The 144179-nt window shown below is 38.6% G+C and overlaps 1 protein-coding gene across 2 annotated transcripts; it reads right to left on the bottom strand.

Moving 5' to 3' along the window:
- Nucleotides 1-35755: 35755 nt before the first annotated feature.
- Nucleotides 35756-117445, bottom strand: BARD1 (BRCA1 associated RING domain 1). Of its 2 annotated transcripts, XM_065930640.1 has the most exons (11): nt 117171-117445; nt 104599-104655; nt 99668-99816; nt 87798-88753; nt 77719-77799; nt 75837-76009; nt 57886-57994; nt 51407-51539; nt 50547-50639; nt 40136-40233; nt 35756-38728 (listed from the first exon to the last, which is right to left on the bottom strand). In XM_065930640.1, the coding sequence occupies exons 1-11, from the start codon at nt 117311-117313 to the stop codon at nt 38396-38398; spliced, it is 2325 nt and encodes a 774-aa protein (XP_065786712.1). In that variant the 5' UTR covers nt 117314-117445; the 3' UTR covers nt 35756-38395. The 2 variants fall into 2 exon arrangements, with proteins under 2 accessions (XP_065786712.1, XP_065786713.1); XM_065930641.1 differs by lacking the exons at nt 99668-99816; nt 117171-117445 and having other exon boundaries at nt 35758-38728; nt 104599-104650.
- Between the last annotated feature and the right edge of the window lie 26734 nt (nt 117446-144179).

The following is a 144179-nucleotide window of genomic DNA, read 5'->3' as shown; positions in this document are numbered from 1 at the left end:
TGGTGTTAGAAAGTGTTCTAGTTTCATTCTTTTACAAGTGGCTGACCAGTTTTCCCAGCACCACTTGTTAAAGAGATTGTCTGAGGAATCTAGATCTGAAAGAGACACGTGCACCCCAATGTTCATCGCAGCACTGTTTATAATAGCCAGGACATGGAAACAACCTAGATGCCCATCAGCAGATGAATGGATAAGGAAGCTATGGTACATATACACCATGGAATATTACTCAGCCGTTAAAAAGAATTCATTTGAATCAGTTCTAATGAGATGGATGAAACTGGAGCCCATTATACAGAGTGAGGTGAGCCAGAAAGATAAAGAACATTACAGTATACTAACACATATATACGGAATTTAGAAAGATGGTAACGATGGCCCTATATGCAGGGCAGAAGAAGAGACGCAGAAGTACAGAACAGACTTTTGAACTCTGTGGGAGAAGGGGAGGGTGGGATGTTTCGAAAGAACAGCATGTATATTTTCTGTGGTGAAACAGACCACCAGCCCAGGTGGGAGGCATGAGTCAAGTGCTCGGGCCTGTTGCGCTGGGAAGATCCAGGGGAATCGGGTGGAGAGGGAGGTGGAATGGGAGACTGGGATGGGGAATTCGTGTAACTCTATGGCTGATTCACATCAATGTATAACAAAACCCACTGAAAAATAAAAAAATTAAAAAAAAAAAAAAAAAAAAAACTCATTGAGTAAAACTGCTTCTCCTGGGATCCAATAGGTAATGTAGGATTTTCATGATGCATACCACAACCAAGTTGAAGGGGAAATCACTCTTTCCATTTCAGTCATGTTCTCCTCTTCTTTAGGTTCATTGGGCCAATGCAATTAACCTAGAGGTACTAACCTTCCAAGATACTGAAGCATATAACCCCTCATTATTTAGGCATCTAATCAACTGATGCTAAGTTGCTTCAGTCGTGTCTGACTCTGTGCAACCCAATAGATGGCAGCCCACCAGGCTCCTCCATCTGGCTTACCAACAATTACTCCTCACGATCATTTTAGCCACTGACATCCTTAGTCTTGTGTGGCCCTACATGCCATGGTTCATAGTTTCATTGAGTTAGACAAGTGATCAGTTTGGTTAGTTTTCTGGTTGTGGTTTTCACTCTCTCTTCCCTCTGATGGATAAGGGTAAGAAGCTTAAGGAAGCTTTCTGACAGGAGAAACTAACTGAGGGGGAAACTGGGTCTTGTTCTGATGGGGGGCTATGCTCGGTAAATCTTTAATCCAATTTTCTTCTGATGGGTGGAGTTGTGTCCCCTCCCTGTTATTTACCTTGGGCCAAACTATGGTGAAGATAAGGAAGATAATGGTGACCTCCTTCAAAAGGCCCCAGGCATGCACTGCCGCACTCAGTGCCCCTGACTCTGCAGCCGGCCACTGCCAACCCACACCTCCGCCAGAGGCTTCTGGACACTCCCGGGCAAGTCTGGGTCAGTCTCTTGTGGGGGTCACAGCTCCTTTCTCCTGTGTAATGGTAAACACAAGGTTTTGTTTGTGCCCAAGAGGATGGGTCATGGTGGAGAGTTCTGACAAAATGTGGTCCACTGGAGAAGGGAATGGCAAACCACTTCAGTATGCTTGCCTTGAGGACCCCATGAACAGTTTGAAAAAGCAAAAAGATAGGACACTGAAAGATTAACTCCCCAGGTCAGTAGGTGCCCAATATGCCACCGGAGATCAGTGGAGAAATAACTCCAGAAAGAATGAAGAGATGGAATCAAAGCAAAAACAATACCCAGTTGTAGATGTGACTGGTAATGGAAGTAAAGGCCGATGCTGTAAACAGCAATATTGCATAGGAACCTGGAATGTCAGGTCCATGAATCAAGGCAAACTGGAAGTGATCAAACAGGAGATGGCAAGAGAACATAGACATTTTAGGAATCAGTGAACTAAAATGGACTGGAATGGGTGAATGTAACTCAGATGACCATTATATCTACTACTGTGGGAAAAAATCCCTTAGAAGAAATGGAGTAGCCATCATACTCAACAAAAGAGTCCAAAATGCAGTACTTAGATACAATCTCAAAAATGAAAGAATGATCTCTGTTCATTTCCAAGGGAAATCATTCAATATTACAGTAATCCAAGTCTATGCCCTGACCAGTAATGCTGATGAAGCTGAAGTTGAACAGTTCTATGAAGATGTACAAGACCTTCTAGAACTAACACCCAAAAAAGATGTCCTTTTCATTATAGGGAATTGGAATGCAAAAGCAGGAAGTCAAGAAACACCTGGAGTAATAGACAAATTTGGCCTTGGAATACAAAACAAAGCAGGTCAAAGTCTAACAGAGTTTTGCCAACAGAATGTACTGGTCATAGCAAACACTCTTTTCCAACTACACAAAAGAAGACTCTACGCATGGACATCACCAGATGGTCAACACTGAAACAAGATTGATTATATTCTTTGCAGCCAAAGATGAAGAAACTCTATACAGTCAGCAGAAACAAGACTGGGAGCTGACTGGCTCAGATCATGAACTCCTTATTGCCAAATTCAGACTTAAATTGAACAAAGTAGAGAAAACTACTAGACCATTCAGGTATGACCTAAATCAAATCCCTTAGGTTTATATAGTGGAAGTGACAAATAGATTCAAGGGATTAGATCTGATAGAGTGCCTGATGAGCTATGGACAGAGGTTCATGACATTGTACAGGAGGCAGTGATCAAGACCATACCCAAGAAAAAGACATGCAAAAAGGCAAAATGGTTGTCAAAAGAGGCCTTATAAATGGCTTAGAAAAAAAGAGAAGTGAGAGGCAAAGGAGGAAAGCAAAGATATACCCATTTGAATGCAGAGTTCCAAAGAATAGCAAAGAGAGATAAGAAAGCCTTCCTAAGTGATCAGTGAAAGAATTAAGAGGAAAACAAAAGAATGGGAAAGACTAGAGATCATTTCAAGAAAATTAGACATATCAAGGGAATATTTTATGCAAAGATGGAGACAATAAAGGACAGAAATGGTATGGACCTAACAGAAGCAGAAGATATTAAGAAGAGGTGGCAAAAACACACAGAACTATACAAATAAGATCTTCATGACCCAGATAACCATGGTGGTGTGATCGCCCAACTAGAGCCAGACATCCTGGAATGTGAAGGCAAGTGGGCCTTAGGAAACATCACTACGAACAAAGCTAGTGGAAGTGATGGAATTCCAGCTGAGCTATTTCAAATCCTAAAAGATGATGCTGTGAAAATGCTGCACTCAATATGCCAGCAAATTTAGAAAACTCAGCAGTGGCCACAGGACTGGAAAAGGTCAGTTTTCATTCCAGTCCCAAAGAAAGGCAATGCCAAAGAATGTTCAAACAACTGCAAAATTGCACTCATCTTACAAGCTAGCAAAGTAATGCTAAAAATTCTCCAAGTCAGGCTTCAACAGTATCTGAACCATGAACTTCCAGATGCTCAAGCTGGATTTAGAAAAGGCAGAGGAACCAGAGATCAAATTACCAACATCCAGTTGTATCATCGAAAAAGCAAGAGAGTTCCAGAAAAACATATATTTCTGCTTTATGGACTACGCCAAAGCCTTTGACCGTATGGATCACAACAAACTGTGGAAAATTCTGAAAGAGATGGGAATACCAGACCACATGACCTGTCACCTGAGAAATCTGTATGCAGGTCATGAAGCAACTGTTAGAACTGGACATGGAACAACTGACTGCTTCCAAATCAGGAAAGGAGTACATCAAGACTGTATATGGTCACCCTGCTTATTTAACTTCTATGTAGAGTACATCATGCAAAATGCAGGGCTGGATGAAGCACAAGCTGGAATCAAGTTTGCCAGGGGAAATATCATTAACCTCAGATAGGCAGATGACACCACCTTTATGGCAGAAAGTGAAGAACTAAAGAGCCTCTTGATGAAAGAGAAGAATGAAAAAGTTGACTTAAAACTCAACATTCAGAAAACTAAGATCATGGCATCTGGCTCCATCACTTCATGTCGAATAGATGGGGAAACAATGGAAACAGTGGCTGACTTTATTTTTGGGGGTTCCAAAATCACTGCAGATGGTGATTACAGCCATGAAATTAAAAGACACTTGCTCCTTGGAAGAAAGACTATGGCCAACCTAGACAATATATTAAAAAGTGGAGACATTACTTTGCCAACAAAGATCGGTCTAGTTAAAGCTATCTTTTTTTCAATAGTGACACAGGGATGTGAGAGTTGGACTATAAAGAAAGCTGAGTGCCTAAGAATTGATGCCTTTGAACTATGATGTTGGAAAAGACTCTTGAAAGTCCCTTGGACAGCAAGGAGATCCAGTCCATCCTAAAGGAAATCAGTCCTGAATATTCATTTGGAAGGACTGATGCTGAAGCTAAAACACCAATACTTTGGCCACCTGATGAGAAGAGCTGACTCATTTGAAAAGACCCTGATGGTGGGGAAGATTGAAGGCCAGAGGAGATGGAGAGGACAGAGGATTAGATGTTTGGATGGCATCATTGACTTGATGGACATGTGTTTGAGCAAGCTCCAGGAGTTGGTGATGGACAGGGAAGCCTGGTGTGCTGCAGTCCATGGGGTCGCAAAGACTCAACACCACTGAGTGATTGAACTGAACTGAACTGAACTGATCTTTAGTCTTTTTTCTCAGCAAAGAGTTCTTAATTATTAACTGGGTTCAAACACTCAATAAATCCCAGGGAAAAAAACAGCAATCAATCACCAAGGGCCTGTTGTCAACGAGCTTGGAACCCAGTAGGGGAACTAAGAAATATATACACAAAAAATAAGTGAGAGATTGTGCATTGTTTTGATAAGCTACCAGTGTTTCAAGAAGGTAACATTTATAAGGAAAGATAGAAAAGGAGGTTACAGTGATTTTTTCTAGTTCCAGCTATAACAAATGATAGCTAACTTTGTGGCTTAAAACAGAACAAACTTATAGTAAATGCAGGCTCATAGTAAATAGTTCTGGAAGTCAGAAATCCATCATGTGTTAGAAGGTTAAAATCAAGGTTGTCGGTAAGGCCGGTTTCTTTCTGAGGCTCCAGTATGAACTTAGTCGTGTCCAACTCTCTGTAGTCCCATGGACTGAACCCACCAGCTCCTTTGTCCATGGAATTTTCCAGGCAAGAATACTAGAATGGTTGACATTCCATACTTCAGGGGATTTTCCAACCCAGGAATCGAACCTCAGTCTCTTATGTCTCCTGAATTGGCAGGTGGATTTTTTACCACTAGCACCACCTGGGAAGCCCCAGAGGTGAATCCAATCCTTGCCTCTTCCATCTTTTCAAGGCTATTTCAGCACTTTTTAAACTCATAATAACATCATCCCAATCACTGCTTCCGTCTTCCTTTCACCTTCTCCCAATCTGATATCCGGTGTCTCTTCTATAAGGACCCTGTGCATACATGGGACCGACCTGGATAATGCAGAATAATCTCTCCAACCCAAGATTCTTAGCTAAACCACATCTGCAAAGCTTCCTTTGCCATACAGAGTAATGTAGTCACAGATTCCAAAGATTAGGATGTGGACATCTTCAAGGGTAGGGAAGACAATACTCAGCCTACCATGAAGTGTTCCAGGACATCAACGCTTTCTGATGAAAGGCATGAAAGCAGATGGCGATATCCCCACTGGAGGAATGATTAGGGAAGAGTTTATGCAGTAGAGGTAGGACATTTAAGCAGTAGGACAAAATTCTACAAGGGAGGCTGAAAAATATTTAAAGGCAACTGGAAGCAATCAAAAGTGTAGAACAGAAGAATGTTTTTAAAAATTAATATAACAGTGTTATACATAATGATTTGGACTATATAGGGGTTGCAAATATAAATACTTTCGGGACCTTAAGTGAATGAATACTTTAAGTGAATGAAATGCTCATAGTATAAAAAGAACACACATGGAACTCTACTCAGTATTATGTGCCAACCTGGATGGGACAGGGGCTTAGGGGAGAGAGAATGGATACATATATAAGTATAGTTGAATCCCTTCACTGTTCATCGAAAACTACCACATCATTGTTAACTGGGTACACCCTAGTACAAAACAAAAAGTTTAAAGTTTGAAAAAAATAAAAAGAACACCATCTTGGGAGGACAGGCGAACACAGGCTCCATTCTCAAAAGGCCAGCAATGGGCAGCCCAAGCCAACTGTGGCCCTGAAGGATGCAGACCCAATGGTATCACAGCATCAGATTTTTTCAAAAGAAATGGGAAATCAGAATTTTTTTTAATAACATTTCTCAATTTGTAAATATAAAAAAACTCAAAATATATTCCAAAAACACTGTAATTTTGAGACAAAGCATATCTGTGAACTTGATATACCCACAAGCTGGCAGTCTGCAGCATCTGGATGGATGAGAGGAAGGCAAGAGTCAGTCATTCAGTACTCTGACTGAGCCAGTCTCTGCTCTGCAAGTGTGACTGAGATGAGGAACAAGGTCATGAAGTTAACCCCTAAGTTGTCCTTTTGTCGATTTCCACATGTCAAAATATTATCTACCACTCTCATCTAGTTGCGGGGGGGGGGGGGAACAAAACATAGACATACCTGAGAGTATAATTAACTCTAAAAGTTCAGACACACTAAAGTGTCAGTGAGTATTATATCAATAATTGCTTCAGGAATCAAAAGGATCCTGATTGTTTGACCTGAAAGAAGCCCCTTTAGACACAATAGTTTCTCAAATTGGATTTGGTATTTGGCCGTGTGTGTGTGTGTGTGTGTGTTAGTCACTGGGTTGTGTCCAACTCTGCAACCCCATGGACTGTACCTTGCCAGGCTCCTCTGTCCATGGAATTCTCCAGGCAAGAATACTGGAGTGGGTTGCCACTCCCTTCTCCAGGAGGGAGAATCTGGGTCTCCTGAATTGTAGGCAGATTCTTTACAGTCTGAGTCACCAGGGAAGCCCCCATTTGGCCCTAGTCATGTTCAATCAAATGTCTTCATTCCAAGAGCAGATAGAGTTGTGACCTAGCCAATAGCCAATCCCATCCCTGACTTCTTGCTAAGAAAATCTTGATTCTGTGCAAACATCTGTACCCTTGTATGTAGTGGAAGCTGGGCCCCTCCTGATCTGGGAGAGATCCTTGTTTAGTATAAGTCAGTCATGGCAGTTCCATTTCCCTCCTTAGTGACTAGTTTCAGAGCTGGTCCAACAATGCAGTGCTGACCATTGAGATGGGGAAGCAATTCTGTTGCTGTTACTTGTAGGGGAGTCTTCTTATGCTCTCATGGAATGTAATCCACTTTAAGGACTACTTTACAAAAGTGCTACCCTTGCAGGAACCAGTGAATTACATCCTTAGGGAATTTCAGCAGTACAATATAATTGCTTGCCTAAATACAAATGCTTTGGGTGCCTCATAAAATACAAACTGGCTTCCCAGATGGCACTAATGGTAAAGAACCCATCTGCCAATGCAGGAGACATAAGAGATGCAAGTTGATAACTGTGTCAGAAAAATCCCCAGGAGGAGGCATTGCAGCCCACTCTAGTTTCCTTGCCTGGAGAATCCCACAGACAGAGGAACATGGCAGGTTACAGTCCCTAGAGTCTCAGAGTTGGACACGACTGAAGCAACTTAGCAGGCATAATTTTTTTTTAAATGTAAAAATTATATTTGTGTCCTCAGATATGTTTTTAAAGTATAGTTAGTTAACAATGTGTGTGTTTCAAGTTTACAGCAAAGTGATTCAGTTATACATATATATCTTATATGTGCATGTATTTTATACTAATTGCCTACATTAGTGGTTCTCAACATTTTTTTTCAGCTTTAACATATGCAATGGTCAATGTTCACAAGTTTCATTCCCTTCATTATACAGATTTTGCTGATAAAAAGAAAGAAATAGCTGGGACCTCTGGATGTAATGCAGTTACAATTCACATTTTTATTCATCCTTTCTTTATATTCTTCCTTATTGGTAAAACTAAACAATAATCATTAAAATTGCACCTTCTAAGGATTTAAATGACTCATCATCTCTCACATATTATCAGCACAGTAATAGCAGTTACATTTCAAGGACAAGGCTGTGAATTATGAACATTTCCCACCCAGCTAATGAATTACTACTTAACTCCTTTCCTCCCATATTAGAAAGCTGATAAGAGAAGAGTTTTGGGTACACCTTAATTTTCAACAAAAGATAACTCATGTATAAACTTTAGTACTCTTGTTAGTAATAAATGACCTATACCTGGGTTCACAATCCATTTTATCACAGATGTGTAAGTGTGGCTTGACATCATTTTTAAGAACTGCTAGCCTATTAAAGGCAGACTAAAGTGTTTGTAAAGAAAAAATTCAATTTCATATGCTTGTGCCTTCAGGGAAACAAAAGACATGCTCAGCATTGTAATTCTGGATCATTATAGAACATGCATTTGGAGAACAGGGTCAGTGTGTATTAATAATTTTTATTATTTTCTATCTTCCAAAGTCACAGCATTCATTCTACCTGTGGACTAGATTTTAATGAAAATGTGAAATGTTATTATAGGAGAAATTGCATAAGAAAATTAATTCATCATGCAGATCTTATGCAGATTTTCAAAATCTCATTATGACCTTAATATGCAATTTCTAATGTTCCTTGTGCCTGGTGAGACAAAATGGTGAGGGAAGGGCACCAGAGAAGAAGTGGCTTAAAGTATTTAGGAGTCTGAGTTGATAGCAAAGCTCAATATGAGTCAACAGCAGTAGGAGGCAATCACAAAATCTCACACATTCTTTATTAGAAATGTAATATTCAGAATGAGTTCTTTCTCTGCCTTGCATACTGTACCTAGATTCAGTTCAGATCAGTCACTCAGTCATGTCTCTTTGCGACCCCATGGACTGCAGCACACCAGGTTTTCCTGTCCAGCACCAACTCCCAGAGCTTGTTCAAATTCATGTCCATCAAGTCAGTATTGCCATCCAACCATCTCATCCTCTGTCATCCCCTTCTCCTCCTGCCTTCAATCTTTCCAAGCATCAGGGTCTTTTCCAAGATTAATATGTGCTATTTGTACCTCACCTTCCTGAATGGGATGTGGAAAAACAGAAGAGAATTCAAAGAAGAGTGACTGGGATGGGTTTGGAATCCCATTATATAAGAACTGCTTCAGAACATGCCAGGTGAGATAAGCCAGTCCCCAAAACTGTATGATTCCACTTATACGAGGGACTTAGGGGAGCCAAACTCATCGAGACAGCAGTTCAGGGGAAGGTGGAGTGTCGAGTGGTCATTTTGTTTTACTTTTTGCCCACACTGTGCAGCCTGTGGGATCTCAGTTCCCTGACCAGGGGTTGAACTCAACAGCAGTGAAAGCCTGGAATCTTAACCACTAGAAGGGAACTCTGGAGTAATCATTTTAATGGGTACAGAGTTTCAGTTTTGTAAGATGAACAGAGCTCTGGAGACTTGACTGCACAACAATGCGAATGTACTTAATTCTGTGGAACAGTTGACTTAAAAATAGTTCAGAGGGTAAATTTTATGTTTTGTACATTTTACCACAATTAAAAGCTTTAAAGGAAATCTGCTGAAAGGACCAACAGATCGGCTTATCTTACCATTCAAAAGACAGTAAAGGAGAAAAGTCTTCTAAGACTAGATGAGGCCTTCAGCAGATGAGCTACTTCAATATATTTCTAGAAGAGAAAAAGCAGATGCAAGAGTGTTGACACATGAGATAAAATTATGGGAGCTGTAAGAGTCCAAACGAAGTAGGATTCAGTGCAGTAGAGACAATCAAATCTCCAGACTTAGGACAAAGAGCAGGAAAGACAAAGGACAGGAGGGAGAGAGAAAGCAGATAATAGGCAATCGATTGCTGGTCTGTGTGCACAATGGAAAAGCTGATTCACTGCCCACTTACCCTCACATCCCACACTTGCGTGTAGAGTATAGGTGGCTGGTATTTACCTCCAAGGGAAAAAAGAAAAAGCAGGGGAAATTCCTAGGCAATTCTTTTTGAGATGTAGGGATAACTAGGGTAGCTAGTGAATGTATTCAGGCCCTTGAGAATAGTTCTGCTAAATCTGACACTTGGTAGTAATAGATAGCTGCCTCAGCAGTCCCTACGGAGACAAAAACAAAAAAAACAAAAAAGCTTGGTGGTATAAATACTAATACTGCCCTTATACGTAGAGCTTCCCACCTATCAACCCCTTTTTCTAGAATTTTACTTAATACCCAAGGTCATCAAAAGCTGAGAAAAATCTAAAACATTAATGATGAAAACCAAGATAAGTAACTCCAGATACAATGAAAGGGATTTTGCATCTTTGAAATTATTCACAAAGATATTGCATGCAGAAGATATAAGCAAAATTGGTGCCATGATTTTTTTCAAGTGTTATCATTTTTAATAATAAAGCTGAAAGGAAATTTTCACTAAAATTTTAAAGTCAGAAACCTTCATTAGGGTTTCAAATTTATGTATGTTTTTCTCATCATTGTTTTAAATATTCTACAACTTCCAGGAAATATGTTAATTCCAAATCAATTTATGGTATTTCTTGAGATAACATTAAGAAAAAAAAAATAACAGAGATTGATGATATTTAGAAAACAAAAGCACTTAAACAATTTCAATGTTTTTGAAATAAACTTTTCAATAAATTGAAAAATACAAGAAAATCTCCCAGAAGGTAGAGTTAAAGACACAAGTATGAAAATTATCAAGAAAGAAAGCAAAAAAGGAGGAAAGAAAGAGGAAGGAAGGAAGGAGAGGAAGAGAAAGAAAAGAAGGAAGAAAAAGGACCAGTTTACACTTGAACTGATGGGCATATCAAAAAGAAGGAAAAAAAGGAATACAAAAGACGTGTACATTTTGGATGATATTTTAAAAAATACTTAACTGCACAATCCTGTACTCGGACATTTTGATTCAGGAGATCAAGGGTCAGACCTCGGCATCTATAATTTTACAAGCGCCTCAGTGATTTTTATTTTAGTGCAGTTGCTGAAAAAGGCTATTACTGTTTGTAGAGATCTTCGGTTGGAAGTTTGGGTAGAAATAAATATAGAAAAGAAGAAAATTGGCAACCTGGAAAAGCTAATGACTACTCTTCCCAAAAGCATTTCTGCCACCCCCATCCTTAAATGATGGAAACTTGTATTCATGAGGAAACAAAAATTTATATTTCACATTAAGGCTGAACTGAGGTAGGCCAATATCCTGTAGTTTTTATGCTTTGTTTAATAATGTTCAGTCAGTTCAGTCACTCAGTCATGTCCGAGTCTTGCAACCCCACGGATTGCAGCATGCCAGGCCTCCCTGTCCATCACCAGCTCCCGGAGTTTACTCCAACTCATGTCCATTCAGTCGGTGATGCCATCCAACTTTCTCATCCTTTGTCATCCCCTACTCCTCCTGCCTTCAATCTTCCCCAGCATCAGGGTCTTTTCAAACGAATCAGCTCTTCACATCAGGTGGCCAAAGTATTGGAGTTTCAGCTTCAGCATCAGTGCTTCCAATGAACACTCAGGACTGATCTCCTTTAGGATTGACTGGTTGGGTCTCCATGCTGTCCAAGGGACTCTCAAGAGTCTTCTCCAACACCACAGTTCAAAAGCATCAATTTTTCAGTGCTCAGCTTTCTTTATAATCCAACTCTCACATCCATACATGACCACTGGAAAAACCATAGCCTTGACTAGAAGGCCCATTGTTGGCAAAGTAATGTCTCTGCTTTTTAATATGCTGTGTTAAGTTGGTCATAACTTTCCTTCCAAGGAGTAAGCATCTTTTAATTTCATGGCTGCAGTCACCAACTGCAGTGATTTTGGAACCTCAAAAAATAAAGTCTGCTACTGTTTCCACTGTTTCCCTATCTATTTGCCATTAAGTGATGGGACTGGATGCCATGATCTTAGTTTTCTGAAGTGAAGGTGAAGTCTCTCAGTCATGTCTGACTCTTTGCAACCCCATAGACTGTAGCCTACTGGGCTTCTCAGTCCACGGAATTTTTCAAGCAAGAGTACTGGAGTGGGTTGCCATTTCCTTCTTCAGGGGATCTTCTCAACCTAGGGATTGAACCCAGGTCTCCCACATCACAGGCAGACACTTTACCATCTGAGACACCAGGGAAGCCCTAGTTTTCTGAAGGTTGAGCTTTAAGCCAACTTTTTCACTCTCCTCTTTCACTTTCATCAAGAGGCTCTTTAGTTCTTCACTTTCTGCCATAAGGGTGGTGTCATCTGCTTATCTGCAGTTATTGATATTTCTCCTGGCAATCTTGATTCCAGCTTGTGTTTCATCCAGCCCAGCATTTCTCATGATGTACTCTGCATATAGGCTAAATAAGCAGGGTGACAATATACAGCCTTGACATACTCCTTTTCCTATTTGGAACCAGTCTGTTGTTTCATGTCCAGTTCTAACTGTTGCCTTCTGACCTACATACAGGCTTCTCAAGAGGCAGGTCAGGTGGTCTGGTGTTCCCATCTCTTGAAGAATTTTTCACAGTGTATTGTGATCCACACAGTCAAAAGCTTTGGCATATTCAATAAACCAGAAATAGATGTTTTTCTGGAACTCTCTTGCTATTTCGATGATCCAGTGGATGTTGGCAATTTATATAATGAGAAGATCAAAATACTGTGAAGGGGTTGACTAGGGGAAAGGGAAGAAGGTGGGCCCTCCTAGTACTATATGAGGATGCATTCTCTCCATTAAGGTAACTCAAATCTTCTGAAGGATCATTGATTACGTTGTACTTGACAGACAAGGAAGAATTATACCCTATCAAGTTTATAGAACTCTTCTCAAAACCCAAAGTAAAACCTCTTCCATTTTGGTGTGCTGCCTCCTCAAATATTTTTTATTATTTCTTCAGGAAAAGCTATGAATGCAATAGTGAAAAAGTGAAGGAACTGGGGAAATTAATGACTAAACTTGCAGAAATTCTTCCAAAAATATTATAAAGCTAGGCTTGAGCTATGCCTTCACTGAAAAAGAAAAAACTATATATTTGGATCAATAGTGGCTAACAATAAATAATACTAATAACAAACTAATAATCTTGTGGCATAATTTTTATGCCACATAAAGTTTATGCTGGGCTCTGTTCAAGAACTTGACATGAATCTACTTATTTCAGCTCACCATAATCCTAAAAGGAAGGTTTTAAGAGATGAAGTAATTTCTTCAGGTTCTAACAGCTAGGATTGATCAGTGGCAGAAAGGGTCTGAAATCTAACAGTCAGACTTCAGAATTTATCCTCTTTCCTTAAATAATTTTTATTTAAACTTTACTTAAAACTTGTTAGTTTTAAGCTGACAATGGAAATGGAGAAAATACTGTTAACAGTAGGACAATGAGATGATGGAAGGTCAACAGCTGCGACAAAAAGATTAAGAATAAAAAAAAGTGAAGTCACTCAGTCATGTTTGACTCTTTGCGACCCCATGGACTGTAGCCTACCAGGCTCTTCTGTCCATTGGATTTTCCAGGCAAGAATACTGGAGTGGTTGCCACTTCCTTCTCCAGATCTTCCCGACCCAGGGATGGAACCGAGGTCTCTCGCGTTGTAGGCAGACGCTTTACCAACTGAGCCACCAGGGAAGTCCAATTTAAAAAATAAAATAAAAAAAGAGGGTAAATGATAAAAAAATAATCACCTTAACTTCAAGTGTACTGGGATATAACATGAAAAAAAATGGAGACAGAATTGTAGAGAAAAATTATGTATGTTATCTTTTGCTGGCATGGAAATTATGGCTAGAATGTGGATAATACAATAATCAGATGTAAAAGGCAAAGAAGGTATCAAAGAGAGCGGGACCATTTGATGGAAAATATTCAGGTGAGAATTAAAGGAAGAGCAAGTGAGAGCTTTGAGATCAAAGTAGAGAACACATTTTGAAGCCTGGCTGTGGCTAATAGACCCTTATCACCTGTTACAGAAACTCCCAGAACGTCGTCAGGAGGAGCTATTTCCTTAGCTTCCTGGAAAGAAAATCAGTGGAAGGAGAATGGGCTCTGACATAGACAGAACTGCATGCAAACCCCAGATGCATTATTTATCAAGGTAATATAATGCAACATTACTTAATTTTCCTGAGTCTCATATGAAAAATAAGGACAACCTGCCTTACCACATGGTATTACAATAATTAATTAAAATAATACACACAGAAAAAGATACAAGTCCATTAAATGTCAGTTCTTTTCTCTGGAATTCTTGTTATGCTGAAAGTAAGAGATATAATATACACTTGACTTTCTTTGCTGTCCATATTGCCTCTGTAAGAGGGAGAAAGAGAAAAACTGTTACATTTCACTGATTGTTAAACAACCAGGAAAACCAAGATCAAAGGTAAAGAAATATAAAGCATCATAGAAAACATGATAAAACCTTGGGAAGATCCATCCATACCATCTCGGATTATGTAATAATAAAGGAACGTAGGTGTAAGATGAAAAAGAACAATGGCATCTTCTATTAAATGCAAGTAATGGCTTTTAGCCTGGAGAAGGCAATGGCGCCCCACTCCAGTGCTCTTGCCTGGAGAATCCCATGGACGGAGAAACCTGGTAGGCTGCAGTCCACGGGGTTGCTAAGAGTTGGACACGGCTGAGCGACTTCACTTTCACTTTTCACTTCCATGCATTGGAGAAGGAAATGGCAACCCACTCCAGTGTTCTTGCCTGGAGAATCCCAGGGACGGAGGAGCCTGGAGGGCTGCCGTCTATGGGGTCGCACAGAGTCGGACACGACTGAAGCGGCTTAGCAGCAGCAGCAGCAGCAGCAGCAGCAGCAGCAGCAGCAGCAGCGAAGGGAAATTAGAAAATACTTTGATATTAATGAAAATGAAGATACAGCATACCAAAATTTATGGGATGCAAATATATTAGCACTTAGAAGGAAATTTATAGCTATAAATTTCTGTATTACAAAAAGAAAATGTTTTAATGAATAATTTAACTTCATATCTGAAAAAACTAGAAAAAGAACAAGCTAAACCAAAAGCAAGCAGAAAGAAATAATAAAGATCAGAGGGAGTAGAAGTGAAGAACAGAAAATAAGAAAGAAAATCAATAAAATCAAGAGTTGGTTCTCTGAAAAGATTAGCAATATTGGCTAAACCTTTGTTTAGACTGACCAAGGAGAAAAAGAGAGAAGACTAAAATTATTAGAATCAGGAATGAGAGAGGAGGGTACATTACTACCAAGATTACAGAAATAAAAAGGATTTAAAATGAATACTAGGAACCACTGTATGACAAAAAAATTAGATAACCTATATGAAATGGACAGATTTCTGGAAACATACAAGCTACTGAAACTAACTCAAGAAGATTTTTTTTTTAATTTGAACATATCCATAACAGGAAAAGAGATCAAATTAATAGTCAAAACTATTACAAAAAACAATACAAAGAACAATTCGTGGCCAAGATAACTTTACTGGTTATCTTAAGTACCACATACTTAAATAAGACTTAACATTTGTCTTCTACCAATCCTTCCCAAAAATTAGGGAAGAAAGCAACTTTACAATTCAGTCTTGAGCCCAGAATTTCTCTGACATCAAAACCAAACAAAGACGTCATGAGAAAATAAAATCACATGCCAACATCTCCTATAAATATAGTCACAGAATTCAACACAATACTAGCAAAAAGAATCCAGCAATACATAAAAAGGATTATTTACCATGACAAAGTGGGATATTATCTGAGGCCAGCTTTAAAGTTTTCTTAATTTTCCTTGCATAAAATGACCATGTGTGAATACAAACGTTTCTTTCAATGAAGCTACCAGCAAATCTATCCACTTTCAACAGTAAAATGAAAAAAGACAAAAACAGCTCATCCAACACTTTTTGACAGATTGCTGGCACTTAATCACAGAAAAAAACTGCAATGGACACTAGGAAATGTAGTCTTTTGGTTAGATTCAAAGATTGCAAATCTAAGAGAGGGAAGAATGCATAAAAGGTGACAACATCTAGAAATCTCTGCCATAAAGAGTATGTGCAACAATGATGAAAATTTGCCAGCTCACCAAGTCTAAGCAAACAACAAGCATAAACAGTTTAAGTTTTTTCTTCTGTTTTTATGCAGTGATGGTAACTACTCTGCAGCCATTTACAAACATATATTTTTTCCAAAGTTGTGTGCTAGATCAAAAAGTCATAATGTTCTATGTATACAATGAGTTCTTGTTTTGAATCATTACACAACAAGGACAGACATTTAGAAAAAGCAAATAACCATCTAAGTAATGACAGCATCTGAAATTCTTTACAGGATGCCATGACAATTTCTCACCAAACATGGAGACTTCTCCCCCTACCGGGGATTGAAGATAGTTATAAATCCTTCAGTCCCTCCTCCCACTGACATGTGGGTTCTGTCTTCCCTCCCCTGTATCTGGGCGGTCCCATAATGTGCTCTGATCAACAGAGTTCAGCACAAGTGATGCTGTAACTTCTGAGGCAAAGCATCAAGAGGTCTGCAGTTTTTTCCTTCACTGCTTGAAATGCTCTTCTCTTTGCAGCCCAGCTGACTTAGTCTTAGCAGTCTAAGTTGAGAGGTCACATAGAGAACCAACACATGAGGAAGTTATGCAGTCAATAGCGGCTGCCCATCCTGTGAGTGACATGTATTGAATAGCCCAGCCCATTCAAAGTTACAGATATCTGCAGTCCCAGCTGATACTATGTGGAATAGAACCACCCAGGGAAGTCCAATCAAGCCACAGTTTCATGAAATATGATACATTTTAGCCACTAAGTCTTTCTTTATTGTAATAATAATTGACACACACCCTCCCATGTTAGACTGAGGAAAAAATATATAATTTGCTTTCATCTGACTTAGACTTAAAATATTTTTTGTCTTTTTAAAATGATTTTTAAAAAAATAAAATAAAATGATTCTTAAATTTGTTAAATCATCAGGAAAACACAGTTTATCTGCACAAATCAAAAATTATGTTTTATCTTTAAATCCATACTGTCTTGACCAGTAGTACACCTGGTCATCATGTAAATATTTATTTAAGAAATGAGGATTTTTAAAAATATATACACTTTTAATGTCAAAAGTAAATGGGGTGTAAAGAATGAAGATTTTTTGATAAGCAGCATAAAAATATCAATAAAAAACATTCTTTTGGAAATTATTTTGAGCATTTTAAGAATGACACATAGAATGATTTCCTTAAAAAAATAATAAAAAAAAAATGAAGAAAGAAAAAAAGTGACTTTAGTAATCTGTTAGTCATACTGAGTTGGCCTCTGATGGCAGACAACTTTGAGAACATATTTCCTGTACTATGAGAGTCTTGCAAGTTTTTAAGTTCATATCCAAATTTTGAATTTGCCTATTTTACTACACTGAAACGAACAAGAATACGTGCATTTTTAAATGCCTCACGTGTGATTACTTTGTGAATTCAATAGTCAATGCCATTAAAGTCCCCCTTTTTAATCCTTGAAGGTGATGTTGAATCTATGTATGACTGAGAATTCAATGTAAAGATCAACCTTGGTTGCAATTTAAGATTATTCGATACCAGTAAGAGTATGCAATTATGAAGAACAGTTCAAGAAGATATCCTTTCTATTCTATAAGGTTAAAAAAAATGTAAGGAATAGGAATAAACATTTTTGCCTAAGAATTTCTCCTTACCTAAGAATGTAAATAACCTTTTTCAAGAAATAACTCTAGGCCATAAATCATCTGATTATCAGAACTGCATAATAGTTGTATCTTGGCAACAATAAATGTACCTATAATTTTGATAGTGTAAAGCAGTCATTTAAAAATGCCATTGATTTTATTTATTTTTTATTACCTGACATCTATAAAATATTTCAAATTTAGACAGGTGGCTAATATTCTGATAATAATTTTACAATTATTGCAATTCTATATCTTGAGACTACAGAGCTCCTGGAGACATATCCGTTTCTAAAACATCATACTATTTGATGTCAAAAACTCGTCCCATTTCTTCTACAGCCAGTAACTTTGTTTTTTATATCTATCAGTGAATTTCTTCCCTTGATAGAATAAACCCTAAATTTAGAAAGGCTAATGTGGTGTTAAAAACCTCCTAAATTAGAATTATTTTATATCTACAAAGGAACTAACAATTTACATTATTACTTCATATGCAAAGCAACCCCATGGGATAGGCAAAGATGATTATTCTTGTGATATAGGTCAAGAAAAGGAGGCTGTGAAAAGCCTTGTCCAAATCGACAGTTAGTAAATGGCCCAGTGGGAACTCAGTCCAGAATATCTAACACCTTGTCTAATGCACTCGCTACTGTATCATGTTGTTCCTGATGACACAATATACTTTAACTTGAGGGATTGATAGCAGAACCTACAACTGCTGACTTTAAAAGAGAAGGGTAAATTTATTTTATGTTTTATTAGAAATTACAGAATACTGTAAAGGACAGGGACATAAAGTATGGTTACTGTCAAAAAGAGCCTTTGCAAAAACAGCACCTCAGAAGAATATATATTTCTTCCCCATGTGTCTTCTGATTCACGTCTGCTTAGCTTACTCAGAAAAAATAAATTTTTTACTATCACCTCCTCTGTGGAACCAATCTTGCTACAGAAGAGCAAAATACATGCTATTCTGCCTCACAAATCAAAAATATAGCTGCCTAAATTCTGATTTCAGAGTCGCCATTGTGGGCAATGATACATAAGCCAAAAGAATCTTTATTTGTTTAAAAAAAATGGTTTCAGTGTTATGTTTTAATATCTAAGATGAAAACATTTGGTAAGATGTTGCATTTGAACCCTGTTTCAGAAATACTTGAATTTGTTCTGATAGAGACACAAATGCTTGACATCTGAAGTGATGGATATGTGAGTATGCTCACAAGAGTGGCAGTCGCAGATCTTATTATCAGGAGGTGGTGATTTAATTTCATAAATTCTTGGGTTTTGTGTGGCAGAAATATGTAGCAAAGCTCAAAAAAAATTGAGAAACATTGTCCTGGTCTAATCATGCCTAGCAGTGATTTGAAATTAGGTAAAGCAAAATCCTTCAAGCCATAGACAGTACATCTACATAAATATCAGAGCTTCTGTATAACTGCATCAGCTCTTATCTTTATAATGGCAAACACCCAGCGGCTGAAGCCAGCAAACTCCATCAATGACACAATGAAACAGGCCCAACTCATAACTGCAGGGCACAAATATTCCTATCTTCCTCCAAGAGCGATGATGACTCAAACATGAAAGGCTTGGTTCCAGGATATTTTTTAGTAAATTCCCCAGACAGCCCAGCACTCAAGAATTTCTCAATTTTTTCCATGTTCCCTGTTCACTAGATGGGATAAAGTCTGTCTCCTTTCTGCATTCTTTTGTCACTGGTTTATTTCATGTAAATGAGCAAGAATCTTCTCTGAAATAGCCTATCTTGTGAAAGGGTAAAAATGAATTTCTTGGACCAAAGGCAAAAGAAATGTATATAGGTCACTGTCCTCTCTCGAATGCAGGCATATTAAAATCACATTACCTTCATATTTTAAAGCAGATAGGGAGAAAAAGTCAGTTATCTTTTTCAGACAGGCTGTTTCCCAGCATTATAAGAAATTCACCATTAGCAGTGAACCTGGGCATTATTCTTTGTGGGCTCTACTTCTATCTGTTCCATCCATCTTACATGGCCACTCCTGAAGACTTCTTTATTTAACCCGTTACATATATACATATAGCTGAAAAAATATATAAACCTATTGTTTATCAAGCTGAAACTCCAATACTTTGGCTACCTCATGCAAAGAGTTGACTCATTGGAAAAGACCCTGATGCTTGGAAGGATTGGGGGCAGGAGGAGAAGGGGACGACAGAGGATGAGATGGCTGGATGGCATCACCAACTCAATGGACATGAGTTTGGGTAAACTCCGGGAGCTTGTGATGGACAGAGAGGCCTGGCGTGCAGCGGTTCGTGGGGTTGCAAAGAATTGGACATGACTGAGTGACTGAACTGACTGACTGACTGATTGTTTATCATCTTAGCTATTAAATATTGATGACTAAATTTTTTTTTTAATGAAACTCAGTATCACTGGGACTTCCCTGGTGAATCAGGAAAGTCTCTGCACTTGCACTATAGGCGGCATGGGTTCAATCCCTGGTCAGAGAACTAGGATCCTGCATGCCACAAGGTGTGGCCAAAAAAAAAGAAATTCAGTATCATTAAAATTGCCCGGTTTTCTACCTACCATTTCCTTGTTTTAAATCAACTTCAGAAATGTGCACTTACCCTCAGATGAACTCAAGCCTTGTCACGCAAAAAGACACCAAAATGCCATCTAAATATAATCCAATCAAGTATCCAAGGTTAAATAAACCTTTGATTATATAATCGTTTGAGCAATGTAGCCCAGGCACCGAAAGTCTTTATTTTTCATTACAGATCAATACGGCTAAAGAAATCAACCACTTGCAGGGCAAATGTCAGGTAGTCCTCTTGTTCATCCTGGTCAGGAGACCTCTGATGTGAGAAGTTTACTACAGAAATGAATCCAATGTGCAGTGGGCTGATGATAAATGGGCCCCTTCTGATGGTTGCAAAGCCCCAGCCAAGCATGTGCCTTCTGCTACCACAGACCTCCTCTTGCCCTTCAGAGCAAAGATGATGCTATCAGTTCATTATCTATTTGAATGGATGTTCTGTGGTTTGGGAGTGAAGGTAGGTTGAAAAAATACTACATTCATTACTGTCTGGACTACATTCATTTATGACAAGGCTGGCCAAGGACCAATGATAAGGGGATGGGTATTTAATCTCTGTGGAATTCAAGTCCAATACCAAGGCTTTGTGATAATTCTGCCTAACCAATTATGGCAACTTCTTAAGACCTGGATGTGACCTTTAGATGTGACCTTAAGACCTATATATGTGATATATATATATATATATATATATATATAATGGCATTTACACATCATTCTTTTGCAATGGTCAAGCACATTTTTTTGTCTTCATATTTTAACATATGTAGTAGGACCATCTTTTCATGCCCTCTCCAGCTTATTTCCCTCAGCTTTATGAGGTGCTGCTGCTCCTCAGGTTTCTGCTGGATAGGACACTATTGCTTCAGTTCTTCCCTAGTTTTGTGGTGGTTGCTATTGTCCATTCCCTAAGTCATGTCCAACTTGTTGCAACCCCACGAACTGCAGCGCTCCGGGCTTCCCTGTCCTTTACCATCACTTGGAGTTTTCTCAGACTCATGTCTATTGAGTTGGCGATGCCATCCAACAACATCATCCTCTGTTGTCACCTTCTCCTTCTGCCTTCAATCTTTCCCAGCATCAGAGTCTTTTCCAACGAGTTGGCTCTTCACATCAGGTGGCCAAAGTATTGGAGCTTCAGCCTCAGCATCAGTCCTTCCAATGAATATTCAGAGTTGATTTCTTCGGCACTCATCCTTCTTTGTGGTCCAACTCTCACAACTGTATATGACAACTGGAAAAACCACACTTCTGGCTAGATAGACTTTGTTGGCAAAGTAATGTCTCTGCTTTGTCATATGCTGTAAAGGTTGGTCATTAGCTTTTCTTCCAAGAAGCAAGTGTCTTTTAATTTCACGGCTACAGTCACGATCTGCAGTGATTTTGTGTTGTGTTAGTAGCTCAGTCGTGTCCACCTCTTTGCGACCCCATGGAGTGTAGCCTGCCAGGCTCCTATGTACATGGAATTCTCCAGGCAAGAATACTGGAGGAGCTAGCTATTCCCTTCCCCAGAGGATCTTCCCAACCCAGGGATCGAATTTGTGTCTCCCACATTGCAGGCAGATTCTTTACCATCTGAGTCATCAGGGAAGCCCCTCCAAGAAAATGAAATCTGTCACTGTTTTCACTTCTTCCCCATCTATTTGCCATGAAATGATGGGACCAGATGCCATGATCTTCATCTTTTGACTGCTGAGTTTTAAGCCAGCTTTTTCACTCTCCTCTTTTACTTTCAACAAGAGGCTCTTTAGTTCCTCATCACTTACTGCCATTAGTGTGGTATCATTTGTATATTTGAGGTTGTTGATATTTCTCCCAGGAATCTTGACTCCAGCTTGTGGTTCATCGAGCCCTGCATTTCACATGATGTACTCCTCATAGAATTTAAATAAGCAGGGTGACAATATACAGCCTTGACATACTCCTTTCCCAGTATTGACCAGTCCGTTGTTCCAAGTTCAGTTCTAATTGTTGCTTCTTGACCTATATACATGTAGTTTTGTGGTACTTTGCTTTTTCTGCTATGGCCTATGGTATATAAGATACACATGTATCACCATGTACGTACACACATGTAGTCACATACCTATGTTGGCTAATTCCTGATTCTTTACAAACAGTTCCATTTTCTTTTGTTGTTGTTACAGTCAACACTTTGCAGATAGGGTGATCATGTGACTTTCTGATCAGTGAGACAAAAGAAGCAGATTTGGGGTGTGGCATACAGAGCCAGCTGCTCTTTTGCTCTCTCCCTTCCATCTAAAATGCAGATATGATGGCTAGAGCTATAAGGAACACCTATATTAATACAATGTGTAAGGTAGAGGGAAAGGCAAACAAGACAAGGAAAAGGAGGTATGGCAAAAGTAAAAAGGAAAGATATTCCCATTTGAATGCAGGGTTCCACAGAACAGCAAGGAGAGATAAGAAAGCCTTCCTCAGTGATCAGTGCAAAGAAATAGAGGAAAACAATAGAATGGGAAAGACTAGAGATCTCAGGAAAATTAGAGATACCAAGGGAACATTTCATCCAAAGATGGGCACAATAAAGGACAGAAATGGTATGGACCTAACAGAAGCAGAAGATATTAAAAGAGGTAGCAAGAATACACAGAAGAACTATACAAAAAAGGTCTTCATGACTCAGATGACCACGATGGTGTGATCACTCACCCAGAACCAGACATCCTGGAATGTAAAATCAAGTGGGCCTTATGAAGCATCACTACGAACAAAACTAGTGGAGGTGATGGAATTCCAGTTGAGCTATTTCAGATCCTAAAAGATGATGCTGTGAAAGCGTTGCACTCAATATGCCAGCAAAATGGGAAAACTCACCTGGGGCCACAGAACTGGAAAAGGTCAGTTTTCATTCCAATCTCAAAGAAAGGCAATGCCAAAGAGTGCTCAAACTACTGCACAATTGCACTCATCTCACACGCTAGTAAAGTAATGCTCAAAATTCTCCAAGTCAGGCTTCAACAGTACGTGAACCGTGAACTTCCAGATGTTCAAGCTGGATTCAGAAAAGCTAGAGGAACCAGAGATCAAACTGCCAACATCCACTGGATCATCAAAAAAGCAAGAGACTTCCAGAAAAACATCTATTTCTGCTTTATTGACTATGCCAAAGACTTTGACTGTGTGGATCACAATAAACTGTGGAAAATTCTTCAGGAGATGGGAATATGAGACCACCTTACCTGCCTCCTGAGAAATCTGTATGCAGGTCAAGAAGCAAGAGTTAGAACCAGACATGGAACAGACTGGTTCCAAATTGGGAAAGGAGTACGTCAAGGCTGTATATTGTCACCCTGCTTATTTAACTTCTATGCAGACTACATCATGAGAAATGCCGGGCTGGATGAAGCACAAGCTGGAATCAAGATTGCTGGGAGAAATATCAATGACCTCAGATATGCAGATGACACCACTCTTATGGCACAAAATGAAGAAGAGCTAAAGAGCCTCTTGATGAAAGTGAAAGAGGAGAGTGAAAAAGTTGGCTTAAAGTTTAACATTCAGAAAACTAAAATAATGGCATCTGGTCCCATCACTTCATAGCAAGAAGATGGGGAAACAATGGAAACAGTGAGAGATTTTTGTTTTTAGGGTTCCAAAATCACTGCAGATGGTGACTGCAACCATGAAATTAAAAGACGTTTGCTCCTTAGAAGGAAAGCTATGACCAACCTAGACAGCACATTAAAAAGCAGAGACATTACTTTGTCAACAAAGGTTCATCTAGTCAAAGCTATGATTTTTCCAGGAATCATGCATGGATGTGAGAGTTGGACTATAAAGAAAGCTGAGCACCGAAGAATTGATGCTTTTGAACTGTGGTGTTGGAGAAGACTCTTGAGAGTCCCTTAGACTGCAAGGAGATCAAACCAGACAATACTAAAGGAAATCAGTCCTGAATATTCATTGGAAGGACTGATGCTGAAACTGAAGCTCCAATACTTTGGCCACCTAATGTGAAGAACTGAGTTATTGGAAAAGACCCTGATGCTGGGAAAGATTGAAGGCAGGAGGAGAAGGGGACGACAGAGGACGAGAAAGTTGGATGGCATCACTGACTGAATGGACATGAGTTGGAGTAAACTCCGGGAACTGGTGATGGACAGGGAAGCCTGGCGTGCTGCAGTCCATGGGGTCACAGAGTCAGACACGACTGAGTGACTGAACTAAAGGTAGAGAATGGGACTCACTGTACCAGCCTTAGACCATTTGCTTGTAGATTTTGTGTTACATGAGATAAAAATAATTCCCTACTCATTTAGATTGCTGCCTTCCAGATCCACTCCTAAGACAGATTTCATGTATAATTATTACTGTTTTCACAATAAGCAACTTATATGTATTCATTTAATCTTCATGACCCTTCAAGACATGTCTGTTCCCATTTTACAGATGAGAAAATTGAGAGCCAGACATGAATCATTCAAATTAACTTCATAATTATTTTTCATTTTTTTTTATTAGTTGGATAACTTCATAATTTAAAGTTAGCCCATTATGAACCACTACACTACGTTGTCTCCTTCACATGCTTTTCCAGGTTCATCCTCCTTAGTGAGTTCTCTCGGTGAGCTCAGGCAGTGATTCTTTGCACCAAAAACTCTCCTGGAGCCACATCTGGGTTCAGAAATATTGTGGGGGGCTGAGGTGGTAGTAAATAGTATTGAGTCAGATTATCTAGACTCAACTCTCAGCAGGACTAAAGCTATCTCTATGACTTTGGTCAAGGTGCTTAAACTTTCAAAGCCTGTATTCTTATCTTTCAAATGCGACAACAATTGTGCTGGGGATATCAAGGCTATTGCAAGAATTATTTAATACATGTTAACCAATGAAAATGGTGTTTGATCATGGTAGGCATGCAACAAAAAGACATTCACTGCTTTCATTAACATGCAGTCCTGACTTTAAGTAGTTTATACAAATTAGGTCATGGTTTCTTCAGTAAGAGCCAAAGAACCATTGACCTTCACCAGCAACTGGAAATAAGAGTTTTAGTAATTTCTGATAGCTACACTGTGTCAATGTTGAAGTAAAATCCAAATTCCGGAGAGAAAAAAGAGAGAAGGGGAAAAAGCTAATATATCATAAGGCAAAGAAAAGTGTTTTATCTACACAAGTGGGTGAACATCTGATGGCTTTATAAAACTAGACAAATCCAAGAATCCTGTGGAAGGTTGTTTACCCTTAGATGACAAAGGTAGAAAATAACTGGAGAGCACAGAAGCTCAGTTTTGAGACTGAATGCCATTGAACGGTCAATGAAGTGTAAAAATACAGAGAGACCAGGAGAACAGTGATACAGGGGGAATGGAAGTCTAGCTGAAGACAAGGCAATCAGTCTTCTGCTCAAGGTGTAGGGCAGGGATGGAGACAGAGACCTTTCTATTAAGGAAGAATGTATTAAAGACATCTGGTGGCAGAACTGACAGTAAGAAAACACTCAAATAGAAAGTGGCGAATAATGGGGAAAAAACCCCTGAGGTCCAACTCTGTGACCTTTCAGTTTACATGTGATGTAACATTTTAAACACAAAGACAACTGAAATAATAATGCTATTTTTAGTGATCCTTAACATCACCTACAAATGGAAATGATTTATAATGGAACAGAATTTTGGAAAAGATTCAAAATAAGAGAAGGAAACGGCTGAGGATAAAGATTCTAAATCATCATTTACTGACACGCAACACAAGCTGACAGGTTTACAAGGGATGAGCCCATCAAGGACATGCTGAACTCCGAAAAACTTTTGTTTTTGTTCTATGGATTCTTTTCCTTCGAAAATTATTATAAAATATTAAAATATTCTCCAGAGATAACCACCTGAATATGATATTTCTATGGGCTATTTATCATCCAATGGAGGGTAAGAGGCCTACTGCCCTAAACTCCCACAATGTACAGATATACTGAGAATTAAATGACTATTTTCTTACATAGGAAAAATTACAAAACCACAAGCTTATCTTTGAATAAAGAAGCTTGGCTTACCTGCAAATTCTTAAGAAATTACAGTATAAAATGAAATGACATAAAGCAATCATTGTGTATGCTTCATTTTGTTTATTCTTTCTTCCTCTTCCCTCAACCATAGTCCTGGGAGATTGATAGACTTTACACTTGGTATTTCCATCCTCTAAAGTGTCCAAATGGTCATCACCGATTGGCCTTATCTTTTTGTATCATCATTACCTGATAGCTTCCTCTTCATACACACTTTTAAAATCCCCATCACCTCCGCTACAGCTAGATGACTTCCACTTCATTTTACCAGATCTCCTGTGAATACAGCCTTTACTTTTAGGTACTAAGGCTTACAAATCTCAATAGTACTACCTGAGGAAAAAACTTGACGCAAAGAACAGACTCACTGGAAGACCCTGATGCTGGGAAAAATTGAAGGCAGGACAAGGGGATGACAGAGAATGAGATGGTTGGATGGCATCACTGACTCAATGGACATGAGTTTGAGCAAACTGCAGGAGATGGTGGACAGGGAAGCCTGGTGTGCTGCAGTCCATGGGGGTCACAAAGAGTCGGACAAGACTGAGCGACTGAAAAACAACAACAAAGGTAAAAACATGCCTGGCCAAGGAAATATTAGATAAGAAGGTTTACTGCTTAAAAGATTAACCATGGATATAATGATACTTTGTATATAGAATATTACAGATAGAATCTGTGGACTGAGTAAAGAATGAGTCAGCCATTTAAAATCATCATTCAAAGCCCCATATCTCATTTGGAAAAGAAATTGTAGAACTTATATCAGTTGGCAAGTTGCTCCGAGCCCCACACAACTAGCCTGCTTATTTTGTCAAATATTACTCTAAAAGATTAGACTACATCTTTCTAAACAAGGGTATGTCCAATTATTTCCAAATGGCAGAAATAGTCCAAAGTACCATTTTATTAACTGTATATAAAAGGTAAACGTTTCTGGTTTTCAGAGGGAAGGCATCATACCCTTGGCTGCCCTTTTCTTTGCCTGAAAACCACACTGAGAAGTCCATGAAAACAACTTCACAGATGGGAGAAGATCAAACCCCAGGGCCTTAGAGGGAAGACAGACAAGAAGGCAGAAGCTGATTCACCCCTTAAAGCCCTACTCTGAGGGAAGTCCATTACCACCTAAGAATTATTTACCAAGCTAAAGGTCAGTGGTGATGGGAGAATAAAATATTTTTCAGACAAAATATTTAGAGATTGCATTCTTTCTCATAAAGCTACTGGAGGATATTCTCCATCAAAGTATTGGTGTAAAGCAGAAAACAGGGACTCCAATAGAGAAAAGAAGCAAAGGGCTTCCCAGGACCTGTGAAAGAAGGGAAGCCACAGGATGAAAGCTGGCAGCCGATCTGACAAGTGAGCCGTCAACACTCAAGAGGGGAAGACAGAAGGCTTAGGAGGGAAGTGTCCAGAAAAACACTGAAGCCAGTTTATTGACCAAACTCAGTGTTTCTTGGAGAAAAATTATATAATGAGACCTTTCTCAAAGATGTCAGGAAGTAGTGGGAGACATAGGTTCAAACGTCTGTGTGTGAATTTTAGAAACTAATAAAAATAAAACCAAAAAGTTTTGCAAAAAGGAAATGCAACCACTGCAGATAACTTGGACGAGCAAGAAATATTTCCAGTCTTTATGGTGAAACCCTGAAGAGAGATTTAAGCCACTTGTTTGGAAGGTTTGTAGAGGAAAGATGTGCCAGGAGGGCCGAGATGACTGACCATCTACTGTAAGTGAAAATCAATACATGTCTAGAATGGATGAATCAAGAGGACCCAGAGCATACATACTTACTAACGGAGAAGGCAAATACCGATGTGAACTGCTGAAAGTATGCAGAATGATTGCTTCTGGGGAGAGACAGAGAGAGTAGTTCAGGAAACTGATGCTTTTTCATCTGAATCTTTTAGTATTATTTTACTTTTTAAACTAGGTACACACATTACTCCTCTACAAAATGTAAATTCTTTTAACCACCAATGATCCATATTAAAAGCCTTTCTTACAATACATTAAAAAAAAACCTTCTTAATGACTGCATCTGAATTCAGAGAAAACTAGCATGAATATTAAAAGCATACATTTGGGGAGAGGAAAAGGTAGATGAAATAAATCTGGATAGCTTTAACTGCTGTTTAAATTATCTTGAGATTAAATTTGGTAACTTAGCAAATTAAACACTGATACCAAAAAAAAACCCCCTCTCATTTCCTATTCATGGCTTCAGTAAGATACATTTCCTATTTCTGACTTGACTTTCTAATTAAAGAAAAAACCTTCTAATAAAATATTGATAAAATGTCTTTCTCTTACAAATATCACTCAAGGGGAATCAAAAAAAGTTTAGTGACTATCATGGTGAATATTAATTCATTTGATCCTAAGAATGAGTCCTGCAACCCTTTTCAAAACATTAAGCTGCATGTCCAGAGCAAACACTGGTGGGTTCTTTTGCCAAGTAAGTCACGGGCAGCTGTGTGTAAAACAGCCTTCCTGATGTCCTGACATAGAAATGCCCCCTAGGGTACATAGCTCCTCCAAGCCCTTCCTCCTATACTGGTAAAAGTGGCCTGCTTTGCCAGACACAGCATCTGTGCAGCCATCTGTCTGCTTGTTTGACCCTCCTACTAAAGCGTAAGCCCTTTGAGGACTGTGGCCACATCATTGACTTTTCACTGCCCCAAGCGAGACGTGACATCCAGCAGTTTCCCAATAAATATCTAATGCATCAATGTAGAAACTAGTGAGTGAATCAGTATCAGACTCTTGTTCAGTCTCTTTTAAAAGTGTTAGTGAGATCTACATTTTTAAAAAGAAAAAGGATAAACTGCATATGTGTAATTACTAGTGCATCTTTGCATACCACTTTAAATAAGAGGATACTTACCGAAAAAGTCGGCCTGCCCTTTGTGCTTCTGTCATGTATCTGTAAAAGAAAGATCAGTAAAAGATCTGTAGAAGAAAGGTCAATGAAAAATAGCTTCAGACTTCACTTACTTTTCAGAATGTACTAATTCCTTTTTAAAAAGAAATTAAAACATCATACCTGTTAATCATTAGTTCCACAGCCAAGAAATATAATATGAATTTACCACTAGGTATCAGAACTCCAGAACTTACAGGAAAAAAGAAATAATTATTACAGTGAGAATGGTGATGATTTTAAGACACATGCATCAATGACATTCTATAGCAAATTCCACATACCTTAGCTTTATAAATGTATGTTTTGAGATCAGCTATATTACATACATAAGATATGGCTACATTTAGTCAAATTACACCACGCACTTTTTGCATTGCAATAGGTGTCTGAATAAAAAAATAATCTCTAAATGGTGTAACCACATCACAAATTTCCAACAAGTAACGGTACCAAAGATGTAACCTGCAACTGTGGGAAGTGCAGGCATAAAGATCACCTAGACAGCTTTTTCAAATTACCTTCCTCCTTCCGACTCTCTTCCTGCATTTGGGCTTGTTTTCCCCGCTTCAACCACCAACTAGGAGGGCATGGCCTCCCAGTTGAGAATCACTTCTAGACTGAGCCACAGTTACTGACGGGAATAGGTCCTATACTTCCCATACACTGAGGAGAAAGCAACACACATAAATGTTACTTAAGGTTTTCAAGCATGGCTGGTTTTCGTGAAGGTAAACAATTCTAACTGAAAAACCAATTTGACTAGTTGGCTGTGACTGCCTGAAATAAGAAAGATTTGAAGAAAGATTTGAAGATTCTTTTTGGTCTCAAATACAGATGCAGTGACTGCTGAGGTGGAGGTGGGTAGGGCTGCAGCAAACGTGGGATGAATGCTATCTCCTCTTCTAGATCAGCGTGAAAAGTTCAATCAAGTAGAAATCAGATTACAGGCTCTGTAACAGTGAATGCTTTGGATTTCTTAAAGAAACAATGCACTTTGGAAGATGAGATGGCAGAAGCAAAACACATGCTTTTAATGTGGGCCCTGCCAATACTGAGGTATGTGACCTAAAGGTCTCCAGACCCATTTCCTTATCTTAACACAAGAGCTCCTCACTGGTCAATTAGTCACTCAGTCATGTTCAACTCTTGTGTAACTCCATAGGCTGTAACCTTAGCTTGCCAGGTTCTTCTATCCATAGAATTCTTCAAGAATACTGGAATGGGTTGCCATTCTTCAGGGGATCTTTCTGATCCAGGGATCGAACCCATCTTCTGCATTGTAGGCAGGTTCTTTACCATCTGAGCTACCAGTGGAACACCCTCACTGGCAAGGTGATCCATAAGATCTCTACCAAAAAGCCTAAAATTCCTTTTCCTCTTTTTCCTTTTAGTTTCTAACCTAAAACTGTAAGAGCTGGGGTGTTCTGAACCTTACATGTAAAGCTTCATTAACTCATGAAAATTGCAGCAATCAACTAAGGCTCACTTTTTAATTTTTATATTTTAAGCATAACTGTAAGTCTTAATTTAAATAGGTAGGGTGTGCGCTGCATTTTATAGAGATGATAATGATAGTGACTTAGCTTGACATTTTATAGAAAACCTCTCCCTTTCCCCAGGACCAAAATGTTTACATAAATATGTATATATATGACCAACCTAGACAGGATATTAAAAAGCAGAGACATTACTTTGTCAACAAAGGTCCATCTAGTCAACGCTATGGTTTTTCCAGTGGTCATGTATGGGTGTGAGAGTTGGACTACATAAAGAAAGCTGAGTGCAGAATTGATGCTTTTGAACTGTGGTGTTGGAGAAGACTCTTGAGAGTCCCTTGGACTGCAAGGAGATCCAACCAGTCCATCCTAAAGGAGATCAGCCCTGGGTGTTCATTGGAAGGACTGATGTTGAAGCTGAAACTCCAATACTCTGGCCACCTGATGTGAAGAGCTGACTCATTGGAAAACAACCTGATGCTGGGAAAGATTGAGGGCAGGAGGAGAAGGGGACGACAGGATGAGATGGCTGGATGGCACCAGCAACTCAATGGACATGGGTTTGGATGGACTCCGGGAGTTGGTGATGGACAGGGAGGCCTGGCGTGCTGCAGTTCATGGGGTCACAGAGTTGGACACGACTGAGCGACTGAACTGAACTGAACTATACAGCTTTATCTGTAACAGTGAAGTGAAGTCACTCAGTCATGTCCAATTCTTTGTGACCCCATGGACTGTAGCCTACAAGGCTCCTCTGTCCATGGAATTTTCCAGGCAAGAGTACTGGAGTGGGTTGCCATTTCCATCTCCAATCTCTGTAATAGAAATAACTCAAATATTCAATAGCATGAATTTGAGAAAATTATAACACATTTTTAGTAGGCAACTATACAACTACAGGAAATTACATATAAAAATATTTAGTCACATGGAAAAATATGGTAAGTATATTTAGGATTTAAATACTTAGTTATAAAAGCTGTATGTGTGTGTGTGCTTGAATAGAACGGAATGTTAATAACTATGCTTCTGAGTTGTGGACTAACTCAATATTCCCAAGGCCCAAGTAAACGAATAAAGTGGAAGTGGAGAGGCAGGAGAGTAAGGAATGATGGAAAACTGAAGCACTCAAGCCCTTTCAATAGCATTCGATCTGTTTTTTTTTACACATTATGAAAGCCAAAAACCAATTTGTCAGCTTATGGCTCCTGAATCTGGCTACTATTGTCTTCCTTGTGTTTTTATACTTTGCAAATTTTCTACAGTAATTATGTAATATTTCTGTCAGAACTTGAAAACTTGAAGGTCGTCACATTGGTAAAATTCAGAAAAAGACCTATATATTTCACTGATGGAAGAATATTCTGACATGTATTTTGGCACCAGGCAATGGAGAGTGATTTTGAAAATTCTGTAGTATTAATAATGAAAATATGAGTTTCACAAATTATTAACTAAAGGTAGAAAAAAAAATCAATTTTCTTTTTTAAAGAGATGTGTAAAGATTGGGCTTCCCAGGAGGTGCTAGTGGTAAAGAATCCACTTGCCAGTGCAGGAGACACAAGAGACATGAGCTCGATCTCTGGGTTGGGAAGACTCCCTGGAGGAGGAAATGGCAACCCACTCCAGTACTCTTGCCTGGAGAATCCCCATGGACAGAGCTTGGCAGGCTCCAGTTCATAGGGTCACAAAGTTGGATGCTACTGAACACAAAAAGTAAGGTTACCCCAAAGTCATATAGCACAAGCCCTGAGGTGCCCAGAAAGTACTGTGACACAAAGCTGACAGGAAAGGTTTGGCCAGTGCTTACTAAGATGTCCATGGGAAGTATGGAACCTAAGCAATCTTGGTAACCAAAGCGTAATACACACAATTCAGGGAATGAAAGCTAAATGAAATTCTACCTGAATGGGCAGGAGAAACTACATAGCTGGGGAAGCTTCACTCGTAGCTGGGGAGAGAAGCCAGAGGAGAGAAATAAGCCAGGGAAGCCAGGTCCTGGATGCTGTGAAGGCTAACATCAGTTAAAGCGAAGACAGCACAGGCAGCAGTTAAGCTGGAGTTGATGACGATGGCCAGAAGGATTCAGGACCAAGACGACCAAGACCAGGAACAACCGACTTCTCAACGAGCTGCTTTTAGATATGTCTCTGATCCATCTGCTCACATAGGAGTGAAAAGTGATCCTGAGTGTCTGCATGATGCTCAGTGGTTTCATCCACCTTGACATCCATGGGTGAGAGACAGCATTTTCCCACCTTTATAGTTGTACGCACAGGTGAACTAAACTAGTAAAGATATGGTAAACAAGTCCAGCTGACTTTAAAGCCTGTGCAGGAGGCATGCCCTTCCTGGGTCTTTAATCCAGTCTTCATGCCTGCCATTAGGCTCACTGACCCTTCTCACAATGGCCTGCACGGGCAAACTGGAGCACTGTGGCCAAAGTAATCTTTATCTAAGCTAGGGTGTTAGTCACAAACCAGGCCAGAGTCTGAAGAGTCCAGTGTTTCCCCCACTTCTCTCACACCACCATTCTAATAGAAACTTCCAGGTATCAAAAGTTGTGTTTCCATATACCAAAAACAAGTTACCAGGAATAGAAGAAAACAGTCTAATTTACAACTGCATAAGGAGAATAAAACACCTAAGAATAAATTTAACCAGGCGGTGAGACCTGTACTTTATAAGAATTTGAAGACAACATAATTAAATGGAAAAATATACCTTGCTCACTGATTTGAAGAATTAAGATTGTTCATACTACCCCAGGCAACGTACAATCAATCCCTATCAAAATACCCATGGCATTTTTCACAGAACTAGAACAAAGAATCCTAAAATTTGTATGGAACCACAAAAGATCCAAATAGCCAAAACAACCTTGAGAAAGAATAAAGCTGGAGGCATCATACTGCCTGATTTCAAAACATACCAGCCCAGAAATAATCATGTATATATGGTCAATTAATCTATTGTAAGAGGCAAGAATATACAACAGAGAAAAGATAATTTCTTCAATAAAGATATTGGGCTCAGCACACTAGGAACCAGTAAAATCAACACATTTTTGCCAGTGAGAAATAAGTATTTCTGTAACATAAAAATTTGTGCTTTGGGATTCGACAAACTCTTGGAAAGCGTTTTCTGCCTCCTGCTCATTGTGGAAGCATTTTCCCTTCAAAAAGTTATCAAGATGCTTGAAGAAGTGGTAGTTGGTTGGCAAATGGTCAGGTGAATATGGTGGATGAGGCAAAACTTCACAGCCCAATTTGTTCAACTTTTGAAATGATGGCTGTACAATGCGTGGTCAGGCGTTGTCCTGAAGAATTAGGCCTATTCTGTTGATCAATGCTGGCTGCAGGCCTTGCAGTTTCTGGTGCACCTCATCGGTTTGCTGAGCATACTTCTCATATGTAATGTTTTCGTCAGGATTCAGAAAGCTATAGTGAATCAGACCAGCAGTAGACCACCAAACAGTGACCATGACCTTTTCCTGGTGCAAGTTCGGCTTTGGAAAGTGTTTTGGAGGTTCTCCTCAGTCTGACCACCGATCTGGTCATCATCAGTTGTATAAAACCCACTTTTCATGGCGCATCATAATCTGAGAAATGGGTTCATTGTTGTATAGAGTAAAAGACAACATTTCAAAATGACAATCTTTTTGATTTTCAGTCAGTTCATAAGGCACCTACTTATCGAGCTTGTCCATCTTTCCAATTTGCTTCAAATGCCAAATGACCTTAGAATGGTTGTTCTTTGACACCTTTTAGTATAGCTCTAAGAATATAGCTTTGATGATTGCTCTTACTTGGTTCTTGTCAACTTCTGATGGCCAGCCACTACATTCATCTTCAAGGCACTTGTCTCATTTGCAAAGCTTCTTGAACCACCACTGCACTGTACATTTGTTAGCAGCTCCTGGGCCAAATGCATTGTTGATGCTGTCTCCACTGCTTTGTGACCCATTTTGAACTCAAATAAGAAAAATGCTCCAATTTGCTTTTTTCTAACATCATTTTCATAGTCTAAAATACATATAAAATACATAGTAAGTAATGTCATTAGCAAAAAAACATAAAGCAAGAAATGCTCATTAAAACAATGTATAACATTTAAGAATGTATTCTAATATCAAACAGCAAGATTCAACAATGCAAAACCACAATTACTTTTGCACCAACCTAGTTTTTAAAAAAAGTGTTGGGGAGAATGAGGAGAAAAAGGAATACTTGTGTTACATTGATGTGAATGTAACTGGTGAAAAGTGAAAGCCGCTCAGTCCTGTCAAACTCTTTGTGACGCCATGGACTAATTCTCCAGGCCAGAACACCAGAGGGGGTAGCTGTTCCCTTCTCCGGGGGATCTTCCCAACCCAGGGATGGAATCCAGATCTCTTGCATTGCAGGTGGACTCTTTACCAGTTTAGCCACAATGGAAGCCCAAGAATACTGTAGTGGGTAGCCTGTGCCTTCTTCAGGGGAACTTCCCGATCCAGGAATCAAGCCAGGGTCTACCTGCATTGCAGGCGGATTCCTTACCAACACTATCAGGGAAGCCCTGTAATTGGTGAAGCCACTATAGAAAACAATAGGAAGTTCCCCAAAAAGTTAAAAATAGAACTACCATTATGATCCAGCAATCCTACTTCTGGGGACGTATCTGAAGAAAACAAAAACATTAAACTTGAAAATATATATGCACCCCAATGTTCACTGCAGCATTATTTACAATAACCAAGATACAGAACCTAAGTGCCCATCAATAGATAATGGAAAAAGATGTGACACATATGTACAATGTAAATATACAATATTAACAAATTCAGTCATAAAAAAGAATAAAATCTTGTCATTTATGACAACATGGAAGGACCTAAAGGGTATTTTGCTAAATGAAATAAGACAGAAAAATACAATTATTCTATGATTTCACTTATATGTGGAATCTAAAAAACAAAAAGACTCATAGATACAGAAATGGTTGCCAGAGGGAAAAGGGGTGGGTGGGTTGGGAGTCAGGCAAAATTGGTGAAGGGGATTAAGAAGTAAAGACGTCTAGTTATAAAAGAAATTTAAGTCACTGGGATGTAATATGCAGCATAGGAAATATAGTCAATAATATTGTAATAACTGTGGTGATAAACAGCAACTAGTTAACAAGGTGACCATTTGAAATGTATGTAAGTATTGAATCACTATGATGCACACATGAAACTAATACAATACTCTGTCAATTACATTTCAATTAAAAAAAAAAAAGAACCACAAGGGAATCACTGTGTAATAAATGACACTCTTAATGATGATTCCAAATTACCATTACACTGTATTCAAAATTTTTTATTTAAGTAATAAAGTACTTAATATACATTTGAAATATAGTACTCAAAAAGATTAAGCTTTTTGTCAGTTGAAAGATTTCCTCACACGTCTTGCTGAGCCTCATTTTTCAACAGTGCAGAATAAGCTCCTTCTACAGAAGGACAGAGATAGGGAAGCACAAACAACTTTAATGGTTCATGGTAATTAAGAAGGAAGCTTGAATCTCTGACTGAAAAATGAAAATAATTACAAGTGTATCTATGCAGAAAACACAAGTTTTCAAGAGCTTAACATCAATTAGCTGCTGTCAAAATAAATAGTTAAGGAAACCAAATATAAAAATGCTTAACAGTGGGGCACAAAATATGACAAAGAGGGAGGACAAACCAAGAGAATGAATGAAGGAAAGCGAGATGTAAATATCAGAAGTGTTTTTACAAATAGGGATTCATATCAGAGAAAACAAACACAAATTTGTCTAGGATATGACCAATGAGGCAATAGAAAGCAACCAAAAGTCAGTTATAAATCAAAAATGACAACCAAAATCCCAGTGAGTCTTAAATTATTTAATCCAGACATTATCTAACCCCTCAGAATTGCTTGGTGCTAAATATGCTGTTCATCATTCTTCATTAGAATGAAATCCAAAACACACATTACTGGTTGAAGAGGGTGTTTCAGAACTAATTCACCCCTTGAAGGCCAGGATCAGCAGTTTTGTTGTGTTCACATAATACATTTCTTGATATGGAAAAATAACATTGCAAAGAAGAAATTAAAGTAAACTTTATTTTGAAACAATCAGCCAAATTTCAAATTTCAAATAAATGAATCTTAAAATGTTCACGAACTTCAGACTCTCCATATTCTAACCTAATGGTTACCAAAAGGGATAAAGCTGGCAAGTCTCAACAGTAACGCCCTTCCCGTGTTTTCAATATTATAAGTACATTAAATTTCTAGAAAGACTTATTAAAGAATTCTACTTCTTAGAAAAATGTTTTTAAATGATCCAATCTACCTTGCTGATTCACAAATAAGAACACTCAGACCACAGTAACCCTCCCAGGTCTCCCCATTCTCAGATGAGGTCCTGTCCACTACTTTGAGGCCTTGGCAGTCCTGGAATCATAAGTGAGTCCTTTTCATTGCTACCATTAAACTTATTGTCACAGCCTTTTGTATCATCTGGACAAACTCTGTTCAAAATCAAGTAATTACCAACTTCTGCCCTCCCAGAAACCTAAACATGAAAAACAATTTATGAAGAAAGAAATTAAGATCTACGAAAAAATTATGTTAGGGATATATATTAAGGTCTACCAGAAAGACTGTATTCTAATTCACTTATATTTGACTAAAAATTTGTTACTCTGGTGAGACTTCCTAAGAAATAGTGAAATTAAAATGTGCTAGAGAAAATGTTCTACACAGATAGATACATATACTATTAACACAGTTATAAGCTTATTATTAATAAGCAAGTATATACAATAAAATATCATGAGCCCAATGTTGATTTTCACCAAAAAACTGTAACGTGAAGATTCAAATCATGATTTCCTGATTAAAAGACTTTTTTTCTTTTTAGAAAAGGGGGGTAAAAATGTACAAACAGACATCCAAGTAAATTATAAGTAACTAAAACACAACTGTAGAAAGCAAAAGAATTTTAACACCTATGGTGGCACATTTAGACCAGGTAAACTATTTTCATTATAGTAAAACCAGAATAAATTATTTGACAATATTGTCTACTTACTAAACAAAGGCAAATATTTTTGCTGGTGGCAGGTGTGGATTTCTTTTCATCAAAGAACATTAAAAGTGAGAGACACAATGATACCACTTGTAGATGTAACCAACAGTTCTGATACCATCTCATTAATCTTTGATATCTGATAGCATGAATAATGACTTCCCAGGTTGTGCTAGGGGTAAACAATCTTCCTGCCGATGCAGGAGATGCAAGAGATGCGGGTTCTATCCTTGGGTCCAGAAGATCCCCTGGAGGAGGAAAATGGCAACCACTACAGTATTCTTGAGAGGAGAACCCCATGGACAGAGGAGCCTGGTGGGCACAGTTCATGGGGTTGCAAAGAGTAGGGCATGACTGAGCATCTGAGCACAATGTGAATAGAAAGACATGATGAATCAACACATATGCTAGTTTTAAAAAGAAAAATTCTTTAAAGCAATCTCAGCACTCAGCATCTAAATGGTAAATACAGAATGAATTCCTAATCTGGCAAACAATATATATATATTTTTTAATTCAAGGGTAAAAAATATATGAATGAGTCTACCTATTTGTAAAAATGTGACTGATGAAAACAGTGCAATCACTAGGTTATCACACTGTGCGAGTTCAGCTGTCAAGAGGCAGCAACTCAAAGGACATCACACAATCTATAAACCAGCTGGAAGAAGCCACCCAGACTTTGCCCTGCCGAACCCTTTCTGGGCGATGATTAGACAAGTCCTCATAGATGATATACTGGGTGCAGAAGCGCTGATCAGAATCAGGTTTGGCATGGTACGCGACTGTATTGATGGTTTGAGTCACATCACTGTCTGGCTTGGGCTTTCTAATGAGGATCTGGCCCCCACCGGCAACGACAAGCTTAATAAGGTTGTCCTTTGGATGGTGTTTGAAGGTTCCCCCAAAATAGAAGTAACATCCATCAAACAGCTTTGGCAACTGAAAAAAACAAACAAAAAAAAAGCTCATTAAAATCAAACAAAAATATTTTAAAACACTGCACATGAAATAAGGGAAATAAAAAGTCATAAGAAGTTAAGAAGCTATTTAATGAGGTGCAAGGACAAGACACACTTCAAGTAAACTCTTTTGGTTAAGTAACACTCTGGGTTAAGAAAAATACTCATGAAAACAAAGGTTTCCTATCATTTTTCTCCTGAAGACTCTGGCCCCTTTCACTCTTCTCACATTTTAGGTGTGCTATGAATGTGTGTGTATATGTGTGTGCAGTACACATACACATTTAAAATCTGTTCCTCAAACTTCTTGTATCAGAATGTTTATTCATACTTGGTAGGACTTAAAGCCTCAAGAATTCCTTCCTACACTATCTAAAATGTGCTTTGGGTATACCAAGCTAAACTTAACTGTAAGTGTCACAGCTTGTCCATGGGGCTTCCCAACTCTGCCCATCCACACTCAGGTCCCTATATACTACCAACCTAGGTTCCTCCTGAGCAGCATGTGGGAGGGTGGCCTCCAAGGTTCTAGAAACATTTTCCTTAGAGCACAACATGTTAGAAAGCCACGGCCAGAGATCCACTTAGCTATGAACACATTTCTGTGTGCTTTACAGAAAAAGCTTCACAAGTCCCTTCTACAAAGATTCTTCTTCAACAATTTTAACACACTTGTATGTCAACAGAATAATGGGATTTTGTCCATTAAAACCTCAATATGTGGTAATATAAAGACATGGTTAACTAAACCTGAGCAGCAGCTCTGTCTTCTCTCAAACTGCTTCCTGTATCTAAGACTTCCCTCAGACTCTGAAAGGTTTATGGGAATGTTTGAAACTCCGAAAATGCAGTAACCATGTGAAATTATTACCTTCTGAATTTTACTGCTCACTGTTACCATCTCCTATTTACTGCTCTTGTTACCATCAAGCACTTGAAATGAGCACAATTAAAATTTTAATCAGGGGTTTCCCTGGTGGCTTAGTGGTAAAGAATCCGTCTGCCAAGGCACGAGACATGGGTTCGATCGCTGAGTGGGGAAGATCCCACACGCTGTGGAGCAAATAAGCCCGTGTGCCACGATTATTGAGCCTGGGCTCTGGAGCCCGGGATCAGCAACTACTGAACCCGCGTGCCCTACAGCGGGTGGTCCACACACGGGGGGCCCGCACACCGCACCTACAGAGTGTAGCCCCCTGCCGGCTGCACAAAGGCCAGACAGGCCTGCACAACCATGAGGACCCAACACAGCCAATAAACAGATAATTACAAGAGTTTTTAATCAGTCACCTGTACCTGTTAGAAGGGCAGGAGAAGTTTTTCCTGATGGTAATAACAGTATTAATTTATGAAAAGAACAATGAAACTAGAATCGAAAGGAAAATACCAGCTGTTCTCTGTTGAGCCTGCTTTTCTGTGGTCCTTCAGGAATTTCATACTTTTCTTCCTGTTCATATCCTTTGCTTTGTAGACATGCTTTCACCCCTGGCAAAAACCAAGGATAAAAGCAAAATAAATATCAAGTGAAAACTATTTCTTTCACATTGAAATGAAGCCATTTACCTAAGCGATTTTTCCTCTTCATGGTTAAGTATTGCTATGAAACAGAAAAAGAAACCTAACTTATGCCAAAACAAAACGTAATAAAACTGATCTTTCCTTCAGAAGACTAAGCAATAAGCAGTACTGAATACAAATTTGAGTTTTCTTTGTGAAAAACCTAAATCAATACATTATTCCATGTACAAAAGTAAAAATCTAAATTTTAGCTTATGGCCATTATCAAAATTAGAGTGAATAAAAAGTCCCACGTTAGGTTCAGTTCACAGTGATCTGACCCCGAGATCCAACCATCTGCCTCACTCATCCTGGCAATCCCATGTCTAGCCTCCTGTTAGACTACAAGTGATCTGACATCCAGGAAAGCACTGGAGTCCAGAGCACCTCACTTAAGCTAACAGGGCTCTCTCTATAGCACTTGTTAAAGTAAACGGCAAAGCAGAGTCTGCGATGTGTTTGGAACTGACAGTTACACACTGCAGTCACCAAGGGATGACTGGTATTTCAAATGCCTGAGAGCTGCTTCAAGGAAATCAGTCCTGAATATTCATTGAAAGGACTGATGCTGAAGCTGAAACTCCAATACTTTGGCCACCTGATGGGAAGAACTGGCTCACTAGAAAAGGCCCTGATGCTGGGAAAGATTGAAGGCAGGGGGAGAAGGGGACAACAGAGGATGGGATGGTTGGATGGCATCACCGACTCGATGGACATGAGTTTAGGCAAGCTCCAAGAGTTGGTGATGGACAGGAAACCTGAAGTGCCGCAGTCCATGGGGTCGCAAAGAGTCGGACACAACTGAGCGACTGAACTGAACCGACAGGTCTTCAGTTGAGATGTTCCAAGATACTACATAGTATAACAAAAGTCAGTATTTTAATGACTGAATACTCACTCCATCTCTTCAAAAGCATAGCTTTGTCAAGAGACTGAACTTTTCTTAATATGGAGCTATGAATGCATATTACAATTCAATGCTCAACCCTGGCATATCTGTAATTCCCTATCATGTGATTCTTAATTTTTGCTAGTGTTGCCTGTGTTTTGGGGCCCCTTTCCCCCAATGTTTTCAATACAAGAATCCTATTTAGCTAAGTCTGCTATGCTGAATCCTATTCTGATCAATAACATATATATGATGGTTTTATAAAAATTGGGATTTTGTATGTAATTAAAGACTATATTTTTAAAATACAATTTTAATAACCACTCACAGGGTATAAAAAACTATCTTTCCAATGAAGCTAATACTAAACTATCAATTTTACCATTTATCAAAAATGAGTTTCAAAACAAAAATTATGACTAGGTCAAAATCATACCAGAAACACTGACAGTGTACTTACATGATATCCTGTATTAAATATCAATATAAAAAATGTTACCAATATAACCAAATAACTGACTTACCTCAGACTTATTATTTCACATATAAATTATTCCTTTTACTTTATGTCACTTAAATATGTAGCCCCCTTCTCCTAATGATATTTGCAGAGTATTCATACTGGTTTCTTTAGATGAACTGTACATGCCAGTACATAAAGCCAAGAACTGAACATTGAATACCCCTATGATATCTAACTGTAACAAGTAAACAGCTAATGTATAACTACAGAAATACATAAATACACCATGCCTATGCTGGCTGCTTACCCACCTTATGGGTTTATTTGATTGGTTATTTAAACTATAAAAAATCATACTAAAATTACTTTAATTGACCCAAGGGATGTGCCAGCATCAGTCAATTAACAGAATATAGCCTTAACAGATAGCAGGATGAGACAAGCATGGCATCAGGAGAAATGAGATGGCAGACACCAAGAGGGCAGCTTTTTCAGTGTAAATATGCCTCAAGCCATAAAACTTCCAGCCTTACAGTAATTGTTCAGTAAATTTCTGTAAAGATAGTCAGAAAAATCCAAGGCTCTAATGACATTTGTTGAGCTAAATGAAGAATGCATTCCTCTGATATTCTCTTATTACAAAGAGAAACATTTTGCCAACCCTCTCTGCCACTTAATATCAACTAAAGAAGGAAAATATAGCTTTCCCCACCACTGAAAATTAAGGAACAGTTTCCAGTTCTATGATAACATGGTAGAATTACTGCTGCACAGAAAACATGGAGAATTTTTTGAAGCATGGGTGAGAATAATGCCTACAAGGGCCTTTCAAATTACATAATCATGTTGGGTATCTCATGTTAAGTGGGAGGAAGTTATGGAGACTGTGATGGGCATATGCACATCTTAAAGACACAAAAATTAAATGATTATGATGAACTAAATCACATAAATTATACCTGTTTTGGACTTAAGACTGCCAATTTGAAACTCCTGATGCCTCATCTAATCAAATTCTTCATTTCATAGGTAAAGGAAAGCTAAATTCTTTAAGTGACATAAGTGAGATAAAAACTCAGATATCTTCCAACTCCTAGATCAGTTTTTTTCTATCTTTATTTTATTAAAAAAATAAAGCATCTTAGGAAATGCCAGGTACTCTCTACTCAGATTTAATATATTGTATCTCTCTTAAAATAAATGACCTAACCACTAAATAGATGACTAAGTAGGAGGATCCCTCTTTTTAAGAGATTAGCCAAAAGTGTACCAAAATGTCAAAAACCGTTGACTACCTGGTAGGTTGGGAGCAGGCAGAATAATGCATTTGACTTTGTCTTCAGTGAATCAATGAGTTTGTTTAATTTGAAACCAAAGCTGCCACTCTCTCATTTGTACCCTTTGAGTTTCAGAATAGTAATATTTGTCAGTAGACATTTATAATTACACTTAATATCAACTTCCTAGTTGACTTCTTTTGCAATAAACCAATTGAACAGATTTACTACAATATGAAAAGAATACTTTAAACTTTCAGTAACTTAAAAGGTGATATTTATCTAATCCAATTTCATTTATCCAAAGCAATGAAATAGACTAATCTACAAGCCAAAATACTATTTAAAGTTACTACTTTAACAAACCTAAATACATAATCATTAAGGTAATTATTATTAAGATTAAGATAATTATTAATAATAGAAAATAATCAAAGTTTTAACTACTCAGTACTATAAGTTAGTTAACCAAACTGCAGCAAAAATGATTAAATCTATTTCCCATATTCAGGAATCAGAACTTTCAAAATACTCCTAGTCATAAATTCATCTAAAGTAATAATATATACTGTAATCCTTTATCTCTATAAAGACTTTAAAACAGGCCACTTTCACCAATTTAATATTTCCTTACTGTATAGCAGAGAGACAATACTTAATATCCTATGATAAACCACAATGGAAAAGAATATTTAAAAAAAAGGATTTATATATACATATAACTGAATCACTTTGCTATAAAGCAGTAATTAGCACAGTGTAAACCAATTATACCACAATAAAAATACTTTCTAAAACTGAACAAATTATATTTTGTATTTGCAGTTAATAAAGTCAGTATTATTTCATCATCTGCAATAGTTCAGCAGAAATAAAAATCTATGCAAGATCACTGCTTAACTTTCTCAGCTAAATAGGAGGATCTGAATCTAAACTGAAATGACTTTACATGAGTAACTTATATTGCTTATATAAACACAGGAGATTTCTGAATATGCCAGAAAGAGACATACTTTAAAATGTGTCAAGCCACTACCCTTGTAAAATATATGCTTTATAACATCTTTACTTGTCACATGTATTTTAAGACTGTGACCAAAGCTATCATTTTGCAGAGACATAGGAATCAACTAGCTATCTTAGTAAAACGAAGAGATTCTTTTCAGCTCAGATGTATTCCTGATCATGTCTACCATTTCAGGTAAGCTTTCCTTGTGCCCTGATTTTATTATTTTTTGATATAGAGGTAAGCAGCCCAATTCCCAAACTACTGCTTAACTCAAAGTCATTAACTCTAACTCATTAAGGCAGCTCCGGCTACCTAAGCAACATCTGGAACCTGCATACTAATGCAGCTTTTGAATTCTGGGATATGATTTTTTTTTAAAAAAGAGTCTTGTACCATCCAGAAATGAACTTCTTTATTCTAAATCTCCAGTAACCACTCTTGCCTCTTACTTCATAAAACCATACAAATCTATGGATGTGTATTTTCATTTTAGCTACATGAACCACTGATGATGTTCATTAATTTATATTAAGCTTAGTTACTTTTCCTAGTTGTAGAAGACAAAAAAGGATTACACAAATGGGAGTAGGTTCCTGAATCCACAGCTACACACAAATGATTATAGAATTCAATGAAGGCAGAATAAAGCTTTAAAATGGAAATCTGTCAAAAGCTCCAAATTGCAAATGTCCAAAGGGGAAATGATCCCTCAATGAAGCCACAGAACGTGCTCACTCTCTTCAAAAGCCAGAGCAATAAACAAACTCTTATTTTAAGTTCTTATTTAAGAACTATTATTCTTCTGGAGCCAGTGGCTATTTGCATTGACAATTAGAATTAAATATTACTCTCAGCCAACGCTAAATGGTATCCTAAAAAAATAAAAATAAAAATACAGAATCAAAAATTTTATGTCAAAATCAAAAATCCTAATAAATATGTCATTAGATCCAAACTAGGCACTAATAAAACTCAAGAAAACTGCATATTAGTAAATTTCCTTTCTGATTCTATTAAAAATGAACACCCAAGTTGTGAAAACAAAACAAAACAAAAAATTATTTTTTAGGTGCTTTTCTAAGTGGGGTTTTTAGTCAAAGAGGCTATCATATCACTAAACTTTAGACAAAAGGAAATTGTTTTTAAGAGGAAACTTTCTACAACAATGACAAAAATGGGAAAACAACTTTTATTCTCACTGTAATTTTTAAAAAATTGGATGGCAAGTAAAAGAGCTAAATCCAGTATCATGAAATTTCACAGTGAGGATGAAAGGACAATAAAATGAAGGCTGAAAACATAAAAGGCAAATGCTCGTCTCATGCCATCATAAACATTTGGACTTAGAAATCAACTGTCACAAATCATCAGATTTTGCATTTTCATATAAATATCATTGAACAATTGTTTATTTTTGGCTATATTTTAAGCCAATATTCTAATTACAAGCATATTCATATATAAAAATATATTTCCTCATAAAATAGTTTGCTAAGTTTATTTATTTTACTTAATGCATATTGAGAAGCAGGTCAATTTCTATCACAAAAATATACTACTGTATGATAAAATTTGCTTAGGCAAAATTTGGTATCAATTCTAAAACCCTGTATTATGAATAACAATATCAAAACAATCCTTCTCTTTATAAATGTGGTTAACGAACAAAGTCAGTCTAATATCCAACAATTTTCCTAATAAAATACTTTAAAAACTCATGCTTGATGCTCTTTTTTCATCATATATTTAACACAAGTTATTTATGTAAGATGTCTATGTTCATTGGACAATAACCATATTAAAACGTATCTGGCTAGATCTGTGTAACATGTATAATAAATTCATTGTATCAGATTGAAGCAATATATACACATACGTTCTAATTTCCCTGATTAAGAATGAAACCATTAACTCCTCAATAAATATTGAGAAAAGATCAAAAAGAAGATCTAATTGTTATTAGAATTTAAGAATTTCTTCCTAAATTTCTTTCTAAATTTCTTTCCTAAATTTCTTCCTATTGAATTTCTTCCTAAAACATTTAAGAGACATATACTGATGTTAAAACTGCTATAAACAAATAGACCTCTACCTACCAATCCAAGACTGTTTACTTCCTTTGCCTGTACAAATCCACACATTTATGTAATATTGACAGAAAAGATGTAACTGTTTTATGCTCTTTAAAAAGTTTAAACAAATCTGTTTTTCATATTTCAGACCTAAGTTATCATATAAAAGTATAAATTTTTTTCAGAAAATATGTTTAAGCATTTCAGAATTTCCTTAATTCTTTGACACTCTAGTTATTCCCCCCTATTTCTTGTTATAAGAAATAACAATATAAATCAGTTTTTTTTCCTTCTCTATTACTTGTTGGGGGTATATCTCAGAAATAGGACTATTATTATATTAACATGTTATCATTTTTTCTTAAGACAATCTTTGGTAAAAGATTTCTGTAAGCATGAAGTTGCCTAACTAATCTTAGTTGATAGAAACGTTTTGGTATATTTATTTTTTGATAATTAGCAAAAATATGAATAAAATTTTTCCTTTAAAAAATTCCACGGCACTCTCAATATCCATTTAAAGAAAACTTTAATTGAAAAACATGTTCATTAATCTGATTATGAAGTTGTTTATAAAATGATGATGCAGTGACTGCCTTTTAGGTTCCATCTTCCACATCTAAAACAAAAACAAAGCAACATGGTATCTGGCCCTTCCTCTCCTCACAGATCAAAGTCCAGAGTGAAATGTTTGGCACATTCCCACACCAATTTCCTTAGGTGCTAAGGTCTTTCAAAACTTCCACATTTTATTTCAACTCAGAAGATGGTGGGGAAGAGGAAGAGATTATGAAAGAAAAGATGACAGCCATCTGCTCTCCCCTTCACAATAAGATGAGAAATGAAGAGGCAGAATTCAATTTTTTCCAAAAAAAAAAAAAAAAGGTTAGGCTAGAGGAGATTTGAAAGCAGTGTACTGAAAGAACAGTTCAGTAAAATATATATTCTCTTTCTGAAGGCTAGTTTACATCTTTAGGATGCAGTCCCATCTTCTTCATTCTCTAAGAGATGAATACAATTTATACATCTCTTTTTCATTCTAGCCACCTCTTTAATTACCAAAATCACCCTGTACAGGGATGGTTATTAGTTTCCTGTGAGGAATCGGCACCAAAACTAGGACTAAAGTAGAATCTCAGGCACAAATTCAATCTTGAAGAAGGAACTTTCCTATCTATACCTCCTCTTTCTGTAAAATAAATACCATCCGATAAAATATCTGTAAAATAAGCATGATGAGACAGAATGCCTGGTACAATAGCATAATTATGGCCTCTTCTTAGAATGTTCATGCAAAGTTCATTAACTATGACACTATAAGATGCTCCATAAATATAAAGTAGAAAAATAAGAGATATTAACCAGTTAAGAGAAAAATACATTTAAACAGAAAACTTCCAGTTAAATTTGAATCCAAGGAATCCAGACTGCTTTATATAATTATTTTTGCTAATTTATTTAAATTTGTTTAATTTTTTAAGTAAGTCAATTCCCTATAGAGAAAGTTTATATGAAACTTCCTCTTCAGTCTACTTGGTTTATGGAAAATACTGAAAACATTAATACTAAATATTCTACAGAGTTCAGCCAATAAAGATTTTGTCTTTCAGGCAAGTTAGTGATATCTCAAACACAAAATCTAGTTTTAATAACTCATAGATCTTTGTGATTAGTTTTGAAAGCTTTGGCCCACCATATCGTTCCTTATATAGATGATTTTCAACTAATTTTGAATAGCTCTGAACATGTTTTTAAAAATCACACTAAGTTGCCTGACATTTAAGAACAACACAAAACCATAGAAAAATATATTGGATAGAAAGTGTTCTTGCAACTAAACCCAGCAACTATTTAAATTCATTGTCTCAAACCCTGAACCTATTCCTCTTTGGACTTTGAATTAGAAAATATGGGGATATGAAGTTCAGTAAGAGATTCCATCCACCTTTTATCCTAAAAGAACCATTGATATTAGAGTATGTTATTCACTACTGTGACAATCACCAAATAGCACACTATTAAGTCAGCTTGAGTCCATCAGTGATTCTATAAAAATGACATGGCCAAGCCATTAAAGTGACAAAACTTCCATTTCTTAAAGAAGGCAGATTTTATGGAAATGAATCATGTAGTCTGTATATGTAACAAGATGCAAGTTCAGCAAATTCACAAGAACTAGACTTACAGGGTAAGTGGTAAGTGCCTTAATATTTAAAATTTCACATAGCTTCTTTATTACTGAGACTCTTGTTACTATGAAAATCCATTCCTTTCTATAACAACTGGCAAGGTTTCTGGCAAAAGTTCAGTAAAAAAACATCTATAATCATGGAAACATTTTAGGTCAATTTTTAAAATACTGAGGCCCAATAAGACTTGACACAGATCTAAAAGGGAAACAAAGGTCCAAAAATAAGAGACTAAAGAAAAAACTTTTTTTCTACATAAATGGCCAATCAGTCCAACTTCTTCTCATACTTTTTAGCTTGGCTGACTGGCAGAGCAGAGTAACACATACAGACTAGAACAGATAGAGTGGCACTACTAGTTATATATGTCACAGACCAAATCAGTGGAGACAACCATCACAAGAAAAGTGGTAGCTGTATTTTATTGAGATGAATATCAACTGCTAAAAGAAAACTTTTTACCAACCAAGTTAATTTCAAACAACAGATTAAATTAATAATAAAGGCTTTGATTGAATCAAGCAACTCTACCATAAAACCTTGAAAGTACAAATCTATAAAACAAAAGATTTTTCAAAACGAACCCTTACCCACCATTTGCTTCTTGCAAAGAAAGTTTCATTAGACTTTTGGACTCTGTGGGAGAAGGTGAGGGTGGGATGTTTCGAAAGAACAGCATGTATATTATCTATAGTGAAACAGATCACCAGCCCAGGTTGGATGCATGAAACAGGTGCTCAGGCCTGGTGCACTGGGAAGACCCAGAGGGATCTGGTGGAGAGGGAGGTGGGAGGGGGGATCGGGATGGGGAATACATGTAAATCCATGGCTGATTCATGTCAATGTATGACAAAACCCACTGAAATGTTGTGAAGTAATTAGCCTCCAACTAAAAAAAAAAAAAAAAAAAAAGACACTCACTATTCTTTAATTTTTTAGTTTGAAATAATTATAGATTCACAGGTGATTGCAAAGAAATGTACAGGGAAGTCTCATCACTCTTTCTTTAGCGCCCAGTGTTAATATCTTACACAACAATAGCGCAATGATCAGCACCAAGGATTTGACACTGATACAGTCCAAAGAACTTACTCAGATTTCATCAGTTATACATTCACCACTTGCGTGTGTGTGCACACTCAGACCTGACATTGAATCATATATGTAGACTGTGTAACACAACTACCTCTAAGATCAAGATATTCAACTGTCTCATAACAGGACTTCCCAGGTCCCTCTTCAACAGACACTATTTTTCTTTATAAACAATCAGTTAGCAAAAAGGTCATTTCACTGTCCTACTTTAGCTGTCATATCAAAAGTAGAAGACACTTTAGTGATTGAGGAGTAGAAAATAACCTTGTATGAGCTTTCTTTTTATTTTGTTAAGTTCTAGGTAAAAAATGGCAACCCACTCCAGTACTCTTGCCTGGGAAATCCCATGGACGGAGAAGCCTGGTAGGCTACGGTCCAAGGGGTGGCAAAGAGTCGGACACGACTGAACGACTTCACTCAGGTAAAACAAACAGGTGAGAGCTGGGAAGGTGAGAGGCAGCTGCCAAGGTGAAGGTGGCTGACTGCTAACTAGACAGGAATAACAGGAACACATTTTCATCAGAGGTTTAGAGAATAGCTAGTGTAATTACCCCCAATCAGGTGGTACAAGGCAGTTTCAATTTCCAAAGGCCTCCCTAAAACAAACCATATTAGCTGAGAGAGCTATAGAGAGTTATGCAGGTAAGTTTTTAGATATCACAAGGAAAAGCAATAAACTAATTTCATTTAACAGTCATATATTTAATCAAGCACTTATTAAGTTAAATATATCACATAATGGTAATATGGGCTTCCCAGATGACTCAGTGGTAGAGAATTCATCTGCCAAGCAAGAGACACAGGTTCAATTCCTAGATCAGGAAGATGCCCTAAAGAAGGCAATGGCAACCCACTCCAGTACTCTTGCCTGGAAAATCCCACGGACAGAGGAGCCTGTCTGGCTACAGTCCATGGGGCCACAAAGAGTCCGACATGACTGAGCGACTAAACAACAATAACGGTAACACAAATTGCTTAAGCTTACAGGTCTATTACAGGATCCTTTACTCTGGATTAAAATAGTTGGTATTACAGGAAGATTTTGAAATGAAAACATACTTGTATATATTTACCAAGAACACCTAAATGACAGAATTAATATGATAAGCTTTTTCAAAATGTAGGGACTAAACATAGGTAAAAAACATTAGCATAAGGTCCTTAAATAATTACTGGAAATAGTGCAGTATAAAAGTGAAATTAGTCTAGTTAATTCCCTTTGTAATTCTCCCAAATCCAATACTTACATTCAAATTTTAGGATCCAGCATCCACTGAGAATTCCAAGCATGTATTTCAGGGTGCTTTGAACTGTATCACCAGGAACAATGACATGAGTTACTAGAATATAAAAAAAGCAGTAAGAGAAACAGAAATATAAACCAAAATAATTATTTAACTAGTCCACTTACATCTGAATTTTCCTCAAAGGCAACAATTTTTATACTTCAGTAAAGTATATACCTCAGTAAAGACTTATTTAATTCTATTCGTATTTATTCTCATTCTTATTTAGTTTTATTCAGATCATAAACCATAAATCTTAAAGCCACACAGAGTGCATGTGTGTGCTCAGTTGTGTCTGGGTCTTTGTGACACTATAAACTATAGCCTGCCAGGCTCCTCTGTCCACGGGATTCTCCAGGCAATACTAGAATGGGATGCCATTTCCTCCTCCGGGATATATTCCCAACTCAGGGATCAAACCCACATCTCCTGCATTGGCAGGTGGATTCTTTTACCACTGAGCCACCTGAGAAGCCCAAAGTCACATTGGCCAAAGCAAATTTCTTTTCTATTTCCAATTACAACTAAGGAATTAAAGCATTACATCGTTCGACCATTTATCTGTCATTAGTAAACTCATAAAATTGCTCTTCTGACATATGCCCTAAAATATGGCAAAGCTTTAAACTTTGTATTTCCTAACCAAATGAAGACTGTAAGTAATTTATAACTATAGAAACATCTTAGAATTATTAACAGATTCAAAGTATATAGTCAGATTCCAATGGGTAAAATGTATAAATTATCAAGGTGAGTTCTACAATGGAATTACCCATTTAAAATTCTCTTCTACCAAAACTAAATAAATAAATAATCCTCACCTGTACTGTCAAACTCAGCACATTTTTTAGCCTTAAGAATTGCTGCAAGCTCACTGAGCATTTTCTGTTGTTCGGAAGAAAGTCCACTGCCTATAAGTGCAAGAGGCCCATCCCGACGCTGACCAGTGTTTACCTGCCAATAGAAGAGGAGATGCCATAGTGTCAAAGACATTTAAGGCTAGAAAAAGATTAAACTGATTTTCACTTGATATGAGCCTGGATTTCATTCCTTGGTTTACTTTATCTAGTAATTCCCAATAATTTCCATTGAATCGTCACTCAGAACCTTAATGCTCAATGCATCTGAATAACTGTTTTTCTATTTCTTTACCCCTTGCCCCCAATAAAACACTATTTATGATACCTCTCTACACCTAGGGTGTCTTGTTTCCTCGATTTTAAAGTGGATTTCCCTAGGGTTTTAGAACTTCATTCTGTTTCCAGTAAGCCTCACCATTTTTTAAAAGTAACCCCAAATACCCACTTAAAATGATCAACTCTCTACCCTCCCCACAAACTAACTTACTCCAACAGAGCTAAACCCAACCTGATGTGTTTAATTTAAATTGAGATTATGTTAAAAATGGAAAAACACTAAAGCTTCTAGAACAGCACTGATCTCAAAGACAGAAAACAAAATTTTAACAGTGAAAGCATTATTTCTCAAAACCAACAAAGTAAAAACAGACAAGGGAATACTGAACTTATTATATCAGATTCACCAACAGAAATAAGTCAATGCAGTTTATGAAAAGGAGAGTGTTCTAACTAAGATTAATATTTTCACTTTAATAGAAAGACTTAGAACTTACAGGAGACAGAAAAAGACAAGAATAAAAAAGAAGGCACCAGTGGATACTGTCAAAGGTTACAAGTGAAAGATTCAGAGAAGCAATGGGACTGTGTTTTCAATAGTAGCCAACAGAAATTTAATAAATGAAACTGGAATGAGAGTTAGACAAAAGTTACCTGATGAAGAAAAGCAATGACCCAGCAGATAAGAAAGAAAGGGAAATGAGCACTACTGTATTACAAGATAAAAGGAAAGACACAATAATTTTCAAATACAACACAAAGGGCCCGCCTACATGTATGAGTGTCTAGGTATTCTGGACCTCTGGGCTCTCAGAAGTTCCGCAGAACATGAGTGAAGACTGCAGGTACAATTACCAGTAGAGTTCAGCAACTAGATTGGAGGAAATTTATACTTAAATATTCACTTCACATATCTGAATAATGGCAATTTATCTGGTCTGATGCCCTACAATATTACATGTAAATTGCTGGCTACATCTCTAAACAGACTGATCTCAATAATTCATTCACTCAAAATGCATTAAATAGGATTCTACTATGTATTAAGTCAGTATGTATTCATGACATTTTAAAAAACACTTCTATAAAGTTTTTTTAATGACAATATTCAGCACTTAAAATTTCAGCTTCCTGAACTACTCTTGTTGAAGGTTCAAGTTATAGAGGTTTTACTGGACATGCAGTGCACACACCACACACATACTGACATCACATTTCTATCCATTTATCTTTCCTATTCACTCAATTATAAGACGAGGTAACCATGTTTAACCTAAACACTGTAAACACTCCATAGCATGAAAATAGTTCAGTCTACTTTATCAAACAATTACTATATTTTAATCATATTAAAAAACAGCATTTCAAATACTCTTGTCAGTTTACAAATGAGCATCATAAAGTAGTTCTAAATGGAACACATTACTGTTCAATTTTTATAACTCCATTTCAGCTAAATGAGTTCTCTACACAAAATAAAAAGTGAAAAGTATCAATTGTAAATATAGCATATGATACTACTTCCATCAACCTCAGGAAAGCACCAAAGTGGGTCAAGCATTTTTCTATCTAGTTTCTAACTTTGAATAAAAAATAGAAACTGGCACTAATTTCTCATAATTAAGGAAAGCTAATAAAAATAAATAAACAAAATCAAGCAAAGAGCTGTCAAAGTCACATGTCTAATTTGGGGCAGGAGGTGGGAGTGGGGAGGCATTTGATTTGAGTAAGCAGAGGGCTCAGAATCAGGAGATTCAAAAGCTGTTTGGAAAATAATCCAAAGGTTCAATATTCTGTTTTTAGAGAGATTAGATACTATGTACATTGACATTAAATAAACTTCTCTAAGGAATAATTTGATACGAAACTTATTCTTGGAAAAATCAGTTACTCTGAATTTATCAAAATTAATGAGTTTATCAAAAACAGAGTTTAAAAAACTACAACAAGAGCCAGAGGGAGTGAGGAAGCATTCCATGTGTACATCTGGCTCCCTACGTTTGTCCCTGGTGGAGAAAATTGCTAGCACCAAGGACCTGAAATGGGTACGTGTCTGGGGGATTCAAGAAACAGCGAGGCAGCCTGTGTGGCTGAAAGAGATGTGTGAAAAGGAGTCTGATGGTGTTTGGCCAAGCAGATCCCAGATCTTGTCTTTAGTGAGTATACACAAAGAAACAACTCTTTCAACTTAAGGAATTGTTACCATTCATGATCATTTCCTTAGCCAAGTATCCACCATTAAGAGAGTAAATAACGATATTCACTCACCGGCAGTGTCCATGTGACATGCAGAAAGTACAGGTTTCTTACATTTAACAAAAACACAAGAGTAATTGGACAGCTAAATTAAGAGGAAGATTGCCATGCTCAGATTCCAATAATACCATTAACAGTTAATCTTTATCTTCGACACAACTAAAATAATCCTTTTTCAGCTTTTTACATAAAAGAAATATTGGCAAACAACAACTTAGTTACATTATGTTCTGCCAGCAGAATCCAAGTCCAAATGAATAGAGTAAGGATCAATTTATAGCTAAGTACAGTAGGACCAAATGAATACTGACCTAAAATTTTCTTAATATTCTGAATTCAGTCAACTTTTAATTGATCTATTGGGGGGAAAAATGTGTTGGTGTTTTTTTTTTTTTTCCTATGGTCGGCTGCTGCTGCTAAGTCGCTTCAGTCGTGTCCGACTCTGTGTGACCCCATAGACGGCAGCCCACCAGGCTCCACCATCCCTGGGATTCTCCAGGCAAGAACACTGGAGTGGGTTGCCATTTCCTTCTCCAATGCAGGAAAGTGAAAAATGAAAGTGAAGTCGCTCAGTCGTGTCCGACTCTTAGCGACCCCATGGACTGCAGTCCACCAGGCTCCTCCGTCCATGGGATTTCCCAGGCAAGAGTACTGGAGTGGGGTGCCATTGCCTTCTCTGATGGTTGGCGAACCCTGAGCAAATCACACTACATATCAGTTTTCTCATTTATAAAACAAGAAAATTAAACTGCTGATTTCTAGGTTCTCTTTCAGGTCTACAGATAGGGCACACTTACAAGGCTGATGCCTGGAGGAGATGAAGAGTTTTAGAAGAATAAGGGTAACCAGCCTGCGATAGCATCCACTGTTATTCAGCTGCTCAGTCATGTCTGACTCTTTGCGACCCCATGCACTGGCTGCAGCATGCCAGGCTTCTCTCTCCTGCACGGTCTCCTGGAGTTTGCACAAACTCATGTCTACTGTGTTGATGACACCACCCAACTATCTTATCCTCTGTTGCTCCCTTCTCTTCTTGTTCTCAATCTTTCTCAGCATCAGGGTCTTTTCCAACGAGTTGGCTCTTTGCATCAGGTGGCCAAAGTATTGCAGCTTCAGCTTCAGTACTTTCAATGAATATGCAGGGTTGATTTCCTTTCAGTTTCAGTTCAGTCGCTCAGTCATGTCCGACTCTTGGTGACTCCACAGACTGGAGACTGTAGATTGACTGGTTTGTTCTCCTTGTTGTCTCAAAGACTCTCAAGAGTCTTCTCCAGCACCACACTTCAAAAGCATCAATTCTTTGGTGCTCAGCCTTCTCTATGGTCCAACATTCACATCTGTACATGACTACTGGAAAAACTATAGCTTTGACTAGATGGACTTTTGTCAGTAAAGTGATGTCTCTGCTTTTTAATACACTGTCTAGGTTTGTCATAGCTTTTCTTCCAAGAAGCAAGTGTCTTTTAATTTTATGGTTGCAGTCACCGTCTGCAGTGATTCTGGAGCCCAAGAAACGACCACCTCAAATTATAAACACCTTCCGTTACCTCCTCATCTTAAACAATCAGGTCAATCACTACTCTGCTGCCCGTACTGGACAAGAAGCCTTCTCTGAACAGTTCTAGATCTCATTTTCCCCCACCTGAGCAGTTGTTAAGATACACTGAGTCCACCACCCCTCTCTCTTTAAAACCTCTCATCTTCACTTCACACCCCCACCCCCAACACCACTTGTAGTTCCAATCCTCTCCACTTCACATGGACACACAACAGCCTCCTCCCCAGCCTTCAGCCCAGCCCACCCTCGCTATCCCCCCGAGTCCCATTCCAGTGAGACACACACTGAGGGTGCCTCCCTGACTGGGCAGTAAAGCCTCCACTCCTCCACAGAGAGTCAAGGTCTTTCAGCCCCTGATCCCAACCCAGGTCTTTCCTCCAGTTCCTCTTTAATGCACCTCATGCTCCTCTCACACTACATTCTAGTTTCTCAAATTTCTAAAGCCCTTTATGTCTCCTTGTCTCTGAGCAGCTGTTCCTTAGATCTGGGCTGCTATTTCTGCTTCGTGTACCTGATTGCACTGGGCAGTGAAAATCCATTCCTCACTCCTCCTAGACTCTATTAATAGAGTCCTAATTCTGTTCAGATACCCACTCTTCAAGGATTGACCCTATCTTCAACCACAATGTATGTCCGAAGCAATTATGTGACCAGTTCTGACCAATAAGACATAAGAGGAAGTCCATTGGAAGGCTTCTGGGAAAGGTTTTAGTCCTAACGCTGGACAATGTTGTTGTATCTGGAATTGTGGCAATCATTCTACAATCACCAGGAGGGAGAATAGTGAGGACATAACCACCACACTGAAGATGGTGAAGCAGAAGAACAGAAAGAATTTAGATCTTTGGTGCAAGCTTTGCAACTGCTAAGCCAAATTATAACAAGAGCTGTCGTATATCGAGATTATATAAGAGAATATACTCTTTAAGCATTTGAATGAATGTTTTCTGTTATTTGTAGCCAATATAACACAGTATTAGATATCTTGCTAAAACTTGTACCTTTAAAGGCTTACTTAGACATCATGTTACCTTCTCTTCTGATCCCTCCTAAAATCAGCTTCTTTCTTTAAGACTCTATATTTGTATGGTATCTATTACAAATTCACTGCAGTGTGTAATAATTCTTTTTACACCCATATTCCCCACTAAACTGTAGGTTCCTAAGGAATAGCATTCTTCCCACAAGGCAGCAAATGGCACCCACATCTACTCCATTGCTAAAGTAAAAAGTGGAAGTGTTAGTTGCTCAGTGGTGTTCGACTCTTTGCGATCCTATGGGCTGTAACCCACCAGGCTCCTCTGTCCATGGAAGAATACTGGAGTGTGTTGCCATTTCCTACTCCAGGGGATCTTCCCGACCTAGGGATCAAACCTGGGTCTCCCACATTGCAGGTAGATTCTTTACCATCTGAGCAAACAGTGAAGCCTAAGTCATATTAATTCTACTCTTTCTCCACACTTCACCTATAATCCATCCAAAAGTTTTGTTGGCACTAACTCAAAAATACATACCAATCTCATTACTTCTCACAACTTCCACTGTTGTTCCCTTAGTCCAGGTCATCATGGTCTCTCTCTCTCTTCTTTACCAAGAAACAGTCCAAGTAATCTCCCTGCTGCCACACTCTTGCACCACCCCGTCTTTTGATTAGAAGCTGCCAGAGTGAACTTTGTAAAGCATAAATCAGATTATACCATTCCTTCCTTTAAATTCTTTCAGTGGTTTCCCCATTACTCTGAGACATGCCCTAGTCACCAGCAATAATGACTTTCTCTCTAACCTTCAAACACACCAAGGTCACCCACTGAGGGTCCTACACACTTGCTGTTCCCTCTGCTAGGACACTTGTCCTCCAGATATTCACCTGGGTGCTCCATCGACATCAGGTTTCAGACCAAATATCAGTTCTTTAAAGGCCCTCCTCGATGACCCAGGTAAAATGGTACCTTTCATGAAGCCCACAACCTCCAGTCTATTACATTCTATAAAGTCTTCTTCAAAGAACTCATTTGTAAGTTTCCAAAATTATTTTACTTATATTAGTTTATATATTCACACTCTGTTTCTTTCCTAGCTCTCATTAGAAAGTATACTTCTTGAGAATAAGAGTTCTATCAGTCATATTTATTACTGTATGAATGCTACCTAAAATATGGAGGGGGGAAACAATAAGTATTTGTTGATTTATTCTGATTATGTCTTTGAAATCACAATAGCTACTACACAGAAAGTGCTCAATAACTGGTGAATGAAAGCAGTTCACTGACTGGAAATTTTGCCATTTTGTTCATTTTATAACCGATTTCAATAAAACACATAAATGTCCCAAGGCTACATCCATACTCACTACTGAGCAATGGCTGGTTGATGATGATTCCTTCTTCTCCGGCAGCAGCAACAGCGATTTCATATTTTTACTGTCTGCATAATCCACAGGCCGCAGACCAAATATGTTGCTGGTAAAATAAGTACAGATGGGTTTAAGTAAATAAAATGCGTGGCCTGATTTTTAACTAAATGAAACACTAGTAGAACAATTTTTTCAACTTCCCTAATAAGACACAATTTTTTGAAAATAAATGACTCAAGAATTCACATAAGGCATAAGAATCAAGTACTACAAGCTGCTGAAAAATAGAAAAAGATGTGAAATTTAACACCAGACCATTACAGGGACTATTCTTAACCGAATATATTGTTACTTAAACATGAATTTTTTTCACAACTCAGTATTGGTATTCAAATTCATATTTTAAAATATAGCTTCATTATCATTAATCACTATGGGCTGATTACATGCTTTCAAATGCAAATAAAAATCACTGTAGCTGTTACAGGCTCTATCGTCTATATAAACAAATACAGAAATTAGATAATTTCACAAGATAGGTATTTAGATTCACTAGAAGGAAAACTATGCCACATGACAATTTAATAAAGTAGTAAATAGGGCATTTTAAATTAATTTTTAATATGTATGTGCACTACAATCTATAATAATTATAGCCATCACAGAATAAATTGATGTAGTTCAGAAAGTATGTTGATGCAGACATCCCAGCATGCACTAATTCGAGAGTCACGGAACATCACAATGGAAGAGGCTTCAGACACGTGGCACGGCTGTTATTTCACTGAGAGAAAGCTTCCACTGACTTGACAAAGGTCTCGCTTTGCTTCCATTCTTTCTAACAATATTCCATATTGCCCATGATTAGTCTTTCAATCATTAACTACACTGATAAAATCACAGCACTTTGTCTACTATTCCAATTCTTTACATATTGTTTCAAAATGATTTTAATGTATTATATCATGGCAGAAAAGTTTTCTAAACTGAACACGTCTTTTGAAATCTTCTCTGGTTTTTAGATTACAGGATATCCATACAACGGTCATTATTGTTCATGTAAAAAAATGCAATGTGTTAAACAGGATATAAAGTTATAAACTTGGTACAATACGAGCTTTTAAACTTGTATCAAATGTGTAGGAAAAGATCTGGATGGAAACAAGGAAACATTAAGAGGGAGAGAAAGGAAGAAGGTGTCAAATCTGAGAGCACTGAGATGAGAGATATGAGCACCTACTGGGTTTAGAGCCAAGGTCATTAATGATCTTAGAGAAAGCTGTTTTGATGGCAGAGTGGGAAAAGAAATGAACCACAGCAAATGTTTCTCTAATGACTGCTATTCACAACTATCAGGTTCAGTCACTCTTTCTCCTTGGGAAAGTGCTACGTAAACTCTGGACAACGTGTATTCTCAGATTTCCTTACATACCCAAGTCCTATCACGTGTGTCTTTCTTCTGGAAATAGTTTTTCTCAAATCAAAGTATAATACAGTCATTTGTATTTCAGCTTTCTGATTACAAAAAAATGACACCAGCTACTGCACTGGAAATTGGGTCCTCCCAATTATACATTTAAAGCAGGAGTGGGGGCTTCCCTTGTGGCTCAGCTGGTAAAGAATCTGCCTGCAATGCGGAAGACCTGGGTTCGATCCCTGGGTTGGGAAGATCCCCTGGAGAAGGAAAAGGCTACCCACTCCAGGATTCTGGCCTAGAGAATTTCATGGACCATATAGTCCATGGGGTTGCAAAGAGTTGGACAGGACTGAGCGACTTTCACTTTCACTCTCAAAGCAGATAAGGTCATTTTCTTTCAAAACGGAACTGAGCTCATCCACTATACTTGACATTTCTCAATTTTATTATCTGTTATGCCCATGTACCAAATACACAATCTCCTCACATACATACTTTGTAAGTATGACAATCAGAAAGGAAGGAATCAATATGCTAGATCTTATATCCCCAGATGCAAAAATAAACAAAAAAAAAGTCACACTATATGCATCCAAAAAAAAAAAAAATCAATCAGTGCACACATAAGGACTTTTTATCAAAGACAAATGTAGATTTCTCCAAGGAAATGAAATTTAAGAGCCCAGTCAAGTGTACTTTAATGCACAGTAACTACAGCATAATTATTTCACACAAATACTAACTAAAGAGCACCATGACAACATTTAAAAATGTTAAATGAAAGTACTTTCCAAAGAACCAAATCAGCTTACAAAGGCTTTAAATCAAAAATAAACAGTGGTCTCTGAATAAGGAAGATGCTTTTACAATCTTAAAAAAACTGCTTCATAAAATGACTAGCAAGATTCTAGTCATTTAGAGTCCTTACTACACAAAGCTTACTACCTCATATGGTTTTTAAACATGTGATTTCTCTACCTGGATTATGGATGGCTTCTGCTTATACACAATTTGCTAAACCCTTAGCCTTCCTGCATTGCTAATGGACTGGAGAATGGCACATTAAAAATGCTACTGAGACAATCAGTTAACCCTTAGTCCTGCATCATGGGACATGCAGTCTATTAAATCCTGTCATGATACTGCTTTGCCATGGACCACTGAAATTTGGAATTAGACACAAGTTTTTATGTGACACCTTCAAAAACCATAGAAAGAGAAGACAGAGCATATGTAACATTTCTCCTTTATTATGTGGGCACAAAAAAGGCATAAAACTTTTTCCCCGTAATGATATATTTGAATGAATACTTTGCTTACATATTTATGTCAAAAATCAGTTTTAAATATAATTAGATTTATTCTTTTTTTAAAAAATAGGTGATACATGAAGGAAAAGCCACAAGGGACTATTGATGTGATCAATTATTAACTGAAGACATGATAAATCAATTATTCCCCATCACTATATAAGGAAGAAGTGTTTTATGTTTGCTTTAGATTTACTGCAATACCATGGATGCAGAATAAGTATCAATAACTTGCTATTAGACTGGGTTACCAAGGGAGCTTATAGAACAATTTTTTTTCCTAAATGTTCTTAAATACAGCATGTTTTTTATTTTCTGACATACTTTAATCTAAAACCTTAACCTTAAAACAGATTATTTGGGAGGGATACATAATACTCAGAAAACATTGTCTTTGCCTGTAATCCTTCTGAGGACAAATACTCTTTCATAGATAAGTATAAAACTAAAAAGTATTAATCAAGGCACAAATAAAGAAGTGAAATGTGAGATGGATTTTATGGGAGGTTAAAAAAAGAAACATACAGTAACAAATAAAATGAACTCAAACTCAGGACTAGAAACTAGAATTTGGAAGATGAATGTGAAGGGCTTGTATGGGGAATAAGAAATGTGGTTGCTGAAATGGATGGAATTAACGGAAGAAAGCTTTCTATCAGGGCTGAAGAGCCTACTTACTATATGCTCATGTGTCTGAGCCAAATAGAACATGGAAAATTGAAAACTGTATGCAGGTCAAGAAGCAATAGTTAGAACCAGATGTGAAACATGGGCTGGTTCCAAATTGGGAAAGGAGTATGTCAAGGCTGTACACTGTCACTCTGCTTACTTTATTTATATACAAAGTACATCACGTGAAATGCCAGGGTGGATGAAGCACAAGCTGGAATCAAGGTTGTCAGGAGAAATATCAGTAACCTCAGATATGCAGATGACACCATCCTAATGGCAGAAGTGAAGAAGAACTAAAGAGCCTCGTGATGAAGGTGAAAGAGGAGAGTGAAAAAGCTGGCTTAAAACTCAACTTAAACGAAGATCATGGCATCTGGTCCCATCACTTCACGGCAAACAGATGGGGAAACAATGGAAACAGTGGCAGACATTATTTTCTTGGGTGCCAAAATCACTGCAGACAATGACTGCAGACATGAAATTAAAAGATGCTTGCTCCTTGGAAGAAAAGCTATCACCAACCTAGACAGTGTATTAAAAAGCAAAGATGAAAAATAAAAAAAATAAAAAATAAAAAGCCAAGACGTCACTTGGCTGACAAAGGTCTGTACAGTTAAAGCTGTGGTTTTTCCAGTAGTCATGTCCAGATGGGAGAGATGGACCATAAAGAAGACAGAGCTCCAAAGAATTGATGCTTTTGAACTGTGGTGCTGGAGAAGACTCTTGAGAGTCCCTTGGACTGCAAGTTCAAACCAGGCAATCCTAAAGGAAGTCAACTCTGAATTCACTGCAAGGACTGATGCTGAAGCTCCAACACTTTGGCCACCTGATGCAAAGAGCCAACTTGCTGGAAAAGACCCTGATGCTGGGAAAGACTGAGGGCAAGAGGAAAAGGGGGTGACAGAGGATGATACGGACATAAGTTTAAGCAAATTCCAGGATATGGTGAAGGACAGGGAAGCCTGGAGTGCTACAGTCCATGGGGTTGCAAAGAGTCGGATATGACTGAGCAAATGAATGCCACAAATAACGCATAAATAATAGTCATTAGAGACAAAGACAGTATGTAGCTGTGAAAAAAGAAAAACATAAATGGCTACTTGGCTAAACTATGGGTCAATGCAACACCAATATAATTAAAACTATTTTCAGAATATAGGAAAACATCCACATCTTCACTGCTGAATTTACATGTAGTGCATGACAGTATATTAACAACTTTCATATGCACCATTTTTGACAGTTCAGTTCTCTTAATAACCTATCAAAGAAAGCTCTTTATGATTCAGTGAATAGCAAATGACTACATATAGATAACATATTTATCAATACTACATCATAAAAACTGATAAGTAAAACATTTTATATAGTCACTTGAGAGTCCCTGGGACTGCAAGGAGATCGAATCAGTCCATCCTAAAGGAAATCAGTCCTGGGTGTTCATTGGTAGGACTGATTTTGAAGCTGAAACTCCAATACTTTGGCCACCTGATGCGAAGAGATGACTCACTGCAAAAGACCCTGATGCTGGGAAAGATTGAGGGCAGGAGGAGAAGGGGACAACTGAGGATGAGATGGTTGGATGGCATCACCTACTCAATGGACACAGGTTTGGGTGGACTCCGGGAGTTGGTGATGGACAGGGAGGCCTGGACTGCTGCGGTTCATGGGGTTGCAAAGAGTCGGACAATGACTGAGCGACTGAACTGAACTGAACTGAACTGAACCAGTATCTTTCTGATTCCAATTTTTTTTCTGTTTCTTCACAACACAGTACACTGGCAAATTTTACCAGTTTTTTTCCTCTGATATATTCCCGCTCTGTTTTTTTAGTGCTGATTTTAAATAACTTTAAATATATAAATATATATTTAAATATATTTCACAGTTTTGAAGGTATGACTGAAGATTTTAAATTTCTCTTCAAAAATCTAGTGTAAAATCTTTACTACAGAAAAATGAACAAGAAACGTTGGAGGGTCATTGCTACTGACCTATAACTGACCGAGGTTAATAGATTCGACATAAAAATGCATATATGTATTAATATACATAATGTACATATATCACAACTAGTAATAATCATTTATTTATTTAACACACATAGACTGAGTATATGTGCATGCAGCCTGCCCTCCATTTCCATAGGCTCCATATCCATGGATTCAACTAACAGTGAGTGGATCAAAAACATTAAAAAAATTTTTTTTTTCTTTTTTTCAGGAAGTTCCAGAAACAAAATGAATTTGTCATATACTAGCAAGTATTTACATAGCATTACATTGTATTAAGTATTATAAGTAATCTAGAGATGATTTAAAGTATATTGAAGGAAGTGCATGGTGGCACTAGTGGTAAAGAATCTTACTGCCAATGCAGGAGATGTAGAAGACCTGGGTTCGATCCCTAGATCAGGAAGATCCCTGGGGTAGGAAATGGCAACCCACTCCAGTATTCGTGCCAGGATGATGCCATGGACAGAGAAGCCCCTAGTGGGCTACAGGCTATGGGGTCGCAAAGAGCTGGACACGACTGAGCAACTTGACATGCACAAGCAGACACATGCATAAGTTATATGCAAATACCATGCCACTTTATTTAAGGGACCTGAGCACCAGATTTTGGTATCCATGGGGGAACTGTTTCCTAGTCCTTTGTGGACACCAAGAGGCAATTCTGTACACCTAGGGGAAAAGCTACAAACATCATCTTGTAATAAGTTTGGCAAACAGTCATGCACTCAAGTACTTCTAAGTTCTCTTAGTCACTAAAGAACCAATGAGACAAAAGGGCCTCAGAGAGCTCAGTGGGGCAAAAGCCAACGAAAGAAAACAGGAAGAACTTTAAAGCCTGGTAAAGCTGCTCAGACACGAAAGGACAAACAATAAAAGGGGTACAGAAGTAGAGTAAGAATCTCCCAGGAGAGAGAAAAGCTTATGTGAAGGCCTTGACATGAGCTAGTGTGGAAAATGAGAAACACAGAAAAATAAAAAGAGAAGAGCAAGAAAGAAGAAAAGAAGAGGGAGAAAGACAGAGAAGAGAAAGAATGCAGTGTTCTGGAAATGTAAACTGTGATCTGAAATGAAAAGGAAGGAGCTGAAGAGGTGGACTGTCTTCCAAGGACGCGAGAAAGCCAGAACAGCTCCATGAACAGCTGTCAGCAGGAGGGAGGCATCAATAGAGCAGGGCAGCTGAGAGCTGGGGTTACACAATCAGACAGCCTGAATTTAGATTCCACCTCTGCCACTCAATAGCTGTATGACTTTAGAGGTATTTAATCTCCTATGCCTCTTTTCTCATCTGTAAAATGGGAATACAATCCACTTTGTAGGATTAATATATGTAAGGACCAAGTGAATTAATGTATCAAGAGCACTTAAGACAGTGCCTGGCAGACAGTAAGAGCTCAATAATTGTTTATTATTAATATTATCAGATTGGCATTTTGGGGGAGACAGAAACAAAATGAAGATTTGGGAATACAAGTTATATTTCAAGTATTGGCCTCTTCATTTTCCCCAATTTTATGATAGACTTCAAGCATGCATGGATATGACAATATGGATGTGCACTAAAGAGAAGGACAGAAGCCTGGTTTTTTAGTAACATTAAAATATGTGCAGATTTATGTTGCCCTATATGCTTCCCAGGTGGCTCAGTGATAAAAGAATCCGCCTGCCAATGCAGGAGACACAGAAGACACAGGAGATGCAGGTTCAAACCCTGGGATGGGAAGACCCCCTGGACGAGGAAATGGCAACCCACTCTAGTATCCTTGCCTGGAAAAGCCCGTGGACAGGAGCCTGGCGGGCAATAGTCTATGGAGTCACACAGAGTTGGACACAACCTAGTGACTGAGCACATACGCATAGGATACAACACAAGGATAAAAAAAGATGAAAGGTACGTTGTAAAGATAAAAAGTTACATGACTGAACATTCTTTTCCTCACTAGGATTCTTTTTCATCACTAAGGCTAATAAAAAGAAAGTACCTATTGGAGTATGTTTTAACATTTCAGCTCTACCCCAAAGGCAGAGCTCAGAATACAGTATAGGCCTTCAATGTCCTGCCCCTCAAGAATGGCAGAATCACTAATAAGGACCTACGGTATAACACAGGGAACTCTTCTCAACATTCTGTAATGATCTATATGGGAAAACACTCTAAAAAGGAGTGGTTATATGTATACGTTTTGAGCAAACTCTGAAATTTAGTGAAGGACAGAGGAGCCTGGTGGGCCACACTTCATGGGGTAGCAAAGAGTCAGACACGTCTTAGCGACTGAACAACAACAAATATGTATATGCTTATTTGATTTACTTTGTTGTACATCAGAAGCTAACAATAAGTGTTAGAACATTTTATATCAACTATATTCCAATAAAAACTTAAAAAAAAAAAGAATGACAAATAGACACGCACCTACAGCTGTGCCCAAGATGAACTTGACCACTAGTACAAGGGGAGAAGGAGAGATAGGCAAATTTAAACTTGTACTTGCACATAGAAATCACTCTATCCCAAATAACACATGAAAGAAAGCATTTTTACTAATACTAAACCTATCACATATGACAGGATACCAAGACGATCCACGATGAAATCCTTTATGAACAACTATGAAACTGCAAACACATCGATTTTAATTTTTCAAGTCACTTAATTTGTGGTGAAACAAGAAAAAGCAGAGAAATTCAAAAGGGCAACATGATTCTAAACAGCTATAAAATATAAATTATCTGTTATAGAAGATGAATAATTTAAAAATTAACAAGAGTAGTGGAATAATAAGTCCAATGGCCTATATACTATATTCTAACTAAGAAATCTACATCCTTGCAAAGAAAACTCTGTTAATAGCAGACCAAGTACCAAATCCTGAACTCTGTATTTCTGTTTAAAAAAAAAAAGAAAAGAAGCATATGATATGCTCCAAACACTCAATATAGTTCTGATGTGACTGGAATAATTCTGTTTTAGGTTCACTCTGATACAAATAGAAGGCTGTGGGAAAGGATAGCCAATGAGGTTTTGAATAGTTACCAACACATTTTTGAGCAACAAAGAAACACAAAAGATATGAAATTTATTTTCAGATATGAAGCTAAAAACAGAATGAATTTTCCCTCCTGGGTAACAGACTCTTATTTTAGCCCTCAAGGGGTAAATGTCTCATGCAAAGCACAGTAAATTCCGAACTAAGCAAATGAATACTATACTCAAATGCAACAGGCATTTAAAAAATGCCAACATTTGCAGAGCAAGAGCTCAAAGTGCATTAAAAAGTATTCTAAGCAAATGTGACTTGCAAGAAAAAAGTAAAGAAACAGATTTTTAAAATTAAATCAAAATAAAAGATAAAGTAAGAAGTGTATACTATATGGCCTCAGATTTAACTACAAGATAGGTAACTTTGTTTTATAGTTCACAGGGACAATTTCAGGATAAGTTAAAAGGATAACAAAAAGTCTATCTTCTCTTTAGTACCTATATTCTACTGTTAATACATTAGAATTTCAGAGTGATAACTACTAGTAACCAAATTGAGAGCTATCTCCAAATATATAGTATGAAAGAGATAAAAATAAATAATGTTATGTCAGGTTGGGGAAAAAGGACAGGGGATGGGAAAGAGAAAGTAAGGTGGGAAATATTTCCATTAGATACTTGACTCATGTACCCAAGAACAGAAGGTGGAAAGCATCCTGATTATTTTTAAGAACTGTAAGTATGATTTTAACATCAAAATCTGAGGGTAAAAAATGGAAGCTAAAACAACAAATTATTCCAATGTATACCTATAGATGCAAAAGTCTTAAATAAATCCTAAGAAACTAATGCGAAGTATTACTTTAAAGATTAACACAATACACTAAGTTTATCCCAAGAATGCAAGACGGAGTAATATTTTTAAACGTGTTAATAACATCAACAGGCAAAAAGTGTAACAGCACCTCAAAAAATCACTTAATAAAATAAAATCCAGTCTTGTTTAAAAATTGTAAAATACCCAGAAGGAAGATCTTCTTTTTTTAAAATTGAAGGGTAGGTGACTTACAATGTGCTAGTTTCTGGTATATAGCAAAGTGATTCAGTTATACACACATACATATATAAATATATACACACACATATATATATTCTTTTTCAAATTCTTTTACGCTATGGTTAACTACAGGATATTGATACAGTTCCCTGTGCTACACAATAGGACCTTGTTGTTTACCTATTTTATATAGTGGTTTGTATCTGCTAACCCCAAACTCCTAGTTTATTCCTCTCTTTCCCCCTTTCCCTTTGATAACCATAAGTTTGTTTTCTATGTCTGTGAGTCTGTTTCTGTTTTGTAAATAAGTTCATTTGTATCATATTTTAGATTCCACATGTAAGTGATATCATACGGTATTTGTCTTTTTCCTTCAGATTTACTCAGTATGATAATCTCTGATGTGATTACCTCTGATATGATAATCTAGATAAATAGCTCAGTATGATAGTACCAATATCAGATTGATTATATTCTTTGCAGCCAAAGATGGAGAAGCTCTACACAGTCAGCAAAAACAAGACCCGGAGCTGACTGTGGCTCAGATCATGAACTCATTGCCAAATTCAGACTAAAATTAAAGAAAGTAGGGAAAACCACTACACAATTCAGGTATAAACTAAATCAAATCCCTTACGATTATACAGTGGAAGTGAGAAATAGATTAAAGGGATTAGATCTGATAGACAGAGTGCCTGAAGAACTATGGACAGAGGTTCCTGACATTGTACAGGAGGCAGGGATCAAGACCATCCCCAAGGAAAAGAAATGCAAAAAGACCAAATGGTTGTCTGAGGAGGCCTTACAAATAGCTGTGAATAGAAGAGAAGCTAAAGGCAAAGGAAAAAAAAACAGATACACCCATTTGAATGCAGAGTTTCCAAGAATAACAAGGAGAGATAAGAGCCTTCCTCAGTGATCAGTGCAAAGAAATAGAGGAAAACAACAGACTAGGAAAGACTAGAGATCTCTTCTCTTCTCTAGTCTCCTCTTGATGAAAGTAAAAGAGGAGAGTGAAAAAGCTGGCTTGAAATTCAACAGTCAGAAAACTAAGATCATGGCATCTGGTCCCATTACTTCATGGGAAATAGACGGGGAGACAGTGGAAACAGTGTCAGACTTCATTTTTTTGGGCTCCAAAATCACTGCAGATGGTGATTGCAGCCATGAAATTAAAAGACACTTACTCCTTAAAAGGAAAGTTATGACCAACCTAGACAGCATATTAAAAAGCAGAGACACTACTTTGTCAACAAAGGTCCGTCTGGTCAAAGCTATGGTTTTTCCAGTGATCATGTATGGATGTGAGAGTTGAACTATAAAGAAAGCTGAGTGCCAAAAAATTGATGCTTTTGAACTATGGTGTTGGAGAAGACTCTTGAGAGTCCCTTGGACTGCAAGGAGATCCAACCAGTCCATCCTAAAGGAGATCAGTCCTGGGTGTTCATTGGAAGGACTGATGTTGAAGCTGAAACTCCAATACTTTGGCCACCTCATGAGAAGAGTTGACTCACTGGAAGAGACCCTGACGCAGGGAGAGATTGGGGGCGGGAGGAGAAGGGGATGACAGAGGATGAGATGGCTGGATGGCATCACTGATTCGATAAATATGGGTTTGAATAAACTCCGGGAGTTGGTGATGGACAGGGAGGGCTGGCATGCTGCGATTCATGGGGTTGCAAAGGGTCGGATGACTGAGCAACTGAACTGAACTGAACTGAGAGATCGCTTCAAGAAAATCAGATACCAAGGGAAAATTTCATGCAAAGACGGGCACAATAAACAAGAGAAAAGGTATGGACCTAACAGAAGCAGAAGATATTAAGAAGAGGTGGCAAGAATACACAGAAGAACTACACAAAAAAAACCTTCATGACCCAGATAACCACGAAGGCATGATCACTCACCTAGAGCCAAACATCCTGGAATGCGAAGTCAAGTGGGCCTTAGGAAGCATCACAAAAAACAAAGCTAGTGGAGGTGATTGAATTCCAGTTGAGCTATTTCAAATACTAAAAGATGATGCTGTGAAAGTGCTGCACTCAATATGCCAGCAATATGGGAAAACTCAGCAGCGGCCACAGGACTGGAATAGGTCAATTTTCATTCCAATCCCAAAGAAAGGCAATCCCAAAGAATGCTCAAACTAACACACAATTGAACTCATCTCACACGCTAGTAACATAATGCTCAAAATTTTCCAAACCAGACTTCAACAGTACGTGAACCGTGAACTTCCAGATGTTCAAGCTGGATTTAGAAAAGGCAGAGGAACTAGGGATCAAATTGCCAACATCTGCTGGATCATCAAAAAAGCAAGAGAGTTCCAGAAACACATCTATTTCTGCTTTATTGACTATGCCAAAGCCTTTGAGTGTGAGGATCATGATAAACTGTGGAAAATTCTTCAAGAGATGGGAATACCAGGTCACCTGACCTGGCTCTGGAGAAGGAAGCAATAATTAGAACTGGACATGGAACGATATCTGGTTCCAAATCGGGAAAGGAGTACATCAGGGCTGTATATGGTCGCCCTGTTTATTTAACTTATATGCAGAGTACTTCATGAGAGACGCTGGGCTGGAGGAAGCACAACCCAGAATCAAGATTGCTGGGAGAAATATCAATAACCTCAGATATGCAGATGACACCACTCTTATGGCAGAAACTGAAGAAGAACTAAAGAGCCTCTTGATGAAAGTGAAAGAGGAAAGTGAAAAAGTTGGCTTAAAACTCAACATTCAGAAAACTAAGATCATGGCATCTGGTCCCAACAGTTCATGGCAAATGGGGAAACAATGGAAACAGTGGCTGACTTTATTTTTTGGGGCTCCAAAATCACTGCAGATGGTGACTGCAGCCATGAAATTAAAAGACGCTTGCTATCTGGAAAAGCTATCACCAACCTAGACAGCATATTATTAAAAAGCAGAGACATTACTTTGTCAACAAAGGTCCATCTAGTCAAGGCTACAGTTTTCCAGTAGTCATGTATGGATGTGAGAGGTGGACTATAAAGAAAGCTGAGTGCTGAAGAATTGATGCTTTTGCACTGTGGTGTTGGAGAAGACTCTTGAGAGTCCCTTGGACTGCAAGGAGATCCAACCAGTCCATCCTAAAGGAGATCAGTCCTGGGTGTTCATTGGAAAGACTGATGCTGAAGCTGAAACTCCAATACTTTGGCCACCTGATGTGAAGAACTAACTCATTTGAAAAGATACTGGTGCTGGGATAGATCGAAGGTGGGAGAAGGGGACGACAGAGGATGAGATGGTTGGATGGCATCACCGACTCTATGGACATGAGTTTGAATAAACTCTGGGAGTTGATGATGGACAGGGAGGCCTGGCGTGCTGCAGTCCATGGGGTCACAAAGAGTCGGACACGACTGAGCGACTGAACTGAACTGAAGACAATCTCTAAGTCCATCCATGTTGCTGCAAATGGCATTATATCATTCTATTTTGGAGTAATATTCCATTAATATTCCAGCTCTTAATATTTCATTATATACATAATCCTACCTCTTCTTTATCCATTCCTCTGTTGACGGACATTTAGGTTTCTGCCATGTCTTAGCTACTGTAAATAGTTCTTTTATGAACACTAGTATGCATGCATCTTTTCAGTTAAAGTTTTCTCCAGATATATTCCCAGCAGTGGGATTCCTGGATCATATGGCAGCTCTAGTTTTAGTTTTTTAAGGAGTTTCCACATAGCTTTCCATAGTAGCTGTACCAATTTACATTACCATCAACAGTGTTTCCTCCACACCCTCTCCAGCATTCACTACTTTTTTTATGGTGACTATTCTGACTGGTGTGAGGTGGTACCTTATTATAGTTTGACTTGCATTTCTCTAATAATTAGAGATTTTGAGTATTTTTTCATGTCTCTGTTGGCCATCTGTATGATAAGATCATTATTTTTATACAAACTCAATATTGACTTGTAAACCTACAGCCAATACTTTTTCTAAAATGAGACTAAAGCAAGTATATCACTATTATTTTATAATATTGCTCTGGAAACTGTGACAAATGCAATACAAAATAAAAGTTAATATATGACCATCTGATCCTTCTCATTACTTCTCCCCTTGATTATTGAACAGACCTTTTCAATTGGATTCCTTCCCAGTGTGGAGGTGAAAGTTTTCAACTTAATATGTGAACTCTTTAGCACAGAAGGGCTTTCACTGCCTCTGCCCACCTTCTCTGTCCTCTTATCTCACCATCCTCCCTCCCTTCATTCCAGTCTTGTATCAGCTCCTAGAAGTGAAAAAAGTGCCTAGTACCTTAGCAACCATCATCCTCTTTCTGAAAAGTCCACCCTCTTATCCTTTTTCTTCAAATTCAGTTGAAGTGTTACATCCTCTAGAAAACCTTTCATGACTTCCTCTAGTCATATTTCTAGCCCTTATCCTAGATATTCACAGAATCTTGGGGGCACTGAGTTATGAAGACATGTATCATACTGTTCTGCAACCACCAACATAATTGTCTGTTCTCACCTACTAGAGTACAAGTAGCAGATAAAACTACTGGGGAGATGAAGATGTCAAGGGTGCAAAGGAGAAGAGTGTAAGAGAAAAATCTAACACGCATTCCACTGGAAATCCAGGAGAAGAAGGCATCTAAGTAGAAAGAAGCCTTTAGCTTTGACATAATGAAGAAGATCCCAAAATGTCTCTTCTAGAGCTAACGAATGGCATTTAGAAATTTAGAATAGGCAAAAGGACACTACTTATCTACAACTTCAATTAGCCAAAGCACAAAGGGCCAAAGAAGGAAGGATAAAAGAACAGTTTTTGCCCTTTCTGCTCTCTACTCTTCTAGAGATGGAAAAAGTCTAGTTCTGGTTACTCTGAGACAAGATATATTAAGAGCAAAATACATGGTAAGCAGAGAAAAAAAAGGAAGCACGCCTATCAACTCAGATTTCAGAGTCTGAGATATTAATGGCTTAAATGGAAAATGAACTTTAGGTGAAAAAAGAAACTACAAAGAACCCTGCAAATTCTCCACGACCCCGTCCCCATGCTCTACTTCAGATATGGAGGAAAGCACAGGAACAAAATTCATCAATTCTCACCTGCTAATACTTAACTCTAGAAAAACAATATATAGAACATTGGCAGAAAGAAAAATAGACCTTAAAAATGTCAAGGCTAGAGGAATCACTTTGGGTGGCCTTGATCCCACAAGAGGGAACAGGAGTGCCCAATGGGCAAGACACCAACAATTCTGCCCAGGGAGCCCACGCCGTTCGTTCATGCCGATGAATACCGGGAACCAGTTCTACCATCCGAGATAAGGTGCAGCTTACGGAAACTTGGACTTACACTTCAGAGTTACAATGAAGTTGGGAGCAGAGGGAGGCAATTCCTATTTTCATCTTGTCAGTCCCTTTAACCAAGAGATGAAAAAATATATCTTCATTTTATGGATTCAGAAAAGTGCAAGTGTTAGTCGCTCAGTCGTGTCTGGCTCTTTGCAACCCCATGGGACTGTAGCCCACCAGGCTCTCCATGGGATATTCCAGGCAAGAATACTGGAGTGAGTCGCCATTCCCTTCTCCAGGCGATCTTCCCAGCCCCGAGATTGAAGCCAGGTCTCCTGCATTGCAGGTAGATTCTTTACTATCTGAGCCACCAGGGAAGCCCTTTATGCATTCAGAAAAGTAAAAGTTGTTCAGTCATGTCCGACTCTTTGCGCCCCTATGGACTATACAGTCCATGAAATTCTCCAGGCCAGAATACTGGAATGGGTAGCCTTTCCCTTCTCCAGAACTTTTCAACCCAGGGATCGAACCCAGGTCTCCCACAGTGCAAGAGGATTCTTTACCAGATAAGCCACAAGGGAAACCCTTTATGCATTCAAAGACTTACAAATTCACTCTACAAATAAATGTGGGTACAGACTACCTGACATGCTACAGTCCATGGTGTCGCAGTTGGACATGACTTAGTGACTGAACAACAGACTACATCAGGCGCTATCCCTGGAACACAGAGCACTCAACCTAACGAGAAGACAGTAAGAAGCAGGTACACTACCACCTCCATTTATGACCGGGAGGGAGCACCATAGACATACAGAGGACTCGAGAAAGCCAGCCAGAAACAAACCATGCCTAAGATGAAACCCAAAGGAAGAATATACCACACAAAGCAAAAACATATGTGACGGTTAGGAGGCAAAATAGCTTTGCACATCTTATGGAAATAAAGATTTAGAAAGGCTAGTGCAAAAAAAGTTGAAGAAGGGGGAGAGGAGGGACCAGAGAGACAGAGCTGGAGAGATGAGGAAAGCTGGACCACCTGAAGTCCTACAAACCAGGTTCTTAAGTCTGACTTCTATTTTAAAAACATTAAGAGTTACCGGGAAGGGTTTTAAGCAAATAAGTCATTTGACCAGAAGTGTATATTTTGAAAGCTCTTGGGCTGTGTGGTATGAAAAGTAATCAGAAAAGGAGATCAGTTAGGAAATGGTGAGGCTAATCAGGTCAACAGCAATGATCACAAGATAAAACAGAAACCAAAAAGTACAGAAAATAATTAAGTCTGATGACCCACAGTCCAGAACAGAAGGAATAACGATGTATAGAAATAGCTCCCGGTCTGTTAACACCTTAAATGAAATCAACTCTTGCAACTGTCCTACAGTTGCCTTAGTATCCTCTACCCAAAATCATTCCTGACGTCAGTCACCAAATAAACCTGCCTTCCCTACTATATCCAAACTGTACCAACCAGCTCTCCAATGCAGTAACCATCTGGTGTATGTGACTATTTAAATTAATTAAAATATATTTTAAAATGTATTTCCTCAGTAGCAACAGATCCATTTCAAGTGCTGAATAATAAGAGATGCCCAATGGCTACTGAGTGCCCACACTGTTACAGAGCATTTCCATCAGTGCAGAAAGGTCTACCGGACAGTAACGGGCAAGCGGTGTACCTACACCTGCTGCTTCACCCCAGAACCCTAATGGGACCACACAGCCATCTGAGAAGGCACCTCTGAAAGCAGAGCTGCTTACCGTCTTAGACCCACACCTTCACAGTGTAGTGAAGAATCATGGTGTGCAAACCACATGACAGACCCTGTGTTTTGGCTCATTAATCCCTGCTATACTCTGAAGCAATAGAAAAGCAGCAGGCATCACCCATGTTTTATAGGTGAGGACACCAAGGCACAGAAACTACCCTGACTGAAGCTATAAAGGCAATAATGGAGTCACAAATAAAAGCTGGACTCCCAAACACCCTGACCAGTGCTCCATTCGTTAGAGTAGTCATGGCTGATTTAAGCGCCCACAAATAGGAACTATTCTGTTTTACCTGAACAAAGCAACCACCTGCTCTACCAAATGGATCGCTATCTCCACAAGAGGATCATACCTGTGTATACATACACACACGCAGCCTAGTATAATACACATGTATGTGACAAGTGTGTATAAAAAACTAAAAAAAAAAAAAAAAACACAGAAAAATTTAAAAAATAGAAGATACATATTTTCTGAGTTTGCACCAACCATCTTATCACATGTGATGAGAAATAAAGGACATTAAAAAAATCAAAACTAACAGCACCAAGGTATGGTAGATTCCTGCATTATTATTTATCTTTCAACTATATTATATGATTACCTATTTTTAAAAAAATTGAAACCTAGAAGGTCTGCATTTTATAATCTTTATTCCCTTCTGTAAACAGAGCAAGTCCTGACTTTTGGGTGCTACTTCCAAACCTGCAGCAGTAATGGGTAAACAGAGAGGCAATTCTTACATTTTCATTTCAACTACCTCATTAAGTAAAAAGAGCAAAATAATATATAGGGAGACATGCACCAAGTTAGAGACTACAGATATAAAATCCAGATACAGCATTTACTTGTGACACTCATGACAACAGCAACTTTAAAATGCAACCACCAGCATTCACTGATGAGTCTCTGTGCTTCAATACTGGGAAACAATTTACCTGGAGGTTCACTTGAATGATGTGAAAAATCTAAGAAATAATTTGACTGCACTTGCCTAACATCTGAATTCTTACATATTTTAAATGTGGTTATACTAAATATTCAGGAAAAGAAGAAAACGAACAGAAGATTTACAATTTTAAAGTACTGGGGAGCATACAAAATAGTTATTTACAGGCTTCTAATTCTTGCCTTATTATTACGTATGAATCAATCTATATACTATAAAAACTGAATGACTTTTTCCAGAAACTTGAAGCTTCCAAAATTAATCTGAAAACTATTTCTGAATGAAAAGAGTACACCTCCCTTCGACGTGTAAGAATTATAAAGGAAAAGGGCATGAATGTTGATTTTAAGTCTAGAATATATTGACCACATCTAAATATAGTTGTGAAAAAGAAAAGAAACAGTCATCAACTTAGGTAGTAAAGTCTCTGCTTCATCAAAGGCCTTGTTTCAAGAAAAAGTCGGCAGAAAAAAATAGGCTTTAAGGTGAACTACTTACACTGCCTCCCTGGAGGCGCCATAGGCGAGCAGCAGTTTGACAATGTCCACATGCCCGTTCTTCACTGCATCATGAAGGGGTGAGTCGTTCTCATATCCAGTGATGTTCACCAACGCCTTGTGCTGGAGCAGCAACTCCACCACCTTCAGGTGCCCGTGATTGCAGGCTTCATGCTGATCAAAGGAGAGTCGGAAGAGTCATGAGGAAGACCAATGAATAATATCATAACAAAACCACACTTCAGAAAAATAAATATGAACCTCAATCAGAAAATTGGTTCTTACCTAAATACTCATACGGACCGTAAGTTATTGACAGAGTAAAAGCATTTTTAATAGTTTTTAAGGTAAGATAGGCTGCAATCAAGATTTATGCAATTCATGAAAAAAGATTTTTCTCATCTGAGCCTTGGGTCAAACACTCTTTACTGGGAAGAAAAAGTAGCTTTACTCCAATTACAGTTCCTAAATTCCTCTATAGCAAGAAATTTAAAACAAGGGGGAAAAAAACATAGAAAATATTTCAAAACCAGATCATGCATAAAATCTGAAATCCATCAAGGCTCAATAGTATTCACTAAATCAAGTGCTTAGCCATAAGCTAAGCGGCGCATATGTACGTAAGCGCCCAGCAAAGTGAATATCCTAGAATGAGAATTGACGAGACAAGCCTCTCTAGTCGTGGAAGCTACAGATATCGTATGGCTGGTGTCAGTGACAACAGATGTAACACAGAGGAGGTGCTGAGAAGGAACTTAATAAATGACATAACTGGTAATGGTGGAATGTTCAAAGATGCTTCATACTGAGAATCTTCCTTATGTTTAATGATCTCCTAACGATGCCCCTGTGTTGTATTCTAAGCAATCTCTGACATACCATGCCTTTTAAGTACATACATTCAAATCTTAATAGGCAAAACACCACACTGAATGCTGGGAGGTCTATTTCTAAGAGAAAGGACTCCAAATTAGGTCTCATGTCCCCTAAATCATTCACCAATTTTCATTAAAGTTTGCCTCAGTTGCTTAAAAGAAAAACTCACCTTTCTTTGAAAAGGTTAGACAGACTGTCTGTGGAGTGCAAACAACAAAGTGATTCTAATCCAGAATAAACACTCCCAGTTTAAAAAATTGCAGGGAGAAGTCATTGTAGACAAGTTTAAAACCTTTTTTGCACCTAGTCTAAGGAGAATGTCTCGATTTCTTCGAATTTACAGTTCACAGAATAAGAGTATCCATCCCACCTCTTGATATTCTATGGCTGTATTCAAACCACGTGCCAACTGTCCTCATGGTCCACTCAGCACTTGTTTCCACGTACCTGTGCCATTCTTTTCTGTTCTTCACAGTGTATTTGTAGCAATGAAAAGCAAAGACTTTAAAAAGTGTTTAATGTGAGCAAAGATTTCTACTACCTCTGTGTGTCTATAATTGGATAGGGTATAAGTGAGGCCAAGACAGACCCTCAGTGAGAACCGCTGCCGTGTGTTACATTCCTACACCCAGTTCTTGACTTCTTTTTCCCGAAAACTGTGGTTTCAATGACATGCAGTGCTGCAGAACAGAGCCTGATGTCTACTGTAGCAGTTAGCTTTCCACACATGAGCTAAATTCAGCAATATAGTGGAACCAGATTCTTAAATCTAGATGTAGTCAGTCAAAAGGTAGGCAGTTTTTCAGCTGTCACAACTGAAAAGCTAGATGAAACATGACGTTTACCCTTATTTGTTTAAAACATGAGTTCTTCAGATTAAAAAGACACTATATATATATATATATATATGCCAAAGGGTGATATACAGACACCTACATAACTACAGTAACTATAAACCATAAAAGGAAGATAATAAAAAAAAAAAAGAAAAACAAGAAGAAAACTACCAATGGTGTCCATCCAGCATGGTCTTTAACATTTGGGTCACTTCCACTTTGTAAGAGGTATTCAACAGAAGGGATGTCGCCCTAGTAGAACAATGAGAAAGTACAATTAAAAATCATCAAGGAAAGAAAAAAAAACAACTCATGATTTTCTATTTCATCTTTAAGATTTTTGTCTTCTTCAAGATAAAATTTAAATCTGTTCTATGCCCATTGCTCATGAGTAAATAAATAATAAGTTATTCATGCATGGATTGTTCTGAGATATCAACTCAAACTCATGTAGTCCATCTCTGAATAGAGTCCAATGTCTCTGCTATAGGCAACCTGTATCAAAATTCATTTCAAAATACCAAGGAGAATTGTGAAAGTTCATCTGATCACAATGAAGTTTTGAAATTCACCATTTCATTTGTTAAAAACATCCTTTTTGAGCAAACAAGAAAATGGTTTCTGATTATCATTTAAAACAAAATTAAAGCCGAGAGGGCATCTTGTTGAAGCCAATGTTAAACCCAAAATTGCTGTCTTATTGGTAGCTAATCCACTGATCCTCAAGACATTAATTTAGTTTCAGTTTAATTCAGTCGCTCAGTCATGTCTGACTCTTTCTGACCCCATGAACCACAGCAAGCCAGGCCTCCCTGTCCATCACCAACTCCTGGAGTTTATCCAAACTCATATCCATTGAGTCGGTAATGCCATCCAACCATCTCATCCTCTGTCATCCCCTTCTCCTCCTGCCTTCAATCTTTCCCAGCATTGTGGTCTTTTCCAGTGAGTCAGCTCTTCGCATGAGGTGGCCAAATATTGGAGTTCCAGCTTCAACATCAGTCCTTCCAATGAACACACTGATCTCCTTTAGGATGGACTGGTTGGATCTCCTTGCAGGCCAAGGGACTCTCAAGAGTCTTCTCCAACACCACAGTTAAAAAGCATCAGTTCTTCTGCACTCAGCTTTCTTTATAGTCCAACTCTCACATCCATACATGACCACTGGAAAAACCATAGCTTTGACCAGATGGACCTTTGTTGACAAAGTAGTGTCTCTGCTTTTTAATATGCTGTCTAGGTTGGTCATAACGTTCCTTCCAAGGAGTAAGCGTCTTTTAATTTCATGGCTGCAATCATCATCTGCAGTGATTTTGGAGCCCCACAAAATAAAATCAGCCACTGTTTCCCCATCTATTTGCCATGAATGATGGGACTGGATGCCATGACCTTAGTTTTCTGAATGCTGAGTTTTAAGCCAACTTTTTCACTTTCTTCTTTCACTTTCATCAAGAGGCTCTTTAGTTCTTCACTTTCTGCCATAACGGTGGTGTCATCTGCATATCTGAGGTTATTGATATTTCTCCTGGCAATCTTGATTTCAGCTTGTGCTTCTTCCAGCCCAGCATTTCTCATGATGTACCCTGCATATAAGTTAAATAAGCAGGGTGACCATATATAACCTTGACGTACTCCTTTTCCTATTTGGAACCATTCTGTTGTTCCATGTCCAGTTCTAATTGTTGCTTCCTTCTCCAGAGCCAGGTCAGGTGATCTGGTATTCCCATCTCTTGAAGAATTTTCCACAGTTTGTCATGATCCTCACAGTCAAAGGCTTTGGCATAGTCAATAAAGCAGAGGTAGATGTTTTCCTGGAACTCTCTTGCTTTTTTGATGATCCAGTGGATGTTGGCAATTTGATCCCTGGTTCCTCTGCCTTTTCTAAATCCAGCTTGAACATCTGGAAGTTCACGGTTCACATACTGTTGAAGCCTGGTTTGGAAAATTTTGAGCAATACTTTACTAGTGTGTGAGATGAGTTCAATTGTGTGGTAGTTTGAGCATTCTTTGGGATTGGAATGAAAATTGACCTTTTCCAGTCCTGTGGCCACTGCTGAGTTTTCCCATTTTGCTGGCATATTAAATGCAGCACTTTCACAGCATCATCTTTTAGGATTTGAAATAGCTCAACTGGAATTCCATCACCTCCACCTGCTTTTTTCCTAGTGATGCTTCCTAAGGCCCACTTGACTTCACATTCCAGGATGTCTGGCTCTAGGTGAGTGAGTGATCATATTCACCTTAATTTCTCAAAGTTATTTTTCAGGCAAAGGCAAGGCTTATTTTCTCCAAAAAAAAAAAACATGACAGCTTACCATGAAATGCTGAATAAATAAAAGTTACATGTGATAAAAGTTACATATGCCAATGTTGTGTTTTGAGAAGAGCTTCTTTAGGGAAAAGGAAGTCTCTCTCCTACAACAAGCAGCCCCAACTCCTATGAAATAAGCTATTCTGTATTGGTTGGAAAATGTAGAAGTCACTAAATCCCCTGAAGACAGTAACATTTGCTTTTACTGGGCTGTTTCACATTACCTCTCAAATACAGCAAATCTTAAGATGGTAGCTTACTCAGTTTGCTAAAAGAAAAAAGCAAAAACAAATCTTCATGCAATGTATATTTTTAAGTTCCTAAATTATCAAAAAGACCTTAAATATTCAATGGGCCTAAAAAGAAAGCACTCTACATGTTTCAAATCAGTTGCCCTATGTCCAATAAAAAAATATTTCCCATAGTTCCTCAGAGGAGCAATTCTACACTTCTGGTGCAAGTTAGCGTACATTTAGCTACTTTTGCACTATGTTTAAGTCAGTTCCAAATGAGCTCGGGAACATCTGTCAAGATACAAATTTGATGAGGAGGGAGGTGGGAGAGGGGTTCAGGATGGGGAACACATGTAAATCCATGGCTGATTCATGTCAATGTATGGCAAAAACCACTACAGTATTGTAAAGTAATTAGCCTCCAACTAATAAAAGTAACTGTGAAAAAAAAATAGATACAAATTTGATTTTTTTTATAGAATCCCATGAATACTGGGGCAGATGAATTGCCAGAATCACACACATTCCCAACCTTCAAAATGAACATATCCACAAAAAATACACAAAAACCTTCTCAAAAATATCCTCAATCTAATTCTACACAGCAATCACAAAAACATATTAACTTAAAGAAGCCTGTAAAATAATATAAACACGACTGTGGAATGGAAGAGTCATATGGAAGTCATGTAGACAATTAGAGCAAAAATTTGGAAACTAAAAGCAAAATCTCTTCTAAACTTGCTAGCCGGTGGTAGTTTTCTTTGAAGTCACCCCTTCATATTATCAAAGGTGTCTTCTGTTAACATTTTACCCGTAGACTATCCTGAAATGTACAAACAAAGCTAGTGGAGGTGATGGAATTCCAGTTGAACTATTTCAAATCCTGAAAGATGATGCTGTGAAAGTGCTGCATTCAATATGCCAGCAAACTGGGAAAACTCAGCAGTGGCCACAGGACTGGAAAAGGTCAGTTTTCATTCCAATCCAAAGAAAGGTGATGCCAAAGAATGCTTAAACTACCATACAATTGCACTCATCTCACACGATAGTAAAGTATTGCTCAAAATTCTCCAAGCCAGGCTTCAGTAATACATGAACTGTGAACTTCCAGATGTTCAAGTTGGTTTTAGAAAAGGCAGAGGAACCAGAGATCAAATTGGCAACATCTGCTGGATCATCAAAAAAGCAAGAGAGTTCCAGAAACACATCTATTTCTGCTTTATTGACTATGCCAAAGCCTTTGACTGTGTGGATCACAATAAATTGTGGAAAAATCAGAAAGAAATGGGAATACCAGACCACCTGACCTGCCTCTTGAGAAACCTGTATGCAGTTCAGGAAGCAACAGTTAGAACTGGACATGGAACAACAGACTGGTTCCAAATAGGAAAAGGAGTACGTCAAGGCTATATATGGTCACTCTGCTTATTTAACTTATATGCAGAGTACATAATGAGAAATGCTGAGCTGGAGGAAGCACAAGCTGAAATCAAGATTGCCAGGAGAAATATCAATATCCTCAGATATGCAGATGACACCACCGTTATGGCAGAAAGCGAAGAACTAAAGAGCCTCTTGATGAAAGTGAAAGAAGAGAGTGAAAAAGTTGGCTTAAAGCTCAACATTCAAAAAATTAAGATCATGACATCCGGTCCCATCACTTCACGGCATATAGATGAGGAAATAGTGGCTGACTTTATTTTGTGGGGCTCCAAAATCACTGCAGATGGTGATTGCAGCCATGAAATTAAAAGACGCTTACTCCTTGGAAGGAACGTTATGACCAACCTAGACAGCATATTAAAAAGCAGAGACACTACTTTGTCAACAAAGGTCCATCTGGTCAAAGCTATGGTTTTTCCAGTGGTCATGTATGGATGTGAGAGTTGGACTATAAAGAAAGCTGAGTGCAGAAGAACTGATGCTTTTTAACTGTGGTGTTGGAGAAGACTCTTGAGAGTCTCTTGGACTGCAAGGAGATCCAACCAGTCCATCCTAAAGGAGATCAGTCCTGGGTGTTCATTGGAAGGACTGATGTTGAAGCTGGAACTCTAATACTTTGGCCACCTCATGCGAAGAGCTGACTCACTGGAAAAGACCACAATGCTGGGAAAGATTGAAGGCAGGAGGAGAAGGGGACGACAGAGGATGAGATGGTTGGATGGCATTACCGACTCAATGGATATGAGTTTGGATAAACTCCAGGAGTTGGTGATGGGCAGGGAGGCCTATAGTGCTGCGCTTCTTGGGCTCGCAAAGAGTCAGACATGACTGAGTGACTGAACTGAACTGAACCCTGAAATGTATAGTTGATTTACAAATTGCTTGTTTTTTATACTCAATCTATTTTTTCCTCCCTAGTTCTGAAAAGTTTGTCATATTTTCTCCTTCTCCTTTATGTAGATGTAATGTCATGCACATAAATAAAATTATGATAATTAGATAGTGTCCACAGCAACGAGGTAAGCTTGAACCAATATACAGTTTCCAGGAAATAAATTAACTTCTGCTTCTGATTTCTTGAAATTACTTTCTTCTTAAAGAGAATATTTTCTGAGTAATAAGAACTCACTTCTAGGCTTCTCACAACTTACAAGAATAATTGAGATTCTCTTAAAGCACAGAAGGAGGAAAAATCATCTGAGGAAACAGTATTTATTAAGGCTTACAAAAATTTTTAAACAGACTTGATGTTTTCAAATAATACCTTAAAGGGAACATGTGTCACATTGAATCTTCTTATTGCTAACTTTTCATTCAAAGGAAATATTCTTCACGTATTCATGCATATAGCATCAATATAAGTTAACTTTTCAAAAACAAATACACTCACACACAAAACTTTTTCCTTACAAAGGTAAGCTGTTTAGAATAAATATCGGTATAAAAATAGTAGAGGACAGTACAGTTAAGTACAATAATAATGACCTACCGAAGGTGGCATTAGTTGTAAATAAAGTCCCTGCCAGTGCAGTAGATGCAAGAGACGTGGGTTCAATCCCTGGGTCGGAAAAATTCCCTGGAGTAGGAAATGGCAAACCATTCCAGTCATTTTGCCTGAAGAATCCCATGGACAAAGAAGCCTAGTGGGCTAATGTCCACGGGGTCACAAAGAGTCGGACAAGACTGAGTACATACACACAGCAACACCCAAAAAGGCTAAGCTTTTACACATAAATGAACTAACCAGGTACCTAAAATTTCTCCTTTTAGCAATTAGGTACTGTTGGTGCCAGCTTGAAGACAGAGGAAAAGGGCCACATACCCAGGAATGTGAGTCTCTAGAACCTGAGAAAAGCTCTTAGCTATAAGCCAGCAAGAAAACAGGATCTCAGTCCTACAACCACAAGGAAGTATACAGTTCCTGCAAATGACCCAGATAAGCAAGGAAATGGGTTCTCTCTTAATGCCTCCAGAAAATAACACAGCCGATGAACTGATTATAGTCTGGTGAGACTCATACCAGACTCTGACCTAGAAAACTGTGAGAAAGTTAATTTGCCTTGTTTAACTCACTAAATTTGTGGTTACTAGCCATGACAGCAACAGGTAACTATTTCAAGTGGCTAGGACAGGAAAGCGCAAGTAGCTTCCACTAGAGTGACAGCTACGGCCAACAAAGGTGCCCAGAAGGAGCTGTGGGGCAGGACATTAACGGATTTCAGTAACGATGTGGTCAAGCTCAAAGGTCCTTCTCTAAAGCCACCACTGTAGCAAGGGATGCTAGCCAGCCCAACAGAAGAGGAGAACTACTACGGGATTCTCAGACCTCAGCACGTCCACCAGGTGTCCAAAGTACAACAGTGCACACTTAGGATCTGACGGAAACAAGGAAAATGTGGGCGCTGCACGTTTACAAGATGTTTCTGGAGAAAACAGTAACAACAAAATCTATCTCTGACAGCAAAACACTTCATCTGTTCTGTCGACCCGCAGTCTCATCAGATCTGTATTCATCACTCGGCTGCTGTAACTCTTTCCTTTTCCCTGCTCTTTGTTCCATGTTATCGTATAGCTGACCCTTGAATAACACAGATTTGAACTGCATGGGTCCACTCAAACACACATTTTTTTTCATAAATATACTGGAAAAAATTTCGAAGTTTGTGACACTTTGAAAGAACTTGCAGACACACCAGGTAGCATAGAACTGTCAAAAAAAATTAAGAAAAGTTAGGTATGTCATGAATGCATAAAATATATGTAGATAACAGCTGATCCTTACCCTGATCTACAGTGATATTTAAATTAAATTAATAATGCATTAGTATTCTTACACTTTTATAATTTTACTCTCAAAGAACTACACTACCATACAAGATGCCTCTCTGTACAGTATGCCTCTCTCTTGCAACTGGAGAAACTGCACATCAGTCTATCATCACAGGTAAGTCATTTTTTAAAAAATGTAACAATATTTCCAATAGTGTATTATGAGTATGACACTGTAGGCCATAAAAATCTTATGATTCACTTACAGAGTATAGGCTAGGCTACAGTGATGCAACTGTATCAGTTACACTAGTCTACCGTAAAGCAATCACACTGCTGCTTCACTATCAAGGCATGAATCATTATTACCTGCTAATAAATATGAATTTCTTTTTCACAATATCTTTTCATTTTTGATGTCTACTGTTAGTACTGCATATACCAAGTACACTATTTTATATCATACAAGACAGCACTGATTTATGTACTGACAGACTACTCATCTCATAAACAGATGACATAAACTAATGTTATTTTGTATTGTATAAAAGCAGTACAGTATCATAAATGTTTTCCTTATGATTTTCTTAATTAACACGTATCTCTAGCTTCCTTGGGATTCTCTTGTGGTTCAGCTGGTAAAGAACCCGCCTGCAATGCGGGAGACCTGGGTTCGATCCCTGGGCTGGGAAGATGTCCTGGAGAAGGGAATGGCTACCTACTCCAGTATTCTGGCCTGGAGAATTCCATAGACTGTATAGTCCATGGGGTCGCAAAGAGTCAGACACAACTGAGCAACTTTCACTTCTAGCTTCCTTTATTGTAAGAATACAGTATCTAATACTTATAATATAGAAAATATGTATTCATTGACTGTTTATATTACCAGTAAGGGCTTCTAGTCAATAGAAGGCTATTAACTTTTTAAAGAGTCCAGAGTTACACGTGGATTTTGACTGTGTGGAGGTCAGCTCTCCTAACCCCTGCCTTGTTCAAGGGTCAACTATAGTTTTAACTTTAGGATCACCTCAAACCCTTTTCTGAAGTAGGTGGATAGACAGCCTAAACAAGACAGCAGAACCACAGCAATTGGTTTTCAAGTATGCATGGATTATTCATTCTGGGTTGCAAACAAAAAAATCAAGATAGTAAGTGAAATGAATACTATTATAAAAAGATAAATATACTGATAAATCCTTTGATTTTTCTTGAAGTATTTGTTTTGACTATTAAAATCAAGCTGAGACAGGAGCATACATTCTACTTATAAAAAATTTTTCAAGGAACATTACTGTTAAGTAGGCATTTAAAAAACAATAGAAATCAATTAACTTTTCTTAAAGGTACTGTATCAGAATCTGCCAGTGAGTGACAAAACAGTATCTGATAAGTTGCAGAAAATAAAAATTCTAGTTCTGGCATTATAATTTCTAAGTAAAATGGCAATCTGACAAAACTTGCACTGAAGCAATCTTGAACATTATCAATGGAGAAAATTCACCAAGACAACATCATACCACCATATTTTCCTGCTTTAAGATTCCCCTGGGCTTTTTTCCATGGCCCATGCTGAGCATAGATAAATTATGGCCTGAAGGCTTGATACCCGACTTTGTGTGCAGAGCTTTAATGGTTTACAACATTGTCTACGACTACTCTGGCACTAAAATAGAGTTGAATAGTTAAGACCATATTACTACAGAGCTGAAAATATTCGCTTTAATTTCTCCTTTAATAAAGAGTTTGCCGAACCATGGCCTAGACTCTAGGTCCTAGAGATCCCCACTAATAAGCAAATGATTCTTATGATTGAAAGAAAAATTCCCTACCAAAGTAAGTGGATGCTTAACTGGTGGGCAGAAAATAATTCCCCGAAAGCAGAATGTAGAAACTAAAGCAGTCTACATTCATGTACTAGCTAGAAAAATGAACAAAGGAAACTGATTACTACACTAGCTACTTATATCTATAAAGCATTAATAACACTATAATGTTAATACTGTTATACCTACTGTAATACATACACGAACACACACACACACACATATATATAAATAAAACAAAGACGACAAAAAATAAAGTCTGATTTTTTAAAACCATACCTTGCAAAAATCAGACTAAAATGGAACTAGAGCCAACTCCAAAAATTCAAGTTGTTCAAAGTATATGGACTGCCTAGAAAATAGTCATCTTACAGGGGAATCAGACAAAGAGTATTCTACATTCATCATTTATTAGAAGATAAACAAGAAAAGAAAAGCATTAGAAGAAACTCATTTTTGTGTTTTTTCCTTTCTACACAGAAAGAATATATCTGGACTCAGCCGACTCCATGTTCCTCCCAAACATTTTATGATGCTCACCACCTTCATGCTCATGGGTCTTGAGGGGTTCTTTCCAGACCTCCCAAAGTTCTCTACCCATGCAAAAGACCTAACAGTTTCCCAGTGAATTTACTGTAAGATCACAAAAGCTATCCTAATTCAGTGCTAATCTTTTCCATATTATCACTGCATAACACCTGCATGAATTCACAAACCAAAGTCTACACAGCTGTATGGCTAAGTGCTCCTTCAATGTCCAGCACCTGTGTCACGTTCAAGGCGTAACACTGCAAGTGGACCTCAAGCTCAGCACAAGAGGTAGCTTCCAAAAGACAAATACTGCCACTTCCGAGGTATAGAGGCAATAAACAGACATCACTCAAAGAATTGGCTATTGAAAGGAATGGGCTGGCTGTGGGGCCCAGGGAAGTCCCTCTGTGGTGAACCATAGGAGTCATTCACGACACTCAAATTTCCAGTCATTGGAGGAATGCACAAGCCACGTAGTGTGACCTCCCGGACTCTGCACGGGTCCTCTAGGAGGGTCAAACACAGAGAAGCTCATGCCTTCTCGAACTGCCCTGAGCTCAGAAGCTGGGTGAAAGACATGTGGCAATGGTGTGTCTATATCCATAAAGCAAGAGAAGAATGGGTAAACAAAATGGAGAAAACTTAACAAAACCATTGAAAGTGAAAAGTGAAGGTCATTCAGTCATGTCCAACTCTTTGCGACCCCATGGACGACACATGGAACTCTCCAGGCCAGAATACTGGACTGGGAAGCCTTTCCCTTCTTCAGGGGATCTTCCTGACCCAGGAATTGAACCAAGGTCTCCTGCATTTCAGGCAGATTCATAACAACTGAGCTATGAGGGAAGCCCAAGCAAAACCACTATGGAATAGAAAAAAGCAAAAGCACTTGGCAAAGTTGAAGCTGAAATATGGAAATACTGGTTTTCTCCTGCAAGGCACGCTCCTCTGGCCCCAGGGCCCCTGCTCTGAAGTAGGGTTCCAGTCCCTATGAATTCTTGCTTCCCCGGTTCATAGGAAGTACCACTTTTGGTCAGGTTAATTAGCCTAGTAATCATGTCATTTTTCACAAACTCCAGAGAAACCATTTTACCCTGGGTCTTGCTGTGAAGCTGTATTTCACAGTGAGCATCCTACCTTAATCGAAGCAACATGGAGCAAAGTCTCTCCTCGATGATTCCTCTTCACAGCTGTAAGGCTAGTGGGCCACAGCTTCGATGCTGAGGGACTACACATCATTCGTCTGTAACTGGGACTGTTCAGTGAAGAAGGCGGCGTGCCTGGTGAAAGGCTAATGGATTCATCCAATACAGTAATGCTCTTCCTCCTTGACGTGTCACCAACTTTGTCTGAAGGTGGTGAAGAACAGCCAGGCGATGGCATGTTTTCTGACAGCACTGTTTGCTTAGCAGAGTTTCCACCAGTGTTCTGACTGTTGCTTCTGCATCTCTTAGAAACAGGACTGGAAACTCTGTTGTGATGCCCACGCTTCCCATTACGACCTGATGGCAAGGACTTCTTGGACGGAAGATAGTTTGCAGAGACTGTCTTCTCAGAAGTCACTACTTCATTCTTGCTCTCAATTTCTGGAGACTCTATATGCTCAGCCAATGGAAAAGAGACTTCAGCCAAGTCCCCGAAACATTCAGATTCTGTTACGGACCCACTTGCTAGTAAGTCTATTTCACCATTTATCTGCACGTTAGCAATCACAGATGGTTGGCTACAGAAGGACACCAGCTTTTCCTTACTTTCTTTTTTGGAGTCAAGGTCACCATCTTTCTTTTCTGCCTCTAAATTCCATTTTTGGTTGACTTCAGCTAAAGTTTTCTTTTTCTGTTTTTTTCTAGACTTTGTGGAAGGCTTCTTAGGCCTCTCAGAAACCTCCACCGGAGGGGTCATAGAGACAAATTCGTACATGGAGGTCTGCTGAGCATTTTCATCATTTTTCACAGAAGGCTGCGTTTGCACTGAAAGTTTACTCACAGTATACCTGACTTTCTTACTTCGAGGACTAAACCACATTTTTATTGAATTCTTCCTATTTTGTGCATCATTAAAAAAACTTTTCCTAGATGTTTCTTCTTTCAAATCTGGAAAAGGATAGGAAAAAGGAAAAGAAATTTGTTACATGAACTTAATCTCTCCCACCTTGAGCTCTCAAAGAATTGTGTTGATAGTTCTCCTAAGGTGTATCACCTCTTATTTATGTACCTCTTCCTTCCTTCCTAGATTATGAAAGCAAATATCCTCATTCAACAAATATTTACAGAGTCCTACCTGATTTCAGACCATGTTCTAGAAACTTATATGCCACTGCAAAAGACAAAATATACAAACAAATAATTAGAACATACAGTCTGCTGTATGGAAGTGATAAGAGTCATGGGAAAAAGCTATACTAAATTAACAGATTAACAGGAGAGACTTTATTAATAAACATAGTCAAAAAAATTAAGACTTATTAGCTGGGGAGGGAATAAAGTCAAGAGAAAATAAAAACTTATTAGCTGATGCTTAATTTTAAGAGGACTTTTGAAAATTAATCAATATAATTCACTATAAAAAAGCTAAAAAGAAAAACAGGTGGTTTCTCTCAACAGATATAGAAAAATATATACACTGGCCAAATCCAGTGTCCATTCATTATTTTTAAAAAGGCTCACCATTAGGGATAGAAGGAAACTTCTTCAACGTGCTAAGGACATCTACAAAACTACACACCACTAGTGCCATCCTATATGAAGAAAAACTAGAATACTATTTTGTTCCTATTATCTTGTTTCTGTCATTAAGACAAGGCAAAGATGTCCACTCTCACCATTCCTGTTCAACATCACACTGAAAGTCTTGGATAACACACCAAGGTTAAGAAAGAAATATAAAAATCACATGAATTAGAAGATATAAAAATGTATCTGCTCAAAGCTAACTTGATTGGCTATATAGAATATCCCAAAGAATCTCTTAAAAAACCACTAATAAAACAAGTGACTGTTCAAGGTCATAGAATATAAAGTCAATATACCAAGTTCAATTGCAACTGTATTTCTATATACTAACAATGAACATATGGAAACTACAAGACAACGCAAATTCTTGTTGGCAATGTTAAAGACTTCAACACCTATGCTAAGAGCAGAAGAAAACCACTAAAAGGTTTTACCTCAATCAAGTGGCATGATTATATCTGTGTTTTCAAAAGCTCCCTCTTGGCTGGAGTGTGGAGAATAGGTTGGAAGAGGGCAAGAGTGGATGCAAGAATAATCGTTGAGGCAAAGTAATAATATAAGTAGAAGATGACAGCCTAGGGAGGTGATAATAGAGAAAGAAGTAGAATTATTTGAAAAATATTTAAGAGATAAGATTTAAAGGATTTGGTGATGAAATGAATAAAGGAGAAGAAGGTGACAAAACAATTCAGATGTCTCTGGCTTCTGGCATTGGATGCACCTAGAGAAAAAACACTGATGCTGGCAGGGACAATCTGCCCAGGCTCCCGAGCACACCGACATGCCCTTGTGGGGTGTACCAAGAAGGCAAGGCCCTGGATGCTTTTTACCCAGGCCATTTCTCAGGACTGTGTGCAACCCTGAGGGAGCAGTACTGTTTCCCCAGGGAAAAAAGCAGGCCCATTTCTGCTGTCTGTGTGCATGCTAAGGCACTTCAGTCATGTCTGACTCTCTGCAACCCTATGGATTCTAGCCCACCAGGCTCTTCTGTCCCTGGGATTCTCCAAGCAAGATTACTAGTGTTATATACAGTCAACTCCCCAAAGCTCAGAGTTCCTTTCCTGTATCACAACCACCTGTATGTGTAGGAATCCATGATGGGCCCTTTGCCAAGTATCATCACAGATGCAAAGGTACACTGAGGAATTTCAAAAGCAATATGATAAAATATTTGCAAATTTTTTTAAGCATATACTCTTTCACAAGGCAATTTTACCTCTAGTAACCTATCTTACAAAATATACAAAATATTTACACATGTGCCTGCAAATCTGGATGTGTGAGTGTTAACTGCAGCAATATTTGTAATAGTCCAAATGAGGAAAAAAGTCAGTGTTTATCAACTGGAAATCAGTTAACTATGATGCTCTATAATTACAAAATCTTATTACAAAATCTTATGGAGCTGCTATACATGTCAACTAACATGCAAAGATCTTCAAGACACTTTAAGTGTAGTACAATCCTATTTACATTTTAAAAATTCTATTGCTTATATTCAAATATTTTCATAAACTCATAAAAAGAAAGATTAGGAAAGTTAACTAAAAACAGTACCTCTGAAAAAGATTTTGTGTTTTTTGGTTGGGAATAAAGGGTAGAGGGGGACTTTCACATTTTACTCTACACACTTTCATACTGCTTACTCAGTTACTAAAAGAATGTTCTCTTATATTTCTTATATGTAAATTAAACAAACAGAAAATAAAACTTGTATAAAGTTACATACCTAATTGGTGACTGAGCTGGCATTTGAATTCCTAAGTTTTCACTAAGTAAAAATTAAAACTTTTCACTAAATACATACTATATGTAATATTGTGATTTATAAGAAATATACATTTGGTCTTTGTCCACCGTTGTTGTTGCTGTTTAGTCACTAAATTGTGTCCAGCTCTTTGGAAACATCATGGACTATAGCCTGCCAGGCTCCTCTGTCCATGGATTTCCCAAGCAAGAATATTGGAGGGGGTTGCCATTTCCTTCTCCAGGGGGTCTTTCCAACCCACAGACTGAACCTGTGTCTCCTGCACTGGCAGGCAGATTATTTACTACTGAGCCACCAGGAAAGCCCACTGTACCAGGCACAGAGCTCCTAAAACCCTTGAAATTTCCTATATGAACCACAGGGGTATCTCTTGTTACATTTAATTGTGTTCCTAGTTACCAAAATAGCTCCAGTAAAAAAAGATAAAATGGGTGTCTTTTATTATTCATAACAAGCCCTAGTTCAACCACACCTGAGTTTATGTTAATAAGATATCAGAAAGTCCCTAATGTCGGAGGCTGGTTGCCAAGGGAACCAACAAGGATTAGAGGGTTCGAATTTTCAATCCCACCCCCTGACCTCCAGGAAGAGAGGGACAGAGGTTAAGCCAATCACCAAAGGCCAATGATTTAATCAATCAAAACCTTGATCAGGCTTCCCTGGTGGCTCAGACCATAAAGAATCTGCCTGCAATGCAGGAGACCCAGGTTCAATCCCTGTCTTGCGAAGATCCTCTGGAGAAGGAAATGGCAACTCACTCCAGTATCCTTGCACAGAGAATCCCAGGGACAAAGAAGGCTACAGTCTAGGGTGTCACAAAGTCAGACATGACTGAGCGACTCTCACTCACACACACACACACAGGCCCCTACATAAAGAAGTCTCCATTGAGAAAAAACTCCAAAACACAGTTGGAGAGCTTCCGGGCTGATGAACGTGTGAAGGTGCTGGGGAAGCTGTACACCCAGAAGGGACATGGAAGCCCTCTGCCCCGTCAACACACCTAGCCCGATGCACCTCTTTCGGTCTGGCTGTTCCTGTGGTATATCCTATTATAATAAACCAGGAATCTGGTAAGTAAAATGTTTGCCTGGATTCTGTGAGACACTCTAGCAAATTATTCAAATTCAAGGTGTTGACAGGAGCCTACAATTTATAGCCAGTGGGTCAGAAGCACAAGCCGGCCTGAGAGTGGCACCTAGGAGGAAGTGGGGGCAGTCTCACGGGACTCCTAACCTGAAAGATTTGACACTATCTCCAGGTGGACAATGTCAGAATTGGGGAAACTGACACCCAGCTGATGTCACTTAAGGGTGCGATGTGTGGAAAACCCGCACATCTGGCGTCAGAAGTGAAGCGGTACTGTAGGTAATTGTAGGGTGAGTGGTGGTGATGGTTTAGTCGCTCAGTCCTGTCTGACTCTTGCGACCCCATAGACTGTAGCCCGCCAGGATCCTCTGGCCATGGGATTTTTTAGGCAAGAATACTGGAGTGGGTTGCCACTTCCTTCTCCAGGGGATCTTCCCAACCCAGGACTCGAACCTGGGTCTCCTGCATTGCAGGCAGATTCTTTACTGACTGAGCTATGAGGGAAGCCCAGTAGGGTGAGTAGAGGACACATAAGGGGAAGAGACCTTTTCTTTACACAACATATAGTATAATCTTTATGTGTATTTTATTTTTTCAGACCTACCAATCTTGCCTATTAACAGAGGCTCCAGAAACAGAGAATGAACAGTGGTCCCTCTTCAAGCTCTCTTGCCCTTTTTTTTTTGTTTTTGTCCTTAAGCCCATTCACCTTTATTCAAAAATATTCCCTTAACATTCTCTTCTCTCACTCCATATGGACAGGTAAAACCAACCCAGTCAGCCCAGCACAGTGGTGAGCACATTAACAGTGCTCAGAAAACACTGCTGAATTGATGAATAAACTATTTGGTATGTTCTCTTAAATCTTGACTGGTATTTATACAAGAGAGGTTAGAATTCAATTTAAGGGCCAGAAGAAAGTTGAGGGATTGTCCAATTCTCTCATTTTAAATATAAGGAATTAAAGTTAAAAAGAAAGAAAAGGGAGTCTCCCATCTCCCAATCCAATGCTCTTCTCTCCACACACACTGGATTATCAAGAGGCCACTTCAGTTATGAAGAACACCAGAAAAGCAGGGAAACTGGAAAAACCACAATCACCAGGATCATCTGACAAAACTGACAATGACCAACAAATAACTTCATATTGCCTAATGCTTACTCCCCAAATTAACATAGACTGAATCTCCTATAACTAACTAGGAGTCCTATTTTAAAAAAGAATAAGGAAGTTATTTGACTCATGTTTTTCTCTTGAAAGGTCACTCTTCATTCAAGCTGAAGCATGCATGAGTGCTCATTCGTGTCTGGCTCTTTGCAACCCTATGGACTGTAGCCCGCCAGGCTCCCCCATCCATGGGATTCTCCAGGGAAGAATACTGGAGTAGGTTGCCATTCCCTCCTCCAGGGCATCTTCCCACCCAGAGATGGAACCCGCTCCCCTGCGTCTCCTGCATTGGCTGGCAGACTCTTTTCCAAGAGTTGTATATAAAATCTTTCTTACATTATGGAATCTAGAGAAAAATTTTAATGAAGTTCTAACACTAAGTTGCTTTAAGAAGAAAATCAAGCTGTGCATCCTACTCCTAAGGACCGGTAACAGCCACTGAGTAGGAAGTACGCATGGATGGATGTTACACGGTGAAACTGTCAAGTGTGCTATTCCTACGGAGCTTTCATACTTAAAGAGATACACAGTAATTTTAATTTCATTTTTCCATTGCTTCTGGGAATACATTTCAACACTTCTCATGTCTTAAAAATTAGCAAGAGGAAAAGAAGTTATGAAATATTATTTTTGAACTCCTTTTAGATACTCTTTATTCACAAAGAACAGTTTAAAATTATTTTAATACACGAGAGGATTAATAAACTAAACTCTCAGATCTTCTCTAAAGTTCAAAACCCCTTTGGGGTATTCCTTCACCTCATGTTTCTTAAGTACAAAATTCCTATCTTTATAAATAGATCTGCCAAGTAAAAAACAGCACTTTAAACAGATTCAGAAAAATGAAACACTGGATTTTTAAAATCAACTTGTAATTATCTCTGGAGAAATTTCAGAGATATGATCCCTGTCAAGCAAAAAACTTCAGTGAAACCCCCACTCACTCCATAGAAGCTATTCCTTCCTCCTAGGAATGGAAAGGAAGCCACTGCACTGAAAAGTCAGTTAACGATAAGCCAGCTGGAAGGAGAAGGGGGTCTTGGAGTGAGAGCAGACCCTCTAACACCCTTTTTCCATCCGAACTGAACTGATGCACAGAAAAGTGCAATTAAGACAGGATCTTGGAGATAAAGACAAGCCAAATGAAGATCCATCCACACAGACTTTACATCTAAATTCAACATCTAAATGTCACTTTTCTCTGCAGTGACAGATAGATTTCAAAACTTAGTCCTTTCCAACATAATCTGGAGACGAGAGAAAAGGTCAAAATGAAATAGTATCAGAATTACTTTTTAAGAAAGACTCAGAATTACAAAGACTTAAAGGTTAATCCTTTGCTAGTATGTAAAAACTCATACTTGATTTTTTTAATTTAATATTACAACACAGCTGATGACATTTTCAATTAAAAACATTAAATTCTGAAGTCCTTAACAGTTATAAAACTTACAAAATGTAGAATTAGGCATTTTAAAGGAAAATTAAGATTTGCAGGTAGTAATAACATAATTAACTAAAAAAATCTAAACCTAAAAAGACAACAGAACTTCAAACTGAGGAGCACATATTTTCTTCAGTAATAACATAATCAACAACAGACTTTAAAATGAAGAACACAAATAAAGGAGTAAATGAAGATAGCATATATTCATGTAATTTACATGTACACAATATATTTATCTCACTAATCATTCAGTAATAAATTTACTCAGGATGATTTTGATAATGCTTCTTGTCCTTACTAAGCAAGAACGACTACAGCAAACACGATTTTAAGTTTTGGATTTTACACAGTATAACTAAGTTACGCAACATAACTAAGTTAAGATTGTAAAAAGAGAAAACACCCACCACTGTTGGAACATAAATCAAACTATCAACAGCTACAACAGTTTTTACGGGTGAATGCTTTTAAGCATGATAAATTATCATATTCATTTCATGAAGAAAAATATTGGTTCTTCCTCTGCATAGTAAATTTCTTAATGATGATGACATTTAAAAGAATTCCACTCTCTGAATTTAAATATTTCTGAGTACCCCACAAAATACCGAGGAACGGAGACGTACATGCTGCTAAGGAGCTGCTTAGCCAAGTGTTTTTCTTAAAATTTAATAATAAACTATAGAAAAGGGAAGCAATTAGCAAATGTGATTTAGCTATCATTAATCTTCATCAAAGGATTATAATGATGTACATTGTGTGCCTTTCAAATTATTCTCTATTATAGGTTTCACAACAGAAGTAGAGAAATCTCTTTGACAAACTAGTCCCTTATTAAAAATCAAAGGAAAATACTTTGCTACCATCTGTGCAACATTAACGCCTTCACTAAAGAATGATTATTTTGTAAGTTAAGAAGTATTCAGTTCTATTTAAAACAAGACCGCAGCAACACAGCTATTCAAATGCTCATCTTCATCTCTTATAAAAAAGTCATAGCACATATGAAACACTATGCAATCCGCTACAGAAAGACCAGCATCTCTCCCAAAACCTTTCCTAACAGCAAGGAAAATTGAGACCCATGAAAGCATAATCAAAGTGTTGGTTTTTTTTAAAGTCACCAACACCAACATATGCTTCACAAAACCTGGCCAGCACCTGTAATGTCTGATTTAATAAGACGGGGGGCAAGAGAAAATAAAAACTTTAAAGTTTAATGCCACTCACAGAAAGCAGATTATGTTTTAAAGAATAAGGTAAAATTACCCATAAATGGTTGTCAGAAAAATTTATGACAATCTCTTCTCTTTAAAGAACACTGAACCAAGAAAAATCTGTTCAAGTATTTAAAAGCTCATTTTAGAAAGTATTACTATAAATTAGGCTTCTTTGTCTCCAGTATACCATATACCATGTCCATGATTTGACAAGTTCTTCCTAATTACCCATTTTAATTACAGTAATTATATATTTTATAGTAAATGAAAGTAACAAGGTTCATTCAGAAGATAAATTGTGAATTATAGGTTTAAAAAAAATAAAGTGTGGCTCTGTCCAACCATTACACTTAATTAATCATATTCAACAGATTACCATTTAATAGAACCATATGATTTTGGAGCTAGAACTTAGGAATCACTTAATCTAATACCTTTGTCTTATAATGATATTATTTTCCAAGTTCCTCATTACAAAGAGGATGAACCATTATTTGTCACCAACTATTAGCTCCCTTTACATAGTCATCTAGTTTGCCTTATAATATTTTGTTTTAGAAGTACTTGCTAGATAAAAATATATGCCATAAACTATAAAGACACAAAGAGATATACCAAAAGAAACCACCTCAATTCCCTTCAAGACTAAACCTCTTTTGGGAGGCTAAACTTTGAGAGGAAAAGGTGATAATGATGCAGCTCCCAAAAAGTAGAAAATACTTTGTACCATGGAAATAACACATCCAGATAGAAATTTATATTCTAGATACATTTCATCTTCTCTAAATATAGCAAAAGAGATGTTACCATTATAAAATGGATTATTGAAACCAAAATGTAAGAATCTGTTTTAATAGATTTAATTAAGCTTAGTCTCTAGGATATGAATGAGTCTTAACACTACCAATTTTTTTCTAACACAATTCAACAAAACACCCACACTTCTAACAAAAGTATTGTAGTAAATGATAAAACAATAGGCAAGATACAATATGACCACCGCGCATAACCTAGGCCCCCATTTTCCTCACCTACAGAATCAAAATCCTACAATTCTGCGTACAGGTTAGGTAAACAGTGAACTCTCAATTCATTTTAAAATAAGTAAAACGTTAAAGCCAACACAGCTCAAGTCTGCTAATGACTAACGTAATCATCATTCATCATAATAAGGAAAACAAACACAAAATGGCCTTTGGAAAGTGAATCACTGTAATTCACTCCCCACGTTCCACCTCTGCTCTTAGATGAGAAAGACAGAATTTCAGAAGGCTTCAGGTTCCACACGAAAACTTGTTCTCTACTCAGCAATTTTCCTACCTCTCTTTTTTAATGATGAAATATTAAGGCATTTAATATTCCAAGGTCTATGAAATGTGAAAACCATACTGATAACTCAAACATCACTAACTAACAGTAAAACTCCTTGAGGAGCCCCTGATTCCTCTTGGCACCACACGGCACACAGACCCCAGTGAGCCAGAAGTGACTATAAGCAACCCACTGCAGGTTATTCTGCTCCCCGTTAGCACCATCAGAAGTGTCACAGTAATTCTTTATGGGCTAACCCGTGTCTCTCCCAAAATTCACATTTTGAAGTCCTAATCCCATTACCTTAGAACATGACCTTATTTGGAAACAGGGTCATTGCACATATAATTGGTAAAGATGAGGAAGATGGGGCTCTAATGCAATATGAACCATGATCAAACAAAAAATGGAAATTTGACACAAACATGCATATATGGAGAATACCACATGACCGCCTTCTACAAATCAAAGAGAGAAGCCTGGCACTCATCTTTTCCTCGCATACCTCAAAGTAACCAAACTAACCTACCCCTTGATTTCTAGCCTTCAGAATGATGAGACAGTAAGTTTCTGTTGTTTAACCCACAGTCTGTGGGACTTTTTTACAGCAGTCCTAGCAAGCTAATATCTGACTATACAGCAGCTGAAGAAGAATCAAATCAGAACATCATTATAGCCACAAACAAAATTGCACCCAAATTTCAATGCCTGGACAACATTACTAAAAGGCCACACATCTTTAAGAACCTGATGCAAGCCACTTTCACACAGACATGACATTTTTCGTATCATACACTTAACTCAAGAGAATCACTAATTCCCACCCCCAACACTGCTAAAGATGCGTGGACTCTTGATTAAGAATTCTTGCCTAATCAATGGTATACGGATGGGGAGGGAGCAGATCATACACCCATCTTTTTAAAATATAAAGTAAAAGACTATCAGCACTGTCTCTGATGAAGAAGGAAAAGAACACAGATGAACTAATAGAACTTTTCCTCATTATGCCTTTCAATAGGTTTATGCTATTTTTTAAAGTAAGTACTTTTAAAAATATGTGTATATAAAATTATATCTGAAAATAAGCAAAACTTTATCACCATAGCACATTTTATCATGAAAGAATAGAATCTAATACAATAATCAGAAAACTAGATAAAGAAAACTTTCCTTTGGTAAACTATGGTTCAAAGTCTTCTCAAAAATATGGACCTGGTCAGTAAGACTCAAAGTAGTTGTCTTATTTCTTTATTTTGTCCAAACAACTTCACCTTTAGTAGTTGACAATAACATATCACATGGGAAAAGATCATAAATTTAAAAAAATGGAAATTCTACCATTTTATATGAACTTAATCAATCATTCATGGCATCCTACCAGTCAAGAAAAGGTTCTCCCATAAACACAAGCTAACATGGTATTATCTGGTCAATAAAAAACCAATTCCAATATCTGATTATGAAGATTCAGAATGCTTTACTTTCTTTCCACAGCTGATTAGCTCTCAGCAGAAAGCACAATGGGAAGATACAAAGTTAATACACAGAGTCTAAGAACAATTTGAAAAACATTAACCTCTGTTTAAATAGAAAAGAAAATGAATATTAGGTTTTTGCTCTTTCAAAATGTGCACATCTAATAAATCTGTAGGAAAGTGATACACAGAAGGTTGCATTCTGTCTTGTGAAATGATATTTAAGTGAGTTTTAAGGGCAAAATCATTATTATTAGGGACAAAACTCACTACTCCATATATATTATACAGAAATTATTCTAACAGTAAAAAGCGGGCAGGAGGAGAAGGGGACGACAGAGGATGAGATGGTTGGATGGCATCACTGATTCAATGGAAATGAGTCTAAGTAAACTCCAGGAGCTGGCGATGGACAGTGAGGCCAGGCATGCTACGGTCCACGGGGTCGCAAAGACTCGGACACAACTAAGTGATTGAACTGAACTCAAAAAGCGGGTAGTGTAGGTGAGGAAAAGTCTCTGAACTGACAATCAAAAGAAACAGGTTTTATTTCTCCTGCTCCTGGTACTAACTGTATGGGAGACTTCAGACAAGGTCATTTAACTTCTCTGGACCCTGGCTTCTCATCTATAAAATAAGGGAGTCAGACTTAATTATCTCTAAGGTGCCTGTCACCTCTTGATTCATAACACTATAAACCTTCAAATCTGAAATAAGTCATTCATATTTTATACATTTATAAAATCAATACGAACCTCAGTCATTTAAGAGAGACAGTGATATTTCCCTCTTACCTGGAAAACCAGTGCCATGCAGCAAATTCCGAAGCTTACTACAGAGCTGGATCATGCTGTCCAGCTGTCTGTTTATCTTCACATCTTGGATCCAGGCTGGGGTGTAACACACTGGACATCCACTTCCAATGCAGTCACTTACACAATTACTTAAAAAGGATTAAAAAATATACAGATGTCAACACACATTCAGCAGGATCTAAATTCCAAAAAATAAACTGCGTAAACAGAAGTAAATGAAGCAAAGGCTGTTCTAATAAATATTGGTCAATCATAAAATATCAGTTAAAACAGTGTTTTTGAAAGAGTACAGGACACTAACGCACACAGCATGCAATCCACATCTAAAGTTGCTTATGCAACTTGCTACGATGAGACTATACCTGGCCAGACAAGAGTCTGCATAATTTTTCCCTGTAAATAAATCTATAGCTTCTAAAGAGAGTACAGAGGGAGAATAAAAAAAAAAAAAATTTAGTCCCTAATGCATACAAGTCACGCATATGAACCTTTCCTATTCTAAACCTAACACTGTGCTTCACAGAAATTCCCAAAATTACTGCAAAGACAGAGGTAAAGGTATTTTTTCTTTTATTTGTGTTCAAGTGTCTAAAGGCTTGTAAAGTAGTTTTTGAGGAAAGATTTTGGTTCTTTCAGATACCTTTAATCTGCAGACTCAGTTAAATGACCTCAGATTATCTGTCCAAGAGTTACAATCTCATAGTTAGAAAGGCTTTTCTTAAATTTCTTGGTGGCTCAGATGGTAAAGAACCCGCCTGCAATGCGGGAAACCTGGGTTCGACCCCTGGGTTGGGAAGATGCCCTGGAGGAGGGCATGGCAACCCACTCCAGTATTCTTGCCTGAAGAATCCCGTGGACAGAGGAGCCTGGCGGGCTACAGTCCATGGGATCACAAAGACCGAACAACTAAACACAGCACAGCACAACAACACCATCTGTGACTCCGACGAAGATGTGCACAAGCTTTTGTTCACAATTCCCCCCGAAACCTATCTGTGAATCCCGAAACAAGAACCCTCTACACTGCATGGTGGGAGTTCCCTGGTGCCGAGTGGTGAGGATTCCAGGCATTCACTGCCAGGGCGCAGCTTCAGTCCCTGGTTGGGGAACTGAGATTCTGCAAGCTGGACAGCACAGCTGGAAAGAAAACAAAATACAAAAAAATAAACCTTCTGCACCTTCTTTAGCTTCACCAGATGGGCTGCAGCAGGAAGGGGTAAAATAATAGCCGTAACAGCCACATCTCCTCCAAACACCACACCCCTTTTCCTGTGACCCTCTTGTCTGCAGGCAGGCGACTCTTACCGCAGGAGCCCCCTTCAGAATATTTAACCTGTCTTCTACTCAGCAAAACAAAGAAATCTGCAAAAACATAAAAACAGTGCCACCCTGCCATTTTGTCTTTGGTTTGCCAAAGTTATTTTCCCTTAAAAAAGAGTTCTTTAATATTACTATGCAATGTGTTTATTATTGCTATTTTTATACAAATTAGTATTGTTTAAATGTCTTAGTTTTACATGGGAAAAACACACATCCATAAACAAAAAAGTTCTTCGGGAGGCTCAGTTTTCAAGAATGCAAAGTGGTTTGAGCCCAAAATATCTTGGTTCCCCTGATACATATCTTGAAAATTTACATCTGAGGGTTCATGAACTACTTTTATCAGGGACTGGCATGAAAGTATGATATTCTGAAGCTGCCAGAACATGTCAGTAAGATAAAAACCTGTGTTCCCACCAATCTTCCCTGGACTCAAAGGCTTCAGCTGCACTGCGACATATTAAAACCATCTTCTAAAACCGCACGGCGGTCAGAGAAGGCGAGGGTAGGATGACTTGAGAATAGCATTGAAACATGTATATTTCCACATGTAAAATGGTTGACCAGTGCAAGTTCAATGCATAAAGCAGGGCACTCAAAGCCGGTGCTTTGGGACAACCCAGAGGGATGGGGTGGGGAGGGAGAAGGGAGCGGGGTTCAAGATCAGGGGACACATGTACACCCACGGCTGATTCATGTCGATGTGTCATAAACCACCACAATACTATAAAGTAATTAGCCTCCAATTAAAATAAATTAATTAAATTAAAAAGAAAAAAACAAAACTGCATGGCAGGAGTTCCCTGGTGGCCTAGTGGTTAAGATTCCAGGCATTCACTGCCACGGCCCAGGTTCAATTCCTGGTTGGGGAACTGAGATTCCACAAGATGCACAGCACAGCTCCCCAAAATGAAAACAAAACCTCACGGCATTTACAGCACTGGTCAACAGCTTTAATATCTCCAGATCTCCAAGAAACACAAACAGCTACCCTAATTCTTGGCACCACATAATGAAAATGAATCAAAACTACACTGAATCAGTTCTTTCTTCCGTTCACATATAGACAACCATTTTCTCTCTTAAAATGGTTCTCATGCCTCTCTTAATCTTTCATTGGTTGTTTTAAATCACAGATCCCTTCAGAATCCAATTAAAGGTATGGAACACACACATATACACATGCTTTACACACAATTTCAAGTTTGTTATGCTCTAGATGTGTAACTGATCTATTATATACAGTGAGTACAACCCCGAAATGAAATACATCTGCTTATTCCAGAGTGGAGACAGGGAGGAGACAAATTTTAGATAGGCATTATTGGAGACCTTTTGGAGGAGGTAATATTTGAGCTGAAATGTAACTGATGAAAAGCTAGGCTCACAAAAATTTGGCGGACAGAATTTTAGACAGGCATTACGGGAGACGTTTGGAGGAGGTAATATTTGAGCTGAAACACAACTGATGAAAAGCTAGCCTCACAAACATCTGGCAGAAGTACAGTTCAGATGGAAAAATCAGTGAGTGCAAAAGTCCTGGGGCAGGGTGAGTTTGACATGTTCAATGACCCGAAAGGAGAAGGTGGCTGAACAGCGGGTCCGAGAGGCAGTCAGGGGCTCTGCCCCATGCAGAGTCTTGTGGACCCCAGCGCAGAGTGTTCTGATTGTCAAAGGAAACCCCTGAAGGATTTTAAGAGTGGTAATGATAAGAATGTGGCTCAGATTTTTAAAAGATCACTCATAAGAATGTAGAAAATGGAGAAGGGGACCAGCTCTGAACGTTTTACAATAGGCTGGGGAGAGACCATTTGACAGTGGCTTGGACAAAAGCATAAACAGGAAATAGAAAAGTGGGAAAATGAAAGACTTAGGGTACATTTTCAGGTGAAATGGAGAACTTTATGATACGGGATAAGCAAGAAAAATAGCAGCCAGGCGTGCCTACTGGTTTCTGCTTTGAGCAACTTTGGTACCATTTATTCCAATGGCACCATTTACTGCTATGAAGATTAACGAGGCAGGAACAGGTTAAAGGCAAAGACAAGCAATAAATCTGCTCTGAACATACTAAGCCTGGCATCCTGCTTCGTCATCCAAATGGAGTTATCAGGTAGGCAAGAGATACTCTCTCCTACCCCATCCTCCTGCTGGCTGTGCCCCATGGAGCAGACCTGTGTTTCTACATAGAAATAAGATTCGGACCCTAAGCACAGCCGCCTCCCACAGTCCCCAGCGCACCCAAGTGACACAGTGAGTTACTTTCACATGTGCTTACACTTCATATCGCAGTTTGCTCATGCCAGATAATCACAGTCATAACTTGAAATAATTAAAAGATTGATTCAAAGGAGGATATACTAACCCTGTCTCACAGACAATTAAACTAAGACATTCACGCCTTTAATTGATTTCCTCTTGAATAAGAAATAGGATGAGGTGAAAATCTAACATTCTAACCTCTCAGCCAGGGCTTTAGTAGATGTAATTTCATAGGAACTGTTATGGCTTCAATTGTGTCCCCCCACGAAAAGATGCTTGAGTCTTAAACCCCAGGACCTGTGCCCTTATCTGTAAACAAGGTCTTTGTAAATGATCTAGTGTAGATGAGATCATTAGAGTGAGCACCCTAATCCAATATAACCGGTATTCTTAGTCTTATAAAAAGTGGACATTTGGACACAAATAGGCTACTCTGGCCACCTGATGTGGACAGCCCACTCATTGGAAAAGACTCTGATGCTGGGAAGGGTTGAAGGTGGAAGGAGAAGAGGGCGACAGAAGATGAGATGGCTGGATGGCATCACCAATGTGATGGACATGAACTTGGGCAAACTCTGGGAAAAGGTGAGCGACAAGGAGGCCTAGCCTACTGCAGTCCATGAAATCGCAGAGTCGGACACGACTTGGTGACTCAACAACAACAAAAGGCACACGAGGGAGACTGCCATGGGAACCTGCAGGCTAAGAGCAGAGTGATGTACCTCTAAAGGGAAATACCGCCAGAAACCAAAGATTCTGCACCAGAAAGTAGGAGAGAGGTGTGGTACAGATACTCCCTTACCTCCCTCAGAAGGGGCCAACCTCACTAACACCTCGCTGTTAGACTTCTAGCCTCCACAACTGTGAGACGATAGATTTCTGTTGTTCTCAAAGTCACCTGGTTTTTGGTACCCTGTTATGGCAGCCTTCAGAAACTACTACAGTAAATGATAAGAACTTAGGTTTCATAATTTGCAGAGGCCTAGATTCAAAATTAACTGGAAGGATAAGAGAGGCATATTTGAATTATATAGTAATTAATTTTCTCCCCCAAACTTTCTCCCCAAACTCCCCAAATAGTAAAGCTATTTTCTAAGCTTTGTACCAGTGGATAAGTTACCCTTTTTGACCTTTTAGCTTCTGATTTGTAAATTAAGACAAATAAAAGGATCAAAAGGAGATAATGTACAGTAAGTCATTTTGCAGTCCATGAGTTATACAACAGAAAGTAATACTAGTATCAACATGATCACGTGACTATTACCTTGGTAAAAAAATACACTTACTTTAATGTGTGTGTCTGTCTATCATCAGCCATCATTACTTACCTACAGAAGATGTGCTCACATCCACCTAGGCACACAGGCTCCCTCAGAATATTAGTGCTGTTTGAAGAAAGAAAAATAACCAAGACTTAGGTCACTGTTAAGCATTTTTTACCCAACGTTTCACGAGTCCAAGACCCAACACTACTGTACTTGTTTCTCAAAACATAAGATATTAAGGTCGTATTCATTTGAAAGGCTGTAACTCCCTGATTAAATACTGTATCATCACACATCTGCTGAATTCAAATAGCAACTACTGAACTCAGGACAAACTGTAACACTTTTTATAATGCATATGCTGTGAAATCATAGAAAGAAGCAACTTTGCTCAATATCTCTGAACCTCTTTCAAGTAAAACCAACCACTGGCCACTTCTTTCAATTCATGATTCAAAGTGTAGACCATAAATCTCAAAATGAGACCCACAAATAGAATGACTATTCAGTGTACTGTCCAAATGAAAATACTTCTGAGAGTGAAAGGGAGTGATAACTGGATAGAATAGCAAGTGTAAACCAAGACTGTCATAGAAAAATAGGACATCTGGTCCCCTTGACCATAAAAATTTATGGTTTCCCATTAAAAAAAAAAAATTGCTTTCAAGTTGTTGTCAAGTAGCCCTCTATTTTTTACAGATGTCTTTTCAGAAATGCAGCTATTCTTTCTACTTACAGGAAATTGTTTTATTCTTTAAAGCAACTGGGAATAGGAATCATCAGGTTGGCAGTCTGCAGAAAAGTAAGTATCCCCAGCATTGTCCATCAAAAAACACCTGCTAAGTTTGATAATCCTAAGAAGGTAAAGCTACTTAACTAATAAACACAGATCAAGTTATTAAAGTCAGAGGGCGTAATGAAGTAAGAAAAAAACAGAAGTAAAGCTTTCTAAAAATGAAGTTTTTCTAGTTTATTACACTAACCCTAGGACCTTTAGGTATTTACATCATTATTATCCAATTATCTCTGCACACATCTCACGTATCAATAAAAATAGCTCTCTAAGTTTCTGAAAGATCAAATGCATCACACTGGACATTTTAATAGATATGAACATTAAAGTGAAATTGAGCTTTCAGCGAGAGTGCTAAAAACAGAGCACACCCACAATGTTATTCTCAAGATATTGAAAATGGTGCTCACTGACATTATAAAACCCATCACTTTTTAAAAACTCAGAATATCTGATTTCTCTATCACACTACATAGAACAAAGTGACAAAAATATGACTTGTCCCGGCAACTTCTGGCAATTCAGATGATCTCTGCTACAATGCTCATGCTAGTCCTATAATTTCTGTTCATTATTCGAGCTACCAAACCTAACCTCTGATCTCCGAATAAGTGTGCTAAACTCTACTTCATTACAAGCTTTGCCTCTGAGATCTCAAAAGTGGTGTGACCAAAAGTCCTCTTATCATAATATCCCCCCTCCCTTTTATCCCGTCACCCTGACCAAACCTCCACATTCAGGTTGCTCTCCACCTGGAGAGACTTCCATTCAGTATTAGCTGCTTGGATTCCCTACCAGCCCAGGCCACAGAGTTTTACAAGCTTTAGCACCATCTTCACCATCACCCTAATTCTACCAACCTCTCAGAAACTCAAGAATGCCAATCCACAATGGTAGACAGACCCCCTAGTCAGCTCCTTCCACGCCTGCACTCAGGCTCTGAATAACCACTATAAAAAGACAGAAATACATACAAACTTGTCTCTGAAACTCATCAGGTAGTTTCCTCACCTGTTGTATCTCTACCAAAATGATGCAGTATGTGTTCTGTGAGTAAACAAACAAATGAATACACTATTAAAGCAATGCCCAAGCTCTAAATTCCATTAATCATACTGAAGTCAAACAGTGTGAGCTTTGTCCTACCAGATTTATTCCTACTTCCCCACCCTCCAGGTTCAGAGGGAAAGACCTCCTTCAGTCATTCTCCTTCTTAAAATGTGCTGCTCTATTTGTCCTTGGATCCCTTATCTTCTCTGCTTTCTAAAAGAGTCTATTCACATGACTATAGCCACCTTTCATCTTCTAGCTGCATCTAAACATGCAAAGTTAATCTCTCCTGCAACACAAAAAAATAAAACCCTTTAGACCCTACCCCCAGACTCTCCCTTCCACTCTAGCTCTTCCCTTTCTTGTATATTTAACATCTTAAGTAAGAAATCTCACCAGCAAATCCAGGAGCCCACCCACAACCCTTTATAGCACCAGGGACTAGCTTCGTGGAGGGCAATTTTTCCATGCACTAGTGGGGGAGTGGGTGGGGTTTGGGGATGATTCAAGAGCATTACATTTATTGTGCATTTTATTTTTATTATTATTACATCAGCTCCATTTCTGATTATCAGGCGTTAGATCCTGGAGGTTGGGGACCACTGAGCTAATCTGCCTTTTCTTCCTAGCTTTAACTCCCATCCGTCTGTTCACACTGCTCACCAAAACATGTTTTGGTCCTCATTCTCCCCGACATCCCTGTGAAATAACATAACCTCACCTTCTTTCCTGAAACCTTCCCTGAGTTTGAATTTTCTTAATTTGCTGAGTTCAATACTTCTTAGTTGTTTCTTTTCCTATTTCTCAGTGGAGGTGTACCCTCAGGATGCAGCCCAGAGCCTTCTGGCTTTCTCTGCCAATACTTGACTCAATGACTTGATTCTATTTATAAACATAAATTTCCTTCCTAAAATGAATTTCTTGATCTACAGTTCTTACTCTGCACCCCAGCATACTACAGTGCAATTAGAAACGAATCCAGTACTATAAATAACTGGTCAACTATAGTATAATTTTAATTAATGACCTTGAAAATATTTTTTATTGCTGTTAAATGAGAAAAGACAGTGGGAGAGTGAATGAAAAATGCATGCATGTATGAGTTAGGGGAAGGAGCAGGGAGAGGAGTGTTATAGCCAAAGCTGGAAGTAGTTCAAAAGAATTCTAATGGAAGAGCTCAAAGAATAGATTGGCTACACAGAAGGTGACACCAATTTCTGTCAAAAGTGAGACTTTCTCCAATGTCTAGAGCTCCGCTGAGAAGACTCTTTGGAATAAAAGAATTCTTATTACAACCAGACAATACCTATCAAAATTTCAAATGTGCCAAACTTTAACTCAACTATTCTACTGCCAGCAAGTTATTTTTCAGATAATCTCAGAAGGTTGCAAAACTGAAACTTCAAAATAGTCTAAACAAGATACCAAAAGCTTCCAGAGACTAAGATAAAACGTTAGATATATATACATACATATTTTTTTTAAAGAATTCAGAATAGCACAAGTCATCTCAAGGGAGACAATGGACATTAGGTCTTCACAGTAATGACTAAAAATTATTTTGTACTTTGAATACGATATCCAGTCATCTTCCACAGTAGAAAGTTGATCACTGGTAATCAGAAAAGTCATCTTTCACAGTAGGAAGTTAGGAAATAAACAAATAATGTCCAAAATGGAAAAAAATCTAGAACTAGCAATAGAAACACATTTGGTCATGTGGAAGTTAAAAGAACTAAGAGATGAAAGAGGCTGTACCTGGAGTATAGAACTCAAAGGTGATAGGAATGAGGCAAAAGAATATTTCATTACAGTGGTACAGTCATTGATTTTGTCAACTGTGTTCAGGCATAATTTCAATTTTAAAATTTTAAATGTAAAGACACATGGACAAGGACATTTACTTTAGGCTAAGTCTTGTGTTTATATGGCACAAGACTGGAAACTAAATTTCTACCAAGGAAATGGTTAAATAAATCATGATACATCTACCTGATGATTGGTATCCTCTCATCTGAGGTACAAAGTGCTTATACAAATGGAGAACCACTTAAGGGACACACAAGTAACTGACTGCAGTGGGTTCCTGAAGAAGGTTCAGACTTACTTGTCATTCATTTAACAAATGTTGAATGACTGTATACTGTGTTATTTTAATTCTTTGGCATATACATGTATTACTTTCAGGTTTTAAAATCCAGTTTTAAACAGTTCTTCATAATTTGATTACTCCAAAGCAAAAACTGCTCTTATCACACCCGTCAGTGTCTCTTAACATTTCTCAAACACCTTAAGTCCAATGCCAAGCCGAGGACTGCTCAGACTGTCCCCAGTCTAGAATATATCAACAGTTCCTCCTCTTCCAACACTATTCAAGCCCAACACATTTTCCAAATACTCTCCAGGATGACAGAATAAAAGTGACACTAAACAAAGAAGCATAGAAACACTTCAAATTTTGTTTCCATATCATTCACTTCTGCAGAACCTGTACCCCGCAGCAGACGCACACAGGACACAAAGCTGACTGCATTATACTCCTTCCTAAGGGGCTTACTAATCTAGTTAGGTAGCTTTATAAGCCAAGTTGACATGTGACTTATGACCAAAACGTTCTAAAGTTCCACACATGGCATCAAGCAGGGCTGTGGAAACCAATGTTGAAAACTAAGTATTTTGTATTTTATCTTCCTGATTTCTTTTTTTTTTTTTTTAAGTCTCCAAATAGATGGTAGTCGTACGGACAAGAAATCTTGACTTTCATTTTTTCTGAGCTCCCCAACACACCATTACCTGTGCTAGGTGATTTCAGTAAATCCTTAGGGAATGAATCAAGCAGAAGACTACATACAAAAATGCATTTATATTAGCAATTCTATCTTATCTTCACCCTGTATTTTGTCTGATATATAGAGAAAAAATCCAGAGGAATAAGAAAATACATTTGCATGGTAACCGGATTTCTGCACCTTGAAAATTCAGCTACTTTACTTTTTTGCATCTGCCATCATACTTTTGTTACTTTACATGTAGTTGATTTAGAAAGACCTGTAGTCAGAGGATTTATAATTAAGTGAAGAAATAAGTAGGGAAAACAAATTTTTTTTTTAAAGGTCTTACTGACAGAAAATTTTCTTTGCAAAGAAGAAAAAGAAAGTAAATTCAGTTGAGATCACAATACTGAGGCAGACCTATTTCTGAACTGAATTGGTCCCCAAGTTTCTATGAGATATCAACTGCTATTTAGTATTAGGCAAGATAGCTACTGGGCTTCCCTGGTGGCTCAGAGATAAAGAATCCGTCTGCCAAGTAGGAGACTTCCCTGGGTCCAGAAGATGCCCTGGAGGAGAAAATGGCAACCTACTCCAGCATTCTCGCCTGGAAAATTCCACAGACAGAGGAGCCTGGAGGGCTACAGTCAATGGGGTCACAAAAGAGAAGGACCTGATTTAGCGACTAAATAACAACAAAAACAAAGACAGCTACTACAGTGCTCATGCATTTCAGAAAATCCCCATGATATTTTTAGGCGTGGGCCAACACACTTACCAAACTGCAAAGGCTCACCAAGTTAATTAAACAACCTGGGTTTTTTTCTTGAGGGAAAAAATAAAATTGTTAGCAAATAAAGGAATATGGACAATGACAGGAAAGCATATTATTTTGCACAGTTATCCTGTATGTCAGATTCAAGTAAATCACAGGGAAAAATAATTCATGTCTGATTATTCAGTTCAGTCGCTCAGTTGTGTCCGACCCTTTGTGACCCCATGGACTTCAGCACACCAGGCCTCCCTGTCCATAACCAACTCCCGCAGTTTACTCAAACTCATGACCATCGAGTCGGTGATGCCATCCAACCATCTCATCCTCTGTCGCCCCCTCCTCCTCCTGCCCCTGATCCTTCCCAGTATCGGGGTCTTTTCCAATGAGTCAACTCTTCGCATCAGGAGGCCAAAGTATTGGAGTTTCAGCTTCAGCATCAGTCCTTCCAATGAACACCCAAACTGATCTCCTTTAGGATGGACTGGTTGGATCTCCTTGCAGTCCAAGGGACTCTCTAGAGTCTTCTCCAATACCGCAGTTCAAAACCATCAATTTTTCGGCGCTCAGCTTTCTTCACAGTCCAACTCTCACATCCATACATGACCACTGGAAAAACCATAGCCTTGACCAGATGGACCTTTGTTGGCAAAGTAATGTCTCTGCTTTTTAATATGCTGTCCAGGTTGGTCATAACTTTCCTTCCAAGGAGTAAGCGTCTTTTAATTTCATGGCTGCAGTCACCATCCAGTGATTTTGGAGCCCAAAAAAATAAAGTCTGACACTGTTTCCACTGTCTCTCCATCTATTTCCCATGAGGTGATGGGACCAAATGCCATGATCTTAGTTTTCTGAATGTTGACCTTTAAGCCAACTTTTTCACTCTCCTCTTTCACTTTCATCAAGAGGTTTTTTAGTTCCTCTTCACTCTCTGCCATAAGGGAGGTGTCATCTGCATATCTGAGGTTATTAATATTTCTCCCGGCAATCTTGATTCCAGCTTGTGCTTCTTCCAGCCCAGCATTTCTCATGATGTACTCTGCATATAAGTTAAATAAGCAGGGTGAGAATATACAGCCTTGACATACTCCTTTTCCTATTTGGAACTAGTCTGTTGTTCCATGTCCAGTTCTAACTGCTGCTTCCTGACCTGCATACAGGTTTCTCAAGAGACAGGTCAGGTGGTCTGGTATTCCCATCTCTTTCAGAATTTTCCACAGTTTATTGTGATCCACACAGTCAAAGGCTTTGGCGTAGTCAATAAAGCAGAAATCGATGTTTTTCTGGAACTCTCTTGCTTTTTCCATGATCCAGCGGATATTGACAATTTGATCTCTGGTTCCTCTGCCTTTTCGAAAACCAGCTTGAACATCTGGAAGTTCTCGGTACACGTATTGCTGAAGCCTGGCTTGGAGAATTTTGAGCATTACCTTACTAGCATGTGAGATGAGTGCAATTGTGTGGTAGTTTGAGCATTCTTTGGGATTGCCTTTCTTAGGGATTGGAATGAAAACTGACCTTTTCCAGTCCTGTGGCCACTGCTGAGTTTTCCCAGTTTGCTGGCATATTGAGTGTAGCACTTTAGAAAAGTGCTAAATTCCTTAACCTGAGATATCTAGTTTTAATTCACAAAAATACTTTTGATATTCAGACTACCCACCTTTTGTTGCAGCTTCTATGTAAACTGACTCCTCCCAGCCCCCAAGCAATTCTCTCAGGGTTACTTGACAGGCTGTCTCCTGTGCTGGAAGTGCTAAAAATTCCCACCGAATAAAACATAACTCTCCAATTCTAGGTTGTGACTATTTTTTAAGTTGATATTTTTATACCCTCTTTCCCACTCACTTCCAGGAGTATGCTTTCGATTGCCATGTATTTGCTGGTAACTTTCAAATTTGAACTCTGAGCCTGAAACTCTCCTCAGGCCCAGACCTCCATAACAGTAACTTCACTTGCAAGACCATCTCCTCTGCTACAGAGGTCAGTAACTAAATGCTGCTCAATGTGTCTGGTAAGTTTCCCTAGCAGTCACAAGCCCTATATAACATCAGGTCTGTGTAGCCTGTCACAGGACTGTGCATGCCCTGGTTCTAGCCCTAAATCCCTAGGGAAAAGACCTGCACCTTTGCATGTGCCCTGAAGCCTTGTTGTTCTTGTTGTTCAGTTGCTAACTCCTGTCCAGCTCTTTGCAACCCCTTGGGACTGCAGCAAAGTCTGTTATGCCATCCAACCATCTTATACTCTGTCGTCCTCCTCTCCTCCTGCCTTCAATGTTTCCCAGCATCACGGTCTTTTCCAATGATTGGGCTCTTTGGATCAGATGGCCAAAATATTGGAGCTTCAGCATGGGTTCTCCCAAGGAATATTCAGGACTGACTTCCTTTAGAATTGACTGGTTTGATCTCCCTGCAGTCCAAGGGACTCTAAGAGTCTTCTCCAGCACCACAGTTCAAAAGCATCAATTCTTCAGCTTTCAGCCTTCCTTATGGTCCAACTCTCACATCTGTACATGACCACTGGAAAAACCATAGCTTTGACTATACAGACCTTTGTCGGCAAAGTAATGTCTCTGCTTTTTAACATGTTGTCTAGGTTTGTCACAGATTTTCTTCCAAGGAGCAGGCATCTTTGAATTTCATAACTGCAGTCACCACCTGCAGTGATCTGGAGTGCCCAAGAAAATAAAGTCTGTCACTGTCTCCATTGTTTCCCCATCTATTTGCCATGAAATGATGGGACCGGATGTGATGATGAAGCCTTAGTCACTGTTTACTATGGGTAATTATCCCCCAGGAACCTATAGAGGATTCCTGGGCATTTCAAATGAACTAACAAGGTCCTCTGGTACTTCCACCTGCAATGTAACCTTAACCTAAATGCTTTAATACCTTAATTTAACAAACACTAAGAAACTATATGTCCAACACTGTGGCTGCAAATGTGAACCTACCCTTATGAAATGTGTAGTATAAGTGAAAGAGACAGGTGTCAATCAAAGAAATCAAAATATCACAGAAGTAAACAAATCCCACAATCTGGAGGACATGATACAATGGTCTGTGCCCTTTTCTATGTGTATATCCAACTTAACCAAAAAGTTTTAAGTGATATTTTGCATCCAAAACACACTAATAATTCCAGAATCTGAGAACAGGAAAGAGTTTGAAAAATCAAGTCATCCGTTTTCCTCATTTTACTTATGAGGATGCCAGAGTCCAGGGAAAGGTAGATAAGTGGCTTTCCTTAGGGAGTAACAATGCTTCTAATCTAGGATCTGACCTTGACCTAACTCTGCCCACCTGACTCACTCCTTTGTTATTCTATATACTTTTTAGCATATTTTCATTTGCTATAATCTTCTATCCGGCTCCACCTATAAAAATCTATCCAAATCCCAATTCAAAAGCCCAGGAAGCTTTCCTCCATTAGCCTACACAAGTGCTCATTTCTGCATCCCCTAATTCACCCTGGATTGTGTATTAGGGTAACACATTTCACCTCTTACAGCTAAAGATACCCTCCTTGATGGTGGAAAGCGTCAGGGCACACAGGTAGTGCCTCAGCGGTTGCTCATTGTCCTAACAATGAAGGCAATAATCACCCCATCAAAGGATCGAAGGCCTGTAAAAATGCCTCTGAACAATCAGAACTAGTGAAGAAAGACAAATTCCTGATCCAGGCATCAGGAATTCTATCCTTTATTCTACAAGCATCCATAAAGCAATTCAAACAGAACACACACTGCTCTGAGTACCTTATAAATATTAACGCATTTAATTCCCTTAACAAACTTACAAAGTAAAAAACTACTACTAACTCATCTCACAGATGAAGAAAAGGAAACATATAAAGATGAAATAATTTGTCCAGAATCACTGGGCCAGGATTTGAAGCCAGGATCCAAAATCCATTCTCTTAACCACTAAGCTATGCAACTTCAAAACAATGTCAACCACCTTTACTATTAATAAAATGACGAGATAATTTAGAAAAATAAAGTCACCTATCTTAAAAAACACGAAACTACGTTTTTACTTTTTACTAAAAGTTGATTTAAAAAATCATTAGAATAAGGACCTATAGTACAACACAGACAATATTCAATACCAATGGTTTATGATAATAAACTATAATGGAAAATATGAACAAAGGTACATATATGATAACTGAGTCACTTTACTGTACAGCAGACACTAATACAACACATGGTAAATCAACTACACTTCAATTTTTTAAAGTCACTAGAATTCCAAGTTAAAATTGTGTGAGATGCTAAACTCCAGCCCTGACTAAAAAAATATATCAAGAGGTGTCTAATTATTTTAACTCACAAAACAGTGACAAATGACACCTGGGCTTTCCTACTACATTTCCTAATTCCTACTTCCTTTAGGAACACATTATTCTGATGCCTCTGTCAGTCTCTCAAAGGACAGTCTTCCTGTTGCCATTTTTCCAAATCTTTGAATAGCTGCTATCTAGTTGTGAGGCATGTCACATCTGGCCTCTTGAACAATTTCATCAGCTTCGCCTTGAAGTCACACTCATGTTAAAGGTCAAGAAAGGATGCCCTGTAATGTAGCCAAGCCACGCTCACCCACCAGTAATGCCTGCTCCAGAACAGATACAATGCGCTACACAGGACAGGTGACAGCTGGGAACAGGGAGATGGGTAACAGCTGCAAGCTGAATGCAGGGTAATTGGGGTAATCACTAGCCCACTGGGTAAAACTGTGAGGCTCTATAAAAAGGACATACTGACACACAATTGCAGATAATATGACCTTGTTTTGTATGATGCGCAGCAAAAACAAGAAGCAGGACATCCCGAGTTGCTCCTTTCAAGCTATGATATGGCCACTAGGCAAAGCCTAAGTGGGAAGACTGGGCTGGTTTTCTCCCATACTTTACTCGCCACCGACAATGTCAAATGTGCAATGACAGGAAGAGGAACACTGATCATTTCTATACACTAAACCCCATTTGACACTAAATTTCCCATCAAAAAGGATTTTTTAACCTTAAGATGTTTTAACATAGTTTTGCAAACTATTGCCTATGCACCAAATCAAGCCTGTTTTTGTACAGCCTTCGAGCTAAGAATTTTTTTAAGTTTTTAAGGGTTGTAAAAAATAAAAGAACAGACAGTGTGTGGCCAGCAAAGGCTTAAATATGTACCATATGACCCTTAGAGAGTTTGCAGAGTCCTATGTTAAAACAAGCACAAAAGGAATAGCTAAAATTTAGTTAATCCATCAGTGGGTCACATATTAATTTTTTGTTTTCAATCACTGGAGCTAAATATTATTAACCATTCAGGATGAGTTGTATTAAATGTCTGGACCTAGTTACTGATGTCTACTTTCAGCCTTTTGGCTCTTATTGTGTGCTCACTTTAGTAAAACTGGAAAAATACTGGTAGGGATAAATCTGAAACAGGCCTTATTAGATTTCAGGACAACCTATAGGTTATTCCTATAGGTTACCTCTTTTGTCCACCTTCCCCCAAACCATTCAGCAAGCAGGCTGTATTTTTGCATTTTTATAAGACACTTGTAGGACTTCCCTGATGTCCAGTGGTTAAGAATCTGCCTTGCGTTGCAGGGAATGCATCGCATTCCGTCCCTGGTTGGGTAGCTAAGGTCCCACAAGTCTTGCAGCAACTAAGCCTAAGACTCAACTACTGACCCCATGTGCCACCAAGGAAAGATCTCCCACATAACAAAACAAAAAAAGAAAAAGGTCCCAGATGAAGCAACTAAGACCAAATGCAGCCAAATAAAAAAAAAGACAACTATTGTCAATCACTTGTTCTATGAAAATCACCACAGTGGCCACCCCAATAGTTGAACTCTACTGTCTAGTGAAGCAACATGCTGCTACCCTCACGCCTTCCATACTGAAATGTACCATCTGAATGTCTAACTTTCATTGACTTATTTTAAAGGTGTGACTACAGTTGCTTCTGTTTTAACAACCAGCAGAGCCGGTTTATTTGAAATTTTTTATTCTCAGATGGATGACCTGTGAGCTATGGGAAAACACACACAATCAGAATGTCTTCATTACAAACATGCCACTTTTCTAGAGTGTTATGATGTCATTTCGTCACAAGTGTTTAAGTTTTTGTAAAACAAAATGTAAGCACAAAACTCTGACAGTTAAGTCCCTTCAATTTGAAAAAGGTGCTGTATTACTTATGCTTTCTGTACAACTAAGTTCTGCAAGTTGGAAATCACAGTGAGAAAACAAAGTCCAAAAAAGAAATATGACAGAACAGTCACAAGCGGGGAGAACAGCTGCCAGAGTGATAGTGATGCAGAAATACTGCGCTGTGCACGCAGCAGGGGCTCAATAAATGATTTTTGAGCACGAAAAGTGAGATAAATCCTTTTCTGTTTTTATAAATCTTCTTGACCTCTATATTAGGAGAAACTACAGGAAAAGGAGAAGCAAGGAGTATCAGACACAAAAATGATGGAATGAAAACCTTGAAATGAAAGGATTCCCGTGGTGTAACAGTATGAATGAAAATAAGCAAAAGTTAGTAACACATAGCATCTCTAGGAGCTGGAATCCCAAGCCACACAGTCTTTGATCAAACCAAGGAAATGTGGAATTGAATGAGCAATTAGCAGTGTCCATTACACTGGCATCTTCAGTCAATCGTCAACAAGGGTACCCAAAACTCCCCCTCCCCAAATAAGGCTGCGACGGAGAACTGGTCAAAGGGGTCAGTTCAGCAAAGTGACTGCAGTTTTATATCCAGCAGGCCTCTTCAAACCTTACAGCCCTGGGCCTAAGGTTCTGAAATTACCCTGGACACAAGAACCAGGGGCAAGGTGAACAGTGCAGATGCCTCAGCCCTACCGATTCAAACTCTGGAGGCGGGAACTGGGATCCTCCTGTTTAGCCACACCTCTAGACTTTTGCCCGCTAAAGTTCAAAAACTACCATCTTAGATGGTGTTTGGTGCAATTGAAAGACAGAAAGTCTCCCGGAAAGGATTGAATGGAGGCCAGATTGGGGAGAACGAACACCAGATCCCTGTTGTCGTAAGTCGTGTGGAACTCTTCGCGACCCCCTAGGCTGCAGCAAGCCAGATCCCTGGGCAGGTACTAACACTACTCGCCCGCCCAAATAGGGGGCGGGAAGGGGAGCGGGAATGAGAGGAGGAAATCGGAGCTTTGAGAAGACCCCTGGCCACGCCGCGGCCCTCCCGGCAGCCCCCTCGAGAGTCGGTCTTTACCAGCGTGAGCAGCGCAGCAGCTTCTCCAGCCGGTCAAGCGCGGCGCGGCTGTGGGCCCAGGCCCCGCTGCCCGCCGGCTTCATGGCGGGCGCGGGATGAGGCTGGTTCCCGGAGCGGACACTCGGCTGCCGGTTCCCCTGCATCGCCCCGCCCTCGCGGGGTAGGCTCCTCCGAAGGCGGGAGGCTGGGAGAGTTCGGGCAACCTCCGAGACACCGGAGACCCGCGACCCGACTCCTTGCCCCCAAGCCCAAGCAGTTTCTAGGTCTGGGCCAGCGGGACGCCTAGGGGGCGGGGCGCGCGCGGGGTGGGCGGGGCGTGCGGGGCGCGCGGGGCAAGGCCGAAACGCGCCAAATGTAGGGGCACGCTAGCCGGTGGGGCGGGGCCTAGGCAAGGGGAGGGGCCGCCGCAGGGCCCTTGTGTTGGCCGGAAAGGGGGCGGGGCCACAGGCTGTCTGGAGTGATAAATGCAAAAAACTGAGAAGATTCAAAGGAACTTTCACTGAATTTACCCAATGGAAAGGCACAAGCCGAGAAGTTTCAAGTATTATCTATGTTATTCTCTCAGTCGTGTCTCAGTGCAACCTCGTGTACTGTAGCCCGCCAGGCTCCTCTGTCCATGATCGGATTTTCCAGGCAAGATAACTGGAGTGGGTTGCCATGCCCTCCTCGAGGGGATCTTCCGGACCCAGGGGTGGATCCTGGGTCTCCTCATTGGCAGGCGAATCCTTTACCGTCTGAGCCACCAGGGAAGCCCTATAAGGAGTGCTATTTCGACAGTTGCTTTGTTTGGAAAAGCTTTGCTGTGACACTGAAGATGCCTCTCTTGATTCCTAAGAGAGTATCTTTCTTTTCTTTCGCCACTTCCTCTTCCACCCCCACCCCAGGCTTTTCTGTGATAGCCATATATACAGATGGGCTTTCCCAGTGGCTCAGAGGGTAAAGCGTCCGCCTGCAATGCGGGAGACCTGGGTTCTATTCTCGGGTCGGGAAGGTCCCCTGGAGAAGGAAATGGCTACCCACTCCAGTACTCTTGCCTGGAAAATTCCACGGACAGAGGAGCCTGGTAGGTTACGGTCCATGGGATTGCAAAGAGTCGCACACGACTGAGCAACTTCACTTAGATATATACAGATACTAACTACCACTCACCCCTTCACCCCGTCCCCATCCACTCCACTGCCAAATCTTTGCATTCCCCCCTCTCGTCAACTTACTCTCAAATTTTCCCATTTCTGTCTTACAGGTCCAGTTGTATCATTTTCGCCTAGATTTTCCCCATCACCTTCTAGCTGATTCCCCAGTGTCCCCCCAAGTCCCCTTCAATCTTTAAGCTACACTGCAACTGTCTAAAACATTTCCAAATAAACCCATGGTTAGTAGAAGTGGAAGGAGAAAATTAAGGATTTTAACTGACCTATGATAGCAAGGGAAACTAAGCACACATATATATATACACATATGTATATATATATAAATTATATGCTTAGTCACTCAGTCGTGTCTGACTCTTTGCATCCCTATGGATTGTAGCCCACCAGGCTCCTCTGTCCATAGGATTCTCCAGGCAAGAATACTGAAGTGGGTAGCCAGGCCCTCCCCCAGGGGATCTTCCCAACCCAGGGATCAGACCCAGGTCTCCCACATTGCAGGTGGATTCTTTACCGTCTGAGCCACCAGGGAAGCCATATAAATTATATGTAAATACATATTATTCATATATTTCTATTTAGCTATAAGTATATATTTACATTTATATGTTATAAATTTCAAAAATTTTATAAGTATATTCTTTCTTATAATAATTTTTTCCATTGTGGCCTAAAACATTTATTAATATACCCTGGAGGAGGATATAGCAACCTATTCCAGTATTCTTGCTGGGATAATCCCATGGGCAGAGGAGCTTTGTGGGCTGCAGCCCGTGGGGTTGCACAGTCAGGCACAAGTGAGCAGTTGAGCATGCATTTATTAATATATTTAAGTTCAGGGGTAGCCAAGGAGTTAATCCTTGATTTTTAACCCTGTTAAGCCATTGTTTACAATTTGCAGACAAAGCAAGCTTTAGCAAACTTAAAATGAACTTAGAGAATTAGTTGGCAATTTCAGGAGCCAGTCTTTTTTTTTTTAATCATAAATTTAAAAAATTTTATTGAAGTATAGTTGATTTACAGTGTTGTATTAATTTCTTCTGTGGCTTCCCTGATGACTCAGTAGGTAACATGTCATGCATGGAGACCCAGGTTTGAACCCTGGGTCAGGAACATCCCCGGGAGAAGGGAATGGTTATCCACTCCAGTATTCTTGCCTGGAGAATTCCATGGACAGAGGAACTTGGCAGCTCCAGTCCATGAGCTGGAAAAGAGTCGGATACAACTGAGAGACTGACACTTTCAACACTTTTCAACACTTTTCATATATATAGATATTCTTTTTTTTTGTTCTTTTCCATTATGGTTTATCACAGGATATTGAATATAATGCCCTATGCCAAGAAGTAGGACCTTATTGTTTATTCATTCTATATGTAATAGTTTGCATCTGCTAACCCCAAAGTTTCAGACCCTCCCCCCAAACCCCCTCCCCCTTGGTATCCACAGGTCTGTTCTTAATGTCTGTTTCTGTTTCGTTTATGTTGTACTTTAGATTACACAAAATGTTATCATATGATATTTGTCTTTCTCTTTCTGACTTCACTTAGTTGATAATCTCTAGATCCTTCCATGTTGCTGCTAATGGCATTATTGCTTTCTTTTTTATGGTTGAGTGGTATCCCATTGTAGATATGTATCAGATGCTCTTTATCCATTCATCTCAGACAGTCCTATTTCTAATCCCACTTCCTCTACTGAATAACTGTGTGATTTAAACCAAGTCTTAAGTTCTCTGGGAATTTGTTTCCTTATTCACAAAATAGGGATTTATCCTGTAGATTTGTAAGATTATTAAATGAGATAAATGTAAAATCACCTACATCATAAGTACTCAAAACCAATGTGAAGATGACTGATACTGTGAATGCTTTACTTATCCTAAAATACATTGAATACTTTTATCAGATGCCTTTTATTTTTTATCAGGACATACTTTACTTTGTGATCAGAGTAAATGAAATTTCACATTTTGGTCAAATGCTTTGAGAACCAAATAACTGTTACTGGTCTAGTCATAGTGCTATTAAGTGAATTACGATGCAGGTGCAATGAGGTCTTTCTCCTGTTTGTTTCCTTTTTCCTCCCCTCTACCACTGCTCCATAGGTCTTCCCCAGTGGCTCAGTCAGTAAAGAATCTGCCAGGAATGTAGGAGATTGCCTGCAATATAAGAGGCCCAGGTTCAGTCTCTGAGTTGGGAAGATCCCCAGGAGAAGGAAAAAACAACACACTCCAGTATTTTTGCTTGGGAAATCCCATGGATAGAGGAGTCTACAGTCCAAGAGTTGGACACAGATCATGAACTCCTTATTGCCAAATTCAGACTTAAACTGAAGAAAGTAAGGATAACCACTAGACCATTCAGGTATGACCTAAATCAAATTCCTTATGACTATACAGTGGAAGTGAGAAATAGATTTAAGGGACTAGATCTGATAAACAGAGAGCCTGATGAACTATGGACAGAGGTTCGTGACATTGTACAGGAGACAGGGATCAAGACCATCCCCATGGAAAAGAAATGCAAAAAGGCAAAATGGTTGTCTGAGGAGGCCTTACAAATAGCTGTGAAATGAAGAGAAGCAAAAAGCAAAGGAGAAAAGGAAAGATATTCCCATTCGAATGCAGAGTTCCAAAGAATAGCCAGGAGAGATAAGAAAGTCTTCCTCAGCAATCAATGCAAAGATAGAGGAAAACAACAGAATGGGAAAGACTAGAGATCTCTTCAAGAAAACTTGAGTTACCAAGGGAACATTTCATGCAAAAATGGACTCAATAAAGGACAGAAATGGTATGGACCTAACAGAAGCAGAAGATATTAAGAAGAGGTGGCAAGAATACACAGAAGAACTGTACAAAAAAGACTGTCACGACCCAGATAATCAGGATGGTGTGATCACTCACCCAGAGCCAGACATCCTGGAATGTGAAGTCAAGTGGGCCTTAGGAAGCATCACTACGAACAAAGCTAGTGGATGTGATGGAACTCCAGTTGATCTATTTCAAATCCTAAAAGATGATGCTGTGAAAGTGCTGCACTCAATATGCCAGCAAACTGGGAAAACTCAGCAGTGGCCACAGGACTGGAAAAGGTCAGTTTTCATTCCAATCCCTAAGAAAGGCAATCCCAAAGAATGCTCAAACTACCGCACAATTGCACTCATCTCACATGCTAGTAAAGTAATGTTCAAAATTCTCCAAGCCAGGCTCCAGCAATACGTGAACCAAGAACTTCCAGATGTTCAAGCTGGTTTTAGAAAAGGCAGAGGAACCAGAGATCAAATTGTCAATATCCGCTGGATCATGGAAAAAGCAAGAGAGTTCCAGAAAAACATCGATTTCTGCTTTATTGACTATGCCAAAGCCTTCGACTGTGTGAATCACAATAAACTGTGGAAAATTCTGAAGGAGATGGGAATACCAGACCACCTGACCTGCCTCTTGAGAAACCTGTATGCAGGTCAGGAAGCAACAGTTAGAACTGAACATGGAACAACAGACTGGTTTCAAATAGGAAAAGGAGTACGTCAAGGCTGTATACTGTCACCCTGCTTATTTAACTTATTTGCAGAGTACATCATGAGAAATGATGGGCTGGAAGAAGCACAAGCTGGAATCAAGATTGCTGGGAGAAATATCAATAACCTCAGATATGCAGATGACACCACCCTTATGGCAGAAAGTGAAGAGGAACTAAAAAGCCTCTTGATGTAAGTGAAAGAGGAGAGTGAAAAAGTTGGCTTAAAGCTCAACATTCAGAAAACTACGACCATGGCATCTGGTCTCATCACCTCATGGGAAATAGATGGGGAGACAATGGAAACAGTGTCAGACTTTATTTTGGGGGGCTCAAAAATCACTGCAGATGGTGACTGCAGCCAAGAAATTAAAAGATGCTTACTTCTTAGAAGGAAAGTTATGACCAACCTAGATAGCATATTAAAAAACAGAGACATTACTTTGCCAACAAAGATCCATCTGATCAAGGCTATGGTTTTTCCAGCGGTCATGTATGGATGTGAAAGTTGGACTGTGAAGAAAGCTGAGCGCCAAAAAATTGATGCTTTTGAACTATGGGGTTGGAGAAGACTCTTGAGAGTCCCTTGGCCTGCAAGGAGATCCAACCAGTCCATCCTGAAGGAGATAGGTCCTGGGTGTTCACTGGAAGGACGGATGCTGAAGCTGAAACTCCAATACTTTGGCCACCTCTTGAGAAGAGTTGACTCGTTGGAAAAGACCCTGATGCTGGGAGGGATTGGGGGCAGAAGGAGAAGGGGATGACAGAGGATGAGATGGCTGGATGGCATCACCAACTCGATGGGCATGAGTTTGAGTAAACTCCAGGAGTTGTGATCGATGGGAGGCCTGGCGTGCTGTGATTCATGGGGTCGCAAAGAGTTGGACACGACTGAGCGACTGAACTGAACCGAGCCTACTTACCCATTCTGCTCTCTCTATGCCCACGCCTCCTCACTGTGATTACCATCTATAGTTCTACTCTGGGCTTCCCAAGTGGCACAGTGGTAAAGAACTTGCCTGCCAACATAGGAGACACAAGAGACATAGGTTTCATCCCTAGGTTGGGAAGATCCCCTGGAGGAAGAAATGGCAACCCACTTCAGTATTCTTGCCTGGAGAATCCCATGGACAAAGAAGCCTCAAAGAGTGAGACTGAGCACAAGCATGAATTCTACTTTACTCCAAATAGGCTTTCCTTGTGGCTCAGCTGATAAAGAATCCGCCTGCAATGTGGGAGACCTGGGTTCAATCCCTGAGTTGGAAGATACCCTGGAGAAGGGAAAGGCTACCCACTCCAGTTTTCGGCCTGGGGAATTCCGTGAACTGTAGAGTCCATGGGGTCGCAAAGTGTCGGACATGACTGAGCCACTTTCACTTATTTCAAAGGCGTCTTGTGCCTGGACCTCTTTCCCAATCTTCAGGCTCAGTATAACCATTTGTTGAAAACAGTCTAAATGCTAACTTGTTTGTTGTGCTTGAAGTATTTTACAAGTAGTAAATCTTCGTCCTATTCATTTGGATGAACATATATAACAAGCAAAATGGGAGAAGCACAATACCCAGACTCTCAGTCCATGGAATGTAAGCTATCCCACAAATTTAACACATACACTAGTTCTACTCTGGCTTTTAATTATGATGTCATGCAGTGAACGCGACCACCTCAGTTCTTTTGAGTGCTTTCTCCTTGACAGATGTAAATTTTGTTTTCTAGGACCTCTATGAAACCTTGAGCTCCCCCCAGAAAATACATTTGAAAACAATTGATAAAGAACAATCGAAAGTGGTAATTGATGCAGTAGAACAAACCTCCCCCACATCTAGGAGGGTGGTGTCTGCTCTCTACCTATAACTGAGCCAGCCTTCCTATGATGTGAAAATGCCATTAACCTAAGTTAAAGTCATGAGTTCTGTGCCATTTTTTCTGGAAACCAGTGTGGCATAATGATTAAGTGCCTTGGGGCTCTGGAGTCAAGCAGAACTGGGTTACAAACCAAGCCCTGTCATTTCCTAGAATTGTGTCCAAGGGCTCATTGTTTAACCTATCCTGAGACTTAGTTTCATCTTCTGTAGACCTCAGATTAATGTATAGCAACCTCACATTTGTAGGGTTGTTGTGAGAAAGGAATGACCAACCATGAAACTCCTCCAAACCAAGAAGGCAGCATAACCAGTGCAAATCCCTTCACAACGAGCTGTCCTAAACCTTCATGCATAAATTAAAGCTTAAGTCACAGAAAGCGCACAACACATTTTCCCATATTTAGAACCGGTTTTAGCATCGTTGAGTTACACTAAGCCAGTTACGCTTGCTTTAAAATTCTCTTGTGAAAGAGTACCTCTTCTGAACAAGAAGGAGCCACTCAATTCTGTGCCTACAGAACACAGATACTAGCTGTAGCATCCTTTGTAAATATGATGCTATAACTCTGAACAGAAGCTTGAATTCTGTTTAATGCCCATAATCTCTCTTAGTATCTTCGCAGATGCAATATCTACTGAATTTCTAACATCATCCTTGGCATGGTGTTAGGACTTGATAATAAAATCCTTATAGTTTTTGTTCAGTTAACTTGGAGATCTTTTATTTATGTTTTGTTCCTCCTTTAAGAGCAAGAAAACCTCAGCAGTTAAAAACAGTTATTTGGGGGACTTTCCTGGCAGTCTAGTGGTTAAGACTGTGCTTCCAATACAAAGGGTGCAAGTTTGATCCCTGGTCAGGGAACTAAGATCACATATGCTGTACAGTGCAGTCAAAAAAAAAAAAAAAAACCAGTTATTTTGTCCTATGTACTATAAACAGCATATATGAAGCAAACCAAACAGTATGGCCAAAACTAATCAGTACCCACCCCCTGCAGAACCATATGATGAAGGTGGATCCCCTCTTGATTAGTACGGTTGAACACACCTGTATTGATCAAGTTAGTGACTGCAGCCTCTTTGTGTTGCATATATAGACACAGTCTCAAGGTCACGCAGACCTTGGCATTTGCTGAAAAACTACCTGTCTCTAAAGCATGTAGATAGTTTGAAATGGTTTCTGATAGGATGTTAACCCCATTCTTGTGGGCACCTACCAAATTTCTGTCACTGTATCAGAAGTAACTAGTCTAAGGTCATGGTTATATTAATAAGTCCCTTCAGCAGAGAATTGAAAGGTTTTCGTGTCTTCTGTATTTCCTGATCATTTATCAAATTCGGTCTGACACAGATATTTCATTGGTCATTGTTTTTTGTTCAACAGACTTCAGAGTTCAGCCCATTCCACTGCCTTTTATTGCTTGCTGTTTTTAAGGAGATGCCTCAGTAGAAACCCCCTTTTTCTGTACAGTGTAATTACTGAAGCACATAAAGTGGTTATAGCAGGAATTTATCACTTTCAGGTGGAAATACTCCCAGCCAAATAAAAGATAGAGTAGGAATGCCAGAAGCAATTTATAACAGGCTCACTGACATTTTGTGTCGAGAAGCTCTACCACTGAATAAGCATCAAGTCATAAATCTCTATAAACGTGATTAAAGCAAGCAAGTTATTCTTTGAGGGGACACCACAATAAAAGAATGTTGTGATGCAAAGCAGGAAAATTCTGTTGACAAAAATCACCAAAAACAGCTGTCAGTAAAATTTATAAACAGCTTGTTTTAAATTCTGTCGAATTCCAGCAGCTGTTTGTTTGCACGTAAAGTGTTTCATTTAGAAAACAGGAATTGGCCCTAGTTTGGGTTCCATTGTGTTTCAAAATTTTGTTATCAGTTTAATCAAAATTTATACAGTAATTTAAATTTCTTTCCAAGGCCAAGTGAGAGGTAATCAGTATATTTAAGTATGCCTTAGACAAAGTATATGTTCAATAAAATGTGAAATAAATGAGTGAATGACTGTATACCACTGTCCCTGAAATTACAAAGTGCATTTTAGCTTTTTTTCCATTCACATATACTGTTTTGAAAATTATGGTTTGTTCATATTGAATTCATTTTGCTAGCGTTGGTAATAACTCTTAATAGCCCTTCAGAAATAGATTTTAGAGTTTAGAACATTGAATTAAAATTTAGTTAGTATTGTAAAGTCACTCTCTGTGAGAGAAAGTTTATCAAATCTCTCCTCAATATTTTGCATATGCCTTCATTTAGTTGCTTTTCTCACTATTTCAAAGATAGTTTATATATTTCTTCATCTGTGAAGCAGGGATAATAGAAAATACTTCATTGCTATTGTACGGATAAAGTAAGCTAATACCCTTAGCAAAGTCCTTGATTGATACATTGTAAACTCTTAATACGATCACTTTTACTGTACAAAACTCTAGGTTCAAGAATAATAAAGTGATGAGAAATGTATTCTTAGGTAATAAGAATGATGATATCCTCCTAGATACTCAGACCTGAATCCAGTGTGTTTCAACTTTTAAAAATATACGTTCCCTCAGCCTGGGTCAGGAAGATCCCCTGGAGAAGGAAATGGCAACCCACTCTAGTATTCTTGCCTGGGAAATTCCATGGACAGAGGAGCCTGGCAGGTTACAGTCCATTTGGTGGCAAAGAGTCGGATACGACTAAGTGAGAACACATAGGCAATTTTTAGATGTTAATTGGGAGATCGGGAAGTTTCAAATGATAAAAGCTTATCTTAAAAATAACTATACCAACACTTCTCATTGTTAAGCCAGACATACACAATGATAATCTTTATGGGAACTATTCAAATCATTGAGAAAAATATACAATCATTCGTCAATATGGGGCAGGAGTCATAGGGTAGGGAGGGGGAGGTTGGTTCCAGGAACTGCCATGGATACCAAAATCCAAGGTTGCTCAAATGCCATGCAAGCCCTCTGCATCTTCAGGTTCCATATCCAAGGATAAACCAACCTTGGGCCGTGTACCAAGTTTGGGATCCACGGTTGGTTGAATCTGAGGATACAGAACCCACAAATAAGAAGGTCAACTGTACATTTACTAAAAGAATTCTATGTATAAGTGAACCTGCACAGTTCAAACCTCTGTTATTCAACAGTCAACTCTAATGGTTTTTAATTTCCAAAAAGAGTCTATAGAATGCAGATATAATCTTAACAATCACCTAATGGTACAGATGTCATTATTTCTTCAATAGGCAGAAAAGAGGCTTCAGATTCTTTAGTAATCATCCCAAGGACACACAGTTTATAAATGGCAGAGGTGGGAGATAGATCCAGGTCTGCCTGTCTTCAAAACCCAAGTTTTAAGCACCTGCATAAACTACTTTTAATTAAATTTAACTTCCAAGGATTTTTAAGTCCAAATTAAAGACCAGAGCGCATACTGACTTTTAGCACAATTACTCATTATAAAATTATAGAAGTTTAATTCATAGTCTTTTCCCTCAAGAGAATTTACTGTCTACAGATAAGACTAATATAAGAAACAATACAAATTATATGAGACAGATTCTAATTAAGTGTTTGATTATGCAGTGCATCTGTAAGTATCACAAAATGTCAGAGGATAGAGTGTTTAAAATTGTCTATAGAACACTGGAGTGATGGTGGATGTTTTTATGGGAGAGGTGAAAGTGGGAGCTCAGTCTTGGAAGATAGAAGCTTGAAGTAGTAGAAAGGCAAAGGAAGATTATTTCAAATGCACAAAATCATATAACAGAGAGACACATGATGGGGGAACATTGGCACCAGTTTGACTAGAATAAAAACATTAGATTGAAGCATATGAAAGGACTGTTTTTGTAGGTCAAAAATGGTCAGATAACAGCAATTTCAGCTGGCTCAAGCTAATACATATTAAATAGTAGTGATTATGTATAGTACATCAAAGTGAAAGTTGCTCAGTGGTGTCTGACTCTTTTCAACCCCATGGACTATACAGTCCATAGAATTCTCCAGGCCAGAATACTGGAGTGAGTAGCCTTTCCCTTCTCCAGGGGATCTTCCCAACCCAGGGATCAAACTCAGGTTTCCCACATAGCAGGCGGATTCTTTACCAGCTGAGCCACAAGGGAAGCCCATGTATAGTGCATAGCTGAATACAATAAAGAATTCCTGGAATTTGGGGGAAGAGTCCATGAAAAGGCACTTTCTTGAGAGGGAAGCAAGCAGGAATCAACTAATAATGGCTGAGATTATTACTTGCCCATTTATGCACTGTGAGAGAGATGTGGAAATAGGTTGCTTAGATATTCAAATAAAAGCCTTGGTTCAATTAAAGCAAATCGAATAAAATTAAAGGACTGAATTTTTTTGTAAACTTGCCTTTTCAAGGCAACTTGAGCATGAGAATAAAAATTAACTCACATTATTAAAAATAACAATTCACATTTATATAGTTTTGGCATCTATCAGTGATGTGTGGTAGCTGATTTATACAGGTTCAAAAGATCCAACACTAAATTTGTAGGAATTTTACTAGCTATTTGTTAAACGTAGCCATTATCAAAAAACCATGTAAGCTTAGAATTAAATAAATTGTTTCTTAAAACAAAAGTAGTTAATGTTTAAAACTCATCATGTCCTAAATGTTTTGCTACATTTTAAAAATGTCTATCTTCTTAGTGTGATTTATATTTTTTAGAAATTTCTATGATGAATATGCTATAGTACATAAAGGTGTGCCCCTGCATATTTCTTGCCAATTTCATGATCAGTAACCTCCTCGTGGTGGCTTGAAATCTATGTTAGTTACAGATTAATATGTCATGTCTGTAATTCTTATATTATGAACTGGCACAAAAAAATTGATGATTTGTTTTTCCAGTATTCTTAACTAAGTCAGCAAACAATTCACTCACATCATTGATAAATAAGTTTCACTTTATCTTATTCATGAACTTAACACGAATATCAACCAGTATGTGTGGGAATTATGCTCAGAAAGCCAGTTATTCAATGTTTACCAGCACAACAGTACATCTTCCCATCTGGTGTCTCCCTTGTCCCCCCACACACACCCCCACACCCCCCGCCCCCTGCCATGAAAGTCTTCAGGCTACATTTCACGTTCACTCACAGACCTGGTGCTGTTGGCTATAGTATTGGCATCTAGCTTTTCCCTCTTCCCAGGTTCTGACTCAGTCCCACAGTGATTCCTGCTGCCGTATGTTCTGAGGTCCTGAGATTCTTACTCCTTTAGCTTCCACAACACCAGACCAAAGCTGTCTCTAGCAGCTCCTTTTGGAAGGTTCTCTGACTCAACACAGCTTCATTAAAATAGTGAGATTTCCTTTTCTGCGATGTTGGACCTGGGAGCTTCCCTGATAGCTCAGTTGGTAAAGAATCCTTCTGCGGTGCAGGAGAACCGGGTTCGATCCCTGGGTCGGGAAGTTTCCCTGGAGAAGGGATAGGCTACCCACTCCAGTATTCTTTGGCTTCCCTTGTGACTCAGCTGGTAAAGAATCCACCTGCAGTGCTGGAGACCTGGGTTCAATCCCTGAGTTGGGATGATCCTCTGGAGAAGGGAAAGGCTACCCACTCGAGGATTCTGGCCTGGAGAATTCTACCAACTGTAGAGTCCATGGGGTCGCAAAGAGTCAGACAAGACTGAGCGACTTTTGCTTTCACTTTCAATATTGTACCTCTTCTGAACTAATTATGTTGCCTAGTGCTTTAAGTATCTCCCAAAAATAATATATGAAGTTGACTCTCCTGGTTTTGCTGTGCTTTTTATGTTCACATCATACATTTCTGAGGGCTGGTTTGGAGAAGCACCTCCTAACCTACTGGACCTTCTCTGTGTGTTTCTAGCTGGTATCACTAGCTAATACACTGTACCTTTAACTTATTTATCTGATTTCCTTATGGAATGTATTTCCTTATGGAATGCATGCTCCATGAGAGCAGAGGGTTTTTTTTGTTTTGTTTTGTTTTTGTCTACTCATTTCTATAACCCCAGCACACAGAACAGCACTGGGGGCTTAATAGATATTTATAAAAATGAATGAATGGGGACAATGTGACAGATCTTATGCTGTAGTCAGAATCAGCTTGGCCCTTTGATGCTGAGGGCATTACTTCTGGACCAAATTTGCTCCGCATTCCCTTTAATTAAGAGAAGGTTCTTGTTTTTTATCTTTCTGTTTCTCCTCTAGAGATCCCTAAATCATCTGTGCCCTCTGCTGTGCTGGGCTTAGTCACTCAACCATGTCTGGCTCTTTGCCACCCCACGGGCTGTAGCCCACAGGCTTCTCTGTCCCTGGGATTCTCCAGGCAAGAATACTGGAGTGAGTTGCCATGCCCTCTTCCAGGGGATCTTCCCAACCCAGGGATTAAATCCAGGTCTCCCATATTATAGGCAGATTCTCTACCATCTGAGTCACCAAGGAAACCCAAGAACTGAAGTGGGTAGCCCATCTCTTCTCCAAGATCTTCCCAAACCAGGGATCAAACCCAGGTCTCCTGCATTGCAGGCAGATTCTTTACCAACTGAGCTACCAGAGAAGCCCCTTTTGTGCCCTACAAGTTCTCTATAGATGATTAAACTCTTCTCCTTGGTGGGTGTTCCTTAGACTCCCCTCCCCACATCATTCCCTAGTCATACATAGAGTAACTGGAAAGTTATAACATAAGCTAACTGTCTGAAGAGAAAAAAAACCTATGAGTGTGTAAAATCAGAATGTTTTAAAAAAAAATGTGTTTTCTTAATGGTTCAAATCAGAATTTCTTTTGTGAGATGGTTTGGGAAAATTCTTGATAAGATGTTTGGCTAAGAAGGGTATTCATAAAAAGCTAAAGCAGCAACAGGTGTTGTTTAAACTACTACGCACGAGAAGAAAAAAATTAGCTTTGGGGCCTGGGAAGGAGGAAACGGGGGAGAGGGGGACAGAAAGAAGAGTCAACAAGACTGTCACGGGATAGGGCTTGCAACAAGAAAAGGCAGCCAATGAAGAATCCCAGGAGTTGGATGGAGAGAACTTTAAGAACAAGTCCTTAATAATGAAACTCTTTTAGCCGGCTATAGGATTACAACGGAAACAAATCTGAATTCCGTGGATTTATTAGGTCTGGCTCTCTGAAAATTGCTATGGATGCTCTCTATGCACACTGAGGTAGAGACGATGGTATTTCATGTCTCTTACGCCCGTGAAGTAGCTGAACATATTTTTGCTTACAGATCAGAGCACATCATCATATGCTGCCCACCAACCCCCAACACCAAAAAAGAAAAAAATACAGATAGGAGCTGGCTGGCAATCTGGGACCTTGAAATGATAAGGAAAATATGAAATTGTTAGCAAAAATGGTGAGAGCCCAGATTTGAGCAAATCTGCTTTGAAATCTAATCTTTTGTTTTATCTCAGTAGGGCCACTGGGTAAGAAGATTCTGGGTTGTTTGTTGTTTTATTATTATTTTTTAAACATCGGATACTTCCTGCCCCCAAGGGGTAACATTTTGCTCACAGAACAAGAAGGACAAAGGCTGTGGTGTTGGAAGATGTTTCAGGTTTCTAGCATTTCACCCTCAAAACCAGCCAAACAGCCCACCAAATGTGTGCTTATTCTGCCAGAGGCAAGAGACAATAGTCTGTGTGGGTAAAAAATATTACCTGAAATTTTTTCTGATCATATTATCTTCTCAATAGTGTTCTATTTGCACATTGAATAACATGATGCCCAAGATTTCACATCTTTCTGGCTTATTACTTTAGGTGAATGTAGGTGCTATGATAGCAGTAATTATCAACCCAGAAAGAACAGGAAAAGGATAAAGGCCCTTTGTATTCCAGCTATTTTTAATGGTTAAGGCTACTTATAACAAAAAGGAGAAATATGCTTCAAATGTATGCGTATTTTTAAAAGGATCATGTGCATCTTTTGGGGGAGGAGTAGGGAGGTAAAAAAATAAGAGAGAGAGAATAACAACTAATGAATGGGCTAAGAAACAAAAACAAACCAAAAATGAAAACAGGATATTGTACTTGAGACTTGGTCCAGAGCAGAGGGTGCAGGTTCAGTCCCTAATCAGGGAACTAAGATTTCACGTGTTGCCTGGCACAGCCAAACAATTTAAAAAAAAAAAAAAAAAAGATACATGGTCAAACCTTTGCCCTGCCATTTGCTAATACTCTGACTTTAGTTAAGTCATTTAATGCATCTCACACATCAGATGGTACTTGAGCATGTACATACCATCACTCTCTTAGATGCTGGAAAACCAATCTCTTTCCCACCCCCATCACAGATTTTATAATCTCTGCTTCCCTTGTATTTACTCTGTAATAGGAAAAATAATAGTAATTACATTCTCATAGTGTTGCTATGAGAATCAAATGAGAATATCTTATGTAAAAACAGCATGTAAGCTATACACACCAATGATTATTATAAAACTATGACAAACCTAGACAGCATATTAAAAAGCAAAGACATCACCTTGCTGACAAAGGTCCATAGTCAAAGCTATGGTTTTTCCAGTAGTCATGTACAGATGTGAGAGTAGGACCATAAAGAAAGCTGAGCACCAAAGAATTGATGCTTTCAAATTGTGGTGCTGGAGAAGACTGTTGAAATTCTCTTGGACTGAAAGATCAGACCAAATACTTCTCCTTATCTGAACTCAAAATAAGAGGTAGTCAACCAACCCTACATTTGTTAAAATTGAAACAAATTTTTTAAACTTCAATTGTCAGTGCACAATGGCCTCTGCTGAAGAAAATACCTTCTTTAAAAAAAAATTCTATGAAGATTTTGTGCAACTCCCATTATGATCAATAGACAATGTGACTTGCTTTGAAATTTTTCCTCTGGATTTCATTTCCAAGTAGGAATTAAATTTCCTTTCTTGAATTGTAGGGTGCCAGAATAAATGGTTGAAGCATTGGGGGAGAATCACAAAGTCACACTCATTCTGTTCTAATACTAGAACCACAGACAAAATAATCCCCTATAATTTAAATAGAGATATCCTCAGACCTAGGTAGTTTTTAATTACACAACATCATTACAACATAGTTGAAAGAAAAATATATCCAAAGATAATTTTTTAAAAAACAAACAAAAATAGCAATGTAATATGCCTACTCAGGGAATAAATTTAATATCAAGTCAAACAGAACCATAGCCCCATATCCTCTCTTATTCTCATTCACATGCTGCTGCTGCTGCTAAGTCGCTTCAGTCGTGCTCGACTCTGTGCGACCCCACAGACGGCAGCCCACCAGGCCCCCCTGTCCCTGGGATTCTCCAGGCAGGAACACCGGAGTGGGATGCCATTGCCTTCTCCAATTCACATGCTATATTTCTTTAAATAAAATTCTAGCACTAACATATTCATAGGTCAAGCAATCTTGATAAGCTCTGCTCGGCTAAGTGTTCTATAATTAATCAAAAATTGTGAAGTATTACTTGAAATGAATATTTCTTTCATTTTAAGTATTATCTGCTGACAAGCACACCAGTTTTGAAGTAGTGGTAGTACCTATTTTAAACAGTATTTGATCCATGGTGTTTCCTATTTTATTTTTTTTTTTTTTTTAATTTTATTTTATTAGTTGGAGGCCAATTACTTCACAACATTTCAGTGGGTTTTGTCATACATTGACACGAATCAGCCATTGAGTTACACGTATTCCCCATCCCGATCCCCCCTCCCACCTCCCTCTCCACCCGACTCCTCTGGGTCCTCCCAGTGCACCAGGCCCGAGCACTCGTCTCATGCATCCCACCTGGGCTAGTGATCTGATTCACCATAGATAATATACATGCTGTTCTTTTGAAACATCCCACCCTCACCTTCTCCCACGGAGTTCAAAAGTCTGTTCTGTACTTCTGTGTTTCTTTTTCTGTTTTGCATATAGGGTTATCGTTACCATCTTTCTAAATTCCGTATATATGTGTTAGTATGCTGTAATGTTCTTTATCTTTCTGGCTTACTTCACTCTGTATAATGGGCTCCAGTTTCGTCCATCTCATTAGAACTGATTCAAATGAATTCTTTTTAACGGCTGAGTAATATTCCATGGTGTATATGTACCACAGCTTCCTTATCCATTCATCTGTGGATGGGCATCTAGGCTGCTTCCATGTCCTGGCTATTATAAACAGTGCTGCGATGAACATTGGGGTGCACGTGTCTCTTTCAGATCTGGTTTCCTCAGTGTGTATGCCCAGCAGTGGTATTGCTGGGTCATATGGCAGTTCTATTTCCAGTTTTTTAAGAAATCGCCACACTGTTTTCCATAGTGGCTGTACTAGTTTGCATTCCCACCAACAGTGTAAGAGGGTTCCCTTTTCTCCACACCCTCTCCAGCATTTATTGCTTGTAGACTTTTGGATAGCAGCCATCCTGACTGGCGTGTAATGGTATCTCATTGTGGTTTTGATTTGCATTTCTCTAATAATGAGTGATGTTGAGCATCTTTTCCTGTGTTTGTTAGCCATCTGTATGTCTTCTTTGGAGAAATGTCTGTTTAGTTCTTTGGCCCATTTTTTGATTGGGTCATTTATTTTTCTGGAATTGAGCTTCAGGAGTTGCTTGTATATTTTTGAGATTAATCCTTTGTCTGTTTCTTCATTTGCTATTATTTTCTCCCAATCTGAGGGCTGTCTTTTCACCTTACTTATAGTTTCCTTTGTAGTGCAAAAGCTTTTAAGTTTCATTAGGTCCCATTTGTTTAGTTTTGCTTTTATTTCCAATATTCTGGGAGGTGGGTCATAGAGGATCCTGCTGAGATTTATGTCAGAGAGTGTTTTGCCTATGTTCTCCTCTAGGAGTTTTATAGTTTCTGGTCTTACATTTAGATCTTTAATCCATTTTGAGTTTATTTTTGTGTATGGTGTTAGAAAGTGTTCTAGTTTCATTCTTTTACAAGTGGTTGACCAGTTTTCCCAGCACCACTTGTTAAAGAGGTTGTCTTTTTTCCATTGTATATCCTTGCCTCCTTTGTCAAAGATAAGGTGTCCATAGGTTCGTGGATTTATCTCTGGGCTTTCTATTCTGTTCCATTGATCTATATTTCTGTCTTTGTGCCAGTACCATACTGTCTTGATGACTGTGGCTTTGTAGTAGAGTCTGAAGTCAGGGAGGGTGATTCCTCCAGTTCCATTCTTCTTTCTCAAGATTACTTTGGCTATTCGTGGTTTTCTGTATTTCCATACAAATTGTGAAATTATTTGTTCTAGTTCTGTGAAAAATACCGTTGGTAGCTTGATAGGGATTGCATTGAATCTATAGATTGCTTTGGGTAGAATCGCCATTTTGACAATATTGATTCTTCCAATCCATGAACACGGTATGTTTCTCCATCTGTTTGTGTCCTCTTTGATTTCTTTCATCAGTGTTTTATAGTTTTCTATGTACAGGTCTTTTGTTTCTTTAGGTAGATATACTCCTAAGTATTTTATTCTTTTTGTTGCAATGGTGAATGGTATTGTTTCCTTAATTTCTCTTTCTGTTTTCTCATTGTTAGTGTATAGAAATGCAAGGGATTTCTGTGTATTAATTTTATATCCTGCAACTTTACTATATTCGTTGATTAGCTCTAGTAATTTTCTAGTAGAGTCTTTAGGGTTTTCTATGTAGAGGATCATGTCATCTGGGAACAGCGAGAGTTTTCCTTCTTCTTTTCCTATCTGGATTCCTTTTACTTCTTTTTCTGCTCTGATTGCTGTGGCCAAAACTTCCAAGACTATGTTGAATAGTAGTGGTGAGAGTGGGCACCCCTGTCTTGTTCCTGATTTCAGGGGAAATGCTTTCAATTTTTAACCATTGAGGGTGATGCTTGCTGTGGGTTTGTCATATATAGCTTTTATTATGTTGAGGTATGTTCCCTCTATTCCTGCTTTCTGGAGAGTTTTAATCATAAATGGGTGTTGAATTTTGTCAAAGGCTTTCTCTGCATCTATTGAGATAATCATATGGTTTTTATCTTTCAATTTGTTAATGTGGTGTATTACATTGATTGACTTGCGGATATTAAAGAATCCTTGCATTCCTGGGATAAAGCTCACTTGGTCATGGTGTATGATTTTTTAATATGTTGTTGGATTCTGTTTGCTAGAATTTTGTTAAGGATTTTTGCATCTATGTTCATCAGTGATATTGGCCTGTAGTTTTCTTTTTTTGTGGCATCTTTGTCTGGTTTTGGAATTAGGGTGATGGTGGCCTCATAGAATGAGTTTGGAAGCTTACCTTCTTCTGCAATTTTCTGGAAGAGTTTGAGTAAGATAGGTGTTAGCTCTTCTCTAAATTTTTGGTAGAATTCAGCTGTGAAGCCATCTGGTCCTGGGCTTTTGTTTCCTGGAAGATTTTTGATTACAGTTTCGATTTCCTTGCTTGTGATGGTTCTGTTAAGATCTTCTATTTCTTCCTGGTTCAGTTTTGGAAAGTTATACTTTTCTAAGAATTTGTCCATTTCATCCAAGTTGTCCATTTTATTGGCATAGAGCTGCTGGTAGTAGTCTCTTATGATCCTTTGTATTTCAGTGTTGTCTGTTGTGATCTCACCCTTTTCATTTCTTATTTTGTTAATTTGGTTCTTCTCTCTTTGTTTCTTAATGTGTCTTGCTAATGGTTTGTCAATTTTGTTTATTTTTTCAAAAAACCAGCTTTTAGCTTTGTTGATTTTTGCTATGGTCTCTTTAGTTTCTTTCGCATTTATTTCTGCCCTAATTTTTAAGATTTCTTTCCTTCTGCTGACCCTGGGGTTCTTCATTTCTTCCTTCTCTAACTGCTTTAGGTGTAGAGTTAGGTTATTTATTTGACTTTTTTCTTGTTTCTTGATGTAAGCCTGTAATGCTATGAACCTTCCCCTTAGCACTGCTTTTACAGTGTCCCATAGGTTTTGGGTTGTTGTGTTTTCATTTTCATTCATTTCTATACATATTTTGATTTCTTTTTTGATTTCTTCTGTGATTTGTTGGTTATTCAGAAGCGTGTTATTTAGCCTCCATATGTTTGAATTTTTAACAATTTTTTTCCTGGAATTGAGATCTAATCTTACTGCACTGTGATCAGAAAAGATGACTGGAATGATTTCAATTTTTCTGAATTTTCCAAGACCAGATTTATGGCCCAGGATGTGATCTATTCTGGAGAAGGTTCCGTGTGCACTTGAGAAAAAGGTGAAATTGATTGTTTTGGGGTGAAATGTCCTATAGATATCAATTAGGTCTAGCTGGTCCATTGTATCATTTAAGGTTTGTGTTTCCTTGTTGATTTTCTGTTTAGTTGATCTATCCATAATTGTGAGTGGGGTGTTAAAGTCTCCCACTATTATTGTGTTGCTATTAATTTCCTCTTTCATACTCATTAGCGTTTGCCGTACATATTGCGGTGCTCCTATGTTGGGTGCATATATGTTTATAATTGTTATATCTTCTTCTTGGATTGATCCTTTGATCATTATGTAGTGTCCTTCTTTGTCTCTCTTCACATCCTTTATTTGAAAGTCTATTTTATCTGATATGAGTATTGCGACTCCTGCTTTCTTTTGGTCTCCATTTGCGTGAAATATTTTTTTCCAGCCCTTCACTTTTAGTCTGTATGTGTCTCTGGTTTTGAGGTGGGTCTCTTGTAGGCAGCATATATAGGGGTCTTGTTTTTGTATCCATTCAGCCAATCTTTGTCTTTTGGTTGGGGCATTCAACCCATTTACATTTAAGGTAATTATTGATAGGTGTGGTCCCGTTGCCATTTACTTTGTTGTTTTGGGTTCACGTTTATACAACCTTTCTGCATTTCCTGTCTAGAGAAGATCTTTTAGCATTTGTTGAAGAGCTGGTTTGGTGGTGCTGAATTCTCTCAGCTTTTGCTTGTCTGTAAAGCTTTTGAATTCTCCTTCATATCTGAATGAGATCCTTGCTGGGTACAGTAATCTAGGTTGTAGATTATTCTCTTTTATTACTTTCATTAAGTCCTGCCATTCCCTTCTGGCCTGGAGGGTTTCTATTGATAGATCAGCTGTTATCCTTATGGGAATCCCTTTGTGTGTTATTTGTTGTTTCTCCCTTGCTGCTTTTAGTATTTGTTCTTTGTGTTTGATCTTTGTTAATTTGATTACTATGTGTCTTGGAGTGTTTCGCCTTGGGTTTATCCTGTTTGGGACTCTCTGGGTTTCTTGGACTTGGGTGGCTATTTCCTTCCCCATTTTAGGGAAGTTTTCAGCTATTATCTCCTCGAGTATTTTCTCGTGGCCTTTCTTTTTGTCTTCTTCTTCTGGGACTCCTATGATTCGAATGTTGGGGCATTTCACATTGTCCCAGAGGTCCCTGAGGTTGTCCTCATTTCTTTTGATCCTTTTTTCTTTTTTCCTCTCTGCTTCATTTATTTCCACCATTCTATCTTCTACCTCACTTATCCTATCTTCTGTCTCCGTTATTCTACTCTTGGTTCCCTCCAAAGTGTTTTTGATCTCCTTCATTGCATTATTCATTTTTAATTGACTCTCTTTTATTTCTTCTAGGTCTTTATTAAACATTTCTTGCATCTTTTCAATCTTTGTCTCCAGGCTATTTATCTGTAACTCCATTTTGTTTTCAAGATTTTGGATCATTTTTATTATCATTATTCTAAATTCTTTTTCAGATAGATTCCCTATCTCCTCCTCTTTTGTTTGACTTGGTGGGCACTTGTCATGTTCCTTTACCTGTTGGGTATTTCTCTGCCTTTTCATCTTGTTTAGATTGCTGTGTCTGGAGTGGGTTTTCTGTATTCTGGAGGTCTGTGATTTCTTTTTATTGTGGAGTTTTTACCCAGTGGGTGGGGTTGGACGGTTGACTTGTCAAGGTTTCCTGGTTAGGGAAGCTTGTTTCAGTGATCTGGTGCATGGAAATTGATTTCTTCTCTTTGAAGAGCAATGGTGTGCCCAGTAATGAGTTTTGAGATGGGTCTATGTGTTAGGTGTGACTTTGGGTAGTCTGTATGTTGACTTTCAGGGCTATGTTCCTGTGTTGCTGGGGAATTTGTGTGATATGTCTTGCTCTAAAACTTGTTGGCTCTTGGGTGGTGGTTGGTTTCAGTGTAGGTATGAAGGCTTTTGGACGGTCTCTTATTACTTAAAGTTCCATGTAGTCAGGAGTTTTCTGGTGTTCTCAGGTTTTGGGCTTAAATCTCCTGCCTCTGGATTTCAGTTTTATTCTTCCTGTAGTCTCAGGACTTCTCCAACTATACAGCACTGATAATAAAACTTCTAGGTTAATGGCGAAAAGATTCTCCCCTGTTAGGGGCTCCCAGAGAGGTTCACAGAGTTACATGAAGAAGAGGACAGGGAAGAGGGAAATAGAGATGAGCAGGAGGAGAAAAAGGGGGACTCAAGAGGAGAGAGACAGATCTATGCAGTCGTCTGTTCCTAGAGTGTTCTCCGTAGCCCAGACACCAGCAAAGATTCACAGAATTGAATTGGGAAGAGAAGGGGAAAGGAGGAAATAGAGGTGTTCTGAGGTAGAAAACAGAGAGTCAAGATTGGGAGAGAATAATCACCACACTCCTGAATAAAAATGGAAACTGAATATTGGATTCTTAAATGTTTACAGTTTATATCATATACTGAAGAACAAAAATTAAAAATCTAGAGTATAGGTTAGACTCATAAAAATACTATATTAAAAACAAAAACAAAAACACCCCCCAAAAAATTTTAGAAATATATATGAGGTTCGGTTTAAAAATAAGGCTTCTCTTCTTTTTTTTTCCTTTTTTCCTCTCCTCTTTGTAAGGTTATAGTGTATTGAAAATGAATAATTAAGGAGTAGTAGAGGAGTACTAGAGGACTTTAAAAGAAATAAGAGAAGAAGAAAAATAAAAAAGAGAGGAGGAGAAGGGAAAAAAAAAAAAAAGAAGAAGAAGAGAAAAAAAAGAGGAAAAAAAAAAATTTTCCCTAACTACAAAAATCGTAAGAATTTATGAAAATGAATGTTAAGGAGTAATGGGGGAGTAATAGGGAATTTTAAAGGAAAATAAAAGAGAAAAAATTAAAAAGAAAAACTAAAACTAAAAAAAAAAAAAAATTTCTTTTTTTTTTCCCTGCTTAAAAAAAAAAAAAAAGAAAGAAAGAAAGAAAGAAAAAAAAAAAAAGTAAAAATATATGTAAGAAGTTCTCTGGAGCTGTTGCGGTCAGTGTGGGTTCGGCTCAGTTTCAGATAGCTCCTCGTTCCAGCTTACACTTCTTGATATCTACAGGACCCTTGTGGTGTGGTCAGTGTTTCCTACAGGGATTTTAATCTGTTGCACCAGTTCCTTCTGAAGCGGTTTGGCTTCTGTTTGCCAGGCTCTTCAGGGCCTCATTTCCGCCCTGACCCAAGCGGGCGGAGGTGGACTCTTATTCAGGTAGCTAGTTCTGTCGCGCTGCAGGGAGGGGCTAGAGTTGCTCGGGCTCCGGAGCTGCTCAGGCTCCCAGCTGTTATATGGAGCGGCGCTGCGCGCAGTTCCAGCCCTCGGGTGTTCCGCCAAGGGTCGGAACTGAGATCTGCGCCTGCTCCCTGTGCCCTCCCCGTCAGAGCGGTCCAGGCAGCCAGGGGCTTGACGCTTGACGGTCGCACTCTCCCCGGGTGCGCGCGCCCACTCCCTTCCGCGGTCCCAGTCTCAGATTCCGCTGGCGCCAGTCCTGTGTGTGCGCCTTCTGCCCGCCGCGTCCCTAGCCCCAGTCCCCGCCTGCGCCGGTCGGGTGCCTGTGCCCTTTGTCTCGCCGCGACCCTCCCGGCGGATGTCGACCATCCAGAATCTCGGTCCCTTTGCTCTGCGAACCGCAGGCGGCGTGTTCTGGCCGGTTAATTTTCTCTCTCTTGCTCTCCCACAGTTCAAGCTGGGAACTCACAAAAGCTCCCTCCGATTGTCCACAGGGCTCTCAGGCCCGGACCCTGCCCCAAATAATGCCGCTCGCTCCTCTCCGTTCCGCTCCCACTTGTTGGTGGCGGATGCGGGTGTCTGGGGTACTGTCCTGCTGGGAGTTGCTTTTAGGCTCGTAATCTGTGGGTTTTATTATTGTTTCTCTCCCAGTCAGGTTGCCCTCTGAGATTCAAACACTTCTCCCAGGCCCGCCAGGTCGAGGGTTCCCCGGTGTCTGGGAACGTCCTCTATTAAGACCCTTCCCGGGACGGATCTCCGTCCTTAGCTCTTTTGTCTCACTTTTTATCTTTTATATTTTGTCCTACCTCCTTTCGAAGACAATGGGCTGCTTTTCTGGGCGCCTGGTGACCTCTGCTAGCGATCAGAAGTTGTTTTGTGAAGTTTGCTCTGCGTACAGTTATTCTTTTGATGAATTTCTAGGAGAGAAAGTGGTCTCCCCATCCTACTCCTCCGCCATCTTGGCTCCTCCCTCCGGTGTTTCCTATTTTAAACAGTATTTGATCCATGGATCCTCTAAGTAAAGTTGCCACTAACTTTTGAAAATAAAAGTTAGAATTAAGACATCATTTTCTTTCTCACAAACTGAAATATGCCTGCAGACTTGTGAGTAAATTGGTCTATGTATGCATTTCTGTATTGTGCTTTACTTAAATTTACAACCAAATAAATGTAGAACAAACCACTACATAATACAACTAAGATCAAAGGCACATAAAAGTTATAGTATGTGCATACATATATTATTGTAGTAGGATATAAGATTAAACTTACTCATTCTTAAATTCATAAGGTTGAAGAGTTGCAGACTCTAGAAGTATAGGAAGGAGTTTTTTCTGCCGTAAATTATTGCAGACAGTTCAACATTTCAGAGTGTGAAAAACTGGGCCTACGCAACTATAAAGAATAAACAGATCACTAAATGTGGTTTATGTAGTGTTCAAACGTGGTGTGATATATGTGATGGCTTAGTTCTGTGCCAACATGAATCAAGATGTCCACATCCTGTCAAAGTAACAATGGACCCAACCTTGCTAAGACAGCAATATGATTTCCAAGCAATGCACTTCTTAAAGAAAGAATTTAAGGAGAAAAATGGCACTTTGGAAGAGAAGTACAATCATATTTCAAATAGAATGTACTATAGCTTCTGTATTTTACGTAGCTTCACTTGTCTTTATGTACTACTTAATACAAATAGTTTATTTATTAAAATGTCTAATGAAAATTTGAATACAAATATGGTACTCATTATTTTATAAGTTTTGGTATGTTTTTTAATATAGTAAAAGTTAAAAATATTCATCTTTGTGAAAATCAATATTTTAACTCAAATAAGTACAGGAAGAGTAATTGTACAATTGTGACTATGTTTTTAAAATAATGAACCTTTTATTGCTTTCCAACATGACTTCAGAAAGGATTGCAGCTCTTTTTTCTATTACTCATATTCTACATAAACAGAATATGAAACACTTTATAAAAGTATATAATCATTACAGCATACTAACACATATATATGGAATTTAGAAAGATGGTAACGATAACCCTATATGCAAAAAAGAAAAAGAGACACAGAAGTACAGAACAGACTTTTGAACTCTGTGGGAGAAGGTGAGGGTGGGATGTTTTGAAAGAACAGCATGTATATTATCTATGGTGAAACAGATCACCAGCCCAGGTGGGATGCATGAGACAATTGCTCGGGCCTGGTGGGCTGGGAGGACCCAGAGGGATTGGGTGGAGAGGGAGGTGGGAGGGGGGATCGGGATGGGGAATACATGTAACTACATGGCTGATTCATGTCAATGTATGACAAAACCCACTGCAATGTTGTGAAGTAATTAGCCTCCAACTAACAAAAAATTTTTTTAAAAAAAGTATATAATCACAGTCAATGAACCACGTTTTACTTAATAACTATTTAAGTGAAATATAATAAAATCCTGTATAAATTATGTTTTTATGAGGAATAATCATTTCACATCTTATATTGAAGCTACCTCCATCACTGGTGAGATTTTCTTTAAAATAATCTCTTAAGGACAATTGTAAGGTACCTGTGGAAAGTAAACTATAAATATGGATCTCAAGATTCAAATTCAAGCTAAAATTTATGCTTAATATTTCTATTGGGCATCTATACTAGAACTAGGGGTGAACAAAAAACCCAGTATTAATGACCCAGGGTTCATTACAAGGTACTGGAAGGGTTGGTACCAATAGTTTTTATTTCTCACTTGTATGGATGATCTTGACTGAATCACAATGAGCAAAGCTGTTCACTCAGTCATATCCTCCTTTCCAATTACTTAAGTTGGGAAGAGACTGAAAATTTATTCTGGTGATGATTTTCTCTGATACTTAGAATTAACAAAAAGAATACATCAAATAGAAAGAGATTCCATTTCAAGTCCAGAATTAAAAGGAAGGCTATGAGAGATTTATTTCCACATGTTGCAGAATAGCAATGCAACAAGAATGGCTTCCTCCATGTAGAACCTGTTCGATTTGTTAAAACTTGACTTTCATGTAGAAAAAAAATGTTTTTGGTCAAATAAGTTATCAATATTTAGAAAGATCTTTTCAGGGAAAACAACTCTGAATACTCATTGGAAGGACTGATGCTGCAGCTGAAACTCCAGTATTTTGGTCATCTGATGCCAACAGACAGCTCATTGGAAAAGTCCCTGATGCTGGGAAAGATTGAGAGCAGAAGGAGAAGTGGTCATCAGTGGATGAGATGACTGGATGGCATCCCTGATGCAATAGACAAATTGGGGACTAATACCAAATAGTTTCAGATACTGGAGACACTCTGGGGGTAGGGGGGACAGAAAAAGGAATGAGCCAGAGCTATTTCAAATCTCAGTATTCTGAAAAGGGAAGGTCCACTTGGGGTAAAATATCCACCTGCCTACCCAGGAGCCACAGGAGATGTGGGTTCAATTCCTGAGTCAGAAAGATCCTCTGGAGGTAGAAATGGCAACCCACTCCAGTATTCTTGCCTGGGAGATCCCGTGGACAGAGCAAAGTAGGCTGTAGTCCATGGGGTCTCAAAAGAGACTTGACCAAGCTACTAAACAATAACAAAATCGGTTTACTTGAGGTGGGTCCTCTTAACTCCAGGCAGAATTTCATAATAAATACTAATGTAGAAGAATGAAAAAAAAAAAAAAAAAAAAAAGGAGAAGGAGAAAGAAGAAGAGGGGGATAAAAGAGATATGATGGTTCTTTAACTTAAAAAAATGAAATCAAAGCTGTGAAAATAAATTATTTATCAACACTTAGGTTATAACTGCAATTATGTGTTCATCTTTCGAATGAACAAAGTATGAGGCAAAACTTCACTGCTTTGGGGTGTAACATGGCAAAGAAATGTTTCTGATAGTCAGACATGGCATTCTTAATCCATGTTTTAATCCATGTATGGGCCTCTCTTAATCCTTTGATAGTCAGACAGTTCTTTTTTGAAGCTCCTCCCTTGTCATCATGCCTACTGCTTTTTTTGCTCCTTTCCAGTGGTTGGGGAGTGAAATTGGCATTTGCTCAAGATTCTAGCATTTATCTATT

This window comes from Muntiacus reevesi, chromosome 3 (genome assembly GCF_963930625.1).
Source record: "Muntiacus reevesi chromosome 3, mMunRee1.1, whole genome shotgun sequence".
Taxonomy (NCBI): domain Eukaryota; kingdom Metazoa; phylum Chordata; class Mammalia; order Artiodactyla; family Cervidae; genus Muntiacus; species Muntiacus reevesi.
Note: the sequence above shows the minus strand (reverse complement) of the source record. Positions and strands in the feature narration are given on the sequence as shown.

Excerpts from the sequence above, each read along its gene's own strand:
- BARD1 (XM_065930640.1), bottom strand. The coding sequence starts at position 117,313 with ATGCAGGGGAACCGGCAGCCGAGTGTCCGCTCCGGGAACCAGCCTCAT. Across the intron at positions 104,656-117,170 it reads CTGCTGCGCTGCTCACGCTG|CACTAATATTCTGAGGGAGC; the intron begins GTAAAGACCGAC and ends TTCTTCAAACAG. Across the intron at positions 88,754-99,667 it reads GCATGGCACTGGTTTTCCAG|ATTTGAAAGAAGAAACATCT; the intron begins GTAAGAGGGAAA and ends ATCCTTTTCCAG.